This window comes from Phoxinus phoxinus (assembly GCF_949152265.1).
Source record: "Phoxinus phoxinus genome assembly, chromosome: 22".
Lineage (NCBI taxonomy): Eukaryota > Metazoa > Chordata > Actinopteri > Cypriniformes > Leuciscidae > Phoxinus > Phoxinus phoxinus.
The window spans coordinates 3,346,239-3,450,476 of NC_136897.1; the positions used below are offsets into that span (position 1 = coordinate 3,346,239).

At 39.8% G+C, this 104,238-nt stretch overlaps 4 protein-coding genes across 54 annotated transcripts; 1 reads left to right on the plus strand and 3 right to left on the minus strand.

Moving 5' to 3' along the window:
- Positions 1 to 14,201: 14,201 nt before the first annotated feature.
- On the minus strand, positions 14,202 to 31,295 carry hnrnpa1a (heterogeneous nuclear ribonucleoprotein A1a). Of its 2 annotated transcripts, XR_013795823.1 has the most exons (12): positions 31,166 to 31,295; positions 30,411 to 30,533; positions 30,181 to 30,327; positions 24,224 to 24,434; positions 22,191 to 22,283; positions 20,606 to 20,710; positions 20,340 to 20,504; positions 19,303 to 19,464; positions 16,604 to 16,673; positions 14,664 to 14,733; positions 14,472 to 14,579; positions 14,202 to 14,327 (listed from the first exon to the last, which is right to left on the minus strand). XR_013795823.1 is itself a non-coding variant. In XM_079596495.1 (10 exons), exons 1-9 carry the CDS (start codon positions 31,175 to 31,177, stop codon positions 16,612 to 16,614), a joined length of 1,080 nt encoding a protein of 359 aa, XP_079452621.1. In that variant the 5' UTR covers positions 31,178 to 31,295; the 3' UTR covers positions 15,723 to 16,175; positions 16,604 to 16,611. The 2 variants fall into 2 exon arrangements, 1 of the variants encoding a protein (XP_079452621.1); XM_079596495.1 differs by lacking the exons at positions 14,202 to 14,327; positions 14,472 to 14,579; positions 14,664 to 14,733 and adding an exon at positions 15,723 to 16,175.
- On the plus strand, positions 26,678 to 28,474 carry LOC306990119 (piggyBac transposable element-derived protein 4-like). The gene is made up of 2 exons (XM_079596496.1): positions 26,678 to 27,844; positions 27,927 to 28,474. Exons 1-2 carry the CDS (start codon positions 26,985 to 26,987, stop codon positions 28,345 to 28,347), a joined length of 1,281 nt encoding a protein of 426 aa, XP_079452622.1. The 5' UTR covers positions 26,678 to 26,984; the 3' UTR covers positions 28,348 to 28,474.
- Positions 31,296 to 38,441: 7,146 nt separating the features above from the next.
- Positions 38,442 to 72,738, minus strand: znf740a (zinc finger protein 740a). 50 transcript variants are annotated; one of them, XM_079597638.1, is made up of 18 exons: positions 72,560 to 72,695; positions 67,751 to 67,905; positions 66,293 to 66,481; positions 64,877 to 65,023; positions 62,417 to 62,540; positions 62,201 to 62,284; positions 60,607 to 60,690; positions 59,259 to 59,342; positions 54,804 to 54,887; positions 53,784 to 53,867; positions 53,484 to 53,567; positions 49,990 to 50,073; positions 47,932 to 48,015; positions 45,958 to 46,041; positions 45,202 to 45,285; positions 43,680 to 43,763; positions 42,461 to 42,579; positions 38,442 to 39,269 (listed from the first exon to the last, which is right to left on the minus strand). In XM_079597638.1, the coding sequence occupies exons 2-18, from the start codon at positions 67,793 to 67,795 to the stop codon at positions 39,105 to 39,107; spliced, it is 1,713 nt and encodes a 570-aa protein (XP_079453764.1). In that variant the 5' UTR covers positions 67,796 to 67,905; positions 72,560 to 72,695; the 3' UTR covers positions 38,442 to 39,104. The 50 variants fall into 50 exon arrangements, with proteins under 50 accessions (XP_079453764.1, XP_079453810.1, XP_079453775.1 ...); XM_079597649.1 differs by having other exon boundaries at positions 38,841 to 39,269; positions 64,907 to 65,023; XM_079597684.1 differs by lacking the exon at positions 49,990 to 50,073 and having other exon boundaries at positions 38,840 to 39,269.
- A 6,602-nt stretch (positions 72,739 to 79,340) lies between these two features.
- On the minus strand, positions 79,341 to 82,014 carry LOC306991093 (uncharacterized protein). The gene is made up of 7 exons (XM_079598611.1): positions 81,942 to 82,014; positions 81,580 to 81,679; positions 81,409 to 81,489; positions 81,227 to 81,286; positions 80,586 to 80,640; positions 80,390 to 80,496; positions 79,341 to 80,292 (listed from the first exon to the last, which is right to left on the minus strand). Exons 1-7 carry the CDS (start codon positions 81,969 to 81,971, stop codon positions 80,255 to 80,257), a joined length of 471 nt encoding a protein of 156 aa, XP_079454737.1. The 5' UTR covers positions 81,972 to 82,014; the 3' UTR covers positions 79,341 to 80,254.
- Between the last annotated feature and the right edge of the window lie 22,224 nt (positions 82,015 to 104,238).

Genomic DNA, 104,238 nt, shown 5'->3' on the forward strand with positions numbered 1-104,238 from the left:
TCTCTTCTCTTCTCTTCTCTCCTCTCATCTCCTCTCCTCTCATCTCCTCTCCTCTCCTCTTCTCTCCTCTTCTCTTCTCTTCTCTTCTCTTCTCTTCTCTTCTCTTCTCTTCTCTCCTCTCATCTCATCTCCTCTCCTCTTCTCTTCTCTTCTCTTCTCTTCTCTTCTCTTCTCTCCTCTCATCTCCTCTCCTCTTCTCTTCTCTTCTCTTCTCTTCTCTCCTCTCATCTCATCTCCTCTCCTCTCCTCTTCTCTTCTCTTCTCTTCTCTTCTCTCCTCTCATCTCCTCACCTCTCCTCTCCTCTCCTCTTCTCTTCTCTTCTCTTCTCTCCTCTCATCTCCTCTCCTCTCCTCTCATCTCCTCTCATCTCCTCTCATCTCCTCTCCTCTCCTCTCCTCTTCTCTTCTCTTCTCTTCTCTTCTCTTCGATCAGTCAGATCCACCACAGTCCAACATCGCTCACGCTTGCTTTGCTTTGTGCGAACTGTTTGTAAAATATTAACAATTTACACCAATCATTTCTTTTACATACTTTTGGTTCTTGTGCTTCCTGAGCATCGCTGCACTGTTAGAAGGAGCTCAAATGTGCAGAAGACGCTTGAAAATAAATAATTCGCAGCATTTTTCTTAAGAACGGTGAGCAGCTTTACTGATGGACGCTTGTTTCTGCCATGGAATTAAAAAAGGGGTAATTACAGCTTTTTAAATCACAATTCTGACTACACAAATGCAATACACACAAAAAGCAGGACTCTGATGCAAACTAGACTGTCACTTCTGAAACCCACTGTGTAACAAAACCGTTTGCTGCGTTTAGAGGATATAAATTCCTATTAGTGCGTATGTTTCATGTTTCCAGCTGTTTAAAAGCATCTGTGCTCCTCTGAAATCAATGTGACACTCTAAAGTCCCATGTTGCCACTTCATAACGTCCGTTATTGAGTTGAATGGCCTCTCAATCCGATTTGGCAGCAATAAACTTGCCTAATGGTTTGAAATGTCACATTTTCAATGTAAACAAGCACACACAAATTCTGATTATTATGCTGTGTTAGAAGAGAATCGAGGCGATTGTCAGGAATCAATAGTGTGTGGTCTAATCTGCCTAATCTAGATCCACTCAGGGGAAAGTCACAGGATTCACACTTAGGTTTTCTGAAGAAGAAAAAGGTCAACTTTTTGTATTTTGTCACAGTCTGATATTGTTTGCACTTTTGTCTTGTCTAAATGTTACACTTAGGCTACATGAGCAAAAACAAGGAACCTATATGTCCTTTAATGGAATCAGCAGTCACCACTAAACGATCCGCATGACAATAAATCTGTCCAAAAATAGTTTAAAAGAGACAGGAGAAGCGATCAGTGTGTCAAGCTGAGAAATAGACAAAAACGAGTCTAATGTTCAGGCCTGATTCGTTATGCAAGATTCATGGCTATTGCTTTTCACGTGAACGCTGTGTACGCGTGTAAATACTAATTAGCCCTATTCAAATAACGAATTATAAAAACAATATTATTTCTGTATGTTTAAAAAATATTACGTTTATGCATGGATTCTCGTTTTATTAGGAGCTCTGTCTCTTTCTCTTTTTGCCAGCAGAGTCCTCGTTTGTTTTAGGGTTGGAGATTTTGCTGCTTCATGTCAAACTTTCTCGGTAGCCTATAACATGCTACTCCAATGCATATGCGCAACTTTTCTATGGATATGACGAATCACGCATGCACGGGCAAGTGACGTATGTAGGCCTACGCAATTTCCCGCGAAAACCACCCAGTCAGGTCTAAAATAGCTATTAAACACCTAGCCTACACTCTAAAAAAATCCATAAAATAGGGCACAATGTAGGAATTGAGAAATTCACAATGAGAAAGAGACTGTGGTTTTCACCTGATGGAGTTTTTCGTTTCCTTGCCACTGTTGCCTTTGGCTTGCTCAGAACTTGGGGATATTCAATTTAATAAATCAATCAATATTAGGCTACTATTGATTAGCATTACCAAACATGGACGGTTTATTATTATTTTAATTTAATACTGTGAAGCTGCTTTGATACACTCTGTATTGTGAAAAGCGCTATACAAATATTCTTGACTTGACTTGGAATTAATTTAACGAAATTTTCTGTATTTATTTATTTTTTACACATGTTTTACTTGAATTTTGCACTTCTTTGCATTGTGTTTTAGGGTTAACATGTCAGTAGAATTGCTGTATAATGTCGGGGTAATTAGCTGCCAGTACCTTTTCTCTTATTTTAAAGATGTATTTCTACTGTACAGTGTGGTTTTGGTATGGTACTGTACAGTGTGGTTTTTTTATGGTAGGTTTATTTTAACGGACAGAATATCAACCAAAAAACACATTATATAAATGTTGTAAATTGATTAGCATTTGATCGAGTGAAATAAGTATTTGATCCCCCAAACCAATTCTGTCTCCCACAGACTTCACTGTATTGAGGGGCTGATGGACGGGGCATTGTACTGTCAAATCTTGGAGGAGAACCTCCTTCCCTCAGCCAGAACACTGAAGATGGGTCGTGGATGGGTCTTCCAGCATGACAATGACCCAAAACATACGGCCAAGGCAACAAAGGAGTGTCTCAAGAAGAAGCTTGGAGTGGCCTAGCACTGAATCCTGTAAATCTGTGGAGGGACCCGACACTTCGAGTTGCCAAGCGACAGCCAAGCGAATCTGTAAAGAGGAATGGACCAAAATCCCTCCCGAGATGTGTGCAAACCTGATGACCAACTACAAGAAACGTCTTACCTCTTTTCTCCAAGCACATGGGGATCAAATACTTATTTCACTGAAATGCAAATCAATGTATAACCTTTATATAAGTTTTTTTTTGGTTGATTATCTGTCTCTATCCGTTAAAATAAACCTACCATAAAAATGATAGAACCCTTCATCTCTTTGCAAGTGGGAGAACTTACAAAATCAGCATTGGATCAAATAATTATATCTCCCGCTAATCAGATTACCATAATAATGTAGTTAATATAAAAAAAATGTATTAGTAGAAGGATTGATAATGTATTACTGTAACACATTATTTAAATTAAGTTTCTTTTGATTAAAACAATTTACACAGTGTACCTTTAAATTCATCCTTATTTTCATGTGTTGCAGTTTTGGTTTTGTTCCTTGTATTCCTTTCCTTCAATGACAGTTGTATGCAGTTTGGCCACAAAGAGAGATTCGTTAGCCAACAATTTAACTTGACCATGCAAGCTATAATGTAAAAGATGGAAACTAGAGGCGCAACATGAGCAGTAAGTATGAACATAAATCATTGTGAGATTTATAAAGAGTGAGTCGAAGCACAAGCTCAACAGCGTCACTTTGTGGTTGACTGTGGTTTTTCATTAGTAAACATGAAGCCAAACTGACGTCACTCATTAAAAAACAAGGAGGAGAACAAGAACAGTCATCTCATTTATAATAACTAGTTCAATTGCATTATACTGCCATAAAGCCAATGGATATGAGTAATTATAATGCAATTAATATTAAATTAGAAATATATAATGATGATGCATTACATTTACAACAAGATTTACATTGGTATTTAAAAAAACAAACATTTAATTATATTAAAAACGTAAGCACACACACACAGTGGATTACAGTAACTTCAAACAATTAGGATGAATTAGAAACCCAACAAAGTTAATATTGTTATTACTATTGTACAAAGTTTAATCAAATATTATGCAACATATGATGCATGTGCAGCTGTAGATATATAACTCTATATAACGCTTGTTCTGACTCAGCCGTACTGTTGGTAAGTTAAGCATAAAAGAATTGTGTTGTTTCTGGGTTGTTTTCGTCTGCAGCTATAGGGAAAAATAGCCTATATATTATTAATTTATAGCTATAATTCCCCCTATTACTGCATATGTTTCAGTTTGTTGGTTGATATTAAAGATTTCAGGATGGAGGTAGTTCATGTAAAGCAGTGGCTCCTCATCAACTTTCTCTTCTGTGGATGAAGCTTCTCTCATGACTTTGGTCACTGTAAAAAATAATCCTGATAAAAAACGGTAAACTACTGGCGACTGTGGTTGCCAGCATCATACCGGAAAAATACGGTGTGTTACTGTTTTAGAAATGAACAGCTAAATACCGGTTTGTCAGCTACAGTATACAACTGTAATTGAACAGTAGCTGTTTAAACATTAACAGTAACACATACCGCATTTTTACAGTATGATGCTGGCAACAACAGCTGCCAGTAGTTTACCGTTTTTTTACAGGATTATTTTTTACAGTGTCTGCTGACCAGAAGAGGCACATCATGAAGTTCTGGCCCGCTGACAGACCTCATCTGATCTTCAGTCACATTGTGTCACAGTTGTGGTCTAAACAAACATATCAAATGCAATGATTATTTTCACATTGTCTTTTGTTTTCCTCGTTTTCAAGATCTTCATGCAGCATCTAAAATCATCCTTGAGCAGAAAAGGTTGTTTTTGTCATCTAGTCAATTATCTTTTAGAACAGAATACGATATAATACAGTAAATAAACAAATATAACCTGTAGATAACCATGTTAAATATAATAAATATGTAAGAAGCTACTTGAGCAAAAAAAGAAAAGAAAAAAGGTTCAGTTCTCTAATTATAATCCATATATATATATATAAATTTATATATATATATATATATATGTATGTATGTATACAGTATGTATGTATATTTATATATGGTTTATGAGGAAAAAATAGAGTCAATGGCAGTGTTCTTGTTTAACTCATTTGATTATATAGGCCTATATATAATTATGTACAATTGTTAATAATATTTATTCTGTTTTTTCCTTCTACTACATGGCAATAGTTTTCTACTTTATCAGAGAAAAATACTTTCAATTTACTGCAACTTTACATGTTCAATTTTGATGTTATATTTAATAGTGTAAAAACAGATCAGGGATTCCCTTCATCACACTAAAATAAACACGGAGACAACATAGAAGTGCATTTAATTGGGGGGAAAAAAGGGGGGGTCCTATTGTTAGGGATGTTTTCCATGTTCAGTTTGGATTTGGTTCTGCTCCTGTGTGCCTGAATTCGGTGTCATTGTTAGTTTCAGTAGTTATTCATTATTTAACACCTGCGGTTTCCTGTTCAGTTGAATATCCTCCAGTTCATTCAGCTCTTTGTCTACTGTCTGTTTTAACATGGTTGCATTCTATGAGTTTCTCCTTGAAGTATTATTAAATAGGGTTTGTTTCAATAATATCAAGAGTTCAATATCCTTAATAACAAGGGTTCAATATCAGAACATTTACATTCATGTGAATGCAAACACATAAACACAAGCAATCTCCACAGCGTCACAGAAGAGCCTGTGTGAGTGTGGCGCTGGTACAAGACGGGGCATTCAAAGCCCTTGTGTGTTTTATGAACAGTTTTAATATTAGGCTGCCTGCATATGCAGAAGTGCATTAAAACTGAAGACTGTGTCTGCTTGGTATTCTTGCTATGAACACACACATTAGTGGGCTTTAGAATAGCATGCATACTGTGCACTTGTCATGTCACATATAGCCACAAACATTCACAAAAGCATCATAAAATCAGAGATTAATAGAGGACTAAGTAGACAGTTAGTACTTTAATCCACCAAATTCAGTTCAGCACATACCAGACGACTGAACGGCTCATAAATAATCTTCCACAGCGACGGGAGGTTCAGTAGCCTATCTCTTACATGAACTCTCGGGCCTGTAAATCATTATTTATATCCACAGAGTGCACAATGACAACACAAAGAGGCAATGTTAAATTAATTCCTTTAGTGTTTCTAGTTCTCAGAAAACACGCCAAAAATGACCTGCTGTCTGAAACTGAAAGAATGTGCAAACAATGGCTTATATCCTACATTTGATTGTACGAAAAGCCCAAGATATAGGACCAAAATATGTTAGAGCATAGGGACTTTTTACCCGGACCAAAGCAAACACATACTAATGCCTCGTGAACACCTTACCATTTACACACACTTATCCATAGACATTTTAAAACTCTCTGGCGCCACCGCGTGGAGATAACGATGTGTTATTTAGTGTTTTGCCTCCAATAAAATGGCTATTTATGTAGGCTATTTTCAGAAGCGTTAACAAAATTGAGAAAAAAGACTTTACTTTTCGAAAACAAGTGCAAGTAGACTGCCATTGAAAAGATTTGTATAGAACAATCCACAATGGAGATAGTATTTCTTAGTCACTATCTCTTTTGTGAAGTTTTTCAGTGCTACACTCCGTCACTATATTGTGTAACAGGCTACAATTAAATACATTTTTTCATTTTAAAATATCTTTATTAGTAGCCTAGCCAAATTATTGTATCAATCACAAACCAAACACAACGCATTTGCCAATTCATCTCCCTGTCTGAGATGACGTTTAATCGTCTTTACCTGACATGATTTCACCTCTTGAAGATGTTTCTGCATGTTTCCCTCATTGTCCTGCCACATCCCCCCATACAATCTTCCTTTTCATTGTAACCAATCGCAGCCCTGCCTTTTTTATTTAAAATTCTAGATTATTTTCTAATAATCTTAATAATAATAAACTCCGCTTCGCATCGTGACCGCATTACCACCTCGGGTGTGCATTATTGTTCTAATAATTCAACGGCCTGTCGCTATTCCTTGATCGGATATTAAGTATCGGCTAAATTAGAACCGCATTCATTTGCAGGGTATCTGGTGTAGCCTACAGTTACCCGGCTACAGCATTTCTATTACTGTAAATGACTCGATGAGAATAGTTGTGTTGCATTAGGCTACCTTGACATAGGCTAGTCTTATTGTGTGTTCAGTCCTCCTGTTCGTTTACAAGGTCGTGTTTACGACATTGCGCAAATCACTTTCGTGAGCAAGATGGCGGTGTAGGCCTACCTTCACATAATTAATTAGGCTACTTAAATACAGAAATGTTTTTAAACTCTACTTCTAGAAAATGAAGAACAAAGAGTGTGCATCAGGAGTGTTTTGCTTTTTGTTTGTAGCCTAATTAATCTAAGAAGCCACTGTAAACTTTGTGGTTAGTAGGCTACACACTATTTATAACTATCTTTTGTTGTAAATAAAGCCCAACAATGTCACTGCTAAATAGGCTACCTCTAGTTTAGCCTACGCCATGTTTCTCACTGACACGCCCCCAACTAAGAGAATCCCGAGTTCTCTTACGAGAGATACTCTCGTACTGCGTTGTCGTAGCAACGCATTGGGGAAATTCCTTTTCCACGAGAATACTGAAGCAAAAATTATCCTTAATTTTGTATCAATGTAAAACGCATTGCCACAGCATACAGACCTAGGCGAGACAGCTTGCGCGCCTATTGGCTGCTGTGCGGCAAATGCTTAAGCCAATCGAGCGAGCCCTTGAGTGACGTCACACCCAATGAAGGCGCTTCGCGCCCTCCCGCGTCACGTCCCGCCGAAACGGGCGTGGCTTAGGGCTATATATTTCGCTCACAGGCTTATGAACTCTGATTTTTATTCCTTCAGCGAGGACACCTCATCGCTGATCCGAGTGAAGAAGCTGTGCCGTCGAGAGAGCACCTCAGCGGGAGAAGCACACAACCGGCTGGATGGCTACTTTCTGCCCGGGGAGAAGTCGACGCCAGTCTCAAAGCCCGCCCCCTTCCTTCCTGAGCTTCATGAGGAGGTCGCGAGAGCTTGGACTTCCCCGTATTCTACTTGGACGAGGTCATCTGTTTCCCTAGCGTTCTCCGAGGTCGACGGCGCTAAAAACAGAGGCTACCTTTCCCTCCCGCCGGTCGAAGAGCCTATCGCGGCCCACTTATGCCCACCCTCCGCTGGACGGCGGGCTAAGATGGCGCTGCCCTCTAAGGCTTGCCGCACGACGTCATCCCTGCTCCGTCGAGCTTATGCCGCCAACGGACAGGCCGCGTCAGCGCTGCACTCCATGGCGACGCTGCAGATCTTCCAGGCCGATCTCCTCCGCAAGCTGGACGAGAACGGACCCGATGCGATTTGCGTGGCGGATCTGAGAAGTGCTACAGACCTGGCTCTTCGCGCTTCGAAGTCTGCGGCCCAAGCCATCGGACGCAGTATGGCGGCGATCACCGTGTCTGAGAGGCACCTCTGGCTAACGCTCTCAGACATGCCAGAAGCAGAACGGACCGCGTTCCTCGACGCCCCGCTCTCCCCTGCTGGCCTCTTCGGGACATCGATGAAGGACTTCACCGACAGGTATGCGGAGGTGCAGAAGGCGACCCAGGCAATGAAGCACTTCCTGCCGAAGCGCTCCAGCTCTGCAGCAGGCCGTGCGAAACCGCCCGCTCAGAGCTCACAGCCAAGACCGCCGCCCAGCTCCTCATCTCAGCGCCGCCAGACACAGAGCTCGAGACCGCGCTCTCGCTCTTCCGGTCGCCGCCCCGCACCGCGTGGCCCGTGACAGAAGGTAGCGTTGAAGCCAGAGCCCACGAAGACATCCTAGCACTGCTAGGGAAGCGTCGGTGTTCAAGTCCTGCTGCGGCCGGACCCTCACCGAAGCTCACCGCTCGTGCAATCCCAAGCGAAGGGACTGTGCCAGCGTTCATTGCAGCCAACAGGCGTGTCTCACTGGCCGCTTGCCTGCACACAACAGCCGTTTTCACGGCTACCCAGATAAATCCATTAAAGAGTGCATTTTCTGGTGTCCCGGCCACAGCCGATGGTGTTTCTTGTGTAGTAAATCTGCCCGCTGTAATGTGCACATCCCTACACACAAACACGGCCCCACACACAGGGCCCGCGCACATAAAATCGACCCAGTTCGATTGCGCGTTAAAAGTAGCACATGTGCCCACTACCCAGTGCCCACTAATGCTACCTCTTGCTCATCGCACGGTTTCTGTAAAAACGAAACCTGCGTGCAGGCGCTCCGCTCCGGCGAGCGATGCTATAAAGGTGGTAAACGTGCCCGGTCCCCAGTGCCCGCGTTCCCACACAAGCATCACGGTTTCTACGGAGCCCGTCCAGCCCTCCCTCTCCCGCCTAAATGCTGTCGAGGGGTTGAGCGCGGACATTCTGCCCGCTTTCATAAGCGCGGCCCCGGCCTCAGATGTTGCGAGCGAGACATTTCTGTCGCAGCTCACGAAAGCCGCTATATCGCGAGTCGATCAGAGCGCGCTTTTCACTCAGCCCCTAGCTACACGTGCAGATGCATGGGAAAAGCTTCCCGGGGTTTCAAATTGGGTGATAAACATCATAAAAGAAGGCTATTCACTACAGTTTCGCAGACGCCCTCGCCGTCACATGGCGCGCGTCGAGACTTCAGTAGATTTGAATGTAGCACACCTACTTCGAGCCGAAATTCAGAAACTACTGAGAAAAGGGGCTATCGAACCTTTATCTCAGGCTCAGAGAAAAGGGGGGCTTTACAGCAGATACTTCCTGGTACCCAAGAAAGACGGGGGTCTCAGACCCATACTAGATCTGAGGCAACTGAACAGAGCGCTTGTGAAACGCCAGTTCAGAATGCTAACGACCAGAAAAATCCTCGCGCATGTTCGCCAAGGAGACTGGTTTGTGTCAGTAGATCTAAAGGACGCGTATTTTCAAATACAGATTGCGTCACGTCACAGGCGATTTTTGAGATTCGCCTTCGAGGGCCAGGCATACCAGTACAAAGTCCTGCCATTCGGCTTGTCTCTAGCACCCCGTACATTTACGAAGTGCATGGACGCAGCACTCGCTCCCCTCAAAATGCAGGGTGTTCGAGTGCTGAACTATTTGGACGATTGGCTCATTCTAGCCCAATCTCATTCAGAGATAGTGGCGCACAGAGCCCTGCTGCTGAGTCACCTCGAGAATCTCTGTCTCACATTAAACTGGGAAAAGAGTTCGCTATTCCCCAGTCAGAATATTTATTTTCTGGGACTGGAACTGAACTCGCTGTCGATGACAGCGCAGCTGTCACAACAGCGCGCGCTGCGCATCCAGCGCACAGTCAGCTCATTCCGCTGCGGCGCTGTTCTCCCTCTAAAGAGCTTTCAGAAAATGCTAGGTCTGATGGCCTCAGCATCTGCAGTACTACAGCTGGGTCTGCTGCGCATGCGCCCGCTGCAGATATGGCTCAAAGGGAGGGTGCCCTGCAAAGCATGGGCCACCGGTCGGCTTCGCCTCAAGGTCAATCAAGCTTGCGTTGCAGCTTTGACACCGTGGAAGTCAAAAGACTGGTACCTGTCAGGTGTAAGCCTAGGGATTTCCTCGAGTCTGAGGGTGGTGTCTACGGACGCATCCAACGCAGGATGGGGAGCGCTGCTCGAGGGCAGACCGCTGTTTGGCCTTTGGTCAGAGCGAGAGAAGCTCTTCCACATAAACTGCCTCGAGATGTTAGCAGTGTGCAAAGCGCTCACTCGCTTTCGTCCCCTGATTATGGGCTGCCATGTACTGATACGTTCAGACAGCATGTCAGTGGTGTCATACATAAATCGCCAGGGCGGCCTCAGGTCCCTGTCGTTATACAGGCTGACCAAACGCCTTCTGATATGGGCGCGCTGCAACCTCCTTTCACTAAGGGCGGCGCACGTGCCGGGGCACCTGAATGTTGGACCAGACGTACTGTCCAGGAACCGCGTTCCGGCAGGAGAATGGTCGTTGCACCCACACACAGTACAACTGTTGTGGAAGAAATTCGGCAGAGCGGAAGTGGACCTCTTTGCGTCTCCAGAAAACTCTCACTGTCTAGAATTTTTCTCAAAAAGCAAGGACGCGCTGGCTCATCAGTGGCCGCGCCGCCCGCTGTATGCATTTCCCCGTCTCCCTCCTGACCCAAGTGGTGGAGAGGATCAGGGAGGAAGGATGCTCAGTGCTGCTAGTAGCGCCGCTCTGGTCGAATCAACCTTGGTTCCCAGTTGGGATGCAGTTAGCCAGCACCGCCCCGTGGCCAGTGCCTCTGAGGAGAGATCTTCTCTCTCAAGCAAATGGTTCGATTTGGCATCCTCATCCGGAGCTATGGTCCCTTCATATGTGGGCCATCAACGGGTATCCGCTGACCTCTCTCAGGGAGTGTTAAACACGATCACACAAGCTAGAGCTCCGTCTACGCGACGGCTCTATGCGTCTAAATGGTCAGTTTTTTCTGGCTGGTGCACGTCTCGCGGCGTGTCACCCCCAGACTGCGGAGTAACAGAGGTTCTGTCCTTCTTACAAGAGATGTTCCTTAATTCGGTTCCTTAAAGGAGCTAGGAGACTTAATCCACCCAGACCTCCCACAGTTCCCATTTGGGACCTTTCCACGGTGCTGGACGCCATGAAGGGTCCTCCTTTCGAGCCTCTTCAGGAGATTGATATGAAACACTTGTCGCTCAAGACGGTGTTTCTCCTGGCTCTCGCTTCAGTGAAGCGCGTTGGGGACTTACACGCACTCTCAGTGAGCGCGTCGTGCATGGAATTTGGGCTTAACGACTCCAGAGTCGTGCTCAAACCTAAGCATGGTTATGTTCCAAAATCCCTAAACACACCGTTTAGGGCACAGGTTATTTCCCTGTCTGCCCTTCCGGTCACCGGGGATAGTATGGACGAAAATTTCATCTGCCCAGTGAGGGCGTTGAGAGCTTACGTGTCGCGCTCGTCTACTTTCAGACAGACTGAGCAGCTTTTCGTTTCGTTCAGTGGGCGTCTCAAGGGACTGGCCACTTCGAAACAGAGCCTATCCAGATGGATAGTGGACGCTATAGCTCTAGCGTACGCATCCAAAGGCATTCAGTGCCCTTTGGGTGTTAGAGCGCACTCCACGAGAAGTATGGCTTCTTCGTGGGCTTGGTCGAGTGGGATTGCCTTACAGGATATCTGTATGGCGGCAGGCTGGGCCTCACCGTCTACATTTATCAGGTTTTATAACCTCGAGGTACCCGCCTTACAGGCTAAGATATTGTCGGTTTAAATAACCGTATTTGTCAGACTGGCTTTTCAGTTGTCTATTATGGCATCATTATGCTGAACTGCTAAGCGCAGTTAATTCTGTACTGATCTGCTAAGCGCAGTCAACTCTATACTGATCTGCTAACGCAGTCACTTTTGTGGGAGATGGTGGTTAGAACCCACCTCTTTCAGGATTCTCTGTGAGTCCTACAGGTGATTATGTACTATATGAACCCCAGCTCAGTGCTCTGGGTCTATGGTGTCGGATCACTGCACACACGGCGTCTTACAGGGTGTTCCCCAATGCGTTGCTACGACAACGCAGTACGAGAGTATCTCTCGTAAGAGAACGTACTCGGTTACTAACATAACCTCGGTTCTCTCTAGAGAGAGGAACGAGTACTGCGTTACTTGCCGTGTATGCGCTCTGGTTGTTTCGCTTTAAAAATCAGAGTTCATAAGCCTGTGAGCGAAATATATAGCCCTAAGCCACGCCCGTTTCGGCGGGAAGTGACGCAGGAGGGCGCGAAGCGCCCTCATTGGGTGTGACGTCACTCAAGGGCTCGCTCGATTGGCTTAAGCATTTGCCGAACAGCAGCCAATAGGCGCGCGAGCTGTCTCGCCTAGGTCTGTATATGCTGTGGCAATGCGTTACATTGATACAAAATTAAGGATAATTTTTGCTTCAGTATTCTCGTGGAAAAGGAATTTCCCCAATGCGTTGCTACGACAACGCAGTACTCGTTCCTCTCTCTAGAGAGAACCGAGGTTACGTTAGTAACCGAGTACGTTTCCCACTCGTATTTACCAATTTGTGGTGGCGTTGTGCTAATCTTAATTACTGTAAATAAAGCACATTTCCCATCGCTCTCGCGGTACTTTGATGTCATACACCGCTTCAGTTCAAGTCGAACAAACCTTAAATCTGCTGCAGTGGTCAGGTGGTACAAGTTGTAGCTCAGAAAATTAAGTTTATACCTTGTAATTACAAGTTCTACTAGCAACTGAAGGTTCAGAATGGTGTGAACACAGCTTTTATGTAAATACTGTCTTTCTGGCATGAATTGACACACCATAATTTAAAGCAAAAAGACAAATTTCCACATGAAATTATGTATTACTTCAAGCAGGGCAGTTTTTAGATTGGTGAACTGGTGCGACCACACTGGTCCTCAGGGAATTGATAAAAACCTTACATAGACTACTGAACCTACCATCTACCAAACTTTGCTTGTAGCTATGGAAATTTCTAATTGGACTTAAATTATATGTACATGACAAAATAACCATGGTTGAAACTAAATAATGAAGACCCAATCTAACATAACTAAGCTACTCTACAATAGCCAAAAACAAACATTTTAGAGAAAAGTGCCGAGTTGAATAAAGCTAGTCTGTAATTCAGTTGCATTGTTGTTTAATGTGGTCAGGTCTGTAAATCCCAGATGAGCAATCCGGTTTAGTTTCAGCCTCATGTAAGAGCACGTGGAGGGCTAGACAGAAACACAAACCTAGAGGAATGAAAAACCGCATTCATTCGTCCTGCTGAAAATGTGTCTGTCCAGGCGGCTGCTTTGCCCCATCTAGATTTGGTCTAATTTCTCACCCAACAGGACAGAAGAAATAGAAAAGGCTTTGTCAAAACTCCAGGCCTCTTCTTGCCAGACCACCATGATGGCATTCTTGCGTTAATGAGCCGGAGAATATTCTTCTCTACTTCCACCTCTCCTGGTACGGAGAAACATGTGTAGCCTAACATACATTATTCTATCCAGCTTCCAACAAATGCATGAACTAATCTGAACATTCGATTAAAACAAACATGTCTGATTGATGGGTTATGCTTTATTTTACAGTATATGCACTTACCAAAGAAATTAGCAAGTAATATAAAGGGAACTACATGTCATTGTTTATTTTTATAACATGGCAAGTAAAAATTGGTTTCTTAATATTCAGGTCTACATTCATAAAACTAAAACAGTTGGCCATGAAAGCTTCCCGAGCTTTTAAATGCTTCAGAGTAAGTTGTGCCAGTGATTTAACTAATGATGAAGTTGAGCATTGAATTCAAATGCAGGAAATCGTTTTGAATTTCTTTCAAGATTTGGTTTGATTTGATATAATATTGTTCACATTTCTGGGACAACTCAGTACTTTAGTGGCGAAGTACACCAAGTACATTGAAAGTGCATGTAATGTAAAATAAAGTGCAACCGCCTATGTTATGCTTTTAATCTCAGTTGACATGGAAACATACTGAAACAATTATTCTTATACTGCATTAATAAATTCAACATTCCACACCGTAATGTTAACTTTTATTAAAAGACATTTAAAAAAATTACAATTTAAAGTAACAATTAAAAAAAATTCTACATTTTTCTAATGCTGTCCTGCAGCTTTTGTTTGGATCCATGATTTGATAACCTGAGGGGGAAAAGAAGAGAAAAACGTGTCAAGTTCCAAACACAAAAATTGTCTGGCATTAAACATTAATATGCATATAAAACATGTGACATACTTTAACAAAGGAAAATTCCCACATAAAAAATAAGTCAAAAGACAGCTTACCATTTCAAATATTCTGTCCGTCTGCAAACGCGAGTAAAACAGCAGTTTCATAATAGGAATGAATGTTAAAATGTTTGTGCAGTTGCTGTTTGTGACACTTTAACTAACCTAGAGGGGCAAAGAAAAGAATAATTTGAAAAACAACTTCAGATAACGAAGCACACGATGATAAATCTAATGAAATGAACTCACCTTCAAGATCACCGGCCATTTGCATTTGCTGTAACTGTGTCACGGGTATAAAATCCACCAGTTTATATCCCTGGAAAAAGAAGGAATCGACTTAAAACCCAAACAGGGAGACAAACAAAAAGACATGTAGCCAAGCACAGAAAGATTGAAGTCATAAGTGTCTCATGCACCACTGACACAAAAGACTACTTTTAGAACATAAAATTTAGATACCGAACCTTACTTAAGACACAGTTGAAAATGTGGTCACTGTGATAGTTCGGCAGTCATGTTTTCACCACAACCACGAAAACAACCAAGCAACAAAATCTTTACACTGTTTGTTTACCTCATTTTTGATGAGCACAAATAATTCACATGAAAGAAAACTAAAATTCTCCTCTTACCTACCAGTCTGGCATGTTAAACACCTTACTTTGGTAGCTGTTTCTCGCTAGTCTTACAACAGCAATCATCTGTTCTCAATAAGACTCGCTGGCGATCCCAATAAGCTAGCCTCTCAGCTGGCTCATCCCAACGGCTAGCCTCTCTTCGATGAAGCGCTTCTCAACAGTCTCTTCTCTTTGGCTAGACTTTAAGCTGGCTCCTTCCTCCTTTGCTGGCACTTCTGACCGTTTACGTGCGAGATTGCGTTCAGGTGGCAATTCAGAGTTGCTAAAAATCCTCTTACGGATTTCATTCACAACAGGAACTCGTACAAAGATGTCCAAAGGATGAACTACGTGCTACCCATATGTTGCACAATACAAAAAAAAAAAAAAGACTAGAACGTGTGCTAAGCCCAATTGTAAAAGTAAATGAGCAAGCTGGTTAAGCTATATTTGTTAATGTACGCAATCTGATTACTGCTATTTCACATACAAAACCAGCATTATGTTAATTAGGCAGCAACCAAGGCTTATAGTTTTCAATGTGACTTTAGGGTAAAGCTACAAAAGACTGAAATACCCAACGGCATCAGAATACGCTGTGGGTGGGTTCGCTGCGTGAAACTCAATCATGCAACTGGGCAAGTACTGAAGAACATCATTTACCAAATCAAAACACTGACGAATGCAATTAAATAAAAAAACTTGAGCGGTTTATTTAATCTTGATTGGTGACTGTTTACATTTTAAAAAAAGAAAAGAAAGAAAAAAAGCAAAAGACAGACACCCTACTGGTTCAAGAGAAAAGCCAACACAACAATTAAACCCTGCATAAAACCTCATTGGAATGCTTTGCACTTCATAGACAAAAAAAAAAAAAAAAAAAAAGGGAAAACTACAAACTAGTAAGTGTCTTCCAGGACAAGAGTACTTTTGAAACGTTCCTTTTTTTCTTCTTTTTTTTTTTTACAGACCCCCAACCCCATTCCCACATGATTTTCCTCCCCTACTGAACACGTTCTCTTCGCGTGGCAGACGTTAATATCGCCACCACGCTGCTTGGCTGGGCAGATCTAGGTGTAAACCTGCTTGCTTCTCTCCTTTCCCTGTCATCTCTCTCTGGCTCTCCTCTAAGTACTGTGGCCTGTTGGACAATACGGAACATAAATTCAGTTACACTTTGCAACCTTGCTTTGTCTTTATCAAGAGCTGAACTGGAGGGGAATGAGTAGTAGTAGCACAGAAGCAAACCTTCAGGTCAGCTAAGACTGCATTGTTAGGACAATGAGGATGAGTTTGCATGTGCTGCAGCCAGAAGCTTTGGAGAGCAACTCAAAATCAACATTCGTCTTGTGATACTGGATCTTAGCTTTACAAGATTTGAAGGTTTGCTGCTGGATCCCCTGCACTGAAAACTCAATGGTTTTACTCATTTACCGACCAATTGAAGAGTGATTAGGGGCTAACATTTGCATAGGTTACGCATCTTATGAGATGTTTGGACATGGGTGAGCTAAAACAAACTGATGGCAAACTTCAGAGCCCTTTTGGCATAAGCGGGGCGATTCTTACCCTGGGATTTAAAACCTTCGCCCGCCAGAGCTGCCTCCATAACCACCACTGGAGCCTCCTCCATAACCACCTATAAAAAGAAGCATGATCGAGCTATGACAAAATTTCAGTCATAATAGTTCCATAATTGCTTGCTTTTGATAAAACTTCAAAGCAACCCAACTTACAAAAGAGCCTTAAAGGTTGGGTAGGTCAGAATTGTCTAAAAAAACTTTTATTCAAATTTGTTTAAACGGTCTTTATATACCAATACATAATTAAAATGCAAGTACTCTGAAATAGAGAGTATAAAAACTGAGTGACTCTAGTGTATTTAATCTTCAATAAACACAGCTCATTAATTCCATTAACTCCCACCTAAAAACGGGTGCGCGACTGCGCGTGGGCAGAGCCAGTAATAGCGGCGGTAGTCATGGCGACGGAGAGTGACAGTCGCGCAAGCCAATCACTTGTTTCGTCCCGGTAGGAATTAATGAGCTGTGTTTTTTGATGATTAAATACACTATAGTCACTCAATTTTTATACTCTCTTTTTCAAAGTACTTACATTTTTATTATGTACTGGTATATAAAGACAGTTTAAGCCAATTTGAAAAAAAAGTTCTTTAGACAATTCTTACCTACCCTACCTTTAAAGGACAATTCCGGTGAAAAATTATAATTAATGGTAATTAACACATGGTTACCGAGTCGATCGTTCTCTGGGATGTGTTTTCATGATTATCGAATGTTAAGCGTTTTATCTCTAACAACAGATTAGCTTATAACGCTAGTATAGAGAGCATCGAATACTAGTAAAAAGAAATCGCTAGTTAATACCACTAACAAGGCTCAAAATAGCCCCACACTAACACGGCCGCATAATGAGGGTCCCTACATGCAAACCGAAGCATTGAGAACTTTGTAAGTGTACAGACAGTTTAATAAGAAGATACTTTATAAAGACAGTACACGTCGCGTATACAGGCAGGAGATAAGATATTAAGTAGCGATCTACTTGAGCGATATATTAAGATATTAACTAGCGATTTCTTTTTACTGGTATTCGATGCCCCATATACTAGCGTTATAAGCTAATCTGTTTTTAGAGATAAAACTCTTTACATTCGATTATCATGAAAACACATCCCAGAGAACGATCAACTCGGAAACCATGTGTTAATTACCCCTAGGTTAATTTTTCACCGGGATTGTCCTTTAAGTCACGTTCACACACCAAGGACGATAGCTATAAAAATCCTTCTCAATATTAAAAGAAATAGCACACCACCGCTGTAACGATAATGGCATAGAGGAAAGATATCGTTGGAATCACAGATAGGGCTGGGCAAAACATTAGATTTTCCGATTAATCGTTTTTTAAAAATGTGGTCGATTCAAAATCGATTTTGAAAGGCCACAAATCGATTTTTTTCCCATATTTATCTATCTATCTATCACCCAAAAGCCAGTATTAGTTTCCTACACTGTTCATAGGCTTGCAGCCTCCATGTTACAGATAATGCTGTGAGATTTGATGTGTGTTTTATCTTAAACATAAAATAACCTGATCCTGATTGATCAAGGTATGCGACTGCGAATTTGACTTATTAATATTCAGCATACATTTTTCATCTTGCATATTCATTGTATGCATTTGAAGTTGGGTTTTTATGTACCCAAGTGTACCTAAAATAAAAAGAGTTTAATATACAGGTGTGTGGCTCTTAATTTCTTTTTATTAACCACTTGTAAACTTATGTTCACCGTTCTTTTTTATAAATATAGGATTAGTATTAAATCTATATTCATTGAGTGGAATCGGGAATCGAATTTAGAGCTTGCGAATCGAAATCGAACATCTGAATCGATACCCAGCCCTACTTTCAGAACGACTTTTATCCTGCTAATGAACAATAAAAACATTGACAGCCAATCAGAATCCATCCTGCTCTAAAGAGCTCGAACATTTAAAGTGACAGACCAGTGCGCACTTAGAAAAAATAGAACGATATCATCCGCTGGTGTGGACACTAATTTAGTTATCATTCTTGGTTTGAACAGGCCTTTACACCGTGTCCTAACCATATGCAACACGTGATAAAGGCATCTTTTCCATTTTAATCGGACGTTTGTCCCAACTAGCTGCAACGGCAATATGCAAGGAGCGACAGATTCTCTTTTAGAAATGGTTTGTATTTTTGTCCCTGCTGGAACAACAACATACAAAGTATGACAATGATAATCTCAGGTATTGATTAAAATCTTTAAACATTATGTGACTATCATTTTGTGTGACCTTTATAGCCATACTCAAAGCGACAATGGATAATTTATTATTTTTAAATAATAAAAACCCAGATATTGAAAAATAAAAGGAAACAAGATAGTTTAAACAAAAATATATATTCTATGACAAAGATTATTTCAGTCAATCAGAATGCATTTTTAATAATGCGAAAAAGGTGAAACATTTCTGAATTTGTTTATGTGCGAGTGCAGTGCGTTTGCAGAAAGAGCTCCGCCCACACGCTCTTCTGATTGGCTGTGATTTATGACTGATTTTGTCGTGTCCTGTAGATGCATCACATCTGGTGTAGACAGACAAATTGCTTGTCGCTGGAATTTTATCGCATCTGGTTAAGACACGGAGTTAGTGCAACAGTTTGAATTGAAATATAATGTAATAATACCATGTACATCACTGCAATATTCACTCACCACCATACGGGCCGCCGCCGCCGCCACCACCACCACCGCTCCTTCCACCTCCACCTCCGTAGTTCCCCCCCTTCATCGGGCCGTAGTTAGAGGAGGATTGGTTGTTGTAGTTGCCGAAGTCATTATAGTCACCGCCTCCGCCACCTCCACCTCCAAAGTTACCTGTGAAAATCCAGTGATCTTTTGAAATCTTATTTGCTACAGAAGAAGCAGGGTACCATATATATATATATAACTATTTTTACAGTGTGTACTTAGTATTAACATTTTGACATTCATTTTGGCTCTTCGCCTTTTTATTTCAATGAAATGAATGTACTACAATCTAGTTCGATAAGGTTTTTTTATTTAATATCTTGTACTTTTAGAAGATTTTATGGTACTAAATTAATTACTAAAATAAACTAAATGTACTTACTAAATGTAACTTTTTGAGCATAGACCTGATCGTTTTTTCCCCAACTTAAACTGTCGTAAATCTTGAATGCTTTAGAGATCAGACTTAAGTTTGCTTTTTATAAAGACCACACTTGGCAGATTTTTGCTGAAGAGAAAAAAGTTTTTTTTTTTTAAAGGGTACAGAATTTTACGTTTATTGTTATGAAAAATGCACAAAAATACGATTTTAAATTTTTATATGAAATATACATTTTCAAAAAAAAAATAACGTTTACTCTAAAACTGCAAGAAAATCTAAGCCATAAATCAAAAGTTGTGGTCCAAATTTTAAGTATGATATCTCAAAAAAATTAGCTTTCAGTAAGATTTTGTTTGGCTGCAGTACCAAAAGTTTTCACTAGATGAAATTCGTCTCCCATTAATTTCCAATGCACTCATTTTTGACCCACGAGGAGCACAAGTGTGACTTTTTTTCAGGACCATTTAAACTTTTCCAAACATTTCCATGATTTTTTTTGTGTTCACGCATAGCAAGTGCCAAAACCTGCATCAAGTTTTGTTTTTAAAACAAAGAGTTGCAGAGTAAACCAAAGAAAACATAAATGGGAACGTGATGAAGTGCTAACAAGATAACTGACCTCCACCAAAGTTGCCGCCGCCTCCACCACCATTGTTGTAGTTATCATATCCGCCGCCGCCACCGTATCCTCCACCTTGGTTTCCATAACCGCCTCCACCACCACCGCCACCTCCATAACCACGGTTTCCACCACCATAATTCGGCCCGCCTCCACCATAGCCACCTGATAAACAGAAGGGAGATATCAATTATACATTATTATGAAAACACTGTTTAACAGTCAAGTGTAATGAGAATTAAATTGTTTAAAGCCTATTGATTTACCATTCCCTCCGTAGCCGTTATATCCACCATCATTTCCACCGTAACCGCCGCCTCCTCCTCTTCCTCCTCCTCCACCACCACCTCCTCCTCCTCCTCCATATCCACCTACAAATGAAAAACATCTCAAAATTAAAAACTCATAAAGAACACCGAAGACCAGTAGGTCTCATGCAGGTTGGTCAGAGTACCATCGGATTTGTCCTAACCCTTTCCAATTATTCCATGAAACATGCATGGTACACGCATTTTAAAAACGCAATATAGCCCGGACCAAAGGAACCGAACTACAGATGTGAAAGCACCCTAAGAAAGCCGCTCGGTCCAATCAGATTTGAGGATCGGAGCGAACTGTTAAACAAACAATAGGCCAACAGGCTTATCGTCAGGATTCTGCTCTGCTATGCGGACAAACTCTTTTGACATTCTGTTCTGTTCCCCCGCTCGGTTTAGTTTAGCTTTCATTGGTTTCTGATCATGTTCTCGTTTGTTGCTAGAGTTAGGTATTAGTTTCACATATGTGACCCTGGATCACAAACCCAGTCTGGAGCCGCACGGGTATATCTGTGGCAATAGCCAACTATACATTGTGTGAGTCAAAATTATCCATTTTTCTTTTATGACAAAAATCATCAGGATATTAAGTAAAGATCATGTTCCATGAAGACATTTTGTAAACTTCCTACCGTAAATATATAAAACATGTATTTTTGTGAGTGAATGCAGCACAATCGTGAACATAAATGCACAACTTTAAAGGAGATTTTCTCAATGTTTACATTTTTTTGCACCCTCAGATTCCAGATTTACAATAGTTGTATCTCGCCAAATATTGTCCTATCCTAACAAACCACACATCAATAAAAAGCTTATTTCTTCAGCTTTCATGTGATGTATAAATCTCAATTTCATGTGACTGGTTTTGTGGTCCAGGGTCACATATGTCTAGTTTACTTTCCTTTGTTCTACTCCTGTTTATATAGACCGGAGCTGTTATTGGTCAGTTCTCGTTTATGCATTGTATGGTTTGCATTATTTAGCTTCATGTTCATTCAGAGTGATTGGAATATTAATAAAGCCTGTTTTGTTTTTAACTCTGTTTTAGTGCCTGCTGATCAAATCGTAATACTTATTTATATATTGCAACAAAAAAAAGAAAAAGATAAATAATAAAAAAATGGCGATATCGCAAATTTCCTTTACTACTACAGCACTAGAACTAATCCAATTACCGATATTCATATTTGAGGATGTATGCAATTGTATTTTAAGGAAATGTGCGAGTATTTTAAATTTCATGTTTACTAAAGAAATATTAGGGGGAATTCAAGAATCTCTGCTATGGAGCACTACAACGATGAAATCAAAATAAGAACATATGCAAAACGGTACCTCCTCCATATCCACCACCTCCTCTGCCAAAGTTTCCGCCGCCACCACCCCCTCGCCCACCTAAGATGGGTTTTATGAAAGATTTTAATAGTCAGAACAAAACATCACAGGACTACGCGACAGCTAAAATGATTGATTCTGAGGTACATTTTATGTGCATAGAGGTATATTTTACAGCACAGTGTGTAATTCTCACCTCGTGGAGTCATCGAGACTCGGTTCATTTCCTCTCTGGAGAGAGCTTTCCTGACTTCACAGTTGTGTCCATTCACTGTATGGTACTTCTGAACTGTGGATCAATGGGACAACAAATGTTAGACTGTTTTAAAAGAAATATATTTATATACTAGGGGTGGGGGAAAAAAATCGATTCTTAGATGCATCGCGATGCGGACGTGGGCGATTCTGAATCGATTCACAAATGCCAAAAATCGATTTTCAAAAAAAAAAAAATTTTTTTTTTGAAAATCGATAATAACGTAATATTGACGGAACGCAAAAGACGGAACTCTGAAGCGTGGAAACAATATTGTCAAAGCTTCCACCCGGCTCGGAAAGGGCAAAGCGCATTACACAATCAATCGCAACTTTTATTGCCAAGGATTTGCATCCAGTCGTTGAGAACCAGGGCTTTCGCGCTATGTTGCACACTTTGGAGCCGAGATACAACGTCCCATCTCGGAGATATTTTACAGACACAGCGATCCCCACACTCTACAACAAGACCAAAACCGAAGTCATGGAATCACTGAAGAAAGCGGGTAGGATAGCTGTAACATGTGATGCGTGGACATCCATATTTTATGTTAATAGAGATTCAGAATATGTTGAAGTTTGTTATTGTTGTGATTTTTACTGAAGTGAATTTACTGTTGTGAAATGGAAAATCAATAATCGAGAATCGTTAATAATCGAAAATCGACTGTAATCGAATCGGGACTTCAATAATCGTAATCGAATCGAAAAATCTGACAGATTAACCACCCCTATTATATACAGTAGTCAACATTTAAGTGGATCAACAACAAACAAAAAAAAATCAAAGTTGTCCGAAGACAAGAACGGTTATTGTTCAGGGTTTCGTCAGTCAAATTTAAGACTTTTTAAGACCTTTTTATGACCATTATGATTTAAATTTATGACCTACACGAATTACGAAAAATAACTTTTATATTAGTCGATATAGATAATTATCACGATAAATTTCAAATCTTTATTTCTTTCAAGTTTAAAGGCATATTTTTGCTCCTGAAAGTTGTAGAGCGTTAATTGTGGTTTTAGACTACTCTTTATTGTCAGAACATATCATGACAAACAGGGGAACATTTCACAAATCTAAGGTAGATTAATTAGGTCCTTAACAAAATAAATATCTTTATTGGAAAACTAATTTCTTAGTTTCTGCATGTGCTAATGGGGGTCAAGTCTTGAAACAGGTTTGTGTTGACTTTGATATCTTCATGAAATGTATGAAAAACAGTAACGTTAGCCTAAATAAATTATTAAATACTGTAATTATATTCCATTAGTCCTTTGATGCATTGTCTACAATAATAATATAATACAATTCAATATGTATATCCCACATGGTGCAGTTAATATTAATAGGCTAACGTTATAGTAAATCCGTGGTAAATGATGGGAATGTGTCGACGGAAAAGCCTTCTGACTGTATCGCTGCGCAGTGTCTCTCCTGTTCGTCAGCGCTGCTTCATCTGCCTTTAAACTGGTTTAAATCACTGAGACATGTGTTCTTCGCTGAATTCAAGCGCTTCTCACTGGATCTCGTGACTGAGACCGATCAGAGTAAACGCGTCTGCTCTAGTGAGCTCGCGCTGCGCTGCTGTTTGGACTTTGAGCCGAGCGGATAAATAGTCCGTGTGGCGCGCGGTTCAAATTAGTTTTTTCGTCTTCGCTTTTGGCGCATTTAACATTATGCCGCCAGCGCATTTTCGGGGGGGAAATGCAATGGTAGAACCAATGAATGAACGAGCATATGAATTTAAGACGTGGCTAAATGTCATTTATGACCTTGTCCTGAAAATCCGGATGTTTTTATGACTTTTTATGGCCTAAAATTCTTATTATTAAATTTATGACATTTTATGACTCCGCGGAAACCTGTTGTTCAAAATGCATGTATAACTTTGATGAAAGGTTTTGATTCTCTTCAAATGGTGACTACTGTATATAACACGGCTGACACACAAATAAATAGCAGTCACTTACTGACAATCCTGTCAACGGCGTCATGGTCATCAAATGTTATGAAGGCGAAGCCCCTCCTCTTATCACTGTTCTTCTCTGTCATGATGTTCACTTCTTCAATTTTACCAAACTGGGTGAAATACTCGCGCAGGTGTTCCTCGTCCGTGTCTTCTTTGATTCCGCCCACAAAGATCTTTTTAACTGTGGAGTGAGCGCCTGGTTTGCACGAGTCCTGTAATCAGAGAAATTAGAGTCCTGGCATCAATTATTCAAATACAAATGTAAGATAAAAACGTATTGTTATTAATATATGAGAGAAATTAAAAATAAAAAAGCTATTTTAAAAATTGTTAAATTGTAAAAATTGGTAGTGTTTTTTAATTCGATTTAATAAAAACTGGGAAAATTGATATAATTTTTTTTTTTTACTTAAAATATTGGGGGGAAAAAGATAAAGTTATATATATTTTTTAAGCATATTGCTTGCTGTTATAACGCAAAGAAACACAAAATTTTGCAACATAATTTTTGGCCAGGCTGTCAAACAAATAAATTATGAACACATGCAAAAATAAGAGAGAACTAATTAAATATTAATAGCTGATTATGTTGTAGTCAATGTATGCTTTAAACTTTGTTTTTATTTGTTTTTTTGTAGTCGAACAAAACTTGTAGTTTGCCTTTTTTGCCAAATAATTTTGTCAGATAAATACCTTAACCTTTTAGCGGTCCGACGGGTCGTCATCGGTACGTCACGAATTATTGCGCAATATCTTCGCGATATTCAAAAACGAACAAATTAAAAGCTAAACATGTCTTATATATTTGGAAAGCTAAGACTCTTGTGATTCGAACGATGTAAACCATTTTAATATACACTAAACACAGCAGGTACAATCGGTGTTTTTGTCAGACCACCTACAGCAAAATAAAAAAATAAAAAATGGAAAAAACTCACATATGAAGCATCCTGTTAGTCCACTGAGCCATTACATTCCACCAAAATGGTTTAGTTGCGTTGTAAAGGGTCCATACAATCCAATTCGGCGAAGCATTTAGTCCAAAACACATTTGTATATCAATAAACATCCACGTAATGTATAGTAGCATTTCGAGTTTAGCACACAGAGCTAACACAACTTCGACAAATTCTTTGATGAAGCTACCTTGAACATGTTATTATTACAGATATTTTTATGTCAAAATGGCCGCTGACCTCTGCACTTTAGATTGACAGGTCATTTGAGCCAATCCGTGAATTATAGAGGTGTCATGAGGTGTCAATATCAAAGGAGTGCCAATGATAGAGAACGTTGCCTCCCCCTCTTTGATTGACCGTAAATCTATCCAATCCCATGGATCCATAAAAATGACTGTATTTTCTGATAGCCAATGAATTTCTCTAAAAAATGACATGACGCTTTACTGGGACGGTTCAATCTATCACGCGTGAAGTTCATGCGCAAAGTAACACAGTGACTCGTGCGCCCGTGCGTAAAAAAGACCATTGGAGTGAGCGAAAGCGTTTTTGGAGAAATAGTAGGTGAAAATGGCAAAGAAAACCACAAAAACACACTTCTTACTAGAAGAAGTGATAGAAAAATGTACAAGGCGTGACAGTGATGAGTCTGAGGATGATGTCTCTGATGAAGAGAGCGATGGAGGATCCATTGACTCGGTGGCAGAGGAGATGTTTTTGGGTGGTGGAGACTTCACTCTGGACAAGTAAGTGTTTTTATTATATTATACAGCATATGTTACTGCATATACTGAGGTAACTTTATGTGTTTGTTTTGAAGTGTACTTGCCAGCTTGTGTCGTGTGTGTGTGTGTGTGTGTGTGTGTGTGTGTGTGTGCGCTCGTGTTCATGCGCGCTCATGCACCGTGTAACGTTATGCGTGTGTTCATGTACAGGTGTGTGTGTGTGTGTGTGTGTGTGTGTGTGTGTGTGTGTGAGGGGGTGTGTTCTGTCGTGTGCGCTCGTGCAGGATTATCTTTTTATGTGGCCTCAAGCACGTGTGTGTGTGTGTGTGTGTGTGTGTGTGTGTGTGTGTGTGTGTGTGTGTGTGTGTGTGTGTGTGTGTGTGTGTTCTGTCGTGTGCGCTCGTGCAGGATTATCTTTTTATGTGGCCTCAAGCACAGGTGTGTGTGTGTGTGTGTGTGTGTGTGTGTGCGCGCGCTCATGAACTGGTTTATAAGCCTGGTTGTGTACATGTTTCTGTTTATATGCATGTGAATACGGAAACAGTGTAAATGTCTTGTAAATTACTTATTTATTTGTTTTTGTTTTATATCACAGACCATCATCTGAAAATGAATCAGATGAAGTTTGGGAGCCTGTCATTGAACAGGGACATGACAGTATGTCATCAGGAGAGGAGCCCCATCCTTCACCTTCCCAGAGAGGTTCAGCCAGCAAAAAAACAAAAGGCAGAGCACGGGGGAGGGGGAGGGGGAGAGGCAGAGGACGGGGAGAGGGAGAGGCAGAGGACGGGGTAGGGGGAGAACTGGCACCAGCAGTCAAGCTGAAACATCCAGCACATCTGAAGATGGATGGAATGATGTTGACGTTCCAGACGTGACACCACCACAGCCTACCTTCCGACCCACCAATTCACCAGGACCCCAGCTCATTCGTACTGCAACATATACGGTTCTCCAACTTTTCCAACTTTTTTTTACAAACACCCTTTTACAGACAATAGTTCAAAACACGAATAGCTTTGGTTCAACACATTACTCAAAGCCCTCTAACCCATGGATTGACATAACCTTACAGGAAATGTTTGCCTTCATGGCTATGGTCATTTATATGGGTGTAGTAAAACTCCCTTCATTGACGGATTTCTGGCGAGGGGGGAATCTTTACAGCTTGCCGTTCCCAAAAAAGGTAATCACGGGAAAGAAGTTTCTTCGGATCTGCCGGTCCCTTCACATCAGTAGCATGGTGGATGATGCTGCTAATGAGCAGAGAAGAGGAACCTCCCAATTTGATCGCCTATGCAAAATTAAGCCACTCTACATGGAGATTAGGGAAGCCTGCAAAAGGAACTTTCACCCTGGCCAAGAAATCTCGATTGATGAGAGGATGGTTGCCTCAAAAGCTCGTATTGGGCTAAAACAATACATGAAGAATAAGCCTGTTCGCTGGGGATATAAACTTTTTGTCCTTGCAGACTCGAGTAATGGGTACACGTGGGACTTCTTTGTATACGAAGGGAAGCTGCAAGGAAATAGTGGGAAGGGGCTCAGCTATGAGTCTGTAATGGAGCTTGTGGACACACAGTTGCTTGGCACAGGCTACAAGCTCTTTGTAGATAATTTCTACACCAGTCCCTCTCTTTTCTCTGACCTCCTTCAGAAGAGGATCTGGGCGTGCGGAACCATACGCACAAACAGAATCGGTTTTCCGAAAACCAAACAAAATGTTCTGACTTCGAAATCTCCCCGTGGAAGTATTCGATGGATCCGAAAGGAGTCCCTCCTCTTTGTTCAGTGGCGGGACACAAGGGACGTGTTCATGTGTTCCACACTCCACACAGCCCATGCAGGGGACACTGTTCAGAGGAGAGTCAGAGATCCAGATGGGCACTGGGTGTTGAAAGACATCTCTATTCCACCAGCAGTGACAGAGTACAATCGGTATGTATTATATAATCAACAATTTTTTATGCTATTTGAAATGAAATAAAATATCTCAATGTTTTTTTTTATGTCCAAATAGGTTCATGGGTGGAGTGGACCTATCTGATGCCCTGATCAGCTTTTACAAAGTGATCCACAAGACCCGGAAGTGGTACAAGACCTTTTTTTACCACTTTATGGATATTGCTGTGGTGAATGCGTTCCTCCTTTACAAGGACATAGCTAAAGGTAAAGGAGAGGTACCCATGCACCAGAAGGCCTTTAGGGAGACCCTTGTTGAGGAGCTGGCAGCAGCAGCTGGCAGACCTGCTCAACCACCCACTCCACGCCCAGCCCATCACAAGCCTGTGCACATCAGTGGACACAGCACTGCAGGTCGTCTGAGGTGCAGACAGTGCCAGGCAAAGACACCAGTCAAGTGCTCCTCCTGTGACACACCTTTGTGCTTTGTTCCAAATCGCGATTGCTACAATGATTGGCATGTTGCCAATAACCTCTAAAAAATATTTGCAAATGTTCGGTGGAATCAGTGTTAGAGCACAAATAGTTTTGTTTGAGGACCAGATGTGCCCCTGGAAGATACATTTTTTTTTCCTGATAAATATATGTAAATAGTTGTGTGCACATAAATATTTATATATATATATATTTATTTATTTATATATATATATAGTGAGAGTTATTGAATATTAAAGTGTTTTAGTTCAATATAACTTGTTTTGTCTCTTTATTTGTAGAACGTTTGGTTTCAAGAATTGGAAAAAAAAAACACTGTGTTTATGCTTCAGTTACTATGTGTTAGCAATTATTGACAGTGAATATGGATCAGGAATATAATAGCTCTAAGTGTAACCTTTCATTAGAGGCCAAAATTATGACTGTAGAGTAAAGCATTCATGAATAGCAGCATGTTATGGGTCTATGGCTAAAAAAGGGTCATTTGGAGTCTCCAAGTGGCTTTTTTTGGGGAGCGCCTAGATATAACCTTAGATAAACATGTGTAAAACACTCATTTTCAAAGGTATTGTTATAAAATTTGAAATTGGGTTTGGTAAGGCTTCATTCTGTGATCCCATTGTGTTTTCCAGCTTATACCTCCCAGCTATAGCTATCTGCAGGCATCTGTTTACAAAAATAAATGTAGGCGGAAATTTTTCCCCACTTTTTTAGTGTGTTCAAAGTTATATTACTCAATAGCAGTAAGACATACAGTGATTCTGACTGTTTAGGAACAAACCTCAAAGTGTCCCCTTCCAAAAGAGACCAAAAGCATGCATATACTCCAAAGGGTTCAAGAACAGCATGCAATTTAATTTGGGTAGGCCTTTTTTAGGCGTTTTTTTGCAAAATTGCAGGATGTCTAAAAGGTTAACCAAGTTTAGTTTTTGTTTGTCGCTCATATTTAAAAAAAAAAAAAATTATTCTCCTCATATTGGATGGTTTAATCTAAACTATTATCCCCTTCTGGCCACTACCGTATGTGTGTATATATATTTATATTAGAGATTAACATCGCGCAACATCAGCATCACACGGAACGCACATGTAGGAAACTCGTGAATTACACCCGTTTCACACCACAAATGTGAGCGGCGTGCATGTTAATCAACGAGTGCATTCCCACCGGGAGCAGGAGCAGCATGTGAGCACCGAGCAGGAGCGTCGCGTGAGCAGGGGTTTCAATGGACAAAATAAATACGATTTCATACAAAAAATGCCTAAAATGCACAGAATTTGCATGTCTAGTGTGTTTTAAGAAGAACTGGAGTAGACTATGTCAGAAAAGAAAATGAAGACTCAAAAATATTTATAGAAAATGTACCCATTTAAACTTGTTTTTGTTATTCAGTTTGGGTAAAAGTATATGGTGTTTTATAAATAAAAAAATATATAGAAAATAAATATTTGTGTGTGCTGTAAAAATGAAATCGGAATCGCCTAAAATCGGTATCGGCCTAGAAAATTGTAATCGGTGCATCTCTAATATATATATATTATAATATAATATATATGTGTGTGTGTGTGTGTGTGTGTGAGGGACAGAGAGAGAGAATGCTCACACATTCTAATTTGTAAAATTAATTTAATCTGTACATTTAAGTTATGTTATTTCATATTTTATTATTTTGATGTCTTTATAATTATTCTATGTATTCCAAGCTTCGGCAATATTGTATTATGTACAGTCATGCCAATAAAGCAATTTTGATTTTAAGAGGGAGAGAAGAGATTTCTAGTGGTAAATACCCAAATGTGGTTTGATTTTATTTGATATATTTTATATATATATATACTGGTTGTGCGAGTGAGATTTCTCAGAATAAGCAACCTACTTCTCTAGAAACCGCCCGCTTGGGTTCAACAGCTCTTCCGTCGACTTTGTGCGGACGCGCGTCCATCGCTGCGTCCACTTCATCGACTGAACTATAGGTCACAAACCCGAAACCCCTCGACCTCTTTGTGTTGGGGTCCCTCATCACCTGCGAGTGGAGAAGGGTTAGGCAGCTGGTTTCAGTGCATGCTCTCGGTCATTAGCATGTGAATGCATTGCAGATGGACTCACCACACAGTCTGTAAGAGTTCCCCATTGCTCGAAATGGGCCCTTAGACTCTCGTCTGTCGTCTCGAAACTGAGACCCCCGATAAAGAGCTTTCGGAGCTGCTCAGGCTCACGGGGGGTCTGTTGCTGAGAGAAACAAAACCAGGAAATATATTAAATGACAACACTACAAACAGCTCTACGTTTATTTACCTAAACAAACAGAAGCAGCATATATATATTTAATCATGTATATATGTGCAGTTTGCAATTACACAATCCTAATGAACACTGTAAAACAAGTTTCTTTAAAGAAAGGAAGCTAATTGAACCAGCTTGTTTATTCTTTCGTATCAAAATTGCCACTGCTTGTGCGCGCTGCCGATGTTGTGTAGATATTTTCGATCTGTTGTGCACGAGCGCATCGCGCGGCCTACAGCGCCAGCACAAATAACAAAACGGGTAAAATAGATGCACAAAAACAAAAACAGGGGTATTAATAAAGCCCAAATCAATGCAGATGGACTGGTTGGAACCATTTGAAATAAACGAAATGCGTTTCAGGTCGTGCACCGTTACGAGCCGCTGCTGCGAACAAAGAAATGAGACGAAGCCGCGAAGAAACTGGCGTTTAATCATACATTCATCTTTCTAAATGAATTCACTTTCCAAATGAAGGCATTTTGTTTTTGAACAACTACAGGAAACTTCGCGGTTACAATGTAATCTGTAAACTACAAGCATAATATTTTTTTTTTTTGTATATTTTTTTTTTTTACCTCTTTGGACATGGCGGTCTCCCGGTGACTGACAGCAGACCTCGCGCAGTCTGGTCTCGCAGAGAATGTGCGTGCGCGTACCCGGTCACTGTGCGTCGTACGTCATGAGGTCACTGTGCGTCGTTACGTCATGTGCAAGGGTGGGACCACGCCCGCTTGGCTTTCTTCTTTCATGTGAGAAAATGGCGAATAGGATGTGCACCAAATTCAACATTAATTATGATAAAATAGATTTTATGAAAGTCATTAGAAGTGTTCCTTTACCAATGATTAGTAAGTTAGATTTTTTTAAAAACATATTCCACGCTTATTCCCAGCCAAATAAGTTTAGTTGGTAAGGTGTGTAGCTATACTAATAAGATTATAAAGAATTGTTGTGTCCAGGAAAGCTGGTTGTAGCCTAAATTAGAGATATGTAGCCTACGATATTTACCCAGCTAAGGAATTGATCAGATTAAGATTGAATGTGGATTCACTTGTCACATTTTGTGATATTGAAACTGTCATTTGTTTTTTTGTTTTTTTTTTCAATGTAATTTTAATCCATTTTGGAATGAGGTGCTTAATTGGATCAAACATTGCATATCTTGAGAGGTGGTGAAATTTGGAGGACAAAAATGTAGACTTTGTTTTGAATTGTCAGATATTTTGTAAAATATTTTATTTACAAATGTAAAGTTTTGAGTTCATATACACATCTTTAAAAAATGCAGCCGTATATGCTGATGCATTAAAAATGTGCCTATGAGAACCAAGCAATTAATTGATTTGTTTAACCAGTATGATTTTGTTTAACCCCCTGTCTATGAAATACCAATTGTTATGTAGCCTATGTAAAGTCTTATTCCCCAAATATCAGTTTCTTTAATCAGGCAATTCAAAAGCAAGCATTAAAGTAATTTCATAGGCAGCCAGAGAGGATTATCACAGTGAAAGATAAGACAAACCTTTTCTTTCTTTGTAATATTTCACAATAATTAGACAAAAATTTTAAAGGAATGTAACTTGTAACTTTACTCTATTGTAACTGCCCTGCTTTAATCAATCATTGCTTTTAACTGACTGATATTTACACTAACATTCAAAAGTTAGTCTTTTTCTTTTGAAAGAAATTAATGCTTTTATTCAGCAAGCAATGACAATAGGATTGACAATACACACTTCACAGATTCCTCAAAAACATTAAGCAGCAAAATAATAATAATGTTTCTTGAGCATCAAATCATCATATCTCTGAAGGATCATGTGACGCTGAAGACTGGAGTAATGATGCTGAAAATTCAGCTTTGATCACAGGAATTACATCTGACTATATTCACATAGAAAACAGTTATTTTAAATAGTAATAATGTTTCGAAATATTACAGTATTTTTTTACAGTATTTTTGACCAAATAAATACATTCTTGGAGACTTCTTTAAAAAACATTAACAAATCTGACCCCCAAATTGTGAATGTTATATTTGATCCAGTTGCTGCCTTGTCATTCCTTTTGTTTGGCTAATTCTTCTGTTTTGTCTTTGCTTCTGCGGTCACCGTCACACTTTATATTATGTTGTACTTACAAAGAGTGCTTATTGTGTTGATGTATTGCAAAACACTTGTGCTGCTGTTGATGTGTGATAGGACAGGATAGACGGTAAAAAGGTCAGGATTGGTATTGTGTTGTTTAAGGGCTGGTTATACTGTAAGGGAAGCATCAAATGTAATTACAGAAAATAATTACAGCTGTAATAACATGCAGGTATTTTTAAAGTACAATCTAAAAACATGTATGTGCACAATAAGTGCATTGTATCAAATTATTCATTTAAATGTTAGGCTATTACATTAAAAAAAAATTATATAAGTGGAACCACCTCTGTTGTTTTGACTGCTGTCTTCTACTGTGTTGTTATAGCCACACGCTGGATCACACACACACACACACACACACACACACACACACACACACACACACACACACACACACACACACACACACACACACACACACACACACACACACACACATACACACACACACACACACACACACACACACACGCAGTGGTGGATGTTTTCACTCTTTTGAGCCTGTGTTTCCTCAGATCCCAGCAGAAATGCAGATTAAGAGGCTCTGCTTTTCTGACAGATATATATTGCCTTTGCCGTGTCATTGGCCACCAACGACATGTGTGATTTAATGCTCACCTCCTATTGGCTGAGCTCTGACAGGGAAATTTATTGACATGCTGTGATTTGCTGTTAGGCCTCTTTGAGATGAATTATGTCATTGGCGTTGATGATAGGAGGACACAGAAACTCTGTCAGATTACAGTCGTAAAACTAAATGGAGGGGAACACAGAGGTATGAATGTGTGTTTGTAGGCATATATATATATATATATATATATATACAGATGTATATATATATATAGATGTGTGTGTGTGGGGGGGGGGGGGGGGACAAATGCATTACACGTAACGTAAGTTACGTAATCAGATTACTTTTTTTCAAGTAACTAAAGTAATGCATTACTTTTCATTTTAAATTAAGTCACTTTTTTAAATAAGTAAAGCAATTTACTTTCCCCCATGTATTGACTGACAGCTCCCCTGTCTGAGTTTTGTTGAGTGAAACCCATGTGTATCAATTTACTTATCTCACTTGCACAAAAACATTCAGTTTCTCAAAATTAATAAAAACAGTGAAATGCAAATTCTGAATATTTACAATATAAACCTGCAATAATTAAATATATCTACTGTATTTAAACTTACTTTAATAAGCCATGTGTTTGCTGCTGACCTTCAATGATCCAATCCAACTAAGCAAAAATGACTTTAGATAAAAAACACATAGGGCTGTTAAATCCAAAATAAAAGTTTGTGTTTATTACATAATAAATGTGTGTGTACTGTGTATAATTATTTTATATATATATATATATATATATATATATAAATACACACAAGTTCATGTATATATTTAAGAAAAAATTTTTTTTTATATATAATATAAATTATATATAAATCTATATAGCTACAGTATAGGCTACATGCAAATTTTTCTTAAATATATTACAAGCATGTGTGTGTATTTAAATATATAAAATAATTATACATTTATTTTGTAAACACAAACTTTAATTTGGATGCGATTAATCATTTAACAGCCCTATATATATATAACGGTATGTATATATATATAAAAGCAAGAATAGAACAAGCAGGCCCAGGTAGAAAAAGTAACACAAAAGTAACATAACACATTACTTTCATAAAAAGTAACGCAAGTAATGCAATTATTTAGGAAGTAACACAATGTTGTAAAGCGTTGCTTTTAAAAGTAACTTTCCCCAACACTGCAAGTCATCTAAGAAACATGCAGAATCATGAATTTGCTCGGTGGGTCAACAGCAAAATCTGATCTAAACATCTGCGGTTTTGTACACCAGTAAGCATGTGATTAATGGACTAAACCACGCATGCAGTGTAAGCTTTTGAGCTGATAATATATTTATTAAAGTGTTTCGGTTCTAAAAAAACACAACAGTTCACACAAATACAAAGTTTTAAAGGGTAAAGGCCATATATTTATTATAGAAATGAATAAAGAAGGGGCCCTAAGATAAATACATTGGGACTTACACATGTTTGTGCTGTAAATGATAATGCTCAGTTGAAATTGAACTGTAACATCCCATGACATGCAATTTATCTAAATCGAAATGTTTTACATGAGTCAAAGGCCTTTCACACGACAGTAAAGAATGACAGAGGTTTTCTTTTGGGCTTCTCGTTCAGTAAGAGGAACTGGTTTAAGAAAACACGATGCTCAGGACATGAAGCTGGAGAAATAAATGTTTATTGTTCACTGTAGGCTAAATGCATGTTGCAAAACAAAAAAAACTGTGCATTTAGCACTTGTACAAAAAGACAAAACAGAAATCTTGTGCATTTACACGTAGCACTTGTAAAAACAAACAGAAATCTTATGCGTTTGCCACTTGTGTACAGTAAGCCCATGTAAAAATAATAAAGTACACAAATCTACAAATAAGTGCATTACTCAGACACAGCATCATGTCTCCGTACTGGGTCAGGCCACCGGACTTCATCCACATCACAGGCCACATTTTGTCTGGCCAAATGTTTTGATTTACCCTGGTGTAAGATTGGCGTTCATATACCTTCCACCGCCATGAGGACAAGAATTCCTCAATGGGGTTTAGGAAAGGGGAGTACGGTGGAAGGCAAAGATTGATAAAACCTTAGTTCAGTCTTTCAATTCTACAAAAAGAGAACATGTTACAAAAAATATACATGGACTACTAGGCCTACAAACAGTTAGACCAACCCTCCATTGCAATACTACAGTACATTGGTACAGTGATGTACTGAAACATATTTACTTACAGTATACTGTGGTACAGTATATAGTATGTCATACAGTAATTGCTGTCAACATTTACATACTGTACTATAATTTAAATAAAAGGTAATTACCTGTTCTCTTCTCTAAATCTTCGGATTATGGTGGACACAGTGGATCTACTGATGTTTGGTTGTACTCTTTGTCCAGCCTCCCTCACGCTCATACCATGGACAAGAACATGGTCAATCACAGTAGCTCTGATTTCATCAGATATTACTGTTCTTTGTCTTCGCTGACCACCTCGACCTCCTCTCACACGAACTCTTCCTCTCAGATTTCTATCCATAGGGCCTCACAAACCAGTGCTCTCTGACCTGGCTTACTGTATATGTTCCCTCACATCGCCACAAGTGTGATCAATTTTGAGTTGTTGTGTTCAAATGGTGACACATGTGCTTTAATTGTGTTTGGCTTTTGTCACCTGTGCTCACCATTATGCAGCACGGGTGCATCACAATGAAAATGTGTTGGCAAGTTGTGTCTAAACAGGTGAAAAGTGCTTATGGTTTTGCCAAAAGAGTGATTGATTCAATCGGTGGGTTCAGGCAACTGAGCATTTGGTTCAGACAATAGAATAGGGTTTAGTGTTTTAGCAATTGAGAAAAACTGTAATTGTTTTTATACATTTAATTTATTATTTTAAAGTGGTGAGTAAAGTCGTGAAGTTAAATTCTCCCACTATTTTAATGTTTTCCTGCTAAAAATAAATTGTGGCAATATCACATTTTTAAGAAATTTTCTGATGGGAATTTAGTTATTTCTGCCAGAACGATCCTGCTTTAAAAGTAAATACCCAGAAAGTAAAATATGAAAACCATGTACTTTATGTAGTATTTTATTTATGCATGAAGGAAGCCCCTCTCTTGTCTCCACACAAAAACAAATCACTGTATCACTGAAGTGTCTGAAGTCTTTAAAGAAACAAATAACAAAACCTGTCCTTTTTTTTTTTTTTTTGCATTCAGAAGATTTATGGAAAACCCTTCGGATGAAGAAAAGGAAATCAGGAAAGATTTTACATCAGATTCTGCAATTTCATGCAAGAATAAAAGTTAAGTGATGCTGACGCGTTTCTTCTTCCATCAAGAGAACTCCCAAAAACAATTTGAAGGTACAACTTCTATTGCTTCTGTCTTTTCAAATTGGACTCATGGATATCCAAGTATGCAAACTGTAATATTGTTTCCAACGCTTTGGAGAGAGGCTTTATCTAGTAACTACAGGCTAATTATGTGTGTGTGTGTGTGTGTGTGTGTGTGCATGTGTATAAACATACATACATGTTGAGTGCATAACCTTTTGTATCCTTAGTGCCCTGCAGATAACAGATAAAAGATCATATTTTTTTCTTCAATACTGTCCTTAAAAAGCTACACAAGATTTTTAGGTTCTTTATAAAATGTGTGCGATTTATATAATAAATAATAGGATTATTTGAGTAAACTCAGTTATTTTGTTGGAATATATGCTGATAACTTGTGTGAAATACTATATGCACTTAACAGTATGCAATACGCATTTAATAAGCTACACACATACACACACACACACACAAACTGTATATATGTCTATATAGTTTATCATTTCACACACGTATCTCTCCAGTGTTTTTAAAAATTATATTAGCATAGAAAGGTCCTTAAAATACACAAAGTTGCTATAGAACTAAGAGTTTTAACCAATTCAGTTATATAAACATACATGTAACATTATAAAGAAAAAAGGGGGAAAAAAATCAGTCATTACACAGAAATGCAGCAATATTTTGTCAATAAACAGCAGACATTCCTCCTTAAGATATATTCTGTTTTCAGTTGCCAACCAGTAAGTATTGAAATGCCCAATTCAATCCCTAGTTTGTCCATCGGCCCAAAAATAAAATAAAAAAGAAATACAGACGAGACTCTCGTCGAACAGTAGATATCATGTTAATGATAAGATGAGAAGTTAATAAACTGACAAATACAATATCATTTGGTACAACAATAACATCAGATCTCTGCTATTTTCCTCTATTAGTGGCCCACAGGCACTGAAGACGCCGCAGACTGAACCTGTGCGTCTCACAACACTGGAAACCTCCGCTTTATCCTCCTCAACTTCAGTTTATCATCATCTAAACACAGCTGTGCTTGAACACAAGGCAACGTAATGTTGAAATGACTTCAGAAAAAGAAAAAAAAAGGCAGTGTATCTGTCCTCGTGTCAAGATTTCAGTAAAATAATATGTATATAATTACTATTTCAGAACCAAGGTGTAAAAAAAAAAAAGAAGTACAAAACAAAATAAACGAGCACATCCTAAGGCCACAAGATTGTATATGCTGCACATATAAATCTGTACATAATATTGTGGGTCTTTTGGATGTTTTCATCACGTGTAATGTGTGTATTAACAGTGTAGTCAATACTTAAGTGAATCTCACAAGAGCTCTGCTATAAATCACTCTAAAATCTGCAAAAAATATTTAGCATTTAGAAAATTAAGCCAATTTTTAGGACCAATCGATTATTTTGCACTGACATTTCAACCCTTCAGTTCTCACTACACAATGCACCAATTTTTGAGTTGTTCTGTAATTCTGTGAGTATGACTTAAGGCAGTACAAACTTAAATGTATTACCAGTTGAAATATATTTAAAATAATATGTTTACATTATACTAATAAAAGTATCAGTGAAATGCAAAATAATGTAACATTGAATGGTCTTAAAAAAGACCAAATTTTTTTATGCAAAATATAATTTGTGATTTTGAGGACCAATGACCTACACACGGCCTTGAGAGGTTCTGTGAGATTATCCCAGTCATTACGGGAGTGATGTCACTTCCTGTGAGCAGAACTCAACTGATGGTGTCATTTCCACCAGCTCACGGCACTGATAGAGAACAAACCAGCTGTTACACATAGTAATATACACATCTTTCAAATTCTTACATAGTTACAATACCAGATCAAACATTTATCGTTGAGAAAAAGCCTGTGAATGCTTAATGAAGTCATATACGGAAGCGCACTGTGCACTTCCACGTGGTCACACACGGGTACAGTGTTACAAACAGATCTCGCCATGGTTGTAGGACATTACCCGAGTCGTCAGGACAGTAGGGTACGAACCCTCAGCAGGCCTATACATCACATATGATGCTGATTTTACCCACACAATGCTGTTGAACTTACATAAAGTGTGTATCAATAGGTGTCAGTCAATAGATGATGGGTTGTACCTTTGCACAATTTTTTTTTTTTTTTTGGTTAGTCACATGAAATTCCCATGTTAGGTGTGTTTTTTTTGTTCCTCACGTCTTAAAAGTACCATAAAACCCCCTTCTAACCCCATATTATATTACCAAAAAGTATAAAACAACCCTCGATGGTCAAAAGAGAGCCTTGTGTTTCTCACTAAAAGCAACAAAAGACGGGATTTCCCTCGTCCTCTCTGTGAGCAGCGGGTCCGAGTGCCGGTGGCGTCGAGAGAGTGCCGTCTTCTCAGGGCGTGTGTGTGGAGAGGATAGTGTCAGACGGCGAGCCGGCCCGGGGCGGGGTGTAAGGGACTCCACGTGGACGGGGGGGCTTGGGGAGGCTCCTGGGAGAAAGCGCACGGCTGGGCCTCGACCTTTGCCACGCCGCGACCCTGACACAAGCGCCGATGCCTCAACAGTCTGTCCGTCCGTGAGAAGTTCTAAAGGTGAGAAACACAGAAGTTTCACTTTGTTATGTTGGTTCAGCCAAATGATTATTCTTCCTTGTGCTCATTCACACTGGGTTCGATTGCTTGGTCCACACTAGGGCATACCTGTCAACACTCCCGTATTTCACACCCATCTCCCGCCCCTTTGTCCTTTCTCCCGTGAAACTCCCGTAATTTGTATTCCCAAACGTCGTTATATGAATAATCACATCAATATATTATTCCAAGGTTGCCCAGTTGCCAGATCTTGTATGAAACCGCCCTACTCGCTCAATCAACACATCATAAGCCGATCCAACCGGTCTGAAAGCAACCGGTCTGGGGCAAAAAAAGTTCCTGGGAAAAAAGTTCCTGGGACAAATTGTTCCGGGTAATTTCGGTGGAAACGCGGCTATAGAAATGTCAACCCATTTGTGAGCTCAACCTGGCAACCAAACATTAGCGCTGTTGACGTGCGCAGATCGGCGCGGGAAGTTGAATAAAGCGTCCCTGTTAGAAATGGGAAGAGGTGTGGTAAATATTTAACGTAATTAACGCAGCATCCGTTTTTCCTGTCATCCTTTGGCTGGCGTTATATTATATGATGCGCTTTTATTCTTGCAAATGCTTTTAAACCATTCAAGCCAAGACAAATTGAGCGCCAGAATCGAGTTCTCCTTCGGCTTGAACACTAACACACGCAATTATGCCAACATGTCCGTTTTGTGGAGTATCCTCATAAGAGCAGACTGAGCACTCTTATATGAGTTAAATAAAGTCTTAAATGAACAAAGAGTTGTGAGAGAATGAGATCCGCGTCTCTGTCAGCAGCGGCTGCTCTTAAAGGGACAGTAGCCAAATAAAGCTTTTCTGTCAGTAAAGTTAATGAAAGAAGTTAATGCTCTTGACTAAAGAACATTTGTAACTTTAATAAGGATTAATCTACCGTAAAACTTCAAATAATAGCCGAGTCCCAAATAGACACCTGTCTCTTTTACACGCCTGGTGTGGCTACAGGTTTGGATAAATAAAGGCCGGTCTCAAATAGAGGCCGGGTCTTTTTTTAGTTTCGGGTTGTATTTAATCTTCTAAAACCCGTCAGATCGTCTGTTTAAGCCAGTTATATGGTGTAGATTGGGCACGCAAGAGAGCCCTGCGCATTTGGGCGGGAGCTGTTAGCGCAAGCAAGGCAGGAGGTATCGCACACCGGACGAGATGCGCCGCGCCGCGTCTATGTATCGCACACCGGACGAGATGCGCCGCGCCGCGTCTATGTATCGCACACCGGACGAGAAGCACCGCGCCGCGTCTGTGACAACTCGCGTTATCGCACACCGGACGAGAAGCGCGCGCGCGACGTTTATGACAACTCGAGTTATCGGACGCGCACTTTGTCAGTTTATGGCCAGCAATATTGTTATGTTTAAGGACATTATGGAATTAAGATCATGTCTATGTTATGATTGTACTGTACAATTAAATACAATCGTTGCTTAGTCTACACTGCAGTCTGAATTCACTTTACGTTTCAGCGTCCGTTAACTGAATAGAGAATATAATCTGAAAATCCGATAGCAGCAGCAATTTTCATTCAACCAGCTGATTTCTGTAAATGAATGTAAAGCTAAATGTATATTGCAGCGCAGGGTGAAGTCTCAACACTAAATTAAAGGCCTGTCTCATATAGACGCCTGTCTCCAATACAAGCCGGTGCAGTTCGGCAATTTGGGAAAATAAAAGCCCGGGCTATTATTTGAAGTTTTACGGTATGTATAATTTAACATTTATGCAGTGCAAACTGTTTGATAACTTTATTACATTTCTGTATATTTCCTACCTTTTAGACAAATATTTAAAATATACTGTCTTTGTTGTTTCTACATTCATTTGGAGATTAAATGTGAATATATTATATATAATATAAAATATATTAAAAACATAAGGTTTGGGTATTTTGGTACCCAAATGTATGGTATGCACCAGGGTTCGACTGCTGTTGAAATCATTGCACCCAAATGATTATTGATCCTTGTAGAGTTGTCATAAAGTACAGACTTCGGTACCAAGTCGGTACTGAAATGTAAAAAAATGTACGCTTTGAGCGGAATCATAAACACCTCCCATTTTGTTCAAGCGCTCAACAGATGTCAGTGATTGGCTACAACGATCAGCGCTTCAAAAACATGTTGTAACAATAACGCTCTTCACCGAGTCCTTACACACATGCACCGATGGACGCCTGCCTGTGCTTTCAAACGCTCCCGTTTTTTTTAAACATGTTCAAACGCTCCCGTTTTTTTTAAACATGTTCAAACGCTCCCGTGAGTTGATCATTCTAGCCAATCGCAGACATATCCGATGAGCGAGTGAACACAATGGCCAATCAAAGGAGTTTACGATTCGGCTCAACAGAGCTCAAAGCATCACAATTTTTTTAATTCAGTACCGACTTGGTACCGAACTCTACTCACTTGTGCTCATTTACATTTGGTTCGATTGCTTGGTCCAAACCAGAGTTCGACTGCTCCCTCCCCCCTCCCCCCGCTGCTCGTCTCCGCTCACATTATATTATTTGGGTCTGAACCGTGGTACACTTCTGTCATCAAGCTGCCGCTGTGTACCCATGTTGCCAGGTAAGAGAATGAGACACACATTCTCTCTGCTAGCAGTGCGCTAGGCTAGGTTCGATTTCTGTGCATAACCGATTGAAATCCGATCAGATTTAGCAAGTGTGAATGGAAATAAAAATCCGTTCATTTACAAATCCGTTTTGGGCTACATTCGTATGTGGTTTAAAATCCTATTCAAATTGCTGTGAATCTATATAATAATGAATCTATATAAATATATTATATGGACTCATTACATGCAAAGTGACACATTTCAAGCCTTTATTAGTTATAATTTTGATGATTATGGCTTACAGCTTATGAAAACCCCAAATTCAAAATTAGAATATTGTGAAAGGTTTTCATAAGCTTTAAGCCATAATCACCAAAATTATAACAAATAAAGGCTTGAAATATCTCTCTTTGCATGTAATGAGTCTATATAATATATTAGTTTCACCTTTTAAGTTGAATTACTGAAATAAATGAACTTTTGCACCATATTCAAATTTTTCGAGTTTCATGTATTTAACTACAGTGTCAACAATAGATGTTGTCTTGCCTGAAAGCCCCATGTATAAAGCGTGATCTTACCTGCTGGCAGCGCTCACACTGGTATGGCTTTTCGCCACTGTGAACACGCTTGTGTCTCTCCAGATGGTACCTCTGAATGAACCGCATGTCACACATGTCACATGCAAACGGCTTCTCTCCTATCAGAGAAACACAGTCTTTATTAAAGCGCCACACACCTGCATTCTCACAGCATGCCACAACAACACACAACAGAGACTCTGATTGTCATGTAAGGATCGAGACTGTGATTGTCATATGGGTTTCCATGAAGCTTTAAATACAGAGTATATCAATGCTTAGAAATAAAGTAGATGACTTCATACAAACTCGAGTTTGTAGAGTGTGTTTAATATGGAATGAAAAACTGCTAGATTGTAAAGTGGCACACTGGGGTTTTGGTTTTAAAAGATCAGAAACCTGCTTTGATACTTGGTTTTATTCTTTCTGTTTGAAGAATAAATACGATTGAGCATTAAAATGTTTAGAAAGAAACAGCTAGCGTCATCTTGTCTCTGTTTTTGCACCCCTTTAAGTGAAAGCAAATAAACTAAAAGGGTTAGTTCACCCAAAAATGAAAATTCTGTCATTAATTATTCGCCCTCATGTCGTTCCAAACCCGTAAGACTTTTTTTTTTCATCTTCAGAACACAAATGAAGATATTTTTGGTGTAATCTGAGAGCTTTCTGTCCCTCCATGTACAGCCTACGCAACTACCACTTTCTACCATGCGAGCACTTTGAGTAAAAACACAAAATTGTCCACTTTATTTACAGAATATTAAATCACAAACGATTTCTTTAAAAAGATCTTCATGTGTTCTGAAGATGAAAAAAAGTCTTACGGGTTTGGAACGACATAAGAGTAATAATGACAGAATTTTCATTTTTGGGTGAACTAACCCTTTAAGACAGACAAAAAAACAAAACAAAACCACGAAGAAACAAAGCAAGAGCAACTACATGGATATTAATGCTACCAAGTAAGTCTGAAATGACTCCCAAAACTCGCCCCCCAAGTGCAGGTAAAAATATTTTTAAATGTCTTGATGCAAATATTATATAAAAACTAATATTTAAAAAAGTAAGAATTCCTATTCAAACTCATTACTAATGTTACTTTGAATAAGTCATTGCTATCTCATAGTTTATTTTCCCCTAAACACCCCAAACACACAAAATAGACAAACTCCAATCCAGGAATACTTAGCAAATTGGGGTACAAAGAAAGGACACATACCAGTGTGAGTGAGGCTGTGTCTTTCCAAGTGGTAACGTTGGAAAAACCGCATGTCGCACATCGAACAAGCATATGGCTTCACCCCTAAACGTAGAGTCAATTTTTAGTGAATGTCTTTACAAAACATTCAAAGCACCAAACAATTTTAATACCGTTTAAAAATGTAGAACATGCTATTGATGTTTGTTGTTGAATTGATCTGCATGCTGACATTAACGTGTCCCAATTCAGAGGCTGCATCCTTCAAAAGCCGGATGCGTCACAGCGGCGTGACGAAGGCGGTCCCGTTTCAAAGTCTTTCCAACGTGTCCTACAAATGTGTCCTTCGCTTCCCGGCCCGGTAAGGACAGAACTCGTCTATCCCAAGATAGATTTTTTTTTGGAGAAAATGCTAAAAATGTTTAATGAATAAATGGTTTGAATGAACGATTCAATGACTCACTCAAAGACTTCACTTGTTGAATCCGCGTTTTTTTTTTAACGAATCTCTTGAACAAATGATTTAATGACGAATCAATTTTTAACAGTTACTTGACGCCACCTGGTGGCGTAACAATGTAATCGATTCAATCATTATCTGAAGGGTCAAGTTACTTTCAAAAGGGGATTTACTCTATTTTGATGGCATTTGTAGATATCAGTGTTTATATCTGAACTATAAACTTTTATCTTAGTACTCCTGTGATATTCTGAATTGATTGAATTATTGATACTGTGTGGCTGAGAGTGAATCTGTCCCATACCTAAACATGACAACTGTTCTCTCTGGATCAGCGGCAGAGCAAACACAGATCTCAATGTCTCTGTGTGATTTTGTCAAAGGTTTAATAGACACAGGCGAATTGTTGTCATTTAGGAATGAGATTGTGTGGGAGTTTAAATAGAGATCGCAATCTTTTACCGATTAATCGTGCAGCTCAAGAGAACCTATTTAGACAGGTTGTGAACCCGGTTTTGTTTATAGACAGTTGAATATAAAAAGTCAAAGAAACAAATGTTACTGGCGCTCATCAAGATTCACACACTTCGAAGGATGCAGCCTCTGAACGGGGACACGACTATTATGTCCAATTCACTCATTGCAGTTCGCATTTGGATGGTTTTAAATGGAAATAAATCTTTCAAAGCAATATAGTTAAATTATGTTTCTGGGGCTCATTTTTAATCAGTTCATGAAAGACGTGTCAACATGATCGCCTGTAGTAATCAAACTTAAGCCACGAAGCTTCACCTCAATCTCAAAAAATAAACTAAGGTACACTTATGCTAATCTAATTTCAAAATCTATTTAAGTATTTATTCAGGTCTTAGTAATGGGATAGTTGTTCTCAGTACCATAGTGTGAAGCAACATATAAAATGGTACCTGAAGTAGTAGCACTATCCGTTCAATTATTAAATGTCATTGACTTTGATTTTAAAATCTGTAAATGGTTGCTGCGCAAACCGAATTGGAAGTCATATTTAGCATGCAGAAAACTAACTTTAAGTACAAACAGACAGGGGTTTGAGAGGACACATACCCGTGTGAGTGAGGCTGTGTCTCTGCAGGTGGTAACGCTGAAAAAACCGCATGTCGCACATCGAGCAAGCGTACGGCTTCACCCCTGAATGCACAGACACCAACAGTTCAGGCATGCCTTTCTATTAATATATAAATAAATAAATAAATACTGCTCATAGCAAGAGCATCTGCAGAACTTAATTTCAGAGCAGATGCTTTAATTAGATGTATTAATCGTGATTACATTTATTTTATAATTAACATACAAATGTTTGTGTGCCACAAAGTATTAGTTGTTAACCACGCCTGTTGATAATCACCTCCTCTTTAATATTTCCAGTTAAATAGATATGCTTTATGATGTCTTCTTTAACAAACATAGTTTGGTAACACTTTAGTTTAGGGTCCAATTCTCACTATTAACTAATTAGCTTGCATATTACTAGGATATTGGCTGTTTATTTGTACTTATAAAGCACATATTAATGTATTTTTGTGCATGACGTAATACCTAAACTTAACAACTACCTTACTAACTATTAATAATCAGCAAATTAGGAGTTTATTGAGACAACAGTGAATATGTGTTTCCCAAACTAAAGTGTCAGTCATGAAAAAAAGAGGTGGCATTATCACCAGCATGGACCGTTTTAAGCAATTAGGAAAATACAAACTCGAGTTTGTTGTAGTTTTAACAGATTGTGTCTCTCTATGTAACATACTGAGAGCTTTGAGAGGCAGTTCATAATAATATATAAACAGAGATTTCTCCTACCCGTATGGGTGAGGCTGTGTCTCTGTAGATGGTAACGTTGGAAAAAACGCATGTCGCACATGGTGCAAGCATAAGGCTTCACCCCTGAATGCACAGAGCAGCAGTGTGTTAACCTCACCGCCACATGTTAACTCAAACCAAGCACTCACAACATATACAACATATTTCACTACAGTCTCATCAGCCAAACACAATGCTAAGAGCAGCTGACAAACTGAACATCTACTAGACATTAGAAATGTGGAAATAACTTTGCTCTGGATCCGAACTGCTAAAAACTCTGGGTTAAAGTGTCAACTATGAGCTTATAGTTTTAGGCATAGACAAATATTCAAATATTCAATATCATTAAAGCTTAATAAACTATAAATCACTGGCTTCCGGCAACGACCATACATGTGTTCATGGTCAAGATCCAGTGGAAGGGTGACCTCTGACCCGACGTTTGACGTAGTTCCTTTTCTCTTGTATTGAAATCCTCTGATTTCATCTTTTAAAAAATTATGTTTTATGCTTCTAATTAGTGACCGGCGTTATGTTTTGCTCTATCTATATAGTGGTCCGTTAATTCTCACCTAAGGTCACGCTACATCACACGTCAAGGTCAGAGGTCATCCTTCCGCTGGAACTCGACTCTCTCGTGAACGCGCGGACGGCTGTTGCCGGAAACCAGTGATTATAAAGTTTTAAATATGGATATTTTTCTTACAACCACGCATGGCTTCGCTTCAGAAGGCTTTTATTAACCCCCTGGAGTCGTATAGATTACTTTTATGATGGATGGATGCACTTTTTTTAAGAGCTTCAAAAACTACAAACTATTCAATGCCATTACAAAGCTGGGAAGAACCGGGATATTATTTAATATAACTCGGATTGTGTTCGGCTGAAAGAAGAAAGTCGCACCAAGATTGGCTTGAGAGTGAGTCAATTATGAGATAACTTAAATTTTTGGGTGAACTATTCCTTTAATCTGATTTTTGTGCATTGACTGTAAACGTCCCTGTGCAAGAGAGCATTGGAGTTAGAAAAGAAGAAAGAGAGCTAAAGCAGGGCTGTACAGTGAGGGATGGGCAACGATTAATCGCGATTAATCGCATCAAAAATAAAAGTTTGTGTTTAAATAATATATGTATGTGTACTGTGTATAATTATTTTGTATTTATAAATACACACACGCATGTATATATTTAAGAAAAATGTGTTATTTACATAATTTATATTATATATAAATATTTTATATGTATAAAGATATACATGCAAATAGTTCTTAAATATATATATATATATATATATATATATATATGCATATTTAAATATACAAAATAATTATACACAGTACACATCATACATATATTATTTAAACACAAACTTTTATTTTGCATGCGATTAATCGCGATTACTCGTTGCCCATCTCTAGTGTTTACTACATTAATACATTTAATGTAGTTTAATACATTATTTAAATTGTGTTTTCACAGAATACTTAATTTATTTGCATATACGCAATATATCTTTAGTAGATGCAAGATTTCTTCCTCAAAAATGACCTCAGTCACCACTCACTTTAATTCTATAGAAAAACAGTGAATGTGACTGAGGCCCTTAATCTACCTAACTTTGGTGTCCTACTGAAGCAATAAATAGGCGTATGTGAATATGGACGTGAAAGAGAATAGTCATTATTTACATATCAATAATAATAATACAAATTGTTACTGAAAAAATCATTAGCACAATAAATATGAATTAAAATATAGAAATGTATACATCTGTAGTATCAAGCCTAGCTGATAGTGTGCACTTTAACCCAAGAGCACATTAGTTTAATATAAATAAATACATTTTTACAATTCGTCAATGCTCCATTTCTCCTTTCTGAAACTAATGTACTGATTAACAATGAAATGTTCTGTTACACAATGGCAGTAGCTCAGATATCATCTAAGGGGGGGAAGACAGAAAGACACATACCCGTGTGAGTGAGGCTGTGTCTCTGCAGATGGTAACGGTGGAAAAAACGCATGTCACACATGGAACAAGCATACGGCTTCACCCCTGAATGACCAAAGCAAAATATTAACCAAACGCATCATCTAAACATCGTCTAACAAAATTCCAGCTAAGAATCAAAGATAACAGCCTAATGTTACATTCTGACCCTGTTATGTTAGTACAACATCATGGTTAGTTGTCTAAGCAAGTTTCACAAAGAGTCCAATTAAACATTAACTCTCCAACAAAGTGCATTAAAGGAGAACTCTGGGCAATTTTTAAGTAAATCTTGATCGTTATATCTTTGTGAGTTCTGTCTATAGAAAAAAACACGAACTGGATTGGTGCTTGCAACACGGAGCTGCTACCGCTAATGCCCAGAGCTAACTCAGCTAACGGCAGTTATGGGGCATATTCATAAAGAGTGTTTTTGTGCCTCTTAACAGACACAAAATGCAATTAAAATGTCTGTCCAACATGAACAGGGTCCTTACATGACAACAAGATGCGTTTAGCAGCTTAGCCATTGTTTAAATTCACCTAAATAGTGTTTTAGAGACGGCTAGCTGTAGTCTCGCGCTGAAGTCCCGTGGGAACTCCCGTTGAAGCCGGTTGTGTGTGTGAAGAGTGTGAGGCTAGTTCTTCGTCTGTATACTCGGGTTTGAATAAATAAGGACGACCATCAAACTCAAAAGCCTCTTCCATGTGTTCAAAATCTTCTATATTCTCCATAGTTACGTTACGAACCATTTCTTCTTCATTTGTGAGCAACTCTGATCATCACTCTTCACACACACAACGCTCCTCCACCTGCACACTTCTATTTACCTTTTCCCGGCTACAACGGGACTTCAGCGCGAGACTACAGCTAGCCGTCTCAAACACTATTTAGGTGAATTTAAACAATGGCTAAGTTGCTAAACGCATGTTGTTGTCATGTAAGGACCCTGTTCATGTTGGACAGACATTTTAATTGCATTTTGTGTCTGTTAAAGGTGGGCTATGTAATTCTCTTTTTTGGGCATTTTTTCAAAATCACTTAAAATCCTATTCCTAACCCACTTACAGCCACTGAGTTAGAAGCACTGAAATAAAAATTAAGCAATTTAATCATCTGTGGAACGGGCAGGACTCGAAAAACTCCAGCCAATCATTTCCAAGACCACCTAGAATCATTGGACAGTAAGTGTGTCAATCAATCGGTCGTACCATTGATTGGTCCATGTTCTTTGAATGGGTGGAGTCAAAGGAAAGAAGGTAGGACCATTTGAGTTGTGTATTTTCAAAATCTACTGGCCGTTTTGCAAATCACATACCCCACCTTTAAGAGTTACAAAAACACTCTTTATGAATATGCCCCATTTTAGCCGAGTGGGAGCTCTGGGCATTAGCGGTTGCAGCTCCGTGTTGCAGCACCAATCCGGTTCGTGTTTTTTTCTATAGACAGAACTCACAAAGGTATAACGATCAAGATTAACTTAAAAATTGCCCGGAGTTCTCCTTTAAGGTCAATCTTGGAAATTAATATTTTCATAATTACTGCCAAATACAGAAATCTCTCCCATTATTAATTGACTGTAGTTCTACTTCATCCTCTAAATAAAACAACTGAAAAAGTTCTTTCTAAATATTGCAGCAAAAAGCGAGCACTGCTGACTATTGCCTATTTATGATTCGCTGAAAACGAAAACCCTTTTTGTTCTCCTCACAAAGAACTAAAGATAAGAGTAAAGAGTAAAATAACTACCTAGCTTCTTCATTATCTGAAAGATTAGCGTCTTCCAAATAACAAGTACAAAAAAAGAGAGGATATAATCTATTCTTAGCCTAAGTCAAACATGAACTACTGTAGTTTTGTCAAATTAAGAAATTCAGCCCATGACTGATGCTCTATGGGTGTATTGAGGGAAATGTGGTGCTTGACTGCTCCTCTTACAAAAATCTCAAACATATAATGACAAAAGAACATTAATTTATGTTCATTTGCTCAACATGCTGAAGAGAACCAGCAGAGGGGTACAAAGAGACGACACATACCCGTATGGGTGATGGTGTGTCTCTGGAGATGGTAGCGTTGGAAAAACCTCATATCACACATTGTGCAAGCAAATGGCTTCACCCCTAGATGCAGAGTACTAGTATTAGAAAGCACTTGCAGATATCAGCATCAACGAAGTAAATTCATGATCAAAAAATGACAGTAAATTAACAAAATAGCCACACACACACACACAAAACACACATATAAGATGTCTAATCCTCCATGTCTAAAACAGATGAAAATAGCAACTAAAGTCTCCATGCAAACTGGGTCCGGAGGGGGAAATAATCATGTGTCTATACTTGTCCCTTAAAAACAGTGCTTATTACAGTAGGCTCATTCTCAGGAAATGGTGCCATTTGTGCCCCATGAATGAACAACAAAAATATTCGGAAAAAGTACTGATGTGGTAAAAACTATATATAAAACATTTCTACAGTACTAAGTATATTTGGCACCCGGTGATAGACACTGCTTTCAAATGCCCTTGTTTGCTAGATGGCATTTGTTTCCATTTACAGCGTGTTTTTTTTAATAATCGTAGAGCATTGTAGCCAATCATAGCTGTTAAGTGTGGCCAATGACCAGAGGTGCTAGTCAGTCAGTTTGGCCCCGTTTACAAGTACAGTCGTACACGGTTATTTTGAAAAATGGAGACATTTCCCTTTGTTTACATGCAAACGGAGAATTCGCCTCTGAAAACGATTCTTTCTAAAAACTCCGGCCAGAGTGGAGATTTAGAAAAACTGAGTTTTAGGAGCCGACGTCACAGCATGTGACTATTTTCGGGAGTCTAATTGGCTAACGTGGGCTTCAGCTTCTCGTTACACTGCCACCTACAGGTTTGGCATGCTCTTGACGGCATATATACCATAGATGTGATTGGCAAAGGACAAAAAAGCAGGAAAATATACGGCGCAGCTATTCTGACGTAGCCTGGAAATCCAGACCTAAATCTGAAAGATTAATGGTCTGGCGTCGACTAATGAAAATCGGCCAGCTCGAGCGGCGGCACCAAGCGTGCATTTGAAAATGTCACTGATCATCCAATCGCAATTGGATTACACCACGACCAATCACAACAATAGACAGTCTAAGCTGCATACGCTTAGCTACCAGCGGAGCTAACTGGTAGATTAGACTCGATTTGAGCGCGGGCTTCTGTTCCTCTTTTAGATAAAAAGCCACGTCTAACTCGTTCATTGTAGCGGCCGAAGCCGTTTCAAACAGCTGGTGTTCATCCATAGCCATCTTACAATGTTTACTAATGACTTCGACGTCGCAGCGCTGTCGTCATCTGTTTAGCTCGCCTCTATATCAGATAACCCGATGTGATTGGTGCAGCTCGGCTACAAGGACATTTTAATGAGCATTATTACTCGACACCAGAGTGACTCGCTGCGCAAATTCAACTTGTGCTCTCGCGAGAACTCTGGATTTCCAGGGTAAATATGACGCGGCGACAGCATGAAATCACATTAAAAGCACTTTTTCTGTGAGCGCGCTTTGAATGTGTGTGCAGTACGGAAAACAGCGTGAGTCTTTTGCGCTTGAATGGTTTAAATCACATTAAAATGCACACACAGGAACCGATAAGCGGAATTGAAATGCGTGATGCTTCTTGGAACCGGTTGTTTTCAATCCCTAACTGTACGTTCACACCGCCGCCGGCGAGAGCGGCAAAATTCGCTCTCGCCGCCCTGCCATCGACGCCGTGAGATTCGGGGACTCTCTGGCGCTCTGACGTAGATTTTAGAATGCGTGATTTTTTTAAAACTTTATTTAAAAGGAGCCGCAAAGCAAATAAGAACTGAACATAAATCAGTATCCTATTTTGTGCAGACTGGCCACACGTAGGGTATAAGTTAACCTATTAAAATCTTTTAAATGTGAAAGTAACAAAACACCAACAATTTCAGACACCTTTTTCCATTCGTCGTTCTTTTTATTAATGTCCCTGTATGTAAACAGGGACACGTCGTACAATAACGGGAAACCCGGCACAGAAATAATTAACTTTTCCTCCATTTTGCTTAGGAACTAATGTGGTCGGAACCAAAGTTTACAGGATTGTGTTCTCTGGTATCCTCTCAGGCGGAGGACTTCTACATTCCGATTGGTTGCCGCTGGTTGCTGCCGAACCGCGTCATAGCTTATTACCATAAAGTTGACAAATTTCAACTCTTCTCGCTGCTCTCGCTGTCCAAGATGCGCCGCCCTCGCCGGAGCTCGCCGCCGGCTCTCATTGAAAATGAATGGCTTCCGGCCAATTTGACGCTCTTGCCGCCGGCGGTGTGAACGTACAGTAAGTGTTGGTACCGACTACTGACATTTTGGTGTGTATATATATATATACACACACACACACACACACACACACACACACACACACACACACACACACTATATACTCAGAATGTGTAGACGCATTTCTGATTGAAACGAAGTCAGGGCAGGACATATCAAAGAGCTTTTTTCTTTTTACAGCCAATAGCATTATAAATACACACACATGCATGTATACATTGAAGAAAAATGTGTTATTTACATATAAAACATTTATATTTATATATCATATAAATTATGTATAAATATATACATGCAAATAGTTCTTAAATATATATATATATATGCATATGTGTGTATTTAAGTATACAAAATCTGTATTGTCGGAAGAGAGAGACTACATTTTGAATGTGATCTGTTTTGATTCATTTTACACTTAGCACAAAGTAATATTAAAGTCGGCATGAAATCAAAATTAACCCTATTTACTTTGTTAGCGGATATTACTAGTCTTGTGGTGAACAATTAATCTGTGCAAGTTAATACACGGAAAAAACTTGTTTTCCGAAGTTATCTTTAATCAAAGTCTGAAAAGTTACTTCCGGTTCTGGAATGGCGTTCTTTTCTGATGACATAGGCATGAGAACTTGGGTTGGTTAATTGCTTAACCACTCCCCTCAAACCGTTACTCTGCTGTGGGAGAGAGATGGAGAGGAGGAGCGCTGAAGTAAAACCCTGCCCTCTGTTCAATATTCCCTTTCACTTGGAAATGCGTCACAACACTTGAGAAAAGTCGTTTGCAACTTCCGGTTCACGCGGACTTTCATTTTGTGTGCCATTATTTTCTAGTTAAGGCCATTATGATCCATCTTTGCACTGACCTTAAACCCCATTTTGGGGTAATATATTTTTTTTATTCTAATGTGATTTATGCTGCCTTCGTGTGCTTTCAGAATTTCCAAATTATCATAAACACAAGTTTCCAACTCTAAAGTTACACATAGGCTACGCCCCCTGAAGTAATTATGACTGTCACACACACACTGCTAGAGTTTTAGAGTTAAAAATTATAGTTTTGCTAAACTATGATTTCTTGGTGCTTCAGCAGAAACCTTTTTAAATAATTTTTTTTTTTTAAATGCTGTGCCGGGATATGGCACAGTTCCCTGAGAATGGGCCAGCGATTTCAAGACATGACACATACCCGTGTGGGTGAGACTGTGTCGTTGGAGATGACAACGTTGAAAAAACCTCATGGGACACATTGTGCACGCAAATGGCTTCTCCCCTAAATAAACAAAGTAACAGTTTATGGGGACAAGTACTAGTAAATAAAATTGATGCAACTCAGGCGACATTGAAAATGTAAATGTTTAATCCTTTGGGCTAAAAAAAAAAAAAAAAGCCATAATGCACATGGAGAGTGTGTTTGCCATGTCTGTAGTGAAGGCTGAGGACTAAAGTGTTTAATATAATAATGTGCATTGCCCCCTTGGACTCGTACCCGTATGGGTGAGGCTGTGTCTCTGCAGATGGTAACGCTGAAAAAACCGCATGTCACACATGGAACAAGCAAACGGCTTCACCCCTAAACACAGAGTACCGGAGTGTTACGTTTTGATGAATAAAAACTTTCAGTATGTCCAACACCCCAATGCATTGTCTGTAACTATGGCCAAACTCGAGTTTGTTGCAGCCAAACCTATATTTGAAAACTTTTGCATAAACTATAAAAGTAATGTGTGCAAAGCATTGCTGCCAACTTTTTAGTAACATGAGGAAATATTTTGATGTTCCCCGCGGTTTACAATCTTGTAGAAAGTTTCAAACAGGTAAAAAAATACACGAAACGGGCGTTTTATGTGAGAAAACGAACAGTATTTATATCGTTTTTACCTCTTGTAACACAGCCACGTCCAAGTGATCTGAGAGCGCGGGCGCTTCCTTCTGTGTGACGTGTGCGCAGACTGGTGCATAGATATATATACACTAGATGTCGCATTAAAGACATTCGTTCCAATGAACTGCCGTAGCCAAGGCGACGTCTAGTGTATATATCTATGCACCAGTCTGCGCACACGTCACCCACCAGGATGCGCTCACGCCCTCAGATCACTTGGACGTGGCTGTGTTACAAGAGGTAAAAACTATATAAATACTGTTCGTTTTCTCACACAAAACGCTCGTTTCGTGTCTTAGGTCATCAATGTGTACTTACATTTACGAGTCATTAAGTCATGTTTAATTTGGACTTCTCTGTGCATGCTCTTTGAGGTGGACCCCATAGACCTGCATGATATGACTGTCAGACAAGAACGGTTTGACCTAAAAATATAAAAATTGAAAATACTGTGGAAATAAAGACACCTACATCTTGGATGCCCTTGAGGTAAGCTAAAACATATCAAAAATTAATTTCAAAGTTAACTATCCCTTTAACACTGTTAAGTTGGCAGCAGTGCTAAGCTGTGCATGGGTGTAGTCAGGTAGAACAATTCAAAGGGTGAGGAGAGACGGCTCATACCCGTGTGAGTGAGGCTGTGTCTCTGCAGGTGGTAACGTTGGAAAAAACGCCTGTCACACATGGAGCAAGCATACGGCTTCACCCCTGAATGCACAGAGCAAATCATGTGTCAGATTTAAACCATGCATATGCAACACATTTATGTCAATATAGGAGCTAGACATTACTGGAATCGCATGCTTCACAAGAACGGAGCGCAGTAGATGCTTGCAAGCACATAGAAAGCGCATGAAAGATGGTTACACAGCTTAATGTGGCGCTGACCCACAACCCATGTGCTAATAAGTGAAATAGGATATTCAACAAGAAAAGATAATATCCATCAAAAAATGTATTGATTTTGTAAAGTAGGTGTTACACACCAAGATGGATGTTGACTTGATTAAATCGGATGAATGATTGGAAGTAGGGGTGGGCGATGACCAAAATCTTACAACATTAGGAATTTTATTTCATAGGAAATTTTCGGCAGAATGGTTTTGGAGGGCCGAAATTAGTGACTTAAACTGTACGCTTTGACAATGTTCAGCGACTAACACCGTGTCCTAACCAGGCGCGATGCGATAAAATCCAGCGACAAATAATTTGTCTGTTCACACTAGACGCGACGCGACTGCGAGATGCGAACAAATCAATCAAAACCCACAGCCAATCAGAACAGCGTGTGGGCGGAGTCTCGCGGCGAGTGCACGGCACCAGAGAGTAATCCTGACGGCACTCGCAAGAAAATTGATAAGTAGCTACATAATCAAATTCACAAATATTACACCATTTAAACAGTATTTAAATACATAGGCTGCTGAGTTACTAAAACAATCTGTCAAATAATACATTTGTTTATTTACAGTTTGAACGTTCTTGTTTCCATTTGTTTAATTTCGAGATCTGAGGTGAATTATCCATTGTTGCTTTTACAGCTACAAAGCTGGAGCACTTAATGATATTCAAAGTCACATGACACGCTTTTAACATTAAATAAAGCACATAAACAGTGCCTGAGATTATCATGGCCGAACTTTGTGTTTGTTGTTCCAGCGCGACGTCGCAGAACAATAGAAACCGTTTCAAAAATAGAATCGCCGCGTCACAGTCGCGGCTGGTTAGGACAAAAACTCTGATTAACATGGAAAAGACGCAATTTATCGCATGTCGCGGCGTCACGTCGCGTGTAGTTAGGACACGGTGTAATTCGTGCAGAAAATGTGGACAACTCACAACAGTTAAACCTGTCAGCTGTGTGGACACCAGCTATAGATTGACCAAATGTATTTCTCGATTTTAATTAGCAATGGTTTCTTAAATCTAAAGCACACATGAACTGATCATCTCATCTCCTTGTTACTACTAGGGTGAACATCAAAATACATTACAACTTGAGTCCAGTCTCATGTAACCGCTCAATCAGGAGAGACGTCAATAAAACAGATTGTAGGCTATACAATGTCACTTAACCTTACATTTAACTCAATAAAGCTATTCAAATGTCCATTAACTTACTAGGTAGCTAGAAAAAATAACTCTAGAGAAGAGCATTTTCATTTTGCTAAATATATGCACTGTTGCATAGTGATGTCTTCATTATTTAATGTATGTTTGAATAAATCTGTCATGAAAACAAGTTATTGCAGTTTATTGTCATCTAAATGTTTATATGTCACCAACAAACTGGAGTAGAAACAATTCTGTTATTAAAAAGTGCCTTATGTGCAATTTAAACATTTGTACAACTCAGTTTTAGCTATTTAGGTGTTGATTAAATAAGTTTGATTGATTAACATCAATTTATTATTTATTTTCAGCCAAGTGCATCCTGAATTTTCGTTTTCAGCCCAGAATTTTCATTGTTTTTGTTATTTTATCTTTATTATTAAAAACTAAAAGAAAGAACAACAGGATAAAAACAATACAATAAAGATACAAATGAAAAACTTTGCTATATGTTTTGATTGAACTATGTCTAAGTTTTTCACTCGATTTTACAGCCAGAATTGACAATTTTGTGTGTATTTGACTATTCAAGCTCATTAGTCATGAAAGGTAACTGAATTCGTTACTCGAGCAAACTCACTCTAACACTTTTTTGATTGACACTTTATATCATTACAATATATCTCATCAAATTGCCCAATCCTAGCTCTCCTGATCTGCGTTTATCTTTCTTCATGTTTGTGTGTACATGAAACTTGAGTTAGCCACGTCCACGAATATTTGCATACCACAGTACACACAAAATACAATTCTGTTGCAGAATTTTATACCGTCATAACGACACATATACCGCCATACTGGGCATGAAGTCAAAGTGGGGTGCAGAAGATATAGCTTAAGACTGGAAACTGTTTGCTCCATTTCAAATGTAAAAATATGAAATTTGTCAATGAGCTTAGAAGACTCAATATGCAATATCCACATGAACAATGATTGCTAGGGTTGGACTGTGAAATTTCGATTGCATTGTAAAAATTAGAGCTGCCCTGACTAAAGATTTTCCTATTCGACTGGTAGTCATACATTTAAGTCAACTAGTCGCATGTTTAGTGTTTTCCGAGTCCGTGTCGGCTGCAAAGATGAAGTTGACGACGCTGACTCTCATCTCTGCAGGACAGTGGATACGCCTATAGAGAGAGAAATGCAGAAAGCGCTTCCACACTCTGCACGAATACTTGGATATGCACCTAATAATAGCACACATTTATCTAGGTTAACTTTAAAGTTTAGAGCGAGCGGCCATGTAAAATGGCTAACGTTAGCCTACAACTTTCAAAAGTCTTGACCAAAAATTGGTCAAGACTTCATCGACTAACGTTTGTTCGACTATTAGGGGGAAGCCCTGGTCGAAATGAGTGTTGTCAAAAGAACTGACTTCGTTAGCAAGACAGCACTGACATTTTAAAAAAGTGACGATACCAGCATTTCGAGCGCTGTGGAACGGATTCTCAAACACCTCTGATTGGCCATTGTGTTCACGTGCTCAACATATATGGCTGTGATTGACTACAATGATCAACGCTTTAAAAACGTTGTAAACAGACACTCTTCATCGAGCACTTACACACACATGGGAGCGTTTGAAAGCAGGCGTCTATCAGTGGATCCCTAATATATACGCTGATAGACGCCTGCTTTCAAACGCTCCTGTGTGTGTGTAAGTGCTCAGTGAAGAGTGTCAAAGACGTCTATTTACAACATGTTTAAAGCGTTAATCATTGTAGCCAATCAGAGACATATATGTTGACCTCGTGAACACAATGGCCAATCAGAGGTGTTTAAGAATCTGTTCAACAGCGCTCAAAATGTTAGAGGGAAATGCTAGTATCGTCATATTTTTCCAATTTCAGTATCAATTTGGCACCAAAAATTTGGTATCAAAGTCAGTACTTTTTACAACACTAGTAGAAATGCACAAACATTCATCTCAAATGGTGGAGTTTGGGAGGGAAATAGGAAAGATGTCATTCTTCCACAATATGTTGAAGGGAGCCAGACCTTGACTGTACCTTCAGTACTTAACTCAAGGTGTGTTTCCATTAGATTTGCGCACAACTTTTGTGATTTTTTCTAAATGTTGACAAAAAAATATTGCGAAATGACGGCGTTTCCATTAACCGATGTTATGCGACTAAAACTAAAAGATTTCCGCATAAGTCATTCCAAAAATCATGCCGATGGACGTTGGTAGGTTTATGTATATCCAGCCACTGCACTGGCCATTATCATTAATGGAAGGAGACGTTTGGGTGTCAGCATTAATGGAGAGGAAATCCCCTTATACTGTGAGCGGCACATATGAGGAGTTTCTGGTGTTTCTCCCTCATTTCTGCTTCGAGGTCTTGATTCTTGTGGCGTTTCTTTGAGGTTTAGAATCCAGTATTCCTCTAATTATTTTGTCTTTTATGAGTTAAATAAATAACTGTCTCGTATTCTGTCCAAACACACAGCGTCATCTACGTCAGGTGATCTGTAAACGCGAAAAAACTGTTTCCATTGCAGTTTTGCTAAATATTTATTTTTGGAATTGCCTGAAAAAAACCCTCATGCGAGCGTAAAAACTTTTTTTGCGATTAATGGAAAATTTACGTGTTTCCATTGTTTCCGCGGCTATTGTCTGCGCAAAACCCAACCGTATTCACATACATTTGTTCATGGAGATTAGCTGTTAGAACAAAGATCAGCTTTGGAGTATAGAGGTGAAACAGAAAAGTGTTTTTTTTTGTGAAGATTAAATATGAAGCATGAACTTGTGATTGCCCCACAGACAAAGCAGACGTCATGCAGGCGATATCTAGCATGCTAAAAAAGCAACAGAAGCAACAAGGCTCGTGTGCGGAATTCTCAGCGAAACAGAAAGCTGTAAAACTGCAGAGTGAGCGTAACACTGCATGGTGCAAAAATGCCAGTGAAACAAACAAAAGCAATGCAGACAGCAGCAGCACATGGGTAAGAGATGACTTGTACCCGTATGAATGAGGCTGTGTCGCTGAAGGTGGTATCTTTGGAAAAATCTCATGTCACACATGGTGCAAGCATATGGTTTGACGCCTAAACGCAGAACAAAGTGTCAATCAGCTGTCTGCATTACATAATATGATAACTTACTCAAAAGTACTGTAACTAGAAACTGTAGGCAATCAGATTAGCAGACCATTTTAATGGATGTCTATATTTCTAAAACTATTCTGAAACTTTTCTAAAAGCTTATTGAAATGTATTCCTGGCATAAATTTAAATGTACTTTTTATTTAGAGGCTGGGTCAACTTTCTAATGTCTCAAATGCTTAAAAAAACTAAGAAATGTAGTATGTGTTGTAAATAGCTTTAGTGCAACAACTATTTGAAAGTATTTTACACTTGTGTTTTGTGCCATTGTACTTGGCGTGAAAGCAAAACCTCCATCTTAAAGGAGCACGCCGACTTTTTGGGACTATCCACCGTATCCCCCAGAGTTAGATAAGTCCATACATACCCTTTTTAATCTCCATGTGTGCCGTAACTCTGTCTGACGCACCCACCGCTAGCCTAGCTTAGCACAAAGACTGGAGGTAAATGGCTCCAGCTAGCATACTGCTCCCAATAAGTGACAAAATAACACCAACATTTTCCTATTTACATGTTGTGATTTGTATAGTCACAGCGTGTACAAATAACAAGGTCACATGACACAGCCATCTTCTAACCGTATACATACTGGGAACTATATTCTCAGAAGGCGAAGCACTGTTACTTGGGCGGAGTGATTAGCGCAACACTGAGCGAACTCTCCGCAGAACTAGTCCTGCTTCGCCTTCTGAGAATATAGTTCCCAGTATGTATACGGTTAGAAGATGTGTCTCATGTGACCTTGTTATTTGTACACGCTGTGACTATACAAATTGGGAGCAGTATGCTAGCTGGAGCCATTTACTTCCAGTCTTTGTGCTAAGCTAGGCTAGCGGAGGGAGCGTCAGACAGAGTTACGGCACGCACGGAGATGAAAAGGGTATGTATGGACTTATCTAACTCTGCGGGATACGGTGAATAAGCTAAAGTCCCAAAAAGTCAGCGTGTTCCTTTAAAAAGAAACATGGTTTTGTTCTGTGTAGACGGCTATGATCTGTGACTCTGTTTAAATACAGGAGAATCCATTCTGGGTTTATATCACTGAAAAGACTAATGAGAGCAGCTTACAAAAACAACATGATGTGATCTGTGTGCAAGACTTTGTATTTAATTACAACTCATGTTAAAAAGAGATAAAACTATTCCATTTCATGTTTAAAATGTGTAAAAGCAAATTTGAAATAATGTCCAATGTAATGACACATACCAGTGTGAGTGAGGCTGTGCCTCTCCAAGTGGTAACGTTGGAAAAACCGCATGTCACACATGGAACAAGCATATGGCTTCACCCCTAAACGCACAGAGTGGCAAATTCAATGATCGTCTACACAGAATCAAAACCCTGCTCATAACAAATATTAAGCTTAAGACACCGCAAGGGTTTAGCTGCTTTAAGATATAGTACATGATCTTTGCTTTAATGCCTACTTCAGAATAATGCTCAAAAGTCAAGTTTCGCACAGTGTTCATTGAACTTTGCTGGATGAAAATGTGTTTTAAAAAAAAAGTCACATCAAATGTACAGGCTTGGCTTAAAAACTGCACTACAGAACTTTGCCATCTTTTTCATATGGAAGTTTGTTTCTTTTAATCTCACAATTATGACTTTCACAATTGCAAGATTATATATATATATATATATATACATGCACATCTCACAATTCTGAGAAATAAAGTCAGAATTGTGAGATAAAAAGTTGCAATTACTTTTTCAATTGCTAGTTTATACGCAATAACGGGTTTATTTCTTACAGTTGTAAGGAAAAAGTTTAGAATTACGTAGAGCTGCACGATTCTGGATAAATTGAGAATCAACGTTTTTTTTTTTTTAAGTAAAGATCACGATTCTGAACAGACAACTAAATAAAATAACATGTAAATTACTAGAGGATCTGACAAAATATTATTTGCTGCAGTCTATTTAAAAAAATAATTGGTTTGAGTGAATGATTCAATGACTCATAAAGAATTGTTTCATTACTAGATGAATCAGTAATTTTGAACAAATCTCTTGAATGAATGATTGACAGTCACTTGTCGCCTCCTACTGGTGTAATGATGTAGTTGATACAATCTTTATTAGAAGCACCAAGTTACGTGCAAAAGAGGATTTACTTTTTGATGGTGTTTATATCTGAACTATGAGCTTTTATCCCAGCACTTGTAATATTTTGCATTATTGTAACAGAAATAATAATACTGTGTGGTTGAAAAGACTGTGGATCTGTTTCATACCTAAACATGACAACTGTTCTCTCTGGATCAGCGGCAGTGCAAACACAGATCTGGATGTTCACTGTGATCGTACTTGTCAAAGGTTTAATAGACACAGGCGAATCGTTGTCATTTAGGAATAAGATGGCGTGGGTGTTTGAATCGAGATCGCAATCTTTTAACGATTAATCGTGCAGCTCTAGAAATACAAACTTTATAATTATCTTGCAATTCTGTTCAAAAGGTCTGATTTGTGACCTAAGTCGCAATTATGTTTTTTACATTTTTATTGTACAACAAGCTTCCATACTTTCACCATCTGTGGCAGTAACATGAAACTGCACATCGCTTGCAGAGTAGTTATTGTACATCAGCTGTGTTTCGTCACACTTGAACACTTATTTGTTATTTATTTTCTATTCTGGTGTTTGGACATTTGGGTATTTTATGCATAAACCACAAAAGTCCAATAATACATTGTTCGCATTCAAATGATTAAAAGTACATTATTTACGTCTGTCAAATCACCAATGTTGACGGTAACAGGCACTGTTAGAAGTTAGAAGAAGTGTTAGAAGAAGTCGTACCAGTGTGAGTGAGGCTGTGTCGCTCCAGGTGGTAACGCTGAATAAATCTCATGTCACACACGGCACAAGCAAACGGCTTTTCTCCTGTGAGAAAAACAACAGAACACATTGACATATCACCAAAATCTAAAAGTGTGAAAAGGTTAAATGTGGATAATCCATGAATGTATGTGTTACTGTAAACATTTCCAGTCCATAAAGCCGTGATATTCATACCAGTATGGATGAGGATGTGTCTCTTCAGGTGGTATCCACTCCTGAAGGCCCCGTAGCAGTGATCACAGATGAAGTTCTTCTGGACTTTTGAAAGCGGACAATTTCCATTTTCATCCACAACCGCCTACAAGGAAAATTAATGGAAGACATTTTTAATGTACTGATCACTCTTTTCCATGTCGTTACTGTTTAATTTTCAATAAATTAACGTTATGTTTTTAAAAAATCAGCATTACTAAAATACAAGTTTTGGGCGAGTCCCCAAGTGTCGCTAATCATACTCTAGTCTTTCTTTTTTTTAAAGTATATGTGTAAAGTATGTCTACTACAAAGGCATAATTATATTTATTGCTTATGAATCTATATCACTGACAGTTATATGATTATCCAAGGAGGAAGAAAACAATCTCAAAACAGATAATTATACTGCAAGTGCATGCATGGGAGTTATTTCCAGAAAGCATTACAATATTATTTTTAGGGCTGCACGATTAATCGCAATAAAACCGCACGTGATTTGGCACAGGCTGGGATTATTTTATGCGCAGCTTATCAGTGCAGTGCGGCTGACCGGTAGTAAACACTGCTCCATCTGAACACCAGAGGGCGCTCTCACGCAGACATGCCCTGCCTCAGAAGTACAATAGAGAGCCTAAGTCCCGCCCCTCCGCTTCCGGCTCATGTGACCTTATTTCGGAAAAAATATGTATGGTAGTCAATGGCGAGAGATAACTTATCTTTTTATTCCGTCCGAACTGTGCCCTGAATTACACATGTTTTTTGGTAATTTAAAAAATAATTATGAAAGTCAAGAAAGTCGCAGTTTGTCATAAAACAGAAGAGTAACATTTAGTTTTATGTGAAAATCGCTCAATGAACTTCATCTCTCGTCTCGCACTATACGTCACCGTTGCTCGTGTGTGTGCAGTCTCGTACAACACACTCCGGCATCACGGCATAACGTTACGACTATAACGTAAGACTATAGAAAACATGACAGACGTTAGCGTCAGTAAAGTTAGCTTCAGTAAAGTTAGCTTCAGTAAAGTTAGCGTCAGTAAAGTTAGCGTCAGTAAAGTTAGCGTCAGTAAAGTTAGCTTCATTCATTGAGAGAAAAGGTATGACGTCACATGTGTGCCTTTTGGGTTTATAGTCTTTGTAATTACGTATTTTCACAGTCTTATACCTCAACAGTTTTACATCAAACTGCGACTTTCTTGACTTTAAAATGTATATTTTAAATGGACAAATATCATATGTGTAATTCAGGGCACAATTCAAACGAGATCAAAATATTTGTTGTCTCTCGCCATTGACTACCATACAATATTTTTCCGAAATAAGGTCCCATGGTGGTGCACCGGAAGGGGAGGGACTCAGGCTCTCTATAACACATCATTCCAGGAAATCCCCATCGCTGTAGCTGAATAAACTGAGGATTGAAATGCTTTGATTAAACATAACTTATAAATACACAACTGCCTTATTCTGTGTAAGAAGCACATCATCTCACAGAAGGAGGAGCTCAACTGTCCTTATGAAGTGAGTTTGGAGTAAAAACATTATTAAATGTTGTCTTTTGTTGAGGCTCATAAATGCTTCTCATGTTTGGAAAGATGTTTGCCGCGTGTTGCTTTTTCAAATGCCCGTTATAAGTGACTCAAACTCTCAGTGCTTTCAGATGGAGAGCGTTCACAGAGCTGTACGTCACTGACAAGCTGCGTATAACAAATAATCGCAGCCTTTGCAATTTCAACATCGTGATAAGCCATCTCGATTGAAGTGCGATTACATGTAAATTGATTAATCGTGCAGCCCTAATTATTTTTGGACAGAACAATTCCCCACAAGATCAAAAATTTCTGATTTTAATATCCTTGTGGGGATCTTGTCTCCACAGTGTAGGGAATACCTGAACCACACACACTAAATTTTCATGTTTAGACTAACCATTCCTTTAAATGAATACACAAAAACAACAAAAACTCGACTAACAAAAGACTCCACACATAAAATAACCTAAACTTTAAGTAACAAACTTCACAAGAAGCAGATCTGCTTTATTCCTAAAACATCAGAGCCCTTTAAAATCACAGTAGATACTGCTGCCATGAAAACACACAATAACTGTTATTGTGCTTCAGCGTTCCCCTCCCTTACAGACGCCCCACCCCCCCACCACCGACCCAAACCAGCCATCTCCTCCCCCACAACAACACAAACACACCATTACCATACAGGGTCAGGCCGTCCAAATGCTTGCAATGTCAAATCCAGTAGGAATATGTTCTCTAATGCTCTCAGAAACCCTCCAATGCGACCAAACTACACTGCAAAACTCAAATGTCTCACAGAAAGCAGAGCATTCGAGTAAACTTTGTGTGATTTGTGGCCGACGGGCAATGCATTCACAGGACTGTGACACACTACACTACACGCCACCCCCACACACACACTGACCTTCCCCGCCTGCCCGTCCTGCTCTCTCACTTTTGAGGGTGTTCCCGACTTCCTGTTCTTTTTCTTCAGCTGCATGTCTTCATTGGGTCTCATTTCCTTCTCATCCAGCATTCGAGGAGCTGTAAAATCACCCTCCTTCCGAAGGAGCTACGGACACACACACACACATATATATATATTACAAACCTTTGAACTCTATAAAATTTCAGAAATAAATTTTAACATTCTACTAACAACCTGAATGAGTGCATTTAAAAGCTTATTTTGTGCCAATAATCACACATTAGTTGTATGTAGAGGTCATCAGGCTTTAGGCTGTTACTGGGTAGTTGATGCATAACGTGCACATGGATTTTTTTTTTTAAGCAATATTTGAAGTATTGAGCCTATATCTTAGGCACTGAAACTGATCACCATATATTAAAAAATATATTTAAAAAAATTTTATCTAAAAATATTAGACAACTTTTAAATGGTCCCGTGGTTAAAAAACAAAAACAAAAGTGCACTATTCCCTGTAGTCTTTCAAAGATTAAGAGGTTATTAAAGATAGTTGTGTAATTATTAAATATATATACTGATATAATTATTAGCAAAATGCTAGTTTCAAAAGAAATTTAGAATGTCAAATTGCAGGACATGTACAATTTTCAAAAGAGTAAAACATACAAAAAACATAAATTTGATGAATTTAAAGATATACGTACATTACACACTTTTTAATCAAAAATTAAAGAGCCCCACAAATTACATGCGGACATATATATATATTAGGGCTGCCAACGTTAATGCACAAGATTAAATTCAAAATCCTTAACGTGTTAAAATAATTTAATGAAAATAAATTAATGAAGTGAGTAAACTATGTGAGAACAGCGACACACAGCCAGTTTTCAGTTAATCATACATTGCAATGTATGTTTAACTTTAAAACACAAGCTGTCATATTCTGAAGATTAATAGTAGTGATATTATAGGGAACACATTTTAAGGCTTAATATTAAGAAATGTGCATTATGCAATAAAGAACAAGATCCAAATTAAGTTGAATTATATCAGTAAGTCTCAAGCGTTATGTCAGTAAATATGTTAATGGATTTGTAGTTTACTTAGTGGGGAAAAAAGTATTTAAAATGCATTTATTTCATACTAGGTGTGGACTCCTTATATCAGTTGGTGTATTTTTGGAAAGACACCTAAATTTACCTTGAAAAAAGCTAGCAGAAAATACAGTTTAGTGAGAATCACTTTGCTGGATATAGGAAAAACCGGCCGAAAATGTCTCATTATGAGATGATTAATCAGCCTGAGCCATATTTCAGTCTATCGCTAGTTAATATGAAGTGTGTAAACTTTTACACATGGCACAAAATAGCCTATTTGCAGCTGTACACTAATGTGAAGGCGTCTCCTAACCAGTGGAGGACAGGTCATGCCCGTTGGTAAGAGCATGTGTCCTTGCGTCCCACGGTCCTGTACACTCTGGGCAGATCCGTGTCCTGAAGCTGGACCCAGCGGAGACATCATTTTCTTAGGAGCTGCCATGGAGCTGGCCTGCATCAGAGCCATGCTGGACAACACCGCTTCACAACCTAACAGCCCTGCCTTAGGACAACAACATCAAGACAGAACCAAGAATAAGACCAGCTGTTGTTAGAAGTGTTTACTGTATGTAGCACTATACTTTATTTATATATAAGTTTATTTATATAGGGACAGTACAAAAAAAACATGATTCCACTGGAAAAATGGAAAATATGTATTGCACATCGAGAGTATTTAGTAGGGCTGTAAACGATTAATCGCGATTAATCTAATCCAAAATTGTGTTTGTGTTTACATAATATATGTGTGTATATTGTGTATAATTATTTTGTATATATAAATACACACATACATGTATATATTTAAGAAAAATGTGTTCTATATAAATAAAATAGTTCTATTTATATATAATATAAATCATATAAAAATATATATGCAGTATATAAATGCAAATATTTCTCAAATATATACATGCATGTGTGTGTATTTATATATACAAAATAATTATACACAATACACACACATATATTATGTAAACACAAACTTTTATTTTGGATTCGATTAATCGCAATTAATCGCTTACAGCCCTAGTATTTAGCATAAGCTAATTTGCATCTCGGGTCCCTAGAAAACTTTTCTAAAATACAATAAAAAGCTACCAATCATTATACAACATGTCATTTATACACATATCTAATGACATGTACCTATTTTAAGGATGCTTCCAAACCTGGCATGAATAACTCATTTAAAAAAACATTTAAATATGCGTGCAGTTTAACCAACGCTTTACCTTCAATGTAAAAGACTTTATTTCACGCACTGCTTTAAACTCATTTGGCAAAATTTTCCACTAAGAGATTTGGAACTTGAATTAAAGTGAAAAGCAAAGTCAATTTAGGAAAAAACTAACAAAAAAAACATGCACGTCCTGTGGGGTTGTAAACGATTAATCGTGATTAATCGAATCCAAAATGAAAGTTTGTTTTTACATAATATATATGTGTGTGTGTATGGTGTATAATTATTTTGTATATATAAATACACACACATGCACATATTTAAGAAAAATTTGTAATTTATATATAAAATAGGCTAGTTCTAAGTATAATATAAATCATATAAAAATATATATGCAGTATATAAAATTTAAATGCAAATATTTCTCAAATATATACATGCATGTGTGTGTATTTACATATACAAAATAATTATACACAATAATACACACGTATATTATGTAAACAAAAACTTTTATTTTGGATTCGATTAATCGCGATTAATCGTTTACAGCCCTAACGTCCTGTATGAAACGCGAAGAGAACTAACCCATTTCATGTGGTCCCGGACCGAGCTGCCGGGTATGTGTGACATGGTGGCAGACAGCGGTTGAGAGACAGGCGAGATGTGTAGATGAGACGTCAGTTCGGACCAAGTGTCACACAAGTCTCACCGGACTCTATCATGGGGCAGCAATGTCTTTTCTTTGTGGTGACAGAGATGAATTAGAGTAGAAACATGAGACATTCACAAAGAAAAAACAGCAAGTGTTCTAAGACTGATCAGAGTGGGTAACAGTAATTACAGGCTTTCATCCGCTGAAGGCAGCACTTACACCAGGGTTGCTTTGGATAAAGGGAGTTTGCTATGCTAGGTCTAATGCCCAAACATGCTGGATGAAAGCCTGACGCATATGGGATAGAAAATTGGAAACACTGAGTTTGAAAGTCATCTTCTGATTGGTTGAATTCTACAGGATTTCTGGGAGATGTGTGTGTCGTGTTCTTAAACGGTCTGCCGTCTTGATGCCGAACCCCCTCATGGAAAAAGAAAGCCCTCGTGTTTATATCTGTGACAATGAGCACTTATCAGGATCAACTACACGCTGGTTAGTCAAAAATACAGTTGTGGTAAACAGAAGCTCAAGCATGCTCGCTTGATGTGCGAGAACCAATGAGGTTCATTCTAGTGTTACACAGCACGTTTGAGTTTCCGCAAGAACCAATGAGGTTCATTCTCGTGTTACGCAGCACGTTTGAGCTTCCGCAAGAACCAATGAGGTTCATTCTCGTGTTACGCAGCACGTTTGAGCTTCCGCAAGGACCAATGAGGTTCATTCTCGTGTTACGCAGCACGTTTGAGCTTCCGTGAGAACCAATGAGGTTCATTCTTGTTACGCAGCACGTTTGAGCTTCCGTGAGAACCAATGAGGTTCATTCTTGTTACGCAACACGTTTGAGCTTCCGTGAGAACCAATGAGGTTCATTCTTGTGTTACGCAACACGTTTGAGCTTCCGTGAGAACCAATGAGGTTCATTCTCGTGTTACGCATCACATTTGAGCTTCCGCAAGAACCAATGAGGTTCATTCTTGTGTTACGCAACACGTTTGACCTTCCGCAAGAACCAATGAGGTTCATTCTCGTGTTACGCAGCACGTTTGAGCCTCCGCAAGGACCAATGAGGTTCATTCTCGTCTTACGCAGCACGTTTGAGCTTCTATGAGAACCAATGAGGTTCATTCTCGTGTTACGCAGCACGTTTGAGCTTCTATGAGAACCAATGAGGTTCATTCTTGTGTTACGCAGCACGTTTGAGCTTCTATGAGAACCAATGAGGTTCATTCTCGTGTTATGCAGCACGTTTGAGCTTCCGCAAGAACCAATGAGGTTCATTCTCGTGTTACGCAGCACGTTTGAGCTTCTATGAGAACCAATGAGGTTCATTCTCGTGTTACGCAGCACGTTTGAGCTTCCGCAAGAACCAATGAGGTTCATTCTCGTGTTTCGCAGCACGTTTGAGCTTCTATGAGAACCAATGAGGTTCATTCTCGTGTTACGCAGCACGTTTGAGCTTCCGCAAGAACCAATGAGGTTCATTCTCGTGTTACGCAGCACGTTTGAGCTTCCGCAAGAACCAATGAGGTTCATTCTCGTGTTTCGCAGCACGTTTGAGCTTCCGCAAGAACCAATGAGGTTCATTCTCGTGTTACGCAGCACGTTTGAGCTTCCGCAAGAACCAATGAGGTTCATTCTCGTGTTTCGCAGCACGTTTGAGCTTCCGCAAGAACCAATGAGGTTCATTCTCGTGTTACGCAGCACGTTTGAGCTTCCGCAAGAACCAATGAGGTTCATTCTCGTGTTACGCAGCACGTTTGAGCTTCCGCAAGAACCAATGAGGTTCATTCTCGTGTTACGCAGCACGTTTGAGCTTCCGTGAGAACCAATGAGGTTCATTCTCGTGTTACGCAGCACGTTTGAGCTTCCGCAAGAACCAATGAGGTTCATTCTCGTGTTACGCAGCACGTTTGAGCTTCCGCAAGAACCAATGAGGTTCATTCTCGTGTTACGCAGCACGTTTGAGCTTCCGCAAGAACCAATGAGGTTCATTCTCGTGTTACGCAGCACGTTTGAGCTTCTGTGAGAATCAATGAGGTTCATTCTCGTGTTACGTAGCACGTTTGAGCTTCCGCAAGAACCAATGAGGTTCATTCTCGTGTTACGCAGCACGTTTGAGCTTCTATGAGAACCAATGAGGTTCATTCTCGTGTTACGCAGCAGATTTGAGCTTCTATGAGAACCAATGAGGTTCATTCTCGTGTTACGCAGCACGTTTGAGCTTCCGCAAGAACCAATGAGGTTCATTCTCGTGTTTCGCAGCACGTTTGAGCTTCTATGAGAACCAATGAGGTTCATTCTCGTGTTACGCAGCACGTTTGAGCTTCCGCAAGAACCAATGAGGTTCATTCTCGTGTTACGCAGCACGTTTGAGCTTCCGCAAGAACCAATGAGGTTCATTCTCGTGTTTCGCAGCACGTTTGAGCTTCCGCAAGAACCAATGAGGTTCATTCTCGTGTTACGCAGCACGTTTGAGCTTCCGCAAGAACCAATGAGGTTCATTCTCGTGTTTCGCAGCACGTTTGAGCTTCCGCAAGAACCAATGAGGTTCATTCTCGTGTTACGCAGCACGTTTGAGCTTCCGCAAGGACCAATGAGGTTCATTCTCGTGTTACGCAGCACGTTTGAGCTTCCGCAAGAACCAATGAGGTTCATTCTCGTGTTACGCAGCACGTTTGAGCTTCCGCAAGAACCAAATGAGGTTCATTCTCGTGTTACGCAGCACGTTTGAGCTTCCGCAAGAACCAATGAGGTTCATTCTTGTGTTACGCATCACATTTGAGCTTCTGTGAGAACCAATGAGGTTCATTCTCGTGTTACGTAGCACGTTTGAGCTTCCGCAAGAACCAATGAGGTTCATTCTCGTGTTACGCAGCACGTTTGAGCTTCCGCAAGAACCAATGAGGTTCATTCTCGTGTTACGCAGCACGTTTGAGCTTCCGCAAGAACCAATGAGGTTCATTCTCGTGTTACGCAGCACGTTTGAGCTTCCGCAAGAACCAATGAGGTTCATTCTCGTGTTACGCAGCACGTTTGAGCTTCTGTGAGAACCAATGAGGTTCATTCTCGTGTTACGTAGCACGTTTGAGCTTCCGCAAGAACCAATGAGGTTCATTCTCGTGTTACGCAGCACGTTTGAGCTTCTGTGAGAACCAATGAGGTTCATTCTCGTGTTACGTAGCACGTTTGAGCTTCCGCAAGAACCAATGAGGTTCATTCTCGTGTTACGCAGCACGTTTGAGCTTCTGTGAGAACCAATGAGGTTCATTCTCGTGTTACGTAGCACGTTTGAGCTTCCGCAAGAACAAATGAGGTTCATTCTCGTGTTACGCAGCACGTTTGAGCTTCCGTGAGAACCAATGAGGTTCATTCTCGTGTTACGCAGCACGTTTGAGCTTCCGTGAGAACCAATGAGGTTCATTCTCGTGTTACGCAGCACGTTTGAGCTTCTGTGAGAACCAATGAGGTTCATTCTCGTGTTACGCAGCACGTTTGAGCTTCTGTGAGAACCAATGAGGTTCATTCTCGTGTTACGCAGCACGTTTGAGCTTCTGTGAGAACCAATGAGGTTCATTCTCGTGTTACGCAGCACGTTTGAGCTTCTATGAGAACCAATGAGGTTCATTCTCGTGTTACGCAGCACGTTTGAGCTTCCGTGAGAACCAATGAGGTTCATTCTCGTGTTTCGCAGCACGTTTGAGCTTCCGTGAGAACCAATGAGGTTCATTCTCGTGTTACGCAGCACGTTTGAGCTTCCGCAAGAACCAATGAGGTTCATTCTCGTGTTACGCAGCACGTTTGATCAGTGCATCAATCAGGTTCAGTTGAGCTTCTGTTTACGTTCGCTGATTAGCTAGTGTTTATATGTGAATAAAAGCTTAAATTAAATCTGTTCATAATATAAAGGGACCGAGACTCTTCAGAAAATGTGCGTAGCCTGTCAACGGAGGGACAGATGAACTAAATTCTTACGGGTTTGGAATGACATGAGGGTGAGTAATTAATGAGAGAATATTTTATTTTTGGGAGAACTATCCCATTAAAAGAGTCCTTGTGAGCACACTCTTCATGATTAGAGGTGTCAAGCCCCCTCCAAAAGGGGAGCATGTGTAAATAAAAGGATTGAGATCAATATTTCTCAACCCTGCTCATTAATCTGACACGTCTAATTCAGGTCATGAAGTATGAAGATGATTGAGTATTCAGCTAATGGGAGAGAGCCACAAAGTGAGGTGCTGTGAGAAACATACACCGACTATATCTACTGCCACATGCATAATAACAATTGAATTATGCGTTTAAAAAGCAAACACCGAAGACATCCATGCATGTTGTAGCCTAATGCATGAGAACAGATGAAAGAACAACACACACACATACACACACACGCATGTGAAAAGCATCTCAGCGCGCTGATGTTCGCACTAAAAACTCCCCCGCAAACAAACAATCCTCGTCTAACACGACTAATCCTTACATTCTCGTGAGCTTTTTCCACCTGAACCCCTCTAAACATGTCACCGCACGCCTCTTATCAGTCGTGTGTGCTTTAGTTCGAGCTGGAGTTTATTTAAAACGCGTTCATGTGTGATAATGTGTTTCGTGTACATATGGCTCTCTATAATCCAATCTCTGTCTCTCGAGGCCTGTAAAAGCGCACAAGACCACATCATCCCGAGAGATAAAACAACAACAGTAATCATTTGTATTGAAGCGATGCACGTAGTGCTTATGAATCTTACCTTGATACTGCTCAATTTCGTTCTTTTATTCCAGCCCAGGTCAGTTTACAAACACAGGAAACGCCACCGGAAAAGCTCCACGAGAACGCGCACACTGGCTGCAACGTCACAAGTGTTCATGAGCGAAGTAACAACACATCAGCAGCTAAATGTGTTATTGTATTGAAAAACGTGGGAACATGGAGCCAAAGTATAAAGAGGTTATAATATTCACCCTGGATAATGGTGTAAATGAAGATGTAGCTTTTCATGATAATATAATTAGCATAGGCTAATTAGATGTGGAAAGATGCCCACTGGGGCAAGTTGACCCAACACCCCACCTTTTTTTCTCTCTTAATGGTAGCCTACAAAATATCAACGCAACACATTGGCTATTTCATAATTTAGTCATAGATCTGAATTTCATCATTTAGCCTAGTCAGTCAGTTTAAAAACCGAATGGGTGACATACTGACATTTGCTTGTTGTAACTCTTCAAAATTAAACTTTATTTTTTCAAAACTGAATCTTAATACTACAACTATCAAAATGGTCAATCTCAACTTTGGTCAATTTCCCTATTTAAGATTTCTAAGCAGAAGATGTTTAAAAGCATGTCAATTAATTCCTTTGTTTTCCCCACAAGAAAGTGTTTATTTTAAAGAAATTGTTGTTTATATGTTAACATAATTTATATTTGTGACAAAAAAAATTGCTAGCCTATATATTAAGGCAAGGTGTATTTAAAAAACAACAACACACAAAGCAAATTTTACATTTTAAAGAAGACCGAAGCCTCAAGTTTATCAGGTTTTTTTTCATTGTACAATTGTATAAATGATGGACCAAACAAAGCGGATAAAACCGGTGGGTTAACTTTATTTGTTGTTTGTTTTATGGATATAAAATCACACAACAATGAAAAAAAAAGATTTCTGAAGAATTTTAATCATATTTCATGGTAAAGTTTAGAGATAGAGACATGCAACAAATGCTACTTTTTTTAGAGGTAGTTTTTATTCATGTATATTAAATTTGCAGTTATCTTAATGTGCTTTGCTTAAAAATAAAATGTATTTTAGAGTTAATTTTCATGCATTTTTATGGAAAAATGGGCCCAGTTTTTCAAAAGTAAATTTCGAATCACAGATTGGATCAAATCTTGGAAATGGGTTTTTCAAAAGCAAAAGATGGATTTCGAACTAAGATCAGAGCATGATGTAATCCGATCTTACATCTGATCTGGATCAAATCTGCCCTTTGGGTTTTTCAAAACCTTGAACTCTGTTTAGGATCTATTTGATCCACAAAAAAAAACAGGGTTATCCTGACCCCATCAGAAGGGTGATTCAGTTGTGATTTTTCACAAGTGAATGGTCACAAAATCAAGGTTTACTGATGATATCTTCAAATTTTAAGCATATATGAAGCATGTAAGCATGTAAAAAAAAAAAAAAAAAAAAAATCAGCTGTCAATTAAATGTCACTGTTGCTCACAGCTCTATAATTCCACAGTATATTAATGGCAATGACAACAACAAATATACTCAGTCATTCAGTTCAGTTCTTCTGATGTGCTGCTCGAGTGGTTTGGCACGCTCAGCGTGCACCCTTTGACGGTACCTTCTCCTAAGGTAACGATGAACAATACCCGCCATGGATGCCTCTGTGGGCTATAACAGAAATGGGTGCAAAGACATGATGTGTTTAAATTGTGTCACCCATTAACCAGCAATGAGCGGATTGGTGTAAGCCTAATTGACCCTTCGCTAAGCCCCATCTTGCCTTTAATCGTCTTATTTTACGTTCAAATCCATTATGAACAAAGAAACGTCATTATTTCCAAGGAATAGGTGTTTTTGTTAATCCGGTCGACATTTAGTTGTGAATGGGGCGTCCCACACTGCTTGATCCACGCCCGCATTTCTCCCCTCGGCTTTTAGGTTTCGGGAAGGAAAAAAATTCCACCCCACCGTCCAAACTTTTAGGATACCGGGTATCAGATTTGCACAATCCATACGCACAACGCTTCGGTATGTTTCCCTCGCACGAAAGCTTGCCAGACCTCCTGAGCCTAGTTACGGTTGCTAAGCCACGATTGGCCAGTGGCGGTTTTCGGGCGTGAAGGGTCAATTGACCGTTCGCAAAGACCCGCCCCCCTTAGTTACTGTCGCTATGTCCGACAAGCTATGCCGCTCTCAAACACACACCATGTTCTCACGCAGTGAAAAATACATTGCGGAGCAGAGAGACACTGACAACACACTGATAGACAGGACAGACCAGCTTACTTTTCGGTTACTTTTGATATTAAACATATTAAACAAAGTCTCACCTTTTAAATTTGGTAATTTTTTAAAAGAAATTTAAACAATAAATACAGTTTTTTTGTGGCTCTTTAATGTGTCTGACAGATCGCTGTGTCGCCTCAGTTAAAGCCGCTCGTGAACCGATCATCTCTTCCTTCTAGTTCATTTATAGCATCAAATAAACATGAATGAACATCAGGAGGAATGTTGTTTTAACCGCGGAAAGACGTCAGTACACTCCGCTTCTCAAGTTCAAATCCTCTCATGTTAATCTACTAACTCTCCTGACTGCTTTGTCGGACAAAATGGCGGATGGCGAAGTATGATTGGTCAGATCACCTGTCAATCAAACTCCCTGCGAAGGGTCAATTGAGCACAAGCCAAAGCAATCATGCTCAAGGCTTTTAAGATCAGTGTTGGCTACGCCAAAACCATGGACTCAAAAGGGCCTAATTTCACTGTGGCAGAAACCTGTGCACTGCTGGAGGGTGTTCGGGACAATTGTGCCTCGATAGTAGGAGGTTTCAGCTCTGCAAAGGGTGGAGAAGTGACCAAAAAAGGAAAATACAACATTTGGGAGGACATAACCAATCATGTCAATGCCATGGGGTCTGGCCAAAAGAGGACCATAAAACAAGTTATGTTGAAATGGAAGAACCTTAGGGCCAAGGCAACGAAAGACCTTACTGAAGCCAAGAACAGGTAACAAGCCATATAAGAGAGGTGATTTCACTGATATGGTCCTTGATGTCACAGGAGGAGAAAACAATGCGGGGAAAATTATCCTGCAGAAGAAATGTTGGTCCTGGACTTGACTACAGTGATTGAGGAGGAAGATAGATCCCTATGTAATGAAGACAGTCCAAGATGTTCCTAAAAGAAAATGCAAACGTTCCTCAGCTACAAACCAGAATGGTGCCAGCTATTGCTTCTGAAACGGGCAAACGAAAGCGCAGAAGTACTGGGTAAAAAAAATAATCTTGCTTACCCAACTGCAGCAGAAAAAAGTGCAGATGGAGATACATCTCCTAAAGGCAGAGATGGAAAGAGCTGGTCTCTGTCCTGTAAACAATGTTTGACTATTGGATAGTGTAATGGAAAAATTTGATTTTCGTTGATCCTCAGTAGATGTTACAAAGTAGATATTACAAAGCTTGTAATGTGCGTCACATGTTTGTGGTTTGAATCTGTGAACGTGTCGAAGTGAGACACTTTGGAAACAGCTGGGAGAGGACCTTTTGGTCCTGGAGGTCAGGAAACATCTAAATTTGATGGTACTCGTGTGAGCTAGTGACGAACAGAAGCATATGCAAGAGCACATGCCTTATTTGACAATGTGCACCGAAAAGAAAGGGTTCTCAATACTTGAGACTAGTATTGTAGCGGTCACCAGCTGGAGTGCCCCTGAGAACCACCAGAGGGCACTCCCCATCAGACTATTATCACTCCCTCACAAATATATTTCCCATAACTCACTGCCCGGACTCATCATCACTGATCACATTCACCTGCGTCTCATTATCTGGTCCCCTTATACCCCCATATAAGCCTGGTTCACCCATTCACTCACTGCAAAGTTTTGTTTGTGTCACATTGCATCTCTGAGCATTTTCCATGGGTCCTGTCTCTGTTCTGTGGATTACTCTCTTGCCTCTGACCCCTGTTTGTTTGTTTGGACTGCCTACCTGTGTTTTGACCCATTGCCTGTACTTTGGATTATGCCTTTGGATTGTCCATAAATAAAGCTGCATATGGATCTCACCTTCGGGTCTCGGAGCATTTTCATGACAAGTATAAAGGCGGCCCAGCTCTTTCTGACTTTGTCTCACTCATCATACAGCATAACAACTGTGCGGCAACTTGGGCCATTCTTGCAAGAATAAATGCTTTTTAAAGAGAATTTGATTCAGAGTGTCTTACGCAGTAATGAGGGTTTAATATAATGTTTTGCCACAACATATACTTCTGTCAGGACCACTATTGTCAAATACGATTGACAATTAGCATATAGTTAAGATTGTCGGTATGGTTCCAACATGAATGTATTGCAGATATCATGGATTCAAGATTTTAAAGTACAACATAATTTGAGAATTTATTCTGATTCAAGGGGAATCCTGACTGGATGAGAGGTGGAGCTGGGGAGGGAGGAGGGTAATGAGCTCCTGAGAAACGCAATCGCTGCTGATAATACTGAAGAGCTTATATATGTACACAGTGGATCAGCTGAGAGTCAGCTGATGTGAGCTTGACTAACGTGACCTCAAGGTCAAGGTCAAGGTATCTTTATTCGTCTCCCTAAGGAGAAATTTGGTTCGGATAAAAAGAGATTGCTACAAAGAAAATTACAACAAAGACAAACACAAGTACAGAGTTCAAACAGATAAGAGACAATAATACATAAAACATAAGACTGCTCAGAGAGCTGTGCAAAACTGCAAGTCACCATTTTTTTAAAAAAAACTGCTTGTGCAAAGTAGCAACATATCATGTCCATAGCATTAAAACAGTACATGGTCTCATGCACAGGGTTGATCATTTAGGAGCTTAATTGCAAGAGAAACAAATGAGCGCTTATACCTATTATATTTGCACAGAGGGACCCTGTATCTTTTTCCTGAGTTCAATAGGTCAAACTCAGAAAACAACACATGGGAGTTATCCAATACAATGTTCTTAGCTACCTACCAGACCTACCAGAACTGACGCTACGCTTAATTATTTTTTTTGTTATTTAACATTATAACAAAATAAGGAATGTAAAATGTTTCTGTTTATTACAGTGTTTCTGTTTCTGTTTCTTAAAATTAAAACAAACAATGGCTATTTGTGGCCACCGGTATTTTGCCTACCTGTTGTTCTTTGCTGAGCCAGTAGGCTACACTGTTGGTTCCATTTAAGGCTCTGGTAAACAGGATTTGGTAATCCTGAAATTTGGTATTTGGATCACAATTATCCAATCCAATGTTCCTTTAAAAATCTGGCATACAAGTAAGATGGATCAGGTGATCCTGGATAGCAAAACATGGGATTTCCAAATCCGGATCAATTTTTTGAACAACTGGGCCCTGGTGATTGGGTTGAGCCCTATTGTTGAAGCTTTCCTTGCCCATTTTCGATCCGTAAATAATAGCTTTAATTGTCTCTGTCAAGGTAAGCGCTTCAATCCGAAGTGTGCTCTACAATTTCACAAACTGGTAAAACAAATGGACTATTTCCACATAACTCCCTTGAAGCAACAGCATTGAATGAACTATCATCTGCTTGTCTGCAGAACTGGTCATATATTATAAGTCCTCGAGACATCCACGTCTCTCAGCGAGTTCAGTTCATAGCACTGATGTTATTTATGAACCACTAAGCAAGCACTCAAGTCATTGTTTCTCCTCTCTCTTTTGCAGTTTATCCCCTGGTGTGCAACCCAAAGGTGACTGTGGTTTCTCCATTTGACCAGGCTCCTCCATGGTGGCCAGATCTCTGCCAAGTCAAAAGGCAAGTATTGTCAAAATCCGCAGCCAGCATCCTTGAGCTCCCACCAGTTCTTCTCTGGTCTCACGTGTCTCTGTTTATGCCACTTTAGTTGAAAGCCTTCAGAGTGATCATCATGTCAAAATCCCTTGTGTTTGTTTATTATCTGTATCTGGATGTCTTCAGTCCATAACGTGTCTCACACCTTCCTCTCCTCTGACCACTAGGTTGTGCCATTGAGCTTCTGCCAGGAGCTCCTTTACCCAGAGTCCAGTGTCTGAGTCTGAAATCACACACTCATCTACTACAGTTCTGCTCACAAGTTTACATACACCTGGCAGAATATTTAAGATGTTAATTGTAGGAGCCATTTTTATTTGCAGTTATATATTTGTCCACTGGGTGGCGCTCTGAAACAGTATATTAGGAAAAACATCAGTAGACAACCGGTGTGTATTGGTAGTGGGAAAGCACACAGTTTTTGACCATGCTGAATAATTGTTTTAATATATTAATTGTTAATTTAGTTTATATTATCAATAGACTGTAAAAAATCAATCAACTGTATAATCAATTAATTGACTGATTCAATGAAATGAATAACTAAATATTTACAATTATTCACTCGTTTAGATATTTTATTGGATATGGTTTGGAGTCAATAAACCAGTGGTTTTCATTTCTGGTCTTGAGGACCATTTTGTATGTCGTCCTTATTTAACACACCTGATTCAAATCATTAACTCTTAAGAAGAGAGATTCATGAACTGAACTAAGCTTATATTAGAGACATACAAAATGTTCAGTGCTGTGAGTCGCCAGGACCCGAACTGAAAACCACTGCAATAAACCACTCGCATCTGAGTCCTACATAAACCTACCAGTGTATGATGTGGCACACAGAGTTACTGGTGTTTACAGTCAAACTGTAAAGTGCATTTAAGGACAACTACAGCACAGTTTACTACAGTCTTTAACTATAGTCTTTTACCAAACACAACACAAATACAGACAAATGGACACATAGTAAAAATAAAAATAAACTTTATATTTGTCTTGGCAGTATACGCTTCAAAATTCATAACAAACAAAAGTCCACAAGTACAGTTCCTTTTACATTTTTACATTGCTATATTGATTATTAATTAATAATTAATAATTCATTTTCATGCAAACAGAGAGTAGAAGTGTCTTTAACTTCTATGTAATAACATTTCAATAAATCATTTGATACAGTGCACATACATTAAAAATACTTAAAAATACCTGCATGTAATTTGTAATTCCATCTATAATGTCACTGTTGAACCTTCTTACACATCATGACCCCTCCATTAAACCAAACCTGTCCTAACCCGCCGTATCACACCTCAATAGCAGCACAAGTGTTTTGCAATACAACATCAACACAATAAGTACATTGTACCAAACAATTATTATTATTCTTTTTTATGCAAGTACATGACATGCCTAATACAAAGTGCGGCAGATTTCCCCACTGAGGAATAAACAGTCTAATGTATTTATTTGAAAAAATAAAATTCTGTCAAAATATCTGATACAAAAAGAGAAATCCTTTTAAACATAAAATAAAAATGATACACAGCATCATGATAAAATAAAGTAGATATATCTGACTATAGATACATTTCTAAATAAACAGATGTGCTCATACCTACAGTACACACACAGCATCTTAACTACAGCTCTCAGTGTCTCTATAGAAGTAAACTCAAATCACAGAATGATCTCCTGTCACAGGAGAGGTATGTTTACTGACTTAAAAAAATTAAGACTTTCAAATAAAAAAAAATCTGTACTAACCTGCACCTTATGACCAACTATATAGAACTGTGTGTATTTCACTATTTCTAATTTCATTGAATCCTTATGATAATTCACATGATGTCGGCCTTTTCCTGAGTGGAGATTTTCTTTAGACTGTCTCTGTGTCTTTTATATTGAATGGTTCTCCTGAAAAACACAATCAACACACATCCGGTCAAGATTTCATTAGTGTTTGAGTCAGTACACAGAATGACAAAAGATGAAGAGCAGATTGTTTGTTTACCAGCAGAGCTTTCATCAGATTCATCAGATTTACTGATTTTGATAAAGGAGGTTGCCACGATCACAGCCAGCATGAAGACAGCAAATACCACATATGAGCAACCATACCTGAGGGTTGGTTCAATATTTTATTATACATTGTTACCATAAGTTCAGTTTTCACAAAGTAAAGATGTTAAAAAAGAAGATAAACTCACAAGGTTATCTGTGGCAGTTGTGGGGAACGTATTGGATGTGTAACAGGGTGGTCTGCTATAGGAAAGAAGAGAAAGAAAAGAGAAAGAAAAGGGAAACTAAAATAAATGACAAAAATAAAATGCAACTGCAAGCAGCAGATAAAAGGGAAAGTATATGAAAAGGAGAAAAAACCATAAAATTTTCAATCTGAGAAAAATGATACAAACCACAGTACATGAAAAATAATGGCTGATTGAAATTATACAATATTTAGGCAGCAGTTAGAACAAACCAGCATACACATGAGTTTACTCTACAAATTATATCAATACTTTTGTTCCCCCGAGGAGTTTTTTGTAGTCTTGTAAAAGGTTTTCATAAAACTAGTGCTGGAGATGTTATGATTCAAGTGGGGGAAATATTCCAGTGCCTTTGCGACCAAATGCAGAGTTTCTTGGGAAACAAGTGAACACAAATGATTTCAAATATTTTTTTTCCTCCCATCTCATAATTTTTCCTCCTCCATATCCCTTTATGCGCTTTGTAAATTTGCATACCAAATTGTACTAAAGAAATATTTCACGAGATGTTACAAAAACGTAAATTGATGATTCTGCAATAATATATAAACTTTTTTTTAGAAATTAAGTATTATTCTCACCCTTGGCACACTGTGTGTCTGCGAACTGCGTGCAGTTGGAAACAGTTTTCTGTCCAATTTCTGTAGGTTGAGAAAAAGGATTGTGTTCTCAGAGCAACTCTGAAATGAACAGCTCAGTCTGGTCTGCAAAGGCATCTAGTCTATAAACTCTGTCATGTAAACAGGCGTAAAACAGTTTGTACCTTCACAGCTGCGGCATTTATTACAAACCACACCAAAGTGGACTCCGGGTCCATTGGAGCAGTTCTTGGCAACATACCAACCTGTAGATTTGCGTTGAATGATTATTTAGTGATTAACAGTGGTCACCGCAATATATTCAGATGTTTTATTATTTAGTCAGTTGAGCTCACCTTCTTGGCAGTTAAGACAGCACTGCAAATCTGGAAGTTGGAAATGGTTCTCTGGGCATGTTTCGACACACAGAGTAATGAGCACCCCCACAAATATTGCCTAGAGTTATGAGAATACTGTTTCAATATATAACTCTCAAATCACATATGTCTAAATCAGGGATTAGAAACAGTTCAAGACAAGAAAATGGAAACCAAAAACTATTTTTGCAGAATGTAGAAAACGAACAAAATCCCTTTCAGTCATTCAGTGAAAATATTATATTTTACATGCTTGGTAATGTTTACTTTATCATATTGTTTAAACTTTTCCACAGTAGTTCAAATGTTTAGTTCTCACATGAAACAGATCTAACACTTACCAAAATGTGTTTGCTGTCTGCTTGCTTCATTGTAGGTTGTATGCTGAAGCAAGTGTTTCTTACCAGTGTCTTCTGTGAATCCCTTATACTCGACTCGCTGCTTTTATCCAGCCAGAAACAGTGACTCAGTGAAGGAGTGGCCTCTTGGAGATCCTGTAATCCACTTTATTATGAGTCTTTCGTATGAAAATAATCTATGTCAGAGATTAGGCCTAGTTGTGTATAACTGAAAGGTAGGTATCTGAGCAGGCATGTCATCTCATATCTTTTATGTAGTAAATACAAACACTCTATATACCGGCATCACTTTATAGGTCCACCTTGATGATGAAAAGAGCGAACTCACCCCCGTGCAGAGGATCTCTTTTCTTGGTATGGAGCTGGACTCAGTCCAGCAGACGGCACGCCTCACAGAGGAATGTGTCCGGTCAGTGCTGAACTACTTGACCTAAACCTTTTCAGAGGCTCCTGGGGCATATGGCAGTATCGGTTTGCTTCATATGAAACCGCTTCAACACTGGCTTCATGGCCGAGTCTCGAGGTGGGCGTGGCAGAGCGGCACGCTTCACGTGACAATCACCCTGGCCTGCTGCCAAATCCTCAGCCCCTGGTCTGACCCTTCGACCCTTTTGCCGGAGTGCCCCTAGAACAAGTGTCCAGGCATGCTGTGGTCTCCACAGATGCCTCCAACGCCGGCTGGGGGGCCACGTACAACGGGCATGCCGTAGCAGGGATCTGGATGGGCCCCCGACTGCATTGGCACATCAACTGCCTCGAGTTGCTAGCAGTACACCTCGCTCTGAGACGCCTCCTAACGCCGCTGCTCGGCAAGCATGTGATGGTTCGTACGGACAACACTGCGACCGTTGCGTACATCAACCATCAAGGTGGTCTTCGCTCCCCTTGCATGTCGCAACTCGCCCGCCACCTCCTCCTATGGTGTCAGAAGCATCTGAAGTCGCTTCGTACCATTTATATCCCCGGCCTGCTCAAACGTGCCGCCGACGAGCTCTCACGACAGCCTGTGGTCCCAGGAGAGTGGAGACTCCATCCCCAGGCGGTCCAGCTGATCTGGGACCGCATAGATAGATCTGTTTGCCTCTCCGGACTTGTACCATTGCCGGTTGTTTTATTCCCTGACCGAGGGGACCCTCGAACATGGATGCACTGGCACACAGCTGGCCCCGGGGCCTACGCAAATATGCTTTTCCCCCTTTGAGCCTTCTCGCACAGACACTGTGCAAAGTCAGGGAGGACGAGGAGCAGGCCTTGCTAGTTGCCCCTTATTGGCCCAACCGGACCTGGTTCCCCGAACTGATGCTCCTCTCGACAGCCCCTCCATGGCCCATTCCTTTGAGGAAGGACCTGCTTTCTCAGGGACGGGGCACCGTATGGCACCCGTGTCCAGACTTCTGGAAACTCCATGTCTGTTCCCTGGACGGGACGCCGAGGTTCTACCACAAGCTGTCGTAGACACCATCACTTCTGCGAGAGCACCCTCTTCGAGGCATGCTTACGCTCTGCAGTGAAACCTGTTAGTTGAGTAGAAAGATGTTCGATCGCTACTGTGCTTTCCTTTTTGCAAGAAAAGTTGGAGCGAAGGCTGTCTCCCTCCACCCTCAAAGTTTATGTTGCCCCTATTGCCGCACATCACGATGCAGGTGACTGAAAATCCTTGGGTAGCGGCACCGGTGTGTCTTCTGCTGCTGTAGCCAGTCTGCTTCAAAGTTTGACGTGTTGAGCGTTCAGATATGCTCTTCTGCAGACCCCGGTTGGTTGTAACAAGTGGTTATTTGAGTTACTGTTGCCTCTCTATCAGCTGAGCCAGTCTGGTCATTCTCCTTTGACCTCTGGCATCATCAAGGCATTTTCTCCCAAATAACTTTTTCTTTGATATGTTTTTCAGAATTAAGTAGTAGGAAATTGCTAGTCATCCAGTTTTTTATATCAGCTATGCATTCCGTTAATTTTGTGAATTGGTAAGTTTCGTCAGGGTGTGAAGAAATATAGCTGAATATCATCAGCATAACAGTGAAAACTAATGGCATGCTTCTTAATGATATCTCCTAAGAGTGAACAGCAACGGTCCTAGTACTGAGCCTTGTGGTACACCATACTGAACTTTTGATCGATAAGACATCTCTTCATTTACTGCTACAAACTGTCAGGATGAGACGTGTAACGTACGCGTCGAAAACTTGTACACTAACGCATTGCGTACCGTTCCACAAAGCTGGCGAACGATCTCAGCTTCAGCGCGGATAGTAAGGAGCTCCCTGGTCTCTGCTTCGTTCCAGTTTGCAGACATTTTTTCGTTCTTTCTTTATTGACAACGAACACAAACTTTCTAGAGTCGCGCGATGGGACGTGCGTCATCACTACGACACACCCCTTACGGCATTGATCCTGGCTTTTGTTCACACAGGGTGCGTTCCGGGACTGATCCCGGCAATGTAACTAGGTCCCCAACCCGGGATCAATGCCGGCATCAATCCCGGGACGTGTTTGCGTTCACACAGAAGGCACTCTGGCAATTTCGCGGCAATTTCCCAGGATCAATGTGCTGTGTGAAAGGGGCTTAATAGAGAGATACAACCACGATCGGATGATAAGAGCAAATCATTTGTGACTCTAATGAGAGCTGTCTCAGTACTATGGTACGGTCTAAATCCTGATTGAAAATCCTCGCAGATATCATTTCTTGATAAAAAGATACATAGTTGTGAAGATACTGCCTTTTCTAGTATCGATTCAAGATCGGCCTGTAGTTGACTAATTCTGTGGGATCAAGTTGCGTTTTTTTAACAAGCGGTTTAATCATAGCCAGCTTAAAAGTTTTTTGTACGTATCCTAATGGCAAAGATGTATTAATGATATTAAGAAGAGGATCTGTGACCTCTGGAAGCATCTCTTTCAGTAGCTTAGTCGGTATAGGGTCATACTGTACATGTTGTCGAGTTAGATGATTTAACGAGTTAAGAAAATTCTTCCTCTCCTATAGCAATGAATGAATCAAATTTTTCGTCAGGGAGACTACAATGCACTGCCTGATGCAATACTGTAGTAGACGCTTTTATAGTTATAATTTTCTCCCTAATATTATCAATCTTGTAAGTAAAGAAGTTCATAAAAGTCATTATTGCTGTGCTGCTTGGCAACGTCCTGGGCTTGAAGCTTTATTTTTCGTTAGTTTAGCCACTTTTTCAAATAAATACCTGGGTTTTGTTTATTTTCTTTTAACAGGGTTAAAAAATAAGCAGATCTAGCAGCTTTTAAGGCCTCTATGTATGCAATCGGGCTCTCATTCCATGAAATGCAAAATACATCTAGTTTTGTTTTCTTCCAGTTGCGCTCCATTCAGGAGGTCTCGGAGCGATTGTTTTCGTGATTGCCATGTTCAAACGAACCAAACCAAGGGAGAAAACGCACCAGGTTACGAAAAAACGCTCAGGTGTAAAGACACCCTTAAATCACCTTTCTTGCCCATTCTGATGCTCAGTTTGAACTTCAGCAGATCGTTTTGAACATGGGTGCATCTCAATCAGCTCCCGAGCTTGTGAATCAATATATCATGTAAAAGTATCCGGGCACTGGTAGGACCTTGGCTCACTACACATTGGGCATTGATTAGCCTACTCAATTTCCAGCGACATACTGAACTGAACATCACCACTGGTATTTATTAACAACAGGCAGGAGTCAGGACCTACATCTTTTTGATATTATTGGTTTTGCTGTTTAAACACATTTTTCTGTTACATACATGGGCGTCGGAACCATTGTATATGGGTGGGACAAGACCCACCCACTTTTTAAGACCAATGATATTGGACCCACTCACTTTTACATTCAGCGCAAATGTCTGTTCGCTTTTCAGAGCGCCGTCAGTCAAATCCATTTCACTTGAGGAATGCCCTAATGAAATAAACTCCATTTCCGCTGAAATCGCTACATTATATTTCTCAACGAGCCGCAACTAAAGAAAATAACCGCCCGTTGTACTTTAAGGCCCAATCCCAATTCTACCCCTTTCCCCTTCGTCTACCACTAACCCTTCGCCTTCCCCTTCCCCTTGACCCTTGAAACAGAGTGGCAAGGCGTAGGGGTGAAAATTTTCCCCTAAGAAATGGGACACCACTACTACACCGTTACACGTCATTATACGTCGTCGCCTACGTCACAGGAGATGCGCCGATGTTTATCACAAACTTCCAAGATGCACAGGACTTGTATTCTGTGGTGTTGTATTAACACGTTGGAGGTACAGACCTATGTTTGTCCTATTTTGACCTATTTATTTATTTACTGTGTGAAACTGTGTGAAATACGACATTGTGTGGCGTTCATGTGCGTTCAACTCATAAATACGATCTTTACGAGATGACTTGAACGCACCAATAGCTTGTGTGCTTTGTTCGGGGGAGAGGAGATTTTTTTTACAAACGTTTCTTTAAAGGAACTGACCGTAAATATGAACACAAGATTGAATGTAACAAAGCAAATCATTATTTGTCGTTAAAATACTTATTAAAGCCAACAATTCTTACATTTATGGGTCTCCTTTTTTGCTTGGGCAGCCATTTTGCGTCTGTAGCCGGTGTATGCAGTGACACTTCTCATACCCCTTCGTTTGAAGTGTGGTCCCGAAAAATCTTCGTTTGAAGGGCTATCTGGCCCTTCCCCTTAGCCCTTCCCCTCCAACCAAAAGAGAATCGAGACAGCCCTACCCCTCCACGTGCACGAGCAAAACCGAGGGGAAGGGGAAAGTGAAGGGGTAAGGGGTAGAATTGGGATTGGGCCTAAGTTGTCAATGCTGGCAAATGACCATGGTATCAGTGGGATAATCCATGGATAGCTGTGCATTTAATGCACGACGTGGAGGCAAAGAACAGCCCGACGTGAAGCCGAATTTAGTTTACTTGTTTAATTAAAAGGCACCAGAATACATGAAATGGCATAGGCTAGTAAAACATTTCTGGGGGAGGACCCACCCACTTTTTTTTTTGCTTCCGACGCCCTTGGTTACATATCCTGACAACATTTAATTATAAATGTTAACTATGTGTTCAATGTGGGTTTATGCTGACATATAATACAAAATGGTCTGTCTTTTCAAATCTTCTATTGCGTGTCATTATATATTTATTGGGTTCTCATGCATTTTATTTTCGCGCTTCAGAAATGTGAAGAAATTTGCGGTAAGTGAAGAGCATCTGTGCTCCCTGGTTTATGTGGTACACTGTGGGATTTTTCAGGGAGCGAATGTTCTAGTGCACTGGAAAGATTTTGCGATTTGAGACAGCAGTGTCTTGTATATTGAAGTGAATACGTTTAAAGTGATCTTGTTACATGTATGCTCTGTCTTGTGTGTTTTTGGTTCAGTCCTTGTGACCTAGTTTTCCCCAGTCTGTCTAATTAGCAGTGTCATTCACCTGTGCCCTGTTTATCACTTATCTCATTAGTTCTAGTATAGGCCTATATACTCCCTGTGTCTTTCAGTCCTTTGTCTGATTTTGTCTATGTGTAACGGTTGTGTTAGTGTGGATTTGCCTTTCTCCTGTGATATACACCCCTGTGGATTTATTAAAGACTTTATTTTGGAATTCTCCCTCGTTGTGCGATTTACTACATAACGTTACGTGACAGAAGATCGGACAATAACAGTTTATTTTTGGCGGCGTTTTCTTTTTTCTTTCCTCCATCACCATGGACATTCCTACTGTTGTTCTGCTATGCCTGGAGGAGAAGGACCGCTCCCTGGAGTCTCACACCAGGGATTTATTGGAGTTGGCGTGCCTAACGCACTATCCCGACTGCTCACTGTGCGTGTTCTACATCGCCAGCCTCAGCGAACAGTCCCGGGCACGCCTCCCAAGGAGCGGTCCTTGTGAAGATTTCGCCGCATGTGGAGTGGGTGCTGGTAAACACCAACTCGCCATTCACCATCTGCCTCGCAGAGCCTATCAGCACCCCTCCACCAAACCCAGAGCCCAGTCAGCCAACACCCAGCCAGGCGGTACTAAAGCTTGATTTCACCGCAGACACGGAGCCTGCGCCTGACGCCGTGTTCTGCCCCGGAGCCTGAGCCCAATATTATGTCTGACCAGGTGCGTCAGTCGGCTACAACGATCGTCGATGAGGGAGTCCTTGTGGAGTTTGAGCGCATGGATGCTAGCCCCGCCCACACTCCTGCTTTTGCTTGTATGGAAAATATGGACAATGGGAGCTAATTTAACTTTTTAGAGGTGGAATTAATAGACTGGTTTACGGATGTGATTTCTGAAGATACCCCTATGTTGTTGAAAATGCCCAGTGCTATCACCCTTGTATCCACAGTGCCCTCTGTCTTCAGATTGCTCGCCCAGCCTCCCTCTCCCACCTCCTCTATTTTACCAAAATATTTATTCAGCCCTTACTCTTCTGGTTCCTGTCTGCCCCTTTGTTAATTCACAGCTGTCCCTGAGCAGCACTGTGGATTCGCCGCTGGGCTTCCAGCCCCCAGTATCGCCTTGGTGTGAGGATCCCCTATCTCCGCCTCCAGCCACAGAGACCTGGACTCCACCTCAGTCCTTTAAATTCATCGGCTCCGCCTTGGCTCAATGCGCCCTCAGCTCCACCGTTGCCGTCATCCCACCTGCTTCACCAGGCTCACTCGTCCCACCAACTCCGCCTTGGTCAGGCATCACCCTGGTTCCTCCTCAGGGTTTCTGGCTGCTGGTTGCACCTCTGCCTTTTTTTCCCTTCGGCTCCACCGGGCTCCACCTTCCCTCTGGCTCCACCTTCCCTCTGGCTCCACCGGGCTCCGCTCTGGCTCCACTGGCTCCGCAGCGGTCTTCCGGATCTCCGCCTCAGTCTCCTGAGCCGTCAGCTCCACCTTGGCCCTCCGGACCCTCGGTGTCACCCTGGCTCTGTGTCTCTTCGGCTCCGTCTGGTTATCCATCACGGCCGGTTTCGTCACAGAAGTTCATACCCCTGGTTCAATCAACCAAGCTTCATCCATGGCTCCTCCCTCCTGCGACGCAACGCTAGTACGTCGTGTTGACTGTGGCCTGGGACGTCATCAGGCCCCCTCTGCTCCTGGCTGTCCCCTGGCTCCTCCCACCCACCACTCCCCCATGGACTAATTCTTTGGACTTGTTTTTGTTTTGCCCTTCCTCTGGTCCTCGCCCTCCTCCAGAGCCCCCGCCCACCATCCGCAGTTGTTCCATTTATACGGCACTAGGACGCACCTTGCCGGGAGGGGGGCGAACAGTTACATGTATGCTCTGTCTTGTGTGTTTTTGGTTCAGTCCTTGTGACCTAGTATTCCCCAGTCTGTCTAATTAGCAGTGTCATTCACCTGTGCCCTGTTTATCACTTTTCTCAGGGGTTTTCAAACTGTGGGGCGCGCCTCCCCGGGGGGGCGCCAGAGCATACCAGGGGAGGCGCGGCGAGTGGTAAAAATTATAGCCTGATAATTCATTAGTTTAAATTAATAAATGTAAAAAGTTAAATTGAATATTGAAACTTAAAATATGTTCGCCAAATATCACCATGATTTTGAGGCGGAGGAGGACGAAAAGTGCCATCATTGCAGCCTGCGCATGTGCTTCAGTTATTGTGTGTGAGAGAGAGATCTGGTGGGAGCATGTTTAAATATCGTCACCTTCCTAAAATAATTGCCTAAGTCATTTGAAAATGAAAAGGACTTAGGCAATTATTTTAGGAAGGTGACGATATTGGCCTTAAAGAGGAGCAGTGAGTCTGAAATTTTAAGATGAGCAAGCCAACCTTTGTTGATATGTGTCAACGTTTGTCCACATTCCTCTCCTACGATGTTTACGTTAAAGGAGAACTCCGGTCAATTTTAACATTGAGCTCAATTTTTTGTAAATTTGGAGTGCTGTCAATACAGAGAACAACGACAAAAATCGGTGTTTATCCTACACTGTGTTATCCTCTTTTTAAAATGTGCACCCTGTTGACTTCAATGGGGCTAATTTTAAACCTGCTTTTATTTCTCTTATCATCCTTGATGTGTCATACAAGTGCCCAGCCATGTTGAGTGATTCCTTCAGAGTGAACACGAGTGAATCTGACTGCAGTGGATGTGAAAGATATTAATAAAAATGATGTTAATTCAACAAGCGCACAGACCTGTATTTAGTTCCTGTTTTCGGTCGAAGTCCAAAGTAGTCGATTGTCGAGTTCACGCGCGTGATCATAGGTAACTAAACCTATGCGCGTGAATTCGACAATCCGATATAAACTCTAGTCCGACATGATTTGTGCCTCTAAGGCCTGGTTTAGACAGGCTTAGATTAAGTCACAAGCTTAGTTTAATTAGGACATTTAATTCGCTTTTATAAACGTGCCATAGAAGAAAAGAATAAAACATTACTGGTGTGCATCTTGAGACAAAACAATGACACTGACATATTTTAAGATCAGTGCAAGCTGCTTTCAGTTAAAACAGCTCAGACATGTATTTTAGTCTGAGACTAGCCTGTGAAACCAGGGGTAAGGATTATATTTGGGGATTTCTTTAAATTCAGATTAAATCAGAAAGTTTCTCAATCTACTTTGTTTCAGCAGTTTCTGGTCCTATGTTTAAAGTTAGAGGACAACAGCGGAGCCATAAGTTATGTGTTTCTTTATACAGGCTAGATGTGGAATAAATATCTGTGTGCATTAAGCAATTGTTAAATGATGAGTAAATATTTACTGTAATATGTGTAATATAATATTTCTTTGTGACAATGGTGTAATTTCCTACAATGACTGTTAGTTTTTGTGATGCAATATTAGAGTGATAATTATAATGGTTTTGACTGTAACATTTTCCAATTAATTTTGTTATTAAACTTTCCCTAAAAGAAGTTACTGGACTATTGGATGTTATTCAAGTTCAAATCACACTCACATAGGAAGAAGCTAAAACTATAATAAGTTGTACAGATTGCTATCACACCATGCCTCTACACATCATCAGATTCCTGTTTGGCAAGTTTTCTTTTTGTTGTTAATAGCAACGACACGTAGCAACAGTGCTGATCTTAATGTTAGTATCACCATTTAAAGTTAAATATTACCAGGGTGTTTAAAGCTCATATGATTCAAATGTAAGATAGGGCCTACAGTTTAATTGTGAATTTCCGGTTCAGGTGAGGACAAGGGCGTAGATTTGGTATGAACATTGGGGGTGTAATGCTTAGATTTAAATATTGGGGGGGGGGGGGGGGGGGTATATAATATACCCCCCAACCCACCCACAAACTACGCCCCTGGGTGAGGTTATAATTCACTGCTGTTAGCAAAAATGCCTATGAATGCCACATTTTTTTAAAGTTTCTAAACCATTGTGTCTTGCATTAAGAATCAAAACACACTTAAAAAAAAAACTAAAAAACCTGTACACTTGTCATGATTCATGTCTGTGTTCCCCTGTCTTGTCCTATGTTTAGCAGTTCCCCGTTATGTTGATGAGTTCCCAGGTGTTTCTTACTAGCCACGCCCCCTTGTTATCTTAATCTAGTTTGCCTGTGTATTTATAGCCCTTGTGTTTCACTTGTTACCTTGTCAGTTGTTGTACATGTAATGGTTGCCTCTGTCTCTTATCTGTCTGGTTTTGCTCCTTTGTTCTCTGAGATCTGTTCTCTGTTTTATGTGCGACTTTATTAAAATACCCTGTGTATAGATCCTCTGCTTCGCCTGCTGTCTTCAATACGTTACAACACTTGCTTTGCCATTTTATAACCTACTAACCATAATTTGCCTCAGAGGACTTTGTATGCTTTGGAAAGATAATTTTTGCTGTTTATAACTTGACAAGAGTTAAAGGGATAGTTCACTTTGAAATTAATTTTTGATATGTTTTAGCTTACCTCAAGGGCATCCAAGATGTAGGTGTCTTTATTTCCACAGTATTTTCTATTTTGATATTTTTAGGTCAAACCGTTCTTGTCTGTCAGTCATATCATGCAGGTCTATGGGGTCCACCTCAAAGAGCATGCACAGAGAAGTCCAAATTAAACATGATTTAATGACTCGTAAATGTAAGTACACACTGATGGCCTAAGACACGAAACGAGCGGTTTGTGTGAGAAAACGAACAGTATTTATATAGTTTTTACCTCTTGTAACACAGCCACGTCCAAGTGATCTGAGAGCGCGAGCGCATCCTGGTGTGTGACGTGACGTGTGCGCAGACTGGTGCATAGATGTATACACTAGATGTCGCCTTGGCTACGGCAGTTCATTGGAACGAATGTCTTTAATGTGACATCTAGTGTATATATATCTATGCACCAGTCTGCGTACACGTCACACAGAAGGAAGCGCCCGCGCTCTCAGAGTACTTGGACGTGTTACAAGAGGTAAAAACGATATAAACACTGTTCGTTTTTGTCACACAAACCGCTCGTTTCGTGTCTAATTTCTCTACAGTGCGACAGAGAGTCGCATGGGTATGACGCAATCGTTAGCCTATTTTTACAAAAACTGCTTCTACGGGGCCATAACGTAAGATACAAGGTAATGGAGCCTTTTATACATTGTCGTGTTTCTTTAGAAATAAATAATGGACAAATGGAGTCTTTAAACGCCTCAGATGTAAAGTTATTCGCTGTCAAAGTGACGCCAAAATGAATGGGAGTCAATGGGATGCTAACAGCAGGTGAAGTTCTGCTACAATGGCGGCTCCCGCGGAGGCTTCAGTTTACGGCGGATGGATTACCCCCTTGGAAAAAATGGGCGTGCCAGATGAAGCCGCGACTCGAGGCTTGTGTTGTTAACGTGAAAATCACGTGACTAATGGCAAACGAGGCCTCGGTTTGTGTGGATACGTCACCGGTTTGTTCTGAGTGTCGCTTCCAGAAACTCGCGCCACCTTGTGGGTGTTGTCAGGAGTAGTAGACGCATGTGTGTAGTGTCAGAGAGTAAGAGAGTTAGCTCTCATTGTCATTGTTGTTATTGTGTCATATATGTGCTAGGGCTGTATATTATTACATTATATCAGGTTAGAATAGTTATAGTATATTGTTATTATTAATTAAAGTAGCTATATACTCTTGTAATCTTGTTATATTAATTCGATTATTTGGATTGGATTTTTAGATCTGGACTGCACTGCTTCTTGATTCGGATTGCCCTTTTTGATGTGTTTGCTTGTTGTTACTTTTCCTGGTAATGGAGCCAGCAAGAAAGAGGAAATCCTCCCCTGTCTGGGCTCAACAGAAGCATCAGTATCCTCATGTACCAGCTGGCACTGGCATTTTTATGTTCCCCTGAGTCCTCTGTTCTTTGTGAAAGGATATTTTCCAAGGCTGGAGAGGTTTTGTCCAAGAAGAGGAGGAATCGTCTAAAGTACCCAACACACTTGAAAAAAATTATGTTTCTCAATAAAAATCTATTGTAATCCGTTGCAGTTTGCTCCTCTATATCCACAGTCCCATAAACACAACACGGCACTAAAACTAGTAACAGTTCAATGCACAAAACCACCCAGAAACAATTAAACTTTCCCCACCCCAGACTATTGCAGTTTACTTTATTACACTCCCTCCAACATAAGCACTGCACTCGTGTCACTTTAGTTGTTCATACTGTCACTATCCAAAAATGTATGAATAATGAATTACTTGTGTGTGTGACAGTTGTTTCTGCACAAGTAAATTCTGACAAAAAAAGATACATAATTAATTTTATACCCAGGCAATGGACAAATGTCTGCTCAGATAGTTTTATTATTGCAAATGAAAGGTTACAGACATTAACAGTGAGAAGAAAATAAATGAAACACAACGGGGGCTATACGGACATCATAAGTCTGCTCAGGTCATTGGTTCAGAATGAATTCATTTGTCTGCTATATCTTTGCACAATAGCTAGGTGTCACTAGTGAGCAATGCTGAATGAAGCTGAGTAATGAACCTTTGGGTAAAGCAATGGGCTGCGAGGTTTGCAGAACAAAATGCATTAGTTTGTGAGTGATGTTTTGTATTTGCAAACCACACTGAGTTTGTTTGTGAATAGTTGGGTGTGAGTAAAACACGTGTTGTGTGTGTGTGAGGTTTTGTCATGATTCTAACTCCATACTGGAAGCCTCATTTTGCCATCACTACTCACAACACATCCTGAGCTCACTAGTGCAGGAACAAGTTAATAAATGATTCGACAACATGATCTGGATCGACAGGAGGAAGAATTAATCCTGCCAGCAGAAAGTCTCTCTCCCCAACTAACGGATCCATGTCTGGTTATATCCTTGCTCCTCCCCTTCACCATCCAATCACGTCAGGCATCCGTCGATTGGTCACAGCTGGTCCGAATACCTGTAATAAAATGACAAGGCAGAGAGAGACAAAGCAAAAGAGCGGAGAACAAAACCCAGACACACACTCTCAAATGTATAACAAACCACAACAACAATACATCCTCAGACGTAACAGCATGAATAAAAACTAAAGCAGCTAGACACATTTGTTTGTGTAATTTAATTAATCTGTGCTCATAATTGTTAACAGTAATGTTTTTAATGTACACACTAAAATAAAATACACTGTAATTAATTTATATACCACAGTATAGTGATAACTAGGCTACAAGACAACCATTGACGTTGGCTTGAGAAAAGTTTGAAAATAGATTTAATATCTTGGAAGTTTGAAGATTAATGTTTGAAGCGGTTTTAAAAGCTTGAAGTTTAGGTTTTAAGGCCATGTAGTCTCTACCAGAAAGCAGGATATTACGTATAGTTTACTAAGTTTAGTTTACACAGTAGATTAAGTTTAGTTTACTGCTATACATAGGCGGAGGGTGAACTAACTCCAGGGTAAGGCTAAGATGTGCGCTTCCCCTTGATGCATTTAAATAGATTTCCTACCACCAATAACCATGTAGTTTTAACCAACGTGTCGCCTAGCAACAACTTAAACGTCACAGTATACACGCTCCCGTTAACTCATCTGTTATTAACACGACTATACGTTTACAAACTGTTAATTTTATCAAAAAAGCAAGCAGTATGCCTGGCTGGCAGCCAATATAAATAAACATTCCCTTACCTAATGCAGCAAAATCCTGCGTTTAGACCTGGCATCATATGCGTTGATGATGTCCTCGTTGTTTAGTTTTGTGGTTATGTCACTCTCAATATGCAGCAGACTCAAGGATGAAAGTCTCTCCTGGCCCATTGTTGAACGCATCCAATTCTTTACGCGTCGCATAGCTGAAAAAGATCTCTCGCATGTTGCGGTCCCCACCGGTAATGTTAGAGCCAACTTGAAAAGTTTTTCGAAGTTTGGATAAAATCCAGTCGAGAGTGCCTCCTTAACGAAGTTAGGAGATGTGTGACGTGAGTTCAGTTTCAGCAAATTCATCTCAGTACATGCCAATTTAGGGTTGATAGAGAGGGTGGTCGCGTATTTATTTAAAAGAAAATGCGCGCCTTCTGGGTCACATTTTAGCACTGCATCCACACTCTTTGCTATTCCCATGGTCTGGGTGGAAAACCGGGACTGACACTCACCCAACAGGGTATCCAAAACAGGAAAATAGAGCTGTTGGGCCCATTTATCTTTCATGCTTTGTGTGATGTTTGTTTGGTATTCTCTTTGTCCAAGGGAACTTGTGACAACAGATGAATCCAACGTAGCAGTTCTTTTCACAGTTCGCTTATGTGTGCGATCGCGTTCATCTTCACTGACTGAAATGTCAAGTGAATTACAGAATGCTTCAATCTCCATCCATATTTCGTCCCACTTTTCAGTGGTCCTCATGTTCTCAAGGCCGTTTACTGTAGATTCCATGACACTTGAGGCCTGAGATAGTGTCGTGTCTTTCTTTTGTAGTGCCTTGTGCGCAACATGGATCAAACTGAAAACATGGTAAAACACCAAAAGACACACACAGAACGTGGCCTTCTTGAGATGGCTTAAGAGACCGGATGCCTCAACAAACCTACGATAAGGGGGAACAGAGAGCTCGGAAAGAGTGGAGAGCAGGGCTCTTATTGAAGTCTTGACAGCTACTATGTTTTTCCATCGACACGCCCATCTCGTGTCGCTGAGTGCTGTCAGTTCGGCTTTAACCCCGAGCTCCTTTTGGTGCTGCTGGTATGCATGGTGTGTGCCTGGTTGTGAGAAAAACACATACAGACTCTCGAGGATGTGAAAAAACGTAGATGCTGTACGATTTACCTTGCATGCATCGACCAAAACCAAATTCAACTTGTGGGCCATACAGTGAATGTACACCGCAGATGGATGGTCTTGACGGAGTTTCTGCTGAACTCCGTTAACGTGACCGGACATGACAGCCGCTCCGTCATAACTTTGTGCAACAATGGGTAAGGTGTAGATTCCACACGCATCCAGAAAGTGCTTTATGTGTCCATAAATTCCAGTAGCATCAACTCTTTCAGAACAGTCAACAAATCCTAGAAATCTTTCCTTTATCTCCAGCTTCTCTGTGTACCTCACACACACGGCCATTTGTTCCTCTTTAAAACTCCGTGCTTCGTCCACTAGAACAGTAAAAAAACCATTGTTTTCGATGCCGTGGATTATTTTGTTTTTGACTAAACCAGAAGCAATTTCTAAAATTTCATTTTGTGTGTCAGGGCTCGTTAGATTGAACGGGGCCTTTAATCGAGCAGAGAAAGCATCGTCACGTCTGGCGTACCAGTCACACAGCTCCAAAAAGTTCCCACGATTTGCAGAAGTTTCTCTCTCGTCGTGCCCTCTCAGTGCAAGTCCTTGTTTTCCTATATAGAGCAATATGTCAACAATGGATGCTGCATATTCCCTATTGGTCTGCACTGAGGTCCTGTGAGATTCACTTAACTGTGCAGCGATGGAACCAGTAGCTTTGGTTTGCTCAAAGCAGTGCCACTGATCACTGCACTGGCGATGTGGTGCTCCGTCTGCGTGTTTCTGTAACTTTGCTAATATATTCTTCCAGTCACATACTCCATTTGCAATAAAAGCAGGATCTCTGTATGCACCACTAGAACTGCACTGAAACAATCTACATGGGAAGCAGAAAATCGCGTCTGCCTCTTTGCTGTATTCAATGAATGAATATGCCTTATAGTAATCGGACGAAAATGACCGGTTCTGCTTTCCGAACAATGTTTTTGGGTATTCGGGCAAGTAGGGTTGTGATGGTCCAGTTTCCTTTGTGCCCAAATCCACAGGTGTGCTGCTTTTATTGGTAACACGAACACACTCAAATATCCGTTCACAAGGCCTGATGCAGCCAGACTCACCGGCTGTAACGTTATCTGTTGATATTTGTGAAGACGAGCTTTCTTCTGAGTTTTTGCCAGATATTTGCACACTTGAACTGGATGGGTAAGGGCTGTTGTTTAGATCGTTGCAGCTTGAAGTCTTTGTCTTGAAAAATGTTCTTATGTCCATTATGTCAACTAAATTGGCTGCACGCTCAAAATTAGCCTGATATCCTAAATCACTTTTTTTTTTCTAAAGCACATAAACCCGCGTTTTTAGGCGAGTACCGGATATGGGTGTCAATTTTTTTTTTTAAATGAATGAATTTGTAATTAAAGTGATCACAATTTAATAAAAACATTGTAATTTATTAATTATATTGCTTTCATTTATTAAAAAATTGTTTATCGGAAAAAAAAATCCTGCATAAATGAATTGTCTCTGCGCGTGCGCACGCCATGCAATTTACGTTTTCCACAGACCACAGCTGAGCCAGCCCAGCCGCGCTTATTATTTGGTTTTGGAGTGGATGAAACTGATCATAGACCAGCTATTATGGGCAACTTGTCTTTATAAAAGCAACTAGTAGTAGCAGGGAGGCTGCTTTTGACGGAGAAAATTTCACTCGAATTGTATATTGCTAGTCTCAAGTCCGTGGCCAGGGGGAGGCTAAGCCTTCCCCAGCCTTACACACGCTCCGCCTATGCTGCTATAAAAGCATTAGAGAATCGGCCTAATTGAAGTAAAACCAGAAATTTTGTGCAGTTGTTTCAACTTACATTTATAAGTTAAAATAACAATTATAGGCTACTTGTTAATTCAACAGAAAATTTAGTGGAGTTTTTTAAACATTTTTGAGTTAAAATAACATTTGTTCATTCAACTTTCAGTCTAAAATTTCTTGTTGTCTGGACAATCTATTCATCTCTACACGAAAAAATAATAAGTTGAAATGAACAAATAAGTAAAAAATATTTTTATAGTGTACAGGGTTTGAAACAGCTTTCCCACATTGTTTGAGATGAGCAGCGTTCAGGTAAAATGGGCCGGCTGATCAGCAATAAAACACATTTAATTATTTTATAATGTAACAGTGTAACATTGGATTTAAATTACATCAAAACATAAATTTCGTTCAATTTCTCTCCCTATATTCACCCATGCTCCTCTTATCCTCTCTTGCCCACCGATTGTATGTTTTGCCCTTTCCTTGGCAGACATCCTTTCTCTCTCCATTACGTGCCTTTCTGACCCTCTTCTCTCCTTTCTTATCCTTTCTGTTTGACATGCTGTCTGTAAAAAAATGGGTTAACATTACTTTACATTTAACAGCTTAAACTCAACTCAGAAAGTGAATTTTTTATTAATTTTTTATTTTTTATTGTTATGTTCATTTTATACTTTAGTTGATGTTATTCTCTGGTTAAAAAAATTGAACTGTATTTACAATGCTTTGTATTCATCTTATTTTTTTTTATTGAATTGTACTTCTTGAAATGTCTATAATTGAAGTAAATAAAAAAATAAAAAAATAACAAATAAACTCAGAAAGGCCATTTTAACTGAAATGAATGAACCAATTTTAACGGTAAATTGGGCCAGTAACTAAAAATTATTTTTTTATTTTTTTATTTTTTTTACATCTGGATTAGCAAAATATCAGTACTTTATCTCACAGAGGCCATCAAGTTATGGTTTATTAATCATTATTTCTAAATGTCCATTTGTTTTTGTTTTATTGATTTATAATAATAATTAATAATAATAATAATAATAATAAATAAGTTTTGATATCAGGCCACTTTTCTGGCGTGGTCTCAAAATGAGGCATTGCCCCATAAGCAACCTTAGACCAATACAATTATTTGCTAAAAGTCAAGTAGTAGCCTACTGTTTTAGTTTGAAATTCTTTGCTGTCATTGGCTGTTAACTTTTAAAGAGATAAGACACTCAAACCTTAAATGGCCCATTTTACCTGATGACCCAATTTGCCTGATCACCCCAATAGTGTGAGTGTGAGAAATTAATTTTTGTATTTTATTTGGATACATTTGATGATCAAGTATTTGTAATTTGTAACTAAATACTTTTTGATGTATTTGTGCCCATCTCTGACTCTGAGGAATCAATCTGGAGTGAAATTGGTCAGTGGGAATGGGGAGTTTTCTTTTTATACCAATCTGATTTGATCGTCAAAACAGCTTTTGTGTGAGTTTTAGAGGGCTTTTATTCTGAAATTATACATTAGACAGTACAGTACAGACCAGTACTGAGCTCAGTCCGAAGTGTTTCAACTCTGAAGTGAAAGTGGGCTGTGTGAAAATTATGTCGATCTGAATCGGATCCGGAGATAAAACAGGTTATAATTGAGTTTTTGGGGGCCTTTTTATTTTGTAAGAATAACTAAAAAAATAACTATTTTGAAATTCCACATTTAATATATTCAACGTTTAAAGTCATGTTCATGTTATCAGACGTTATTTTTTATTTTTTGTATTATTTTATATTTATTTACTTTTTATGTCATTATTTATTCCTTATTGACATTCAGACTGACGCAAAATGGTAACGTTAGGCGTTTTCTTTATAATGGTTTCTATGGCAAAACATTTAACAGTTAACTAGAAACTGAATTCATCTTGCTTGTACGTACAGCTTCGCTAAATGGGGATAATGGGAGACACGAATAGAACATCAGAAATCAATGTAATAGAAGAAAAACAACAACAACGTCGTCGGTGAGATAATGTCAGATTAACTGAATGATTTTTGGACTCAACTTTCAACATGTAACGTGACCGAATAATACACTCAAGGCTTTAGTTAGGAGTAGGACTGTGCAGAAACTTGTGGTCGATGCTCTTACAGAGTGAGTGTAGACACAAAATATAGGCTATAGGTATTATTACTACAAGTAGCCTTATCTACATTCCTCTCATGGACTCATTGTGGTGACACAGGTCATTCTCTCTTTTCATTTTTTAAATCAAAACAATAATCCTATATTTTCTGCGGCACTGCGTGACGTCATCGGAATGCATTCTATTCGACACGTCACTGTATGTAGTTATTAGCCGGCACCTTGTGTCAAAATGATTAATGGCTTTGACCTTTGACCTTAGGGTTACCCCGCCCCCCTTCCGGTATAGGCGATCAAAGGTTAACCTTTGACCTGCTATCAATCGATCATGTGAATTTGACAGGTAGTTTGACCTGTTGAACTAGGTATCTATCGATCATAGGTTTGACAGTTAGTTTGGACTTTTGAAGTGGCTATAAAATGTCATGTTTTGACAGTTAGTTAATTTTATAGATAGTTTGACGGATGGTTTTTGTTCGTTTGAAGTCAAGAAGGGTTATATAGGAAGTGTGTGTCACAGCACCCACCTAGCACATTCCTGAGCGTATATACTGTAAATGGGGTAGTGAGAAGAAAAACTGTGGAAAACGTACTCGGTTACTGACGTAACTGAGGTTACGTCAGTAACCGAGTACATTCTCTCTCGAACTGCGTCGAAGACGCTACGGGAACCCAGTGCAAAACGCTGTGCATGCTGAGACCCGACACCAGAGACCCAAGGGCGCGCGCCCGGAGCACACATAGTGTATGATCACCAGAAAAAACTCACATAGAGTTCCAGGAAAGAGGGGCTAGAATCGCATCATTCCTTTATAAGTAGTGCCCCGAGGGGCATTTTTAACATATATATGTATATAAATATATATGGTGGGTCAATACATTGCTCATAAGACATAACTGTCAGTGAGTGATGCTTAAACAGCTTGGCAATCTGGGCCGTAACAAAACGGGGCAGAAACACCACATGTGTCTGTTTTAGACCGAGAGCAATCTGGCCTGCAAGGCGGGAATCTCTAGGTTATAAAACCTTGGACGGGGTTCATACAAAAAATGTAGACGGGGAGGCCCAGCCTGCCGCCATACAAATATCTTGTAACGAGATTCCACTAGACCAAGCCCACGAGCAGGCCATGCCCCTCGTAGAATGTGCTCTGATGCCCAACGGGCACGGCAGTCCTTTTGATGCGTAGGCTAGCGCTATGGCATCCACTACCCATCTGGACAGGCTCTGTTTTGACGCAGCTCGTCCCTTGGAACGTCCGCTGAACGAAACAAAGAACTGCTCCGTCTGTCTAAAAACAGCGGTGCGGGACACATAAGCTCTTAAAAAGATAGTTCACTTTGAAATTAAATTTTGGTATGTTTTAGCTTACCTCAAGGGCATCCAAGATGTAGGTGTCTTTTTTTCCGCTGTAGTTTCAATTATGATATTTTTAGGTCAAACCGTTCTTGTCTGACAGTCATATCATGCAGGTCTACGGTCACTGTCTCAAAGAGCATGCACAGAGTCCAAATTAAAACAATTCCCCATCGTCCAAATTAAACAATTCCCCATCGTAAGTACACATTGATGGCCTAAGACACGAAACGAGCGGTTTGTGTGAGAAAACGAACAGTATTTATATCGTTTTTACCTCTTGTAACACAGCCACGTCCAAGTGATCTGAGGGCGCGAGCGCATCCTGGTGTGTGACGTGTGCACAGACTGGTGCATAGATGTATACACTAGATGTCGCATTGGCTACGGCAGTTCATTGGAACGAATGTCTTTAATGCGAAATCTAGAAAATAGAATACCATAGAAACCATAGAATATGGTTCATAAATTTCAACTTTTTTATTTTTTATATTAATTTTAATTAATATAAGATTGTGATTCTTACTATTTAAGGTTCTAACTGATAATTGTCTATTTTTCAGTATGATCCAAGGGCTTAATGCAGTGTAAATACTGCAAATTCAGCTGAATCACCAAATACTTTTATGGGTGGAACGAACAAAAAAGGCAAGAAGGAACAGATTTGTGAGGATTTTTTCCAAATCACCAACAAAGACCTTCTGGGAGTCTTCATGACAGCTATTGACATGTACACACCTAAGCTCCTGAAACTTTACAGAGCGTTTTTAATTGAAATATGGTCTGACAACATATAATAAGAAGTCAACTGGAAAAACGCTTGCGGTCTTCACCTCCTTTCCTGCCGGCGACTATAAAATATTTGCATGACGAGGACGTTCATTTGGCGAATTTGAACTTGCCTAGCGTATAGTTAGTGCTGCAGGTAGTAATGCCATAATAACAATATAGTGGCAACGGTATGCGTCTGTTCATTCATTCTTGTCAAAGGTATCCGCTGAATTAAAAAAATAAAAAAATAAAAAAAAATCCGCCGAATTGACAACACGCTGACGTCAGAGGCACGTCCATTTACGCACAACTAATCAATGTCAAGATGTCACCCACATAGATGATGCCGACGACAGGACGCAAGTATGTCATGTAAAGTTATTTAGTGCAATTATACTTTTAAAGTTAAATGGTTAAAGGAATGCTTAAAAGCCCCAGATTCATTATGGAATTTTATTCCTCATAATATATTCAAGAAGGTTGGAGGTCTCAAGTTCTTACTGTCTTGTAATTACAGTATTTCTAAATTACCAGTTAAGATGTCGGAATTTCATCAACAAGCTCCGTTAGCCTGGAAGCTATGTTATTCACACAACTTTTCACCACATAAATCTATCATTTGGAACAATGAGTGTATTATTAAAAGGAACAAATCATTGTATTTACAAAACTGGATAGATAAAAATATAATCTACTTAAAAGACTTATTTAGCCCTAATGGTCAACTTAGCTATGAAGACTTTCTTACACAGAAAACTTTCCCTGTAAAATTTAAAGAATTTAGCTCAGTAATTAACTCTATTCCCAGTGGAATATTATAATTAATGAAAAGCTTTGTAGAGCAAAATGTACAACGCACTACTCCTAACATTCTTTACATAAATGGTATTGACATTCTCAGCAAAAAATTTACTAATAAACATATCGAGAGTTACGTATGTAACTACGGTTCTATGAGTTCTGGATGACCGCCAGAGGCAGTGCTTCACACTGGATACTATCTCTCGTTGCAAATGCATAGGTCGAGTCTAATACAAACAATGTCCCTCGTGACCAGGATGACTCGGGGTGCTCCCCTATTTAACCCCGTGACTTCCTGCAGACTGTCCCTACGGAATCTTCTCGCCTGACTCCGAGTGACAGAAAGCTCTGGCGGTCATCCAGAACTCATAGAACCGTAGTTACATACGTAACTCTCGTTCTATATCGTTCTTCCTGACCGCCAGAGGCAGTGCTTCACACTGGATGACTTATAACAACAAGGTCACGAGGAGGTCCAACTCACCCTCAAGAGGACGTTGAGGGTCCCGACAGGACAGCTGTTCCAATATTACCGGAAGCAGCCACATTGACCTTGTAGTATCTGGCAAAGGTATTTGTTGATGACCACGTAGCTGCTGCACAGATGTCACTTAGAAGGACCCCTTTTAATGCAGCCCAAGACGTTGATATGCCTCTTGTCGAATGGCATTTCAACCCCAAAGGCACTGGACATTTATTAGATGTGTAAGCGTGGGTGATAACCTCAACTACCCAGTGCGACAATCTCTGCTTTGAGAGGGGCTGACCTCTTTTTGGGCCCCCGTAACAGAGAAAAAGTTGGTCTGATTGTCGAAAAACTTCTGTGGCCCTCAGATAGCCCCGGAGAGCTCTTACTGGGCACAGCAGTGTGCTTCCACTTCCTTCCAGCGTGTTCGACATCGGAGGATTAAACACTGCCAGCTCAATAGCCTGGTTTCTAAAAAGGGCAGAAAGCCGCTTGGGGAGAAATGCTGGGTTGGGCCATAACGTCACAACTGAGCCATCTGCGTTCCAACGCATACAGGATGTGCTAACTGATAACGCGTGGAGTTCACTCACCCGCTTAGTCGAAGCAATGGCCAAGAGAAATGCTGCCTTAAATGAGATCCACTTCAAATCGCTCTGCTCTAGAGGTTCGAATGGGGGCAATGTAAGAGACTTTAAGACTAGGCCCAAGTCCCATAAAGCAACCCTAATGGCCTGAGGGGGGCGCAGTCGCTGAGCACCTCTAAGAAACTGAGTAACCAAGGCATGAGAACCCAATTGCTGACCATCTATTCGTACGTGATGTGCTGAAAT

Coding starts and splice junctions, on each gene's coding strand:
- LOC306990119 (XM_079596496.1), top strand. CDS start 26,985: ATGTTTGCCTTCATGGCTATGGTCATTTATATGGGTGTAGTAAAACTC. Junction 27,845..27,926: donor GCAGTGACAGAGTACAATCG/GTATGTATTATA, acceptor ATGTCCAAATAG/GTTCATGGGTGGAGTGGACC.
- hnrnpa1a (XM_079596495.1), bottom strand. Junction 24,435..30,180: donor AGCGGGCGGTTTCTAGAGAA/GTAGGTTGCTTA, acceptor CTCTGATTACAG/GACTCGTGCAAACCAGGCGC. Junction 20,711..22,190: donor AGTCTCGATGACTCCACGAG/GTGAGAATTACA, acceptor TTTCATTTGTAG/GTGGATATGGAGGAGGAGGA.
- znf740a (XM_079597638.1), bottom strand. CDS start 67,795: ATGTCACACATACCCGGCAGCTCGGTCCGGGACCACATGAAATGG. Junction 53,568..53,783: donor ACACAGCCTCACCCATACGG/GTACGAGTCCAA, acceptor TTGTTTATTTAG/GGGAGAAGCCATTTGCGTGC. Junction 45,286..45,957: donor ACACAGCCTCACCCATACGG/GTAGGAGAAATC, acceptor CTGTGCATTCAG/GGGTGAAGCCGTACGCTTGC.
- LOC306991093 (XM_079598611.1), bottom strand. CDS start 81,971: ATGAAGCAAGCAGACAGCAAACACATTTTG. Junction 81,287..81,408: donor TAAATGCCGCAGCTGTGAAG/GTACAAACTGTT, acceptor CTCAACCTACAG/AAATTGGACAGAAAACTGTT. Junction 80,641..81,226: donor AGACACACAGTGTGCCAAGG/GTGAGAATAATA, acceptor TCTTTCCTATAG/CAGACCACCCTGTTACACAT.